The 136,678-nt window shown below is 50.6% G+C and overlaps 1 protein-coding gene across 2 annotated transcripts; it reads left to right on the top strand.

The window, feature by feature from the left end:
- The first annotated feature begins 88,424 nt into the window (after positions 1–88,424).
- SEMA5B (semaphorin 5B) lies at positions 88,425–130,938 on the top strand. 2 transcript variants are annotated; one of them, XM_060099949.1, is made up of 21 exons: positions 88,425–88,605; positions 93,782–93,881; positions 99,136–99,181; positions 111,579–111,641; positions 112,007–112,105; positions 112,553–112,766; positions 113,434–113,719; positions 116,063–116,198; positions 117,373–117,580; positions 117,690–117,897; positions 124,850–124,967; positions 125,117–125,298; positions 126,411–126,554; positions 126,756–126,903; positions 127,041–127,266; positions 127,454–127,672; positions 128,163–128,333; positions 128,436–128,585; positions 128,917–128,961; positions 129,405–129,610; positions 129,848–130,938. In XM_060099949.1, the coding sequence occupies exons 1-21, from the start codon at positions 88,452–88,454 to the stop codon at positions 130,004–130,006; spliced, it is 3,282 nt and encodes a 1,093-aa protein (XP_059955932.1). In that variant the 5' UTR covers positions 88,425–88,451; the 3' UTR covers positions 130,007–130,938. The 2 variants fall into 2 exon arrangements, with proteins under 2 accessions (XP_059955932.1, XP_059955931.1); XM_060099948.1 differs by having other exon boundaries at positions 88,452–88,605; positions 127,454–127,667; positions 128,266–128,333.
- Positions 130,939–136,678: the final 5,740 nt, after the last annotated feature.

The following is a 136,678-nucleotide window of genomic DNA, read 5'->3' as shown; positions in this document are numbered from 1 at the left end:
CATTTTCCATCTTCACGATCTTTTAAAGTGTACAGTGGCATTGATTACATTCACATTGTGTGCAGCCATCACCACCACCCAACTCCAGAACTTTCCATCATTCCAAACTGAAACTCTATACGTATTAAACACTAACTCCCCATTTCCTCATCACCCTAGTCCCTGACAACTACCATTCTCCTCTCTATCTCTATGAATTTGACTATTCCAGGCACCTCATGTAAGTGGAATCATACAGTATTTGTCCTTTTGTGTCTGATTTATTTCACTTCGCATAATGTCTTCCAGGTTCATCCATATTGTAGTATGTGTCGGAATTTCCTTCCTTTTTAAGGTTGAATAATATTCTGCTGTATGTCTACACCACATTTTGTTTACCCACTCCTTGCACAGATTCTTTAGGAGGGAGTTTTAAATGTGCACCATCTAGGGAAGTCAAAATTTGCTCCTACCTTTCTTATTCTGTACCTAAACCATTTGTTAATCTTGATAAAAGAGACATCATTCCCTCCTTTAGCCCCATGGTGACTTAACCTTTTAAAAAAGCGCTCCTTGGGCCTCCCTGGTGGCGCAGTGGTTGAGAGTCCACCTGCCGATGCAGGGGATACGGGTTCGTGCCCCGGTCTGGGAGGATCCCATATGCCGCGGAGCGGCTGGGCCCGTGAGCCGTGGCCGCTGGGCCTGCACATCCGGAGCCTGTGCTCCGCAACGGGAGAGGCCACAACAGTGAGAGGCCCGCATACCGCAAAAAGAAAAAAAAAAAAAAAAAAAAAAAAGCGCTCCTTAAAGAAATTTGTCAAAAGACTTAAAAAGCCTAGGTAGATTATAGCTGTTTCTCCCTTATCTACTTTTTTACTTTCACAAAGAACTCCACTGTGTGTCTCTTCCTTCCCCTGTGCCTTTCCACACCTACATTTTCTGTGTGGTCCAGGGCAATTCCCACCTCCTGCAAGAAACCTTCCTGGACCCAGCTCCAGTGGGCTCTCTCTTTCCCCAGAACTTTTCTGGTGTTTATTGCCTGAAGCGGCCAATCTGGCATTTACCTGATATTTACTTCTTACATGCACCTCGCATTCCTAATATGATGACCATCCCTTAAGCATTGCTCATCCTCTGTGTCCTCTCCAGCTTCAGGGCAGAACAGAGCCAGTACCAGAGGTGGGAAAATTAGTATTTAATTGAAATGAAGGAGCATACTGCCTCTTCCTGGGAATCGGTGGTGCTTCTCACCTAACATCTGAGATCTGAGCTGCCTGAAGCATCACCAGGATGTGTTAAGGACACATCCTAACACCCTTCATTTCTCAGACTTGGGGCAGAGCCAGCACTAAGCCGTATTGACAGGGACAAAGTCCTCTTCATCATGTCTTCCCTTATTATTCACTTGGCTCACAGCCCCAACTTTTCTGGGCATCCATATCCCTGCTCTTATTATTATTTTCTTTACTTCTCTCCATCTCAGCCCCCTATTCTGTATTCCAATCCCTTAGATTCCTACCTAAGGGTTTTCATTATTTTTGTCATGTCTGCCCTAATGAAGGTCTCAGGGAGTTGCAGGGACTGTTGTAATGGTCTCTTACTGGCCTCCCTCACTCAAGCCCACCCACTGTCTCCCATCTCACCATGTCAGGCTCCTGCTCCAAACCTCAGATGATTCTCTTTGCCTGGCCTGTAGGATTTTTTTTTTTTTTTTTTTTTTTTTTGGCTACGCTAGGTCTTAGCTGCAGTATGCGGGATCTTCGTTGCAGCATGCGGGATCTTCAGATGCGGCATGCATGCGGGATCTAGATCCCCGACCAGGGATCGAACCCGGGCCCCCTGCATTGGAAGCGCAGAGTCTTACCCACTGGACCACCAGGGAAGTCCCTGGCCTGTAGGATTAAATCCAAACCCCTTCCATGGCATTCAAGGCCTCCCTAATCTGGCTCTGCTCACAGTTCAGCATCATCTCCCACTATCCCTCCATACTTTCAATCAATAATAAAGTATTGAATGACTGCTCTCCACGGGCCAGGATTCTGGATGCATTGTATGGTGCCAGCACAGTGGTATGCTTGGTAGGTAATTTGGAGGGAATTACTGTTTACCGCCCATTCCTGCTAAGGGCTTGTTAATTTATAGGTCAGCTTATGGCATTATACCAACCTAGTTTTTCCCCACCATGGATTTCACAGGCCGTGGAACCCCAGAGGAGAGACATTTAGGCCAGAGTAAAGGAGTCTTTTTGGACCTCTCAACCATGTTAGTGGTTTAACTCAGGCAGCAGGTTCTCCTTCAGATGCCTCCCTACATCCTGTCTAGAGGTCTGGCCCTGCTGGGGTCCTCTAAGTGCCAGGCTTGGGCCTCTTCTTGGTTACAACCTGGGATTCTCTTCTTAACAAGATTCAGATCCCCTTCTGGGGACATTGGTGTAGGTTTTCTTGGCCAACACCCATCCTTTCTGATCCATCTGGGACTTTTGTGACCTCACCATGGTCCTCAGACATAATCACAGACACAGATCTCTTGTTTCAAATGTCTTCAAGAAGGGTGGCCACACCTTGTGTTCTTCCTTGCGTCCAAATGTCCGGAGAGTGACCCCTGCCCCCTGCCTGGGGTTGAGCACTTGACTTAGCCCTTTATCTGGAGCATCTACCAGGAGCCTGGTGTCATCCGGGGGACCAGCCGCGCCTCTGTCCTTCCTTCTGATCTTCACACCACTCCCATACCTCACTTCCTCCTGACTCATCCTCAGCCCCAGTCTGACATGTTTGTCAGAAAAGCAGGAAAGAGGAAGGTGAAGAGGTGCTCTTGACCACCTGGGGAGCCAGATGTGATCACCCCTGGGTGTCATCCTAAGGGCAAACTACAAAGTCAGCCTGCTTTCTCTCACCACACCCCTGACTTAGGAGATGTGAAAATGGTGTATGTGTGCGTGTGTGTGCATGTACACACTGATCTTCATGCTGCCTGAGAGAATGTGTGAGAGTAAATATGTGAAGGCCTGGAAGGGAATTTATTTTCTCAGGAAATGAGAAGAAAAATTGGCACTATAACACAAGAAACAAAAATGACGCCAGAATGAATGTGCTCATGTCAGGTTGGTGACCGTTTAGAGGTTTGGGTTTTCAGAGCTCACGCTCCACTGTGCTGTGACTTGGAGAGCTGCTGTGTGGGTCAATGGACACGTGGTGAACTGGGTGGAAAACAATTAGTATATGTTTTACTCTAATATGCATCTTCTATTGTAAGTTTTTTTTTTTTTTTTTGCGGTACGCGGGCCTCTCACTGTTGCGGCCTCTCCAGTTGCGGAGCACAGGCTCCGGACGCGCAGGCTCAGCGGCCATGGCTCACGGGCCCAGCCGCAGAGCGGCATGTGGGATCCTCCCGGACCGGGGCACGAACCCGTGTCCCCTGCATCGGCAAGCGGACTCTCAACCACTGCGCCACCAGGGAAGCCCCTACTGCAAGTTTTTAAGTGCAAATACAGATGTTAACTGATAATCAATTGGAGAGAACACTGATACGGAGAAATCTAAGTTCAAACCTCGGCTCTGAAAACTGTAACATTGCGCCTCAGTTTCCTTACCTGTAAAATGGGGATAATAATAATGATTCACTCTTAAATCATTATTGTGCACTTGTTTTTACCTAGTACCATTCTGTGGGCTAGGATTGCAGCAATGAACAAAGTGGGCAATGCCTCCGCTGTCGTGGAATTTATGTTCTGGTTAGGGCAGATGGATAATAAATATGTACAATGTCAGGTGATGATAAAGGGTGACAGGAGTTTGTCATTTTTGAAAGGATAGTAATGCATTGCTAATGAACTGATATTTGAGCAGACTCTGAAGGAAGAGAGGGAACGACCATGTGGACATTGACAGAAGAGCTTTCCAGGCGGAGAGAACAACAAGTGAGAAGGCCTGGAGGTGGGAGCTTCGGGTGTTCCAGAAACAGTGGAGAGGCTGGGGAGGCTGACGAGAAGTGAAGGAGGGGAGAGCAGTAGGAGATGACGTCAGAAAGGGCCTCGTGGGCTTGGAGAGGATGTGGCTTTTCCTCTAGGGAGCTGGTGAGCCATGGAAGGGGTTTTTTTTGGCAGAGGAGGGCGAGGATCTGACTGCGGATGGTTACTGCGTGGAGAACAGACTGTAGGCACAAAGGTGGAAGCAGGCAGAGCAGACATCCAGGTGAGAGAAGAGAGTGGTTTGAATTGGGGTGCTAGAGGAGGAAGTGGCGAGAAGTAGCCAGATTCTGAAAATATTTCAATGGGATTTATTGACGGTTTACAGGTGGAGTGTGGGATGAACTCAAGATTTTGGCCTTGAGGAATTCAAAGACTGGAGGTTTAATTTACTAGGTTGGAAGGGTCTGAGGGAGGAGCTGGTCTGGGGAAAGAAAATCAGAAGTTAAGTCCGAGATGCCTATTAGATGTTCACGCGGAGGAGGGCAGCAGGCAGTTGGTTCTCTGCATCTGGGTTTCAGGAGAAAGGTCAGAGCTGCTAATGGAAACTTAGATGTCATCAGCAGAGAGATGGTGTTTACAGCCCCGGGGCTGGACAAGACCATCGCAGGCGGCAGTGTGACTATCTCCTTCACATGGCGTGAAGGCCAAAAGCTATTGCATGGAAAAGACTTTTGTAAACTGTGAAGTGCTAAACACATGGAAAAGACTCAGTGCATCAACATAGTAAAGGACATAGTTTAAAGAAGTGTCTGCAGGGAGAGTGAGAATCATAGAATGTTGGACCAGGAGGACCTTAGAAAGCAGCCAATCGACCCCTCTCATTTTAGCCACGCGGAACTGAGGTTGGAGAAGTTAAGAGGCTTGTGCAAGGACACCCAGCTCGTTAGTGGCCAGCAGTTCTCAGAACTGAGGAGCCCTAACTGCGGGTGCAGTGCTCTTTCCTCCAACAGTGCACCTGCTCACATTTACTGCTTCAGCTCTCTCTGAATCTGTTAAGCAGGGCCAAGTAATTCTTCCAAAACAGAAATCTAATTATATCGCCTTATGCTTTCATACATGCTATTCCCTCTGCCTGGAATACTCTGCTTCCTCCCGCTTCTCTGTCTGGCAAGTTCCTGCCCCGTCTCCATTCCCAGCTAGAAGGGCCCTTTGCTGTGAATCCCTCCTTGCCCTGCTGGGCTGGTTGTTGGCTTTCCACTTGCCCGCCGTGCTCTGGTCCTGTATTTGCTGTGACTAGGGCTGCCTCTCTGGCTGACTGTGAGGCTCTGGCTCTCTCCTCTTATGACCTCTCCAACGAGCGCACTGAGTGGCACTTAAGTGTTTGGGGAGGAAGGAAGGAAGGAAGGAAGGAAGGAAGGCCTCTTCTCTCACATCAGCTCAGGACAATGGCAAAGCTGTCATTTAGTGACACTTCAGTTCCTCTAACCTAAGTGCGCTTTTGGTTCACAAACTGACAATGACTTCTAGGGTGGGAATTTTCCTTTTTCTTTTCCATCCCCAGGCACAATGAGCAGGTGATTCCGGGACCAAATAGAAAACGATTTGGACATTATAAGTGATTGCTGCCTTCATTTTTTCAATTCTCTCTCTCTTGTTGATATATGAGTGGCTGTGGCTTGTTTGCCTTTTGCTGCAAGGCTGGATTTGTGTTTGTGCCTGGGCTATGCACAGGTGGGTATACACACACACACACACACACACACACACACACCTACATAAACTCCTGGGAGAGGCTGCACTCTTGTTTTTCAGAGGCAGCTAGATCTCCCAGAAAATGCCCTCAGGTGGGCTCCCAGGTTTGTCACCTTTGAGCATGAGAATTTGGACTTCTTAATCTCTTGGTACCTTAGCTGAAGGTAAGTTTGGAATTTCTAGATCAAGAGTAAATTCCAAGAACTTCTTCCCACCCTCTAGGTTTGCTGCTCTTTAGCATGTTTGTTTTGGATAATTCTGTATTAATTACTGTATTTACATTCTGCTTAATTAACACTGTTCTGGTAGGTGAAGGATTGCTCCTAATAGAAGTAATTATTGTACAGGTTATTGCAGAGGTTTAAGGAAAGTGACAGAAGGTAGTGGTGACACTGTGGTGATGGGGTCAACGCTCCAGGTTTTGTTCCTAGTAAACGATTCAGGGTTTGCCAAACTCTGGGGATGCCTGAAGCAGGTGATAAGCCAGGCTAGTAAAATAACTGTCCCTTCCTGAGGTTTGGACTTCTGAGGCTCTCTTGTATTGAGAGCTCTTGAGTAATCACTGTTAGTCAATAGAATACTGTAGGATGCAATTAGGTTGAATTAGTCTAGCATCCAAGCATGCCTGCTCCTCTGTCTGTGTCTCTTTGGGTGTCTCTCCTTCTTGGCTCCTGCTTCCCCTGAAAAGGAAGCATTCCTGGGCTGTGTCCCCAGACTGGGGTCTCCCCTCTTCTCTTCCTGCACTGTGCTCTCTCCCACACTCATTCATAATGTGGAGGGGGAGAGCCAGGAAGGGGCATGAAGTGATGGTGGAAAGAGAAGGAAAAAACAATCAAAACATAGTGGAAAAGAGAGGGAGGGTGAGAGAATATGGTGAAGGACGGAAAAGATTTTTATAGCCTTTCAAGAGAGAGCTGCTGCCGACAACCACTCAGAGGCACTTTGTCTACTGTCCCAACCAAACAAATGGGAAACTCTCCCACTCATACCTTTCCCTGCTATATATATAGAATATTCTCATATTTTTGTATTAACTAAAAGGTGTCTATATTTCATACACATTTTATTTTTGCAATAACAAAACAGTCCCCACGGTTCTGTAGAGAATGGGAATGGGGGAGGGGGAGGGCAACACTCACAGCAGTGGAAGGGTCCCAGATTGGGGATCGGGAGACCTGCTCCCACCCCAGCCTGCAACTCTGAGACAAATGCTTCCCCTCTGGATCTCATTGTCCTCATCTGTAAAATGATAGGTTTGGACTCAATGCCCTGCACTACCTCTTCCAACATGATTTCTACCCCCTTATTAAATGGATGGTCTACCAGACTGGTGTGCCCGACATACCCATTTCCTTCCTTTTTCCCTCTTGTCTGCAACTCTCTCCTCTTGTTCAGAGTGTTTTCCCTTTGCAAGTTCCTCTCCATTCTGCACATTATGAATCTCAGCACTCCTGTTGCCCTAGAAAGGCATTACTTCTGAGATTGTGCACTGTTTCCCTTTTTACAGCATCTCATAAACTCCTTTCTTGGATTCTTTCTTTTTTTTCTTTCCCATTATTCTGGCCAAACTACTTCTCACCTTGGTTCAGAGGTGTGTGTGTGTGTGTGTGTGTGTGTGTGTGTGTGTGTGTGTAGGAGGGTGCTTCTCTAGGTTTCTTACCGTCTCCATTCCTCTGTTTTATCTAGGATTTCCTTTATCCAGAATTTTGTTACATAAAATGATTCACTCTAATTCTTCAATTTCTGGCATAGTCTAGAAAGTCGTTTAATGTTTTCCTTCTTCCAACTTACCTATTTTTATTTCACAGTTCTCTTTAGCTGTCTCTTATAATCACACTTCTCCTGGTTTAATATTTCAGATCCTTTGTCTGTATCCTTCATTCTTTCGTTTTCTTTTCCTAGGTCACCTTAAAAAAATTTTTTTAAATACCATTCTTTGTTCAGCAGAGGGCTCTCTTCCCATCCCTCTTGCAGCCGGGCAGATAGGATTTGAAGCAGCTTGCCCCGTTGTCTTTCCCTCAGGTTTTCTAGCCATCAGAAACATTAGATACTTAAACTTGTAAACAATTCAGCCTTGTTCGGTGTGGTCGCGCTAAACCTTCCCTCCTCAGCTGAGAGCCCTTCACCGGCTCCCCCGCTCGCTAATCTATTGGATGCCCTCCCAATGTTCCTGACGTTATTTACTGTAGCCCCTACTCCAATCGCTCAGTAGGGTAGGTTATCACCAACCCTAGTTTACGGCTGAAGAAACTGAGGCTTGGAGAGGTTCACTCAAGGTCGTGCAGCTTGTAAAGTTAACCCTTATCCGGCCGATTCTGGTTTTCCAGTCCAGCCCAGCAGCCTCATCTCATTCCCTTCGACTGCAATTTATATCAGATTTTCCTTGTTTTGTACGCAATTCTTTCCCCCTTCAAATCCACAGGCAGGAAGATCGTCCCTAGCTGATAGGGCTGGGGCACTGGGGAGCCGAGGGGAAGGGAGAATTTCCTCGGGCCCCAGCGGTTGGGTGGGCAGGGTTCTGGTGCGCTGACGCCTCGGCAGAAAGCCGGGTTCGAGACGGGGCTTGCCGAGGACGGTAAGGCAGGACGTGGCAAAAAGGCAGCAAGTGCTCGAGGGACCTGGGTCTCGCCGCTCGAACGCCGGCTGCGGGGCGGGACTTCTGTCCCTCAGTGTAAACACTCTTGGCAAGCCAAGGGCGGGATTCGGACCGAGCCCGGGGACGCGGAGGTGCAGGGCGCCCCCTCGCGCTCCTCCGCGCGCCACGAGTTGGCGGGTGGCGCGTCAGCCGCGGCAAGTCCTCTCCAGCACCCTCCTCCTTTTCTCTCCCGCTCCCTTCTCCGCTCGCTCCCAACTCCTCCCCCACCTCTTCTCCCTCCCTCCTTCAGCCCCCTCTTCTCCTCCTCCCCGCTCTCAGCCGCGCGCCTGGTCGGGAGCTAGTTGGAGCGCGAGGGCTGCCGCCTGAGCCCAGCTCCGCTGAGCCGGGCGGGTCGGCGGCGCGTCCGGCGGCTGCTGGCGGAACCCGAGGGTGGCGGGCGCGGGCCCGGGTCGCGGCTGCACTGGAGCGGCGAGTGAGGGCCGGGGGCCGTTCTTGCGCGGCCGCCCCATTCCCAGACCGGCCGCCAGCCCTCCTGGTTCGCCTTCGTCGCTCCCCGCCGCCGGGAGCTGAGAGCCGGGAGCCGCCCGGAACCGGGCACCTGCGCCCGCAGCCCGGAGGTGAGTCCCGGGAGCCCAGGACGCTTCCCCTGCGCGGGCTGGGCTGCAAGTTGCAAACTTCAGCAACTCGGGTGGGTAGAGGGGTAGGGGCCCGGGGCCGCTGGCAAGTTGGAACCAGGTGGCGGAGGCTGCGGGCAGAGAGGAGGGAGTCCCCGGGCTTCCACGCCGCCCTCTGCCACCTCAGCTTGGGCTCCCTCCGTGCTGCCGCGTTCCCGCCGTCAGCCGGCTCCGGGTCCGGGCTGCACGGGGCCCTGGCCCGGCCGCTGTCGGTGCGTCTGGGCTGCACGCCGCGAAGGGGACCCAGGGCTGGGCCTGGAGGAGGGGACGGACGGTTGAAAGGCTGGGAGAGATGAGGCGCCGAGGGTAGCGCCGAGACGGAGGCTCCGAGAGGGCGGACGAGTAAACCCGGTGGAGGCAGAACGCAGGCGGCGAGGCGCGTGGGAACGCGTGGCCCGCCCGGAGTGTGAAATCTCGCGCTCGGGGACGTCCCTGCTCCGCCGCCTCCTGCGGGGGTCCCCACCGGATTCTTCCCAGACCCCCTGCCCTGGCAGGGCCCTGCGGAGCCCAAACTCTGCCCCGCCAGGCCCCAGATGCAGCCGTCCCGGAGCCCGGCGCTCCCGCCTCGGCGGGCGGAGAGGGGCGCGGCGGCGGGAACGCGGGATGCGAACGGCGCTTTCCTGATTTATTTTTCTCATGGTAATTTGCCTTTGTGGTTGGGCTGCCCATTCACTTTCCGCTCACGTCTTGCGGGAGATCCAGCGAGGAGGGAGGGAGCGGGGGGCGCTCCGGCACAGGGAGAGATGGAGACCGGAGAGGGGATGGGGATCCGAGCCGGGCGGGAGCCGAGAGGGAAGTGGGCGTAGGACCCGCAGAGGATGAAGGCGAGGCTGAGGACACCCGGACGAGCGGAGCCGCGGGCGGGCGGCGGAGGGAGGACAGAGCCGGTCCCTTCTCCAGCGCAAAGTTTAAACAACCAGGAGGAGCCACCTGAAGCGCCCTCCTTGCCTCCTCCCCTTCCCTCGGTGCCCAGTCCTCGGGTTATTCCGCCTGCCCCGCCGCGCCGGGCTGCAGTGGGCCCCGAGTTGGGAGGAGGAAAGGTAACTGCCCTGCTCTGCCCCCACCCCTGCGATCCTCTCCAGGTATTCCGCGGTGGTGATGAGAGCAGCCGGAGCGGGGAAGGGCTGCGCACCCTCGGGATACGCTCTTTCCCGTCCCCTTGACTGAGCGGAACTGGGATTGGGAGGTTGGAAGCTCGCCTGTGTCTAAACCCCACCACGATCCTACCTTCTCTGAGTCCAATCTCCTTCCACATTTTTCAGGCACCTCCACTCCCCCTCCCATCCCCACCACTTCGGCCTCATTCGGCTCCTTCGGCAGCGTCAGCGGCGTCTCCCTCCAGGCCCTTCTGGCCCGCCTCTCTCCTCCCCGCCTCTACTTTCCCTCATCTTTTAGCCTGTTCTCTTCCATTCCTTCTCATTTACCGCACCGCCCCCCCACCCCAGTTCTTCCTGACCTTCAAAAGTGGGCTGTCACCTTTTCTGGACCAGGATAGATGACCTTGAGGAAGGGGAAGAGGGGAACTTGAGCCTGAGAACTGGACCTCACAACTAGGAAAAGGGGGGCAGATTAAGAAGCAGCTTGGAAAAACCCGCCAGTCCTGCCCCAAATCTAGATTACCAACCGAGGAGGAAGGGGAATAAAATATCAAAGAGAGAGAGGGAGTTTGCCACTTGATCACTCTACAGACTACACATCTAGAAATTACAGTTTTAAGTGATCTTATCTCTATGTGTGCATGTTATCCTGTACTTTGGGGATTGATTGGAACATCCCACAGCCTGGTCCTGCCTGTCACCTGCTGGCCCCCTACTCACCCTGACTCTCAGGGCCCACTAGGATTCTACTGTGAGATGATGAGTTCCTTGAGGTCAGGGGGCCATCTTATCTTATACAAATCTAGCACTTTACATTGGTACAAGGTGCCAGACTCAGAGGCAGGACTGGAACTCAGATCTCCTGCCCCTCCCCACCCAGCCCAGTGGGTATAAACTAGTTTTATTCTTTACAAAAAAAGGGAAAAAATCCAACCATGACTTTTTGCTTCCCCAGATGTAGTAAAGCCTTATGCAGGGATTGGATGAGAAAAAACTGGAAGCTCACATAGGATGTTCAGGAATCCCAAGGAATATCCAGAAAGCCCTGATCCCTGAGTGTGGGTCTGAAAAGGGGAAGGGGAGCCCCAGCAAGGGGGCAGAGGGCTAGCAGACATTTAGGGAGGATCAGCCTGGCGAGGCTGTAGATTGGTGGATGGAGTGAGTACACTTGGGAAGAAGATACTCTCGGGTCCAATTCTTTTGAACATTGATCATGATACTCCTGTTCTTAATCTTGGCCACCCTCCTCTATCCCACAGGGAAAGCCAAGAAGATAACAATTCAGGTCAATACCGTACAGTCAACAAATTCACTACTTTCATTGAGGATTCAGGTGGTAGAATGGACACAGAAGACGAAGGACAAGATCCCTGATTAGAAGTGCATGTCTCCTTGTTATATAACCTTAAAGGACCCAGGGCTGAGCTTCAGTGCCCCACCACCCACACCCCCAGCAGCTAGATGTTCCCCATGGTCCTCAAGTGTTGGCTCTGTTAGAGTGGATACAAGATAAATAAGACCAACAGTGGGACTAAACTCACATGTTCACTATTTATTGAGCACCTATTATGTGCCAGGTACTAGAAGCTATGGATGCAGCAGTAGATAAGACATGTCTCTGATCTCCAGGTTGGAGGTGAATCAGCATGACTAGGAAAACACAATTACTAGCATTGCCTCCACTGCTGTGATAGAATTTATTGTGGGTTTTTTTTTCCCTGTGGGTTTGTTCAGGTGACCTGACAGCTAATATGGAGTTGTCCAAAGGACTTGGGGTCTAGGGTTTGGGGGAGGGCTGAGAGGGCTAGGATTCCACCACCTTAGCTCTTCCCTCAGCGCCAAGGTCCCCTCTCCGTGCCTCAGATTCCTCACTCATCAAGTGGGGCTGAACACCTACCTTGTACCTGTGGTGTGGACAGAGGCAAAGCCAGGTACCTGAAGATCTGAGGAAGAGAACTAGTGGGAGGGGAGTATTTGGTTATTTATACATCAGTGTCTGAACGCCAGTGAGTCTTGGGATCATCCTTTGCCTCATCCAGTCACCTTGATCACTAGCCTGTCTTCATCACCTGGTGACTCTGTGTGTGTTTGTGTGTGTGTGTGTGTGTGTGTGTTGGAAATAATGAATGAGTTTTCTTCACATTCAGATCTTTGCATTTGAGTTTAGCCATCACTAAGTTGGTCTTAAATTTATGACAAAGCTTAACTAACTTGTCTTAAGTGTATGACTAGAAGCCAAAGCAAGTGTCTTGACTAATGGAGTTTCATTGAATTGACTGAACTGAGCTCTTCTTTTAGAGCTTATGTGGGCAACACGTGGATTTCACTGGCATACTGCTGTATTTTTGTGGACCTCCCTCTCTCTGACTTTTGGTTTGATGACATCTGCCTCAGCTGAGGAGATGGCTCTCTGATGGGTAGTCTGGAAGGGGATCTTTGTGTATGTCACTTTCTATCTCAGATGGAGGAATCTCCTCCAAGATGTTCTTTCTGAAAAAAATTCCCCTGTAACCTGCTTAAATGCTAAAAAGTACCAGCTGGGAGCAGAGTTCTGAAAGGGAAGGAGGGTGCCAAACATTCGGTGGCTCTGCCATGTCTGCTTCCCTCCCTCTGCTTTAGTGAGCATGAGGGATGAAAACCAAACCTTGCAGAATTCACTCTTTAATCCTGACATTAGTCAGGGACTCACCAATGAGCAATGACTACACTTGGTACCTCCAGAGTGGGAAAAGGAAAAAAAGATGGCTTCCTATCCAGTTTGCAGCTGGGAACAGTGGGGAAAGCAGGATGAGGGACCTGGGAGGGATGGTGACTGGGCATGGGAGAGTTTGACCTTGAGCACACTTCCCAACAGTTGGGCTTCGCATCCTCCTCCACTCTGACTTGAAACAGGAGAACAAGGATTCCGTTGGGCTTTCCCTGAGCTTTAAAGGCGATGCTGTGTGCTGAGTCCCACTGTGACACTTCCCTCATTGATCTGCGATTAATACGGATGACTTAATCAGACTTGCACCTGGAACTCGTTTGAATTTGAAGCCTTGTCTGTCTCTTCAGAATGTCTTTGCATTTGAACCAAGAAGGTCTCTGGCCTGTTCTGTGATAGGAAGGGCTGGTGCTGGAGGATGACTGGTGACCATCTGTTCTGCTATCCCCTGAGGATCAAGTTAGAGGAGATAGGTTTAAATTCCCCAAGGAGGAAGCTGGGTTAGAAACAAGGGAGGCTTCTCCATCTTGAATGGAGATTACCGTCACTTCTTGATTTTCCAGGAGTGCTTCATTTCTTTTTTTGTGAATTATTTGTGGGGAATATTTAGTCTCAGGCCAGTTTCTAGTTACAGCCAGCCCCACTGTTGGAAACCCACCTGATTGCCAGTATCTTCAGAAAGTGCATTGTCCTTTCAGCCTCCACCTGAGCCAAACATCATTAGAAAGGTAAATCCGCCATATATCGTGTATACGTGTGTATGTAAGTATACTCATATACATTCACATATAAACACTGATGCAGTGCATTGCAAAGCTATGTTACAGTTTGATTATCCAGTATCTTGAGTTACCGGCGGCTCTGTTCTGCCAGAATTGTCAGGAGGCTGCCTCTAGGGAGGCAGCTTCAGGGAAATGTCCGGTAGGGTAGCAATTTAGATCCATCCCTACTTGCCATCCCCACTGGTCCACCTGAGCCAAAACTCCCTCCTTACTGCCCTAGACATTGTCCTGAAGGCCCCCCAAGGAGCCCTGCTTTAAGGAGTACAAAAGAGCCTCAGTTGGCTCTTAATTATTCAGGGATAGGTGGATCCAGTGGGTAAAGCACCTGACCCAGGATTCTTATTTCCCTTCTTTTGGTGGCTTGAGTAACTTTATACCTGTAGTGAGAAGCCGGGGAGATCTTATCATTTAATACAAACTTTTGTTTCTAGCAGCCTCTTCCCTCTGCTCCTCTTCCCTCAAGGCACCTGAGGGAAACTAGGAGCCCTCCGAGAGACCTCATCCACCCAAAGCAGACTGCCTTTAAGGTTCACACCTTGCTCTGTTGGCTGGGCTGTGTTTCTGCCCAAAAGCAGGAGAGAGGAAAATACCACTAGCTCCGGCTTCTGCAGAGTCAGATCCCTGTAGATTTCCCAGCATCTTGATTTTCTTCCCTCTCCCTTTTGTAGAGCCGCCTGCACTTGATTTTATGGAGTCAGCTAGTAACCTGGGCCCCATCAAGAGTCTGAGCGAAGAGGAGCCTTAGCCAAGAGCAGTGTCCTTGTGGTAAAAGCTCCCAAACAGGTCAGCTCAAAGGAACACTTCTGTGAATGTCCCCCAAGGCTGAGGGTCATTTTCCTGCATAGACCAGGTGCCTTGGGGCCGTCTGCTCCCTTTTAGCATCTCTCTAGCTTCCAGAGTGGGTCTCTCTTCACATGCTGGGCTCAGTCTAGAGAGCAAGGCTCAAGTGAACTCTGTATACAGGTAACAATAGCTTGGTCCCACTCAGCTCTAATTCACTGGCTCCTTCAGAATCACCTGGAACGCTTTGAAAAAATATAGACGACCAGCCCGTAATTAAGTCAGAATCCCTGAGATTGGAGCCTGGGCATTGATTTTTTTTTTTTTTTTTTTTTTGAGCTCCTAAAATGCAACCATGGTTGAGAGCCACTGACCTAAATCTTTCCTAGGTTCTACCTGGCCTCACGCCAATGGCATGGAGATCCTCTTTGCCCTCAGCCCTTCACAACAGCCAGGTACCAGCTAGAGCTCCTGACATTCAGATCATAGCTACTGTTTGTGTTCCTGTGTTCTGAATTTAATGACTTTTTATTATAAGCTGATTGTGGGAGCTTCCTTCTAGTGTAACTCCTTTGTGATCATTTTTTTCCTAAAAAGCATTTATAAAAGTAATGCATTCAGCATTTTGGGGTATTTCCTTCTAGATATGTAACAAAATTGTGATTGTACTGTGTTGTTTTGTAGCCAACCCTTTTCATTTAATCACATGTTGTGATAATTTCCCCATGTCTTAAGTATTCTTCTTAAATGGGCTTTTCACTGGCTGCCCGGTATTTCATCTCATGGATGTGCCATAATTTATTTAACGAAACCTGTGTGGGTTGGACATGTAGATTGTAAACCACTTTTTACTGTTATAAATAATGCTGCAGTGAACATCCTTGTCTATAAATCTTTGTGCCTATTGATGATTATTTCCTCAGAGCAGATTTCTAGAAGTGGAATATTTATGCTCCTTTTTAACATGGACCATTTAGAAAACTTTTGACTGACTTCCTAGAGCAATAAAAAATATTCATATTCAGAGCTGGAAAAACAAACTATTTTTACTGAACTTTTCTGAAGCATCAGCCTGGCTTATTCACCCTTATCTGAGCTGAAGGTCAGAATCCTTGACCTAGCCTTGTGCCTGGGCTCCACCTCCAGGTCAGTTCCACAGATGGCTGCCTCACAATTCAGGTGAGCTCCAAGTCTCTCCTGCCCCTAACCCACAGCGTCTTTCGTTTCTTCTTAAACCCTCTTAGCCTTTTCTTCTTCACACCTCCAGCCCAGGAACTATCAGCACTCAGCACTGCCTTCAAGCTACTGTTCCATAACGGCTATTATTACTGAGCTATTATTATGTACCAGACAGTCTGCTCAACTTTGTATATGCTTTATCTCTATTAATCCTCATGCGTCTTATGGGCACATATTATTTTTGTCTCTACTTTCCACCTGAGGAAAAAAAAACTTGGGAGAGAAAACAATTTGCCCAAGGTCACGCAGCTAATAAGTAGTAGAACTAGGATTTAAACCTAGACTGTCCAACTTCAGACCCTACAGACTTAACTGCTACATATACTTTTCTCCATTCTTGGCTTATGGTGTCAACAAGTTGTTCACAAATGCTCCATCAGCATCCTGTGTACATATACTGTGACTTTCTCCAGAAGAAGAAGGGCAGTTCTCACATACAAATCGCAGAAGAGTGGGGTTGCTATTCATCAAGTCTCCCTTTTCCTTTTGACCTCCTTGATTCTGTCCTCACCCCTCTCTCCAAGTACCCCACTCCAGAAAACATTTCTTGTCTCCTCACCGACCAGTTGCCGATATCCCAGCGTGTCTTACAGCTGAGCAGGTCCAAGTTATAACATACCCCTATTACAGCTTCCCCACCCGTTTGGAAGAATTTGGATGCTACTTTCGCAGTATGACTTATAAAGCTGTCAGGGAGGCAGGCATGCTATAGTAATGATAGGGGGAGAGGCAGCCTGACTTCTGTTGGATGTCAAGTACTGCTTAAAGTGGAGGATTGGATTCACTTTAGCATTCTTGCCTCTGTAACCTTGTCATTGCCCAAAAGGTAGAGAAATAGCAGCCAAAACTGTCCTTCTGATTTGATTCGGACCATGACCAAGAACTAGGTGGTAATGTGACAGTGCCTAGATGACAGACACCACATCATTCTGGCGTTAATGATGGCCAAGGAAAGAAACGACATGCCCACAGACCTTCCCTAGTCTGTAAGAAATCTGATTTTGGGAAGTATGATTGCATGGTTAGGGATTCCAGAAGGGATGATGCTTTGTGACAGGTGAGATTCTGAAAAATGAAGCTTCACATTTTTATCCATGACTTGGGTGAAACTGGAGTAAGCGAGCTTATCAGATTTGTTGATGACAAGACTGTGATGGGCACCTCCTATAAAAGACAGAATAAATATTCAAAATGATCCTGACAGACTGGAATGCTGGGTTTAAACCAACAGGATGAAATTTAACAGGGGCAGATGGAAAGTTGCATTTAGATAGCAGAAATTAATTACTCAAGTTCATGATGGGGGGTGGTAGGGGCCAACTTGATTTGGCTGCAGATCCTGAGAAAAACATCTGAGGGGTTTAATTGTACGCAGGCTTCATAGGAGCTGACAGGGTGAGGGGATTGCTCAAAACAGTACCATCTTAATTGACACTAAGAGACGGGCAGGGTCCAAATTGTGTTCTCCCTGGTCATTATGCCCTCATTTCTGCACATGGATTTTAGAGAGGACCCTGGCCAACTCAGGCGTGATCAGTGGAGGGCATCCAGGGTCAGGAGGGGATTGGGAAACCTAGCCACAAAAGGCTCAGTGAAGGGACCCTGTCTGTTTAGAGAGGGTGAAAATCCTGGGGGTCATGGTGGCTGACTGCAGAATAATAGGACTTCCTGTAGAAGAGAACACAGTTCATCAGCCTGGAAGAACCAGAAGACTCCAGAGTGGAAAGTACAGGAAGCTGGATTTGTTCACAGTCTGCATCTTCCCAACCAGATGGGTTCTAGTGAAGCAGCACCAGCTGGCAGTCCTGCTTTGAACGCTGTTGGGGAACTTCTGGCCCAGAGACAGATGATCGACTGGCAGCATACCTCCGTCTCCCTGCGGCTCTGCGGCTGGAGGGTACCCACTTCCTTTCCTGATACTGCAGAGCAGTGGTTCCCAATGTGAAGTCCCTGGCCAGCAGCATCCACAGCACCCGGACCCTGTTAGGGATGCAACAGTTCTGGGGCCAACCTACTAATGTGGCAACTCCCCGGTAGGGCCCAACAGCCTGCCCTTCAACAAGCCCTCCAGGCTGTTCTGATGCGTGCTGAAGTTTGGGACACTGCTTTAGATCACCCTGGGTGGTTCTTTCTGTCGCTGGAGGCTTGTGGCACTACAGCCTGCAGTCCTCAGCTGGGGAAGCAGTGTGGAACCTTGGAAGGAGTGTGGGCTTGGGGATGAGACAGACTAGGGTTCAAACCCAGATTGACTGGTTTTGTGTTGTGGGTTTTACATAAGTTCCTTTCCCTCTCTGAGCCTCCTTTTTGTGCTGGAAAACGAGGGAAGGCTAGTTTAAAAAAGGATTAAAGGAGGGCTTCCCTGGTGGCGCAGTGGTTGAGAGTCCGCCTGCCGATGCAGGGGACACGGGTTCGTGCCCCGGTCCGGGAAGATCCCACATGCCGCGGAGCGGCTGGATCCGTGAGCCATGGCCACTGAGCCTGCGCGTCCAGAGCCTGTGCTCCGCAACGGGAGAGACCGCAACAGTGAGAGGCCCGCATACCGCAAAAAAAAAAAAAAAAAAAGGATTAAAGGAAGTGGCATAGCTCATGTAGATGCTGGCTATTAGTGCCAGGTCATCTTCGGAAAGGTCTCATCAGCATCAGTTTCCTTTCCTACAGAAGTCCGTCTTCCCAGTGAGCTTACCTTGAGCCCCTCAAAGAGAAGCCTGTGTGTGGGCTCCTCTGTATCCCCTCACAACGCCCACCAGCATGGGTCTCCCTCAAGTGAGGGGTCAGTTAACTCTTGGGCTGCCAGTTCCGTCCCTCCTGGACAATGGAGAGCCAGGGCCACTCTCCTTCCCACCCCTATCCAAGACCCCTATGCTTTTTTTTTTTTTTTTTTTTTTTTTTTTTTTGCAGTACGCGGGCCTCTCACTGTTGTGGCCTCTCCCGCTGTGGAGTGCAGGCTCAACTGCCATGGCTCACGGGCCCAGCCGCTCGCAGCATGTAGAATCTTCCCGGACCGGGGCATGAACCCGTGTCCCCTGAATCGGCAGGCGGTCTCTCAACCACTGCGCCACCAGGGAAGCCCCCTTTTTTTTTGCGAGACCCCTATGCTTGAGAGCATGTGTGGGTGCATCCTTCCAGTGGACCTGGGTGTTACCATACTTGATCTTATGAGGTCTGCTAGTCTAGACTCTCTGCCTTCAGCATGCAACTTTATCTACTAAAGCCATCAATGAAAGGTCTTTGGGCCAAAACATCTCATGGCAGCCTCTAACTTTAAGTAGGTAAGAAGCCTGAGTTGCTGGTGTCAGACAGGCAGGGAACATGAGTGGGCCCTTCTTGGAGCTGGGAGATGCTGGCGTCACCTCTACAGGTCCCTTTCCGGTGACCAGCTGGTGGAGTCTTCAGTTCCTCAAAGACAAAGCTCATCTCCCCACAGGGTGGCCTAGTTGATTTTTGGTCAACAAGTCTGATAGAAAGTTCTTTTATTTCTCTGCAGTCTGTGTCTCTCCCCATGGGCTCCATCTCTTCCACATGTGGCTATTCCAGGCAAACCCAGTCACTCCCATTACACAGCTTTTCAAACACTGGAGATCAGTTGCCTTCTACCTCTCCCTTGCTTCCATTAGTCCTCCTCTGACTTGTCTCTTCATCTCTGGGCATGGGACTCTGAACATCCTCTGACTTGTCTTAAGTTGAGGTCACCAGAACCGAGTCTGGTCCTCTGGGTGAGCACACCCTCATGGGTCGAGATACCATACCTTCCATTAACGCAGCCTCATATCTGCCCTGGCTGTTTTTAGAAGCCACATGGCCCTGCTGACATTTGTTAAACTTAACAGCCAGTCAATACCCCCAGGTTTCTATACCATAGTCTGTGACAGCCCCATCTCCCAATTTTGTCTTTGTACTTGCATTCATTAGCAATGGCTGCCATAACAAAGTACTGAAACTGGGTGGCTTAAGCAACAGAAGTGAATTGTCTCATAGTCCTGGAGACTGGAAGTCCGAGATCAAGGTGTTGGCAGTATTGGTTCCTTCTGAGGGCTATGAGGGAGAATCTGTTCCATACCCCTCTCCTAGCTTCTGGTGGTTTCCTGGTAGTCTTTGGTATTCCCTGGTTTATAGAAGCATCATTTTAATCTCTGCCTTCATCTTCACATGGCCTTGTCCCTGTGTGCCTGTCCATCTCAAACTTTCCCCTTTTGTAAGGACACCAGTCATACTGGATTAGGGGCCCACTCTACTGCAATATGACTGCATCTTAACTAATTACATCTGCAACAACCCTGTTTTCAAATAAGGTAACATGAGGTACTGGGGGTTGAAGATATGAGGTTTTCTGGGCAGGTGGGGGGCATGGTTCAACCCATGACAGTGCTGTAGCTTTTTTGCTCTTATGTTTGGGACTCTACATTTCCCCCTAATTTATTTTATGTTTGAATTCAGTCCACCGCTCCAGCTGATAAAGACGTTTTGAATTCTGACATCCAGTATATCTGCTGTTGCTCCCAGCTTCAAATGCTTTTTGTATATTGATCCAAGGACTTGATGAGATGTGGAATGGGGTGGGATAGGTCAGAGCCCTACAGCATGCACCTGGACCCTTCCCTCCAAGAGGTCTTGAGCCATTGGTAAGTACCCTTGAGTACTTACGATTGTGCAACCAGCTACATGTCCCACTAGTTCTGCCACCTTCTGCTTGCTTGCAACAATTTCACAGAGAGCTTATCACATGTTTTCAAGATCAGCTACACAGGTGAACCCCGTTTCCCTCGTCTGCCAGCTTGGTGGCCCTGTCAGCGGAGGAGCTGAGCTCTGCCTGACAGGACTTCTTTTCTGAACACGCATTGTCTGCCCGTGGTCTCAGCTGCCTTTCCCCAGTGTCCACCACCCTGCCTTTATCATCTCTTCAGGAATTTTCTCAGGCGGCACCTGGACTTCCCCTCTCTGTGGTTTGCAAAAGCCACCTCAGACCCCTTTCTGGAAGTGAACCCCTCTAGTGCCTGCCAGGATCCTGGCAAGATGCCTGCAAGATCCACAGCTGCTCCGAGCCTCATCTGTATGTTCCCTGGGATGTGAGGCTGGGCCAAGTGGCCTGAACTCATTCGGAGCAGCTGGAGCTTTCACAGGCCTTTCACCAGCCTCAGGCTTGGGAGCCTCCTGTGCCTGAGGCGCCCTTCCGTGGAACCCCACAGCCTGATGGTGAAGATGGAGAAGACATGAGCTGAAGACAGAAGGGCAGGGCCTGCCAGAGAAGTCCCCCAGTCTGGACACCACGTTAGTTCCCTTGCAGCGTTCTTCCCCCTTCCAGCTCCTCTCCTCTCTGTTGCTCTGTGACTCCGTGGGGGTGAGTGCGTGGGCGAAGGTGAGGTGTGTGACCAAGGGGCTGACTGGCTGGGGGCAGGGGAGGGGTGCTAGGTGCTGGCTCTCCCATTTACTCGTAGGGTGACTGTGGGCAAAGTATTTCTCCTCTCTGAGGCTCAGTTTCCTCATCTGTGAAATGGCTATCATACCTACTTCAGAGTGCGGTCGTGGGGATTGAATTAAATGAGTTCCTTTTACTAAAGCAGGTCACCTGGTATAGTATCTTGGGCCTGAGAGTACCAAACAAACCGGTCCTTTTGCAGAGCAGACTGGCCAGCTGGAGCCTGATGTGGAGGCTGGGAGGGAGGTGGGGTCACAGCCTGGGCCCTGCACGTGGGGATGGGGGCCAGGATGCAGAGAGGCCATTGGAATGGAGAAGAAGGAGTGAGCCTGAGAGAAGTGGGGGAGGAAGAAGCCCCAGGACTGAGCAATTTGCAGAGAGGATGGAGGGTTGTGAGGATTTCCTAGAGTTTACTGAGAGCTTACGTTGTGCCAGGCCATTTAAAATGTTCTGGTATGTATCTTAGCTCATGAAAGCCCTAAGAGTATTTATGACTTTATCACCCCCGTTTACAGATGGGGTGACTGAGACACGGCAATATTAGGTAACTAGTAAGCCAATCCCCAGGCTTCCAACCCAGGCAGGCTGCTGTGTCCCAGCTCGTACTCTCCTCCGTCTGATGCACATGCTTTGCTACTCCCCCTTTCCTTTCATCCATCATGATGACCCCATCCCCGGTTCTATCCTGCAGGATGCTCACAGCATCTCCTCCTCACGATTGAGGGGGTGGGGCTCAAGCCTCTGCCCTTCTCTAAGGACACTTCTCAGGGCATCTTCCATGAGGTTCTAACTCACATCCATGTCCGTTCTCCCCATTCCCACCATCAATCTGTAGAAGGAAGGATTTACATTAGATACAGGGAAAGCTTCTCAAATATGAACTGCAGGAGAGGTTACAACAGCTGATTGAAGGTGACGGTGGCATGACTTAGCTGGAGATCTTCAGGGCTAGGGTGGAGGGATGGAGGAGGAAGAGGATGCAGGGAGGTGGTGTGGCTGCTGTGTCCTGGACCTCTGAGACCCACGGCTCCAGATGCAGGATGAGCGGCGGCGGGGTGCTCCTCCTGGCAAGATGGCTGACCCTCCTCAGTAACCCATGGCTTTAATTACACTTCACAGCCTGGTCCTGCTGGGAGAGAGGATTGCTCTGAGATTGTCCTACTGGGCTAAATGTCTGAAGCGCTTTCCGCTTCAGAAACTCCTCTCCTTGAGAGGGCAGGACCAGGGAGGCTCCGCCCAGGTCTGGGACCTGGGTGGGATAGGAATTGGGGGGACGGGCATGCCTGTGACTGTCCCCTGCTCTTTTCTGCCCTGGTCACTTGTCTGGGGAGACCTTCGTAACTGTCAATTAAGCCTTCTGCTGACAGTCTGGAGCTGTGGCCTCATGCAGGGGCTCTGATAGAGGGAAAAGGGGCGGGGGACAGAAAGGCACACAGGGGAGAAAGCACAGGTAGCCCTAGGGGTGGATAAATGCCTCCAGCCCCAGGGATTAATTCTGGGGGGATCTGCTTTGTGTTCTCAAATACAACTACCATGTGTGACGCCCCACCATGAACGAGTCTCTCATTTCAGTACTCCTGGAGGCCTACAAGGGAGAGGTTAGCCCACAATTTACACACGAGGAAAAGACCTCAGAGAGGTTAAGAAGCTTACCTAATACCGCACAACTCATAGAGGTGAGGTAACCAGGCCACAGTGAACCCAAATCACGTTCTCTTTCCACCTGATCATGGCCTTCTCCCAGTAGCTTGGTACCTGCCTACTGGCTCCTGTGGATTAGGAGTGCCAGACAGAACCAGGGAAATGCGTTTGGTGGTAGAGGGGAGGTTGGAAACTAGGGGGTTCAAGCATTTGGGGTATGCGGTGTTCTTCTACTAGGACGTTGTCCATAAGTGCTGTCACTCCTGGGCGGCCCAGGGCTCTGGGTTTCTTTGGGTCATTCTGCATCCTGCGGAGGTGATGGTGAAGCTTTTATGGGAAGCCGTCCTGCCCTTCCATAGCACGGCTGTGGTCTCTCTCCCCTCCTCCCCAGTGCTTTCTCTCTCTCTTTCTCTCTCTCTCTCTCTGTCCCTCCCTCCCTCCCTCCTATCCTCCCTCCCTTCCTTCCCAGGCTGGCCCTCTCCTGTGACCTCCGTAGGGCAGCAGCCTCGATGTCTTCCTGAGCCCTCTAGTGACTGCTCCCTGGCCTGCACTTCTGTCAGAAGCCTGTGTCCTGGGTACTTTCTGAGACTCCAGGATGGAACTTCCGGTCACAGGCCGTGTGTGCATGTGTGTATTGGTGGTGGGGAAGGGTTCATTTCACAGAGGCCTGAGGCGGAGTCTGCCACGCTATGGAGGCCCCACCTCCCATGCCAGTGTGAATTCAGAGTCTCACTGTTCTTGCCCAAACTCCAGACTTCATCTCCTATCTTCCCATGTGCACAGGGCATCTGGGTAAATCAATGCCCAGGGTGAGCCCCAGATGTCCCACAGTCCCCCATGTTGGACCCATACAACACTGTGCTTGCTCATGTGTGGCAAGGAGGCTGGACTGGGGCAACCACATCTTGGATGCTCAGTGTGCCTGGCATTCTGCTCTCTAAACACATGTTGCCTAATCCCCAGAGGACCAGCCCAAGACTTGTTCCCTCATGTTATGGCTGGGGAAACTGAGGCTCTGGTAGTTAAGTAACTGGCCCCAGGTCACACTCTATCTCACTGGCTCTCTCAGTTCCCTTGCAGCCCTGACAGGTGAGGGCTTGCAGGAGGAAGGGGCTCAGCAGCTCAGTCAAGGGGCTTACTAACTGCCCCCTCACCCCACTTCTGTGCTTTCAACAATGGCCCTTGGGCCTGTGCACTTGAGGGTAGGCTCCCAGGACAGGTTGTCCGTGTGAATGGTGCCCCTGCCCCCGATCTTCGAGGGAGTCCCCTCAGTGACAGCCCCATGGCTGCACAGCCCAGATGTTCAGCCCAAGTCACACCCCTTATTTGTCTTAGAGGTTTGGAGTAGTGAGGCTGGTGAGGGGATTTGGAGAGGCTCGCATCTCAGAAGCTCTGATAGAAATCAAGCTCTACTCACCGCAGGTCTCAGATTATTTTACCTGTGTTAAGGAGACCCATTTCATGGGTCTGACACAACCTGGCACCCTTCATGAAGGTGTGAAGGTCGATGGGAGGGAGGCTGGGCTTTAGACTGCAGGGTGACCTGCATGTGTGGATGGTCCATCCTTCGAGGCATCAGAGAGACCAACGTTTCTCCTGTTGGGCTTGCTCTGATAGGACTGTGCCAGAATTCTTCCTGGTCCTAAATTTAAAACCTTTTTTACGTTGTGAGTGGAGATGTTTGCAGTGAACTGGAGACTCACAGGGCTTAGAAGGACCTGGGATGGCATTTAGTGCAGGCAGCGGGAGCTGCAGCAGTTCTGAAGTTTCAGCCGTGCCAGACTGTGAATTTGGCTTCATGGCCAAGCTGGTCCTCCTCATTGAGTGACAATGGACATTGATAGAAGATGGACTCCTCTGGGTGTGGGGAGGTCACAGTCATTCTCAGGATTTTGAAGAGACAGGCTTCTAGTATTCTCATTATCTGGTGATAGTATTTACACTTCCAAGTGACAGGTGAGAAGCCAGGGATACCTGGCCTTGATCAGGTGGGGATGCTGAGAGGTGAGGAAATGGCAGCATCTCTGTGTTACGATCCACCCCACGTGTGTGTCCATGTGCAACAGGGAAGAGCCTGGGTGGAAAAGAGAGAGCAGAGGCTGGCGGCGGTGCCCAAGGTCGAGCTGGTCTGCAGTATTGCCTGCTCGGTCCTCTGGGCTCTAACAGCTCTCACCGTAGTGGGACACAGGGACCTTCTTCGAGTTCACAGACTCGACCCCTTGACCTGCCCTATCAGCCTCTCTAATTCTTCCTTGGACTGACTGACTGTCCAGTAAGGACAAATATTGACTTGAGCACCCTCCATGTACCAGGACTGTGCTGGATGCTGGAGAGATAGGGGTGTATTACGCACAGCCCTTGCCTTCAAGGAGGTAACAGACCCTGGGGGAGGCAAGATGCTGGTTAGTCCCGCGTAGTCTAGGAGCTCCCAGCATTGCCCACAGCTCTGCCTGCCATGCCTGCAGGGGCCATTCCCTAGGAACAGGCTGGGCCGCTCACCAGCTCTTTATAGTCTCGGTGATTCATCTTCACCTGCTCTGGGCTAAATGATGATGATAATACTGACAAAACCCATTTTTTAATGGAGTGCTTCACTGTTATTAAAGAACATTCACATCTTTATATTCTTACCCCAGCAACTGTGACTTTTTTTTTTTTTGCGGTACGCGGGCCTCTCACTGTTGTGGCCTCTCCCGTTGTGGAGCACAGGCTCCGATGCGCAGGCTCAGCGGCCATGTCTCACGGGCCCAGCCGCTCCGCGGCATGTGGGATCTTCCCGGACCGGGGCACGAACCCGTATCCCCTGCATCGGCAGGCGGACTCTCAACCACTGTGCCACCAGGGAAGCCCACTGTGACTTTTTTTTACTGAACTCTATGCCAGATGCTGTTCTACTTGCTTTTTGTACATTATCATATTTAATTCTTACACCAATAAAACTTCGGAATTTGGTACTGTTATACCTATTTTAGAGATGAAGAAATTCTCCAAAAAGAACATGTCCAAGGCCACACATCTAGTAAGAGGCAGTTTCAAACCCTTGTGTCCAGTTCCAAAGTCTGTGCTCTGTCCCATCACACTGCACAGCACCTGCTATCAGTGTGGGTGTCCTGGGAGACTCTGGCCGTCATACCTTGGCCTTGAGCCCTGGAATTCTGGACTTGCTGAGTGCTCCCTGCCCCACATCCAGCAGAGCTAGCCACCTGGGGCACTTCCCTCATTCCTCCAGGCTGAGCTCTGACTTTCCTCTCCAGACCTCTTTGGGGTTGCGCTTGAAGATGCCCACCCAGAGTGCCCACCATCAGCAGCTGTGGCCTCTCCCTTCCCTGGATATTTGGGCACTCAGTGGGGGTGCTGTCCCTTCCCATTCCTCCAACGTTTTTAAAAAGGCAAGAATAGGGCTTCCCTGGTGGCGCAGTGGTTGAGAGTCCACCTGCCAATGCAGGGGACGTGGGTTCGTGCCCCGGTCCGGGAAGATCCCACATGCCACGGAGTGGCTGGGCCCGTGAGCCATGGCCGCTGGGCCTGCGCGTCCGGAGCCTGTGTTCCGCAGCAGGAGAGGCCACAACAGTAAGAGGCCCACGTACCGCAAAAAAAAAAAAAAAAAAAAAAAAAAAAAAGGCAAGAATAGAACTCAGAAGGAGTTTCAGAAAGAGAGGGACAGGGTGCTCCAGGGCTCCATGTCAGCAAAACTTCTTGGTCCTCTCCAGCCTTGAGGTCAAGGTTACAGGGAAAGGAGCCCAAGCCATTCCCTTCTCACTCTGGGCTGTCCTGGCACTGGCCAGGGTGGCCACTGGGGGAGGCTATTACTGCCCGAATACCTGCTGTGCCGCGCTTTTGTGGGAAGGCGCAAATTGGAGCTGGTAGCAATCCCCTGGGGCCCTGACCCCTATTTTCCTTCGTTGTGCCCATTTTGAAAGGGGATGTATGGTTTAACGGTTCTCCTCCCTGGCAGCACATTAGAAACACCTGGGGATACTTTTAAAACTCCTGAAGCCCAGACCCCACCATCAAAGAGCAGTTCCATCTGTCCAGGTGGGGCCTGGGAATACATGTATTTTAGGACACACAAGGTGACTCTCGGGGACAGCAGGGAGAGAGCCCGGGGCACCTCTCTGCCTTGACCTTCAGCACTTGGTGCTGCCTGTGTCTCTTCAGTCCCATGATGCCTCCCTGCTGTGAGCTCCACTCCCAGGGTGGGGAGAGAGCCCAGTTAGTCTGTGTGTCCTTTGCCCAGCCCAGTGCCTGACACCCAGGCCTCAGTCCACGTGTGTTCAGTTGTTAATAAGGGAACTGAAGTCGGAAAACATCCTGGTTTCCCCCTCCTGTGATTTCTCTTTCAAAGCATGGATGCTGCATGTTCTCAAAAAAGGGTCCTTGATTTTCTATTCCCAGTGTGGGGCTAGGAGCAGGGTCCTGACCCCCTGCAGGAGTTCAAGGTCACTGGTGAGTCTCAGTGGCTGGAAATGGAGCAGGGGACGTGGGCAGAGTCTTTGTGGGTCTGCATTCTCTCTCTTTTTATTTTGCGGTACGCGGGCCTCTCACTGCTACGGCCTCTCCCGTTGCGGAGCACAGGCTCCAGACGCGCAGGCTCAGTGGCCATGGCTCATGGGCCCAGCCGCTCCGTGGCACGTGGGATCCTCCCGGACCGGGGCACGAACGCGTGTTCCCTGCATCGGCAGGCAGACTCTCAACCACCGTGCCACCAGGGAAGCCCCTCTCTCTTTATTTTATTTTATTTTATTTTTTTGTGGTACGTGGGCCTCTCTCTGTTGCGGCCTCTCCCGTTGCGGAGCACAGGCTCCGGACACGCAGGCTCAGCGGCCATAGCTCACGGGCCCAGCCACTCCGCGGCACGTGGGATCTTCCCGGACCGGGGCATGAACCTGCGTCCCCTGCATCGGCAGGTGGACTCTCAACCACTGCGCCACCAGGGAAACCCCTGCATTCTCTCTTATTTTCTCTCTCTCTCTCTCACATATGATTTTAAGTGTGAATGGAGGTGGTAAATCTCTAGATACAGGGGTGGGGTGGGGTGTGATGTATAAGGGTTGAGGGAACAAATGTTGGGCTCTGTGTTCATACCTCATCTGTTCACAGGACCCTGGTCCTGCAGAAGAAGCTTGGATAATTGGAACCTGCAGAGATAACATGGACCCTTCCCTTAGCCCACAGTCCCGCTCCTACAGACGTCCCCGCTGTGTGTTCTTCACCTTGGGGAAGTGAGGAAATGGGAAAGAAAGTCAGAGAAGTCTTTAAGCCTGCCCCCCGCACTGGGAGCCCCTCCCAGAGAGTGGAGAACGGAGTGTGGCCGCGTTGATAGGCGTCCAGGTGAAAACTCCGTTTCATCTGGGGCTGAAATGCTGCACCTTGATTTCCTGCCAGCCACTCTGTCCATAGAGTGATTGCCCGGCCACCGGCCCACATCTCCTTCAGCCTCCTTGAAAACTGGGTGGCAGTGATGCAGTGGGCAGCTGTGGGAAGCTCAGGTGTCCTCTGCCCTGAGGCTTGAGCCACATCAAAGTCACTCCTGCGGTTGGGGGCAGAGAGCTTCCCCACAGGCTGTCCCCACCCGAAATCCTGGGTGGTGGCAGGCCACCCACTCCAGCTGGAGATCTCAGCCCGTACCACGACTCCTGAACCCAGGGCCCAGGGAGACCCCCGCCCAGTGGGTCTACATCCCACCTGCTGCTGCGATGGCCACACCTCTCTCCCCCAGTCTCTAAACAGGCCCAGTTTGGCCCTTCTCCAAAATACTGCAACCAGGTTGGCTACTCTCTGCTTTTTCTCTCATTTGCTGGGTTTTCGAATGTGTGGTCTCTGCCTGGGGCCTCTGTGTAACCTCCCTGCCCAGTTCCCACCGTAGTCTCTTACACTCTGGTTGCCCCCATCACTTTTCCCGAGTGGCTTTCTCTGCGGGCTTCTGGCGACTCAGTCCAGTGACCATTTCTCACACTCTGCCCTTCCCTGGCTTCCATCCTGCCGCCTCCCCCTCCTCCTCGTGCTCTGCTCTCCCTCAACCCTGTCCCCTCCCATTCTGATCCCATCCCGCCATCAGGGCCAGGACGAGCCCGCCTGATGCACGCGGCCCCTTCTCCTGGGCCCTGAGCGGTGCAAGACCTCAAACAATCCTTTAACAATCCTTGAGGAAGACCTCAAACAATCTTTTAACGGGTACCAGTCCATGGCCTGTTAGGATCTGGGCCGCACAGCAGGAGGCGAGTGGCAGGCCATCGAGCGAAGCTTCACCTGCGGCTCCCCATCGCTCGCATTACCGCCTGAAGCATCCCCCACCTCCGCCCCACGCCCCATCCGTAGAAAAATTGTCTTCCACGATACCGGTCCTCTGGTGCCAAAAAGGTTGGGGACCGCTGCTTTAACAGATACCTACTGTGTGCCTACAGGGGCTGAATGCTCTTCCAGTGCTTGGGGAAGAACTGACAAGACCTGCCCCCATGGAGTTTATTTTCTAAGCAGGGGAGACAGAGGAAAAACAGTGAACAGAGTAGATCTTATATAGTGTGTGAGAAGCTAATAAACATGTGGTAGGTTGTTGTTTTACTATTAGCAGGACAGCAATTTGAATATATCCCCAAACAGAGAGAACAATACCCGAATTCCCACGTATCCCTTACTTCACTTCAACAGTCATCAATATTTTGCCTGTCTTGTTTCATCTGTTCTCCCCCCAACTTTTGTTTATCCTGGCATATTTTTAAATAAATCCCAGACATCACGCAATTTTATCTATAGATACTTCAGCGTGCATCTCAGCTGATTAAGATGTATTTACATTGTATATAAACACAGTGCTATTGTCAAGCCTAAGCAAATGAACAGTAATTCTTCTGGGACTGTTTAACTCTATTGTGTGGGGCAGTCTTGCCTCACCAGGTGCAAGGATCATAATGATAAGAAAAAGCACCCAAAGCTTGGGAACAAGGCAAAATGATGACCACATGTCCTGGTGACCTCCTACTGCAGCCTAACAGGTCCCCCCAGAGGTTATTTAACTCTCTAGGGGGGATGTACTTTTGCTTGACTTTCAGTTTATTATTGATTAGGGGCCAGATTTTATGATGTTAGATGTTAACATATAGATTGATAACACAGATCTTTAACCAGTTGAAGAGATGCAAATGATTTCTGTCCAGTAGAGCAGATGACTGCAAAAGTTATGGTTTCTTGCCCTGTAGGACATTAGCCAGTTTTGTTTCTACTTCACAAACTCATTTCTGCATGCCTTTCTTACTGATTATATAAACCCCTGTTCTTCAAAATCTTTTTGGAGCTAGGTTTACCATACCTCATTAATGAATTAAGTTATGTAATGGGAGCATTTTGAAAACTACACTTTGACAGTAGCCTGTACATTTTCTTTATCTTTCCTTAGTTTAGTCCACTGCCTGGCACAGACTAGACGTTTGTGAAATTAGATCGACACTTGACTTGGTATCTTGTTATAAGGGGAAGAATCAAGGTTTTAAGTTGAGAAGTGCTTAGCAGGTATCACGGAGTTCTGGAGTGAGGGTGAAGGTGCTCAAGGCTGGTGCCCCTGGAGAGTAAGGGGAGGGTCAGAGTCTGTGGATGTGGGACCATCCAGAGAGCACCTGTCTGCCCTCTGCTCCTGGGAGCAAAGCCCTGCTCCAGCCCTAACACTGAGTGGGAAGGAAGGAAGGGGCGAGAGCAAGACCTCTGTGTGTGTGTGTGTGTGTGTGTGTGTGTGTGTGCATGCACGCGCGCTGGGGATGTATGTGCCCAAGAGGGTATGCTGGCTTGCCAACTTGCCCCCATGCTCAGAGGGCAAGGGTAACATTGTGGGAGTGTTCTTTTACGTCTAAAAATTACCACCCTCTGATTCTTCATGCTTTTCTGGGTGGGGAGTTCTCCTTTATATCTCATCCGAATTATTCTATAACAGTTTAGGCTTGGGATGCAAAGGGAGGAATACCTGAAAATGCAGCTGGGACTGTAGCGGCAGGGCTCTTGTGTGGGGAAAAGCAGCTCCGTTTTCATCTTCTGAGAGGCTGTGTTTCTGTCTGAGAACGGGGGTGGTGGTGGTAGGATTTGTGCGTGGAACAGAGCTGATGGGTGGGAGGGTAGGATTGTTCTGTGGGTTCCCAGGATGGCTGCTCAGTGTGGAAGAACAAGTCCTTGCTTCAATTAAAAATACTCAGTTGCCATCCTGGCTCTCTCAGCCTCCTAAGTGCCTGTTCCTCCAGGAAACCAAAGCAACGAGGAGTTAGAGGAAGGCCTTGCCCTCCAAGGCCCTACTCCAATCTTCCAAATCTCCCAGTCTCATTATTCAGTGTGGCACCAGCCAGGACAAGGGAGCACCTTAGAGGGTTGTTAACAAAAAGGGATTTTCGGTTCAGTTTAAAGGTTGGATGTGTTCAATATTTTATTTAAACTGGCGCAGGAAAGCTTTAATAACATCCTTTTCTATTTGGAGCCAGAGTAATGTTTAAGAGTGACCTGTCTAATCAGGGGTGGAGGGGCATCGTTAGTCCCTGGAGACCGGAGGGTGGCAGGAAAGGGGGGCATTTCTTCTATCCCTGACTTTCTTCATTTTCCCATCCTCCTTTGTTTCCCCCTCCTCATTCAGTTTGTGTAGCACCCCCTGCCATTCCTCAGGAGACATTTGCCAGCACCAGACACTGGGGACACAAAGATGAATGGGACACTTTTCCCAGCTGGAGATGCTCCGAGCCCAGTGGACTGTGAACTGTGGATCCATGAAGTGGATCCTTCATGAGTGAATGGTGCGTTCTGATCGACGGAGCACATTCACATTTTGTTCTATGTTCAAAGCCCCGCAAGAGGGCTTCCCTGGTGGCGCAGTGGTTGAGAGTTCGCCTGCCAATGCAGGGGACGCGGGTTCGTACCCCGGTCCGGGAAGATCCCACATGCCGCGGAGCAGCTGGGCCCATGAGCCATGGCCACTGAGCCTGCGTGTCTGGATCCTGTGCTCCGCAACGGGAGAGGCCACAACAGTGAGAGGCCCGCGTACTGCAAAAAAAAAAAAGAGAGAAAGAAAAAAGCCTTACAAGAACTGGGGAGACTGAGCCGAGACAAGCCTTTTCCATCCCAGAAGAGGGAGTTGAGGCTCAGAGAGGTTGCAGGCCATCTCCAAGGTCACACAGACGGTGCTGGGTGGAGCCAGGACCGGAAGAGCCTTTTGGGAAATGGTCAAGCCCATCACCTCTGGCCACACAGGGGCTGGTAACTGAGGGTCACAGGAGTTGAGGAGGTGGAGACAGAGTATCAAAGAAGCTAAGGCCAGCTTACAGGAGGTGGTGACCTCTGCGGGGCAGGGCAGGCTCCCAGGACCAAGGTCTCCCTGGCTGGAGTGTTTCAAGTCAGGACACTGCTCTCTCCCTTGTCCGGAGGAAGGTGAGAAGCGTCAATTCCAGTGACCAAGTAGTCCTGAGTCTCTATTCTGCCTCCCATCCTCCACCTTCAGCCAGTTGCAGTGAGACAGTCTGGGGCCAGACGTAACATGAAGAACATCTAGGAGAGAGACAGGATGGAATGGGGAGTCAATCACAAAAAGAACGTGTGAAGTAGAAGCTGGCAGTGGTGTCGTTTAATAGGTGACAGAGAAAGTCCTTCCTGGCTGGGGAGGGTCTGTGTCTGTCAAGCCATTATTGGCCCCCCCACCCCCGACCCTGATGCTGTCGTCTGGGGTAGGGGTAGAAGGCTCTGGGCAGGAAGAGGTTGAGTAGCGAGCAGTTGGGTCTGAGAGGCGGATTGGTTATGGTCTTGCTGGGCGGCACGTGACCTGTTCTTTGTTGCTGGGGAGGTGGCAGGCAGGATGGTGCTTGTCCCCAGCAGGGGTGAGCCCCCAGAGCTTCCGCTGTTTCTGGTGTTCCATGCTGGTCTTCCTGAAGGCAGGCAAATGTACAAGAAACGCCCTCTGAAAGGTGCAAGAGGCCTGGCTCTCGCATTCGGAGGGCTTTTCTTGCAGGACATGGCTGGATTCTCAGAGAGGGAGTGAGAGGTTTGGTCTGACTGATCATCAGATTTTCTAGGGGAACCTTATGGAAAGAATTTGGGCCACGCCTGTGAGATTCTGATTTGATAGGTCTAGGTGGGGCTGGGAATCTGAATATTTGTTCTAGGAGAGCACCATCCTAACGCAAATACCTGCTACGGCATTTGTGTGGCACTGGCAGTCAGCCACTCAGTCCCGAGATGAGGGGCAATCAATTTCCATCAGCGTGTAGGAGCCTGGTGGGGGGGGCGGGGAGGCCAGCCGTGACACCTTGCTGCATGCGGTGTGTCATATTTGCAATCTACACGCTCAGTTTCTGCTCTTCAGAGAAGCTGGGGTGGGTCATTCCAAATTTCAGAGTTTTCTAGCTAGTGTAAGGTTTGTCCCTTTAAGCAGCAACACTTAAAAATGGTCAGCCACTGGGTTCGCGATTCTCTATAAAATGTATTATGTGCGTCTCTGGCTTTTTAAACAGAGTCACGCAAGCATAAATGTAACCTTTTCTTGATGTCCCAGGGGTATGTTAGGAACCTTAATTAATGTACTGGGCTATAATTCAGTGAGGCTTACGGGACGATTTGCTTATACCAAATGGCCCCCTGAGGTTTTGTGGTTTTGTGCCTGCTTTTTAGTTTTTCCAGCTGTGCTTCTTGCTGACTGATATCCAATTTTGCTAGACAAAAGGTACCTGCCTAAAGCAAATTTCACTTTTAATTTGCATTCATTATATAGGCTTGGAAAACGGAAAATGAAAACTAAAGTCCTTATAACCAAGTAGGGCACCTTGTGGTTAATTCGTGGTTAACCCTCCCTCAGTAGCAGCAATGAAGTTTGGGATTGACCTCAGCCCAAGGAAGTGGCTTGGTGTGTTTAAGGGGACGCTCTCTTCCCTTGTCAGTGGTTGAGTCATAAATGGAAACAACCGAATTTTGACTAATGGGATTTGAAGAGAGGTTCTCAGCTGATTTCTGGGAAAGTTCTTCCTCACGAGCAACAGAGCCTCACAAGAAGCCATTCTCCTCGTGGGTATAAATGAGAAGACACACAGCTGATTGCTCGGCAGCTGAATTATAACTTCCAGAACTTTCTTTGGGAAAAAGCGTACTGGGGATGGCAGAGAGAGATGTAGAATTACAGAGGCTAGCAGAGTGGAGAGATGGAAGGAACCATGAACTGGATCGTTTCTTTGAACCTCTAAACTTCCTCTCATGAATTATTATATTTTCTTGGGTTTAAGCCCCTTTGAATTGAGTTGGGTTCTGGGATACTTGGAAATAAAAGCATACCAGGGGATAAATATCGAATGTAGGAAATCGCAGTGAGTGGGTTCTGGGTGAAGCCTGAAGGTTTTGGTACTCGTACTCTGTTACCCTGTTTCGGTTTCTCAGAAGTTTGGTTGTGATTTTGATGTGGGGCCTTATTTCTTCCTGAGAGTTTCCAGGTGGATAGTGACTGCTTCTCATTTACCTTTGTGTCCCCAGTACTTTTCACAGTGCCTTACTGGACATTCAAAAAATTGTTAAAACGACTAAAGCTCAGCAGTCTGTACGCATCGGCAGGTGCTTTCTCCTTCCTGTTGGCAAGTATACGTGCCTATCAGGTTTGTTGGGCTGTTAAAGACTTACCACATGCTCTCAACACGAGTCATTTTTTAGGGGTGCTTCCCCCCAGTTTCTAAAACGTCACCTCATCCTAACCTCAGGAAATAAGTAGGGCCGGGATCATCATCATTGTACAGATAACAAAGCCAAAGGTCAGTGAATTTACATGAAGCTGAAGTTTATAATTAATTCTTAACGAATTTAATTTTGAGATGGCATCCAAAGCACTTTCTTTTGAAATAAGTGCTCAGAAAGGAACCTCTCTTATAAGACTTCTAAACAGGTGTTCTGATGGTCACTCAGAGCCATAAGTAACATAATGATCAGAGCCTGGGGGTCGGGTCTCAGGATGGGACTGCCTTTACCTCCCACTGCTGCCCCAAGGTTTATGATTTGCCATCAGGTTAAAGCTCTTCAGGATTCACAGCTTGAGCTTCCAGTGGAGGAGCAGCAGGCATTTGCCTCTGTCTGCCTGGCCTTGCCAGTTTTGCAGCTAAAAATGGAGTGTGAAACTTGGGTGTTCCTTGCCTGGGACCTGCCACACGATGGTTATCCACATACAGGTGTTTGGGAGGTCTGCTTCCGAGCGAATGCGTTCCCCTCTTAAATATTAAAAAAACACGCATATCAAAAATGTGAAGGACTCCTTCAGTATACAAAGCACTGGTTTCATAGAATAGTTAAAAAGTTAGCTCCACCAGATGCCCCCATCTGTGAAGCCCGTCTGCCTGAACCCAGCGCAGAGCCCCAGAATGATGCTCTCTAATTGCTCTTCCCTTCTCGCTCCCCATTGCCCCATGGACCTAACCCATTTTTGTGCGTTTCGTTTTCTGCACTTGGATTTCTCCCACCAGAGCCTCGCTAACGACACCTGACACGCTGGGATGCACAGCCCGTTCCCTCTCCTCTGCCTTCTGTTCCTGAGCTGATCTCTCCTTCACTTCCAAACATCAATAGAAATTATTGTGTAGAACACTTACTTTGATGTTGTTTTGAAAATGACATTGTGTGTATATCTCGTTTCCCGGAGGGCAAGGAGTATGTTTTACATTGTTCTTGTATGATGCACAACATCTAGCATTTACCTTACGGGGTAGAATTTCAGACTTTTCAAAGGAGTGTGTTACCCAATAAATACCTGGGGAATGTCATCACCTCTTAGTGTTCTGCTCTATGGATTATCTGTGCTCACTCCTGCCTCTTCAGTACCTTTCCTGGACACTCACTGTGTGGCTGAAAGCAGGAGTGTCAGGCCTGGGCTCCTAAGGGGATGAGTGGGTGGGAACTTAACTTATATTGTGTGAACACATTCTTCAGTACATTACAGATACATTCAGGATTTTTGGTCCTTGGGAATTTTGCAGGAGAGAGAGGTGGGAAAAGAAGAGTTGGCTGCAGCGGTATATTGAATATCATGAGAGAGAGGGTTGAAGATTCCCCACACCGCCCTGACGCCACGTCTGATGAGGAGGTGGGGGGGGGGTCCCTACGAAACGGGACAGAGGGCTCTCCCAGCCCATTCAGGACGGCTGCAGCTCTTTGTGAGTTTTCTGCTGTCACCATCCAGGGCTTTAAAGAAATGGTGATGGGGAGAGGTCAGATACTTTCTTGTTTCTTGTCCAAAGTCTGTGGCTTGGTTCTCAGACTCATTTCTTTTGTTTCTCCATGATACTCCTACTGCTACCCAGGCCTCTGCAGGAAAACTCACCCTCCGAAATTCTGAGAGTCATGGCCAGTCTTTGCCACCATGCGAGAGAATGCGGAGACGGTGAGGGCAGCTGAAGGCAGTGAGGTGAATCCCACACTCAGACTCACCTGGGCTTTCCCTTTCACACCTTGGGTGTCTGAGTTTATGGCTTCTTCTCACTCCTTTCCTTCTTGCTTCAACGTCACCCTTCCTCACCCCTCCGGCAGCAGCCCAGTTGCCTAAGCTTTGAGGGGGTCTTGGATACAAAAATCCACCCTGTTTCTCCCAGGCACTCCCTTCTGTGGTCCAGCCGGCTCCTTTCTCAGCGCAGTCCCTCGCAGAGCAAGCCTGTGAGATTCAGGGCATCTTCCCACGCCATCCTTGACTCCCACCCAGGTGGTGCTCCTGGGTCAGACCCACTGCCACACACACAGGTGAACCTTGGGAACCCTATTGTCATTTGGTGGCAGAGGCCAGGGATGCAGTGCACAGAGAAAGTGCATCCCTCAAAACATGCCATAAACTCCCCGTCGGGAAGTTTTGTGCACCTCAGGCCACACGGCGAGCTTCTGATCTTTTCCGGAGGCAGGAGGCAGCATGGGGGAGTCAGAGGAGGGCCGAGTCCCTGCTCTGCCACTTACTGGCCCTGGGACCAGTTTCCTAGCCTGTTTCCTCACTGTGGCATGGGGTAGTAACAGTGCCCCCACTTCACAGAGTTTAAAGAGGATTGGATTTGTTAACATACACGAGGACGCAAGACAGTGCCCGCTGCACACTGAGGGCTGTGGAGCCATTCGCCATTCCTGCCTGGGCCTCAGGTTGAAACCGTTGTCCTGGAAAATACTTATCTCATGACCACTGGGCCGGTGGCCACCGTGCCTGAGAACCTTGGCCCCAGGGTAGGCACTCACCCGGTTCCCCGGCCTGAGCCTCCCTGGGCGCCTGCGCTTCCTTCACGCTGCTCTCAGCCCAGCTCCTGCCCTTGCTCCGTCAGGTCCTTCCGGAGGGCTGCTCCCCTGCTCCTTCTATCAGCAGTCTACTTCGACCACACTTTCTCCTTTCCTCTCCAAGTTTCCATAGTTGTATATGTTTGTTGTTGTTTCTTTTTTAGAAGCTCTTTTAGCCTGTGGTACTCAAAATGCAGATTTTTGTGTCCCACTCCAGAGATTCTGGGCCAGGATGTCCAGGTGGGGGCCAAGAACCTGCATTAACCTGATGCTGCTGGTCTCCACAGAGCCAGCCTCTAGCTCTCCTGGTCCAGTTCATATGCCTGCTTCTCCCCAGGAAGGGGAGGGTCATTGCTGTCCTCACCCCCAGGAGGCACAGTGCCCATGTTACAGCTGATTATCATCTGGCTCGGGTACATGTATCATTATTTTTTTAAGTTTACTTGAAATTCCACATTTATATTTTCTTCCAACTGGGGTCATACCTCAATCTAGAATTGCTCCTTTGGGAGAAGGATAGATGATGAAAGGTGAAGGGTGGCATTGCTTTCTTTTCAGAAAGTGCTGTAGTGGGAAGGAGGGTCTCTGGGCTGGAACTCAGTGACGTGGATTTCTAGCCTCAGTTTCGTTACTAGCCTGCTGTGTGACCTTGGTTGAGTCAGTTAACCTCTCTGGACCTTACTCTCCTTACTTCTAACATGAGAGGGTTAAACAGGTTGGACTTGCCAAAGTTCTCTTCCAGCCCTAAACATCTCTAATACTATGAACCTATTTAAATGTGCTGACAGCTTTAGAATGGCTAATTAATGAGTTTTCAGTGGGAACACAATTAGGTGATAATGAAGGCCTCGGGAGTAAATCTCCACTGCTTGCAGTGAGTTGAGCGGATGAGAGTTGGAGTGTGTTCTCACCTATTGGAGCCCCTGGGAAGAGGGAGCATACACCCACAGGCTCCTACCTGGGGACCCAAGGAGGCCAGGAGTCAAGAACAAAGCTACACATAGAGGAAGCTGGGCGGCACTGTCCTAAAACAAAATGAGTCACCTTGCGGGGTACGCTTGGTGCCCTGTGGATGGAGTGGAATGTTGGCAGCTCTGCAGACCTGGGGAATCGTACTCCTGACTTAACATCCATTTCCAGAGCATGTTCACCTGCACGCTCTTGTTTAATCCTCTCATACCTGGTGAAATAGATAAGCCCGGAACTTTTCTCTCCCCCATTCAACAGATGAGAAATGGAGGCTCAGAGGAATGACTCGCTTGAGCTGAGGTCCAGGAGCGATAGATCAGGACTCAGCCCATGCCTTTTGATGCCAAAGCCCGTGTCCTTTCCGCGTTCCCCGGCTAGGCCCCCTGCCTCGCGGGCCCCCTCTGCTGGCTGCTCTGAGTGACCCTGAGGTGAAACAAGACTCTCAGTTCAGAGCACTCCAAGAGGGTTTGCAAAGCCACCCTGGCGCGTGGCTTTGTGGGGCTGGGCCCTGGGAGAGAGAGAGATCAGGCAGCTGTGTGGTCAGGGATGAAGGGCCCCAGGAGGGCTCCTGTGAGGAGCCTTCCTGACAGATCATGGCCCTGCTTCTGACAGCTGGGCACAGCCAAGCTTGTCACTATGCCCAGCACGGTGGCGCCCAGACAGTGTGTGCTGACCGCTTAGGGTTGCATCTAAGGGGGGGATGCCCTAAAGCGGGAGTGTGAGGATGAGAAAGAGTGATCGTAGAGCCTGGGGGATCTCTGTCCCCAGGTGACAATGAGACCCAGCAAGGAGAGAAACAGGGCCTCCCGGCCTGGGGGTGAAAGCCGGGAGCAGATGAACTTCTCAGAGACTCTGCCTGCTGGTAACTTTGGCTGCAGAGACACACGACCTTGACCTTTCCTTCTAAGAAATAGGGCACAAGCATTATGCAGAGATGCAGCATCTTTGCTGCAGAGGAAGGGAGGGAGCACGCCAGCGAGCATTTGTCTGGGTTCTGCCCTAGAAATGCTCCAAGTAATAAAATCAGGATGACTTAAGAAATCCATTACCTCTCTTGGCCTCCCACAGCTGCCCCTGTGCCCTGATGGAGATGGGGGAGAGGCCTGGGGACCCAGCCAAATAATGTGGCCTCAGTCTCCTCACCTGTAAACAAGGTGATGGGGCGAGGTGGTCTTGAGGCCCCCTCTGCTCCGACCTCAGGTAGGTCTGGAGGAGATCTTTTGGGGGTGCAGAGAAGTGGTTGAGAAGATATGCCAGAAATAAAGGGGAGAAGAGAGGAGGGTAGAGATAGAGAAGAGAGAAAATTGAGAGAGTGGAAGAGAAGCGAGAAGACAGCCATGATAAAGTGAGAAACGGAGCTTGGAGGTCTAGTCTCCACCCACCGCCAACAAGTCAGACCCTCTGAGCCTCGGCCTCCACCCCTGAAAAAGGGAGCTGGGGACACCCCCCCACCCCCCGGGTGTGAAGGGTAAACAAGCTGGTTACAAGCCATAAAGGACCACACACAGTAATGTGCTGAATTCATAAGAAAAGCACGGAGAAGAAGCAGGGAAGGCAGCAGGGAAGTCTGGGGGTGGGGAGCCAGCGAGCGCCTTTTCTGAGCCTTCCCTCTCCTGGGGATGTGGATAGAGAACAGTGGGTGGCAGTGGGAAAGAAATGACTGAAGATGGACCAAGGAAGAAATAAAACCCTCCCGCCGTGAGGCTGCTTGCGTTCCCTCTGGGAGATGGGAGATAGAATCCGGGGGCTGCCCATGGCCGGCTGTGTCTGCATCTCTAGCTGAGGAGCCTTTGCCTTGGTGAGAACAGTGCATGGGGGCTGGTGCAGGTGGACTGCCCCTCCCGCTTCCTTTCGGGAGGCTGGGCGCAGGGAGAAGGCAGTCTCGGACTTCAAGTTCTCACAGAGCTTCCCAATTTCTGTCAGACTTAAAACTCTTGAAAGGCTGAGGAGCTGGAGTGAGGGCGGGCATGAGCAAAGCCCCTGGCAGAATCCTGGACAGGAGGAAAGGATTCAGAGGGAAAAAGAAAAATCTGGATGGAGAACATTCTGGAAAACCAAGCCAAGACAGGACCCTCAACCCACATGGGCCCAGCTCCACATACGGCCCCTCCTTCTGCTGCTCGTGCCTGGATCTCCAGCTTGGCATGAGGCGAGGCCAAGATGGAGGATGCACAGGGCCGGGGTCAGGGCAGCCAGTGCCCCTGGCAGGCTAGATTTATGATTTGGCTGAGCTGGGGAGAGAGGGAGCCTGCAACGATACACGTTATGAAAAGCAGCCCAGTGTTTCCTCGAAGAGCCACGGTGCCAAAGGCAGGGGCATCCATCTGGCCTTGCTGTGTTATACATTTGTCACCCTGGAGCCCGGGCCCCGGCTGCCCTCCCTTCTGCCATCTGTAGCCGCAGCCTCTGCTGCAGGGCCTGCAGGCCCAACAGGTGCGCTAAGTGGGGGGAAGTAGCTTGCTCCTTCCCTTGGGACCCTCTTGTGCTCTGCCCTCCAGCTGGTGCCCATCCAAGCTGGTGTCTATTTAACTTCCCCTGAGGATAAAAAGCCTTGACATTAGAGAGGTGAAAGGCCCTCAGAGACAGCTAGTACTATAGTTTCCTGCTGTGCTCTGGGGGAGCACTGGGCTTCCTCCCAGCTACCATGAGAGCTGCTGAGAGAGGCTGAGCATCCAGGGTCCAGTTCCCTGCCCACCCGTGTACTTCTGCTTCTATCCGATCTAGTTGTAGATGTTCTGGATAGATTTCATTTGAAAAATGGGTTCTGCTGCTGAAAAAAAAAAGTTTGAAGACCACAAATATGCTCTTCCACAAAGAGGAAGACCCAGAGGGCCAGCAGCCCAGCCAGTTGTGGGCAGAATGGGGATTAGAACGCAAGCCTCCTTGCTCCCGCAGCCAGGATCTCTCCATGGTACTGGGCTGCCTCTTTTGAGGTTCTGGCCTGAGCATTCATGACCATCACCTCTTCTCTACCCCGCCAGTGCTCCCCCTTCCCCCTTGCTGTCCAGCAGAGCCAGGCCTACCTCTTAAGCGTGGGTGCCACGCCCTCTTAGCTTTTCCTCTGCCAGAGGGGGCTTCAGGATGTAAACTGTGTGCACCCCAGGCAAGCCCATTTCAGGGCAACCTGTGATTAAGCCTCTCCTGCCCCAGGGCTGACTCCAGGCCCAGATCCTTGGGCTGTGCCCTCCACCCTGCCCACCACCCATCATCTCCATGGGCATTGGTGGTTGTGTAGGATTTTCTGGTGGAGTGTGGCCATGACTTTACTTCCCTCTTGGTCTCTGGAGAAACTTGGCTCTCTTCTATTTAGGCCTCAGTTTGGCTTCTGATTGTTGGTGCTGATCCAGCCACTCTGCAGTGGTGCCTGAATTCCATTTCAGAAAACCCCAGACTGACATTCTGGGGTTCTGAGCTCTGTCCACCAGCAAGGCTCTGTGCCCTGTTCTCCCCTATGATTCCTGCAGCCCCTGCTGGGGTCCTGTTCTCCAGCCTGGCTCTCCCCGTTTTATGTTCTGCTTTCTCTGCTCATTCCTCATTTGATCCCCTCAGCCAACCTATGAAGTAGACATTAATATTCCCAGTTTTCATTTGAGGACACAATCTCAGAGGTTTAGCAGTTTGCTCAAGATCACACAATTAATACGTTTTAAAGTCTTGGTTCTGCCTAAACCCTGAGCCTGGGCGTTACCCACAACACTGAGCTGCCCAGGTGGTCACCTTGTGTGGTCAAGCTGATGACTTTTTGGTCTGGGATGGCAGAGCCTGGTGGTGATCTTTCTCCAAAACACTCATCCCTCTACCTGATCCTTCACCCTGGTTCCTGTCTTCCTCCTTCTCCTCCCATAGCTAGGACTTCCAGGAAGGTGGCTCAGAGGGGAGCAGGTAGGGGAGGCTTCTGGGCTGTCCACGTTCTGGAGAATGTGCCTTGGGACAGCATGGCAGGGAGGACAATGACCAAAATGGGGACAGGAAAGGACCTGGACTGGAAAAAGGAGGGATCGTGCCGCCGACTCTTGTGAAATGCTGCTTCTTCCAAAGTTGTTACCCGAGACTGTTCGACAGAGGAAGCCGACTGCTGACAGCAGCAGCTGTGGAGGCGGCAGGAGCGAGGGGTGGCATTATCACCCTCAGGGTGGGAGGAAGGGATGGTGCCTCCTGCCTGTTCTGGAATCTGAGTCTCTCACCACCCATCCCCCCACCCCTTCCGTCTCAAAACCCAGGAGGAGAGAGAGGGACAGACACCCTGGGAAGATGCACATACCCGCCTCCTGCACACACACACACACACACACACTCTCTCTCTCTCTCTCTCTCTCTCTCTCTCTCTCCAGACCTCTCATGCTCCTCTCTCACTCACATGCATGCATGCACACACAGCTTCTCACACTCTGACACACACACAATCCTCTTACATTCCCCCTCTTGCTCATCCACACACACAAACTCTGGAAGGTCTCTCTGTCTCCCTAAGCCAGGCTTTAGCATTACACCACTGCTCTCTGGTCCAGCCAAAGTTGGAGTATTTCTGGAATGGGCAATCCATTCCGTGAGGATATAGCCTCCTAAAGCATCCTCAGGTGCCTTTGAGGAAACTGGGGAGAGGAAGACAGCCTTCAGTGGGGTGACCGGGGCTTGGCCGGAGGACAGCCTGGGCGCTGCTGATTGGTGTGTCACGGCTGGGGCTACGAGCTGTTTCCAGTGCTTTTGTCTGGTGCTGGGAGTGAGGCTTGGCAGTGCGAGAGACGGTCAGAGCCGTTTGGGTGGGCTGCTGCGCTGTGTCCTGCTTTCCCTGCAGCCGGATCAAGCCGCTGCAGCCGCCAGGCAGGACAGAGATGTTTTCTTGCTAAACTGAACGCAGCAGCCTGGGTTGATTTTACAGGGAAGTGCTTTCTCTCTGAACGCAGTAACAGCAGTCCTGGTCCCCTGGACTGAGAAACACTAACGGGGATTCATCAGCCCAAGGAAGCCCCCAGTCCCTTTCTGAGACCTGGGAGCCGGGTGTGCCTGTAGCCCTAGTCTTGATCCCAGGCAGGGGCTGGGTCCTCAGGCTGGCGCTGGGGGTGAGGTGTGGGAGAGCCCGCTGCTCCCCTGGGCTCTGCCGGACTGCTGGGCTGCCGGTGCTGGCTTCCCCAGGATTGCTTCTCCTGCCGCTGTCTGATTTCCCCATACCACGTCTGGGGCTCCGGGGGCCTGTGGCGGAGCTGCTAGTGGTGAGTACTTGGACAGATGTCCCTTTACGTGTTCACTGGCCGTGCCCACATGAGCCAGAGTGGACCAGCTCTTCGGCTTTATTTTCAGAGACTAGACATTAATTTGCCCCACCCCATGCCGGCTGAGTGGGGTGGAAGATCTCGGGAGCAGGGCCTGCCTGGAGGAGGAGGTGGGGCATCAGGGAACTGGCACCACAGGTGTTTTTCTCAGGAGTAAGGACACCCTGGAAGGAGAAGCTTCTTCATGGCTCCCCTCTCCTGGTTGGGAGATGTGCCTTAGAGCATGTGGTGGGGTGGTGGCTCCAACATGCCCGCTACGCACAGGTGTTTCCGGCTTTGGGGCCAACCTGCACTCTTGCTGCCAAAGCCCTACTGGTTTTCTTTCCCCCCATGTGGCTTGTCACCTCCTCCCACTCTGACATTACCACCCTGGAGCCACTGAAAAGGGCCCTTCAGTCCTTCTACTTGGACCCGTGGGCTGCTGGGCTCCTGAGGGTCAGGTTGCTGCTGGCACTGCCAGGAAAGGGCACTGGAACAGTGGCAGGTCCCCACCTCGAATGTGCAAAATGAAACACGATGAGGCTGGGGAGATGCAGTCCGTGGGACGCAGGGACACTCTCATAGCTTTGTCCCCTGTGTCCCCATCTAAGCCGTCCTCCACAGTGGTTAGGGCTATGTTTTCAGTTTGGGCTCCTGTGGAAATAAGGAGGGCTGTGAGGCTGCTGCACGCTGAGCTCAAGTCATGCTTCCTGTATTCCCGTCGGGGCCCTTAACTCTCCCTCTGACTCACAGGGATGCCCATCTTTGTAGCATCCCAAACGTGTCTGTGATCATGTTTTCTGCTCCCTTGTGATTGTACAGTCTTTGCTTAATCTCCATACGTTTCATACAATGAGTATGTTTCAACATGATGGCTTCTGAGTTCCCTTTGGGGAATATCTCCAACTTTACAGAGGTTCGTATAGGGGACAACTGTGCACCCCACTTTTCCAATATATCCTGATCCTTTGGAGCTTGCCAAAGTCTAAGGCAGGAATGGAGGACGGTGATTTTGACTCATTTGAGATTCTGACCTTATTATTCTGAAATTATGGCATGGGGGGCTGGGGAGCAGCAGGGTTTAGGGCAGGGTTTCTCAACAGTGGCATCACTGACATTTGGAGCTGGATAATTATTGGGGGGGGCTGTCCTGTACCTTGTAGGATGTTTATCAGGATCCCTGGCCTCTACCTACCAGTAGCACCTTCATTTGCGACAACCAAAAATATCTTTAGGGCTTCCCTGGTGGCGCAGTGGTTGAGAGTCCGCCTGCCGATACAGGGGACACGGGTTCGTGCCCCGGTCCGGGAAGATCCCGCATGCCGCGGAGCGGCTGGGCCCGTGAGCCATGGCCACTGAGCCTGCGCGTCTGGAGCCTGTGCTCCGCAGCGGGAGAGGCCACAGCGGTGAGAGGCCCGCGTACCGCAAAAAAACAAACAAACAAACAAAAAAAAAAACTTTAGATGGGGGCAAACTTCCCCAGGTTGAGAATGTTAGTTCCCATTAACGCTGCTGCTGCTGCCATCTCTCCTTTGGCCTCGTGGGACTGGATCTCATCATGGCCAACTGAAGTGTACCCATCCTTGGCCTGGGAGTGCAGACACCTGAGCTCTGGGTTCCGTGCTCTCACTCATGTTCCCATCCAATTTAGGCTGAGGATCAGGTCTAGTCCTCTCCAGCCTCCACCAACTTCCAGATCTTCCTGGTTCACATGTGGTGGTGAAGCTCAAGGGTGCTGGATTAGGCCTCCACCTGTGGGGGATGAGGTCTGGGAAAGAAAATCCCACTGCAGGGGGCTGCTCTTCCCTCCTGACGTTTGCCCCCAAGGCCAGGGCGGGTTCAGCACCCAAAGGTGTGTGTGATGCACGTGCACTTGCTTGTAGCTTTCTGGATCCCATACCAAGTGAATGAGATGAGCCTGGACTTGGGGAGCATGCAGAGTGACAGACATGCTGTTAGGCACCAGTAAAGAAATAAGCCAATCAGGAGGATTCTGTACCTCGCTTGGATTAAGTCTCATCCCTTTAGGCAAAAATATTGGGTTGGCCAAAAAGTTCGTTCGGTTTTCAGCAAAAATAAATGACATTTTTTCATTTTCACCAAGAATTTTATTGAACAATGTACTCACTAACCGAATGAACTTTTTGGCCAATGCAATGAGGAAGAGCAAACAAGAGAAGAAGCAGCCTCTTGAGTTTCTTATTTATCAGAATCTCTGTGTGGGGGTGGTGACTTTGTTCGTCACCAATCCAGGAGAGCTTCACAGAGAGATGTTTCAGGACCTGATATGTGTAGATGGGAGCCAGAGTGAGGAGAGAGAGAAAGACCCTCGGATCCCTTTGTCTGACAGTGAGTCTCGGGGGCAGGTGAAGAAGTTGGCTAAGGAGTGCCCTTCCTTTCTCCTTGAGTAGGCAGGGCCAGCCCTTCACCCCCATGCCTCCCCTCTAACTCGGCAGAAGCTTGTCTTCAGAGCTAGAAGTCAGGCTCCCCTTCCCCGCCCCCCCCCAGCACAGAGGAGGGACTTACAGGAAGCCTCATGATGTAGAGAAATTATGGCCAAATTCTGATTTGTGGAATAGAGCGGAGAGGTGCTTCAGGTGGCACAAAGCAGCAAATCATCGCCTAATCAGCCTGCTGGGCTTTGAAATGCCTTCTGGGATCCATTTGCAGCAATTTTTATCTCCTAATGATGCTTGATTCCGGTGAGTCAATTTACAATCCCAAATGAATGGCCTCTAAAGAGCAGGGATGGAGAGGTGGCTGCACAGTGCTTCCAGGATCTAGAGTCGCCCCCAGGAAGCCCCAGGATATTGTCTTTAGGCCCTGAGTCTCTATGGTCTCATCTAACTACATAGAATCTGCTTCCCCCAGCAAATGTTTGGGAACCTTTGACCTTCCCCACTTTTCCTCGTTCTGTCTCCCTCAAGCAGCCAGTTTTCTCTGAAAAGCTGGAAGGGCATTCGAGGAGGGGAGAGAAATCTCATGATCCGGGCAGCTTTGGGGCAATAAACAGCTCTGTGATTTGCAGCTTTTGAACCTAGAGTGTTGTGATAATGCTCTGAGGTTTGCAGTTTCATGGTCCCCGGACAGAGCTGGGTCCCCACCTACTATATGTCTATTCTGTTCTGCGCTGGCTGGTCATATAGAAGCACAGGGCCCACAGAGCCAGGCCTGGGTTTATATAAATTCTGGGACTGACATGAGACTCACCTAGCGTGGAACAGGGACAGAGAGGTCACTCAGTGGGCCAGAGGCCCTCGTGTGTTCCCACAGAGGGTGCAAATCTGTGTACGTGAGACCAGGCACAGACCAGGAAGCCCTTGAGGGGCCTTGTTGGGCCGGTTCAAGGTCAGCTTACAGGGAGAAGCCAAGTGCAGCTCTGCACCAGGGGCCTTTCTCCCCACCACCTGAACCTGGGCAGCATCAGGCAGCAACGCTAACTCACAGCTCTCTCTGGCCCGCCAGCAGCCTGTGTGGCTGCCGGGAAACGGGGGGCTCTGAGCCTGGGAACCGGATGGGTGGGCAAGAGAACTTCTGATAGGGCTGGGGGCTCCCAGCCCAGGCCCCCAAGTAGGGGTATTGAGTTTGTCAGAACATGTGCTGGTCAGAAAAGACTTTTCCCCTAGTGGGGCAAGGAGAGAGAGGTGGAGAGGGCATTTGGAGAAGGGGACCCCTGCCCATACTGTGCCAATTAGTAACAGGCCATTCCCAGCCTGGGAGACTCATGCTGAAAGTGTAAGCAGATGTTACTTCCGTAGAGGCGTATACTGAAGGCAGAGCCCACTTTTGCAGGAGCAGGAGGGCTGCATTCAGTTCTTTATCCAACTTTTACTGAGTTCTTGCGAGCCCTGCGCTAGATGACACCACCTCCGACTCTGAGGAGCTCCGGTCTAGAGGAGGCTGATTGAGACGCGGTGGCCCTCACACAGCTGTGGGAGCGCAGTCCAGGTCCACATTAATTGGCTTTCTGGCTGTTCTCCCAGCAGAGCTTTCCAGGCCTCACCCCAAGGCTTCAGGAGATGACTGAGATGTGGGGGGTCAAGTCACAGCTGGAAGCAGCAGGGCTGCTCCCAAACTGCCAAGTCCTGGAGGGTCTCGTTAATCTCTGTCCCCCAGGGCTGGCAGGAGGCTCCCCAGTGCCCCAAGTCTCTGCTCTGGGTTGTTTCCACAGTCCATTTGCTCCCTACTTCTCCTCCTCCTCTGCAGTCTGCCTGTCCTTCTGTGGGACTGGTCACTTCCTCCCAGTTGCCGATTTGGATGATCCAGTGGGACCCAGGTGGCTGGTGTTTCTGTAGACCCTACCTGGACAGATGGGGGATGGAGAGAGGTGTGTTTGACTTATATACAACCTGAAGGACGACTGTACTTGGCTCTACGATTAAAGCCCCGATGCCTGTTCCACATATATAAAATGAGGGGGTGTTCTAGAACAGGGGAACCACAGTGTGGTCCTCAGGCCAGCAGCAGTAGCATCACCTGAGAACCTGTTAGAAATGCAGATCCTCAGACCTCCCGCCAGACCACAAAATCAAAAACTCCAGGGTTGGGGCCTGGCAACCTGTGTTTACCATATCATCTGGGTGATGCCGATGCAGCTCAGGTTTGAGGACCACGGCTCTAGAATATCTCAGGGAGGCCCCCTTCCAACTGCAGCTTTATGGCTGATCTCATCCTTACCTACCTTGCACTAACTAGTGACTTGCCAAGATGTAGTAGCCACATTCTGGAGCACAGCCGAGTTACCTTGAAGGCATCATTAAATTCTCAAAATTACAAAAACAATACAAAATAAAAACAAATGCACTATGTATACCCTGGCTTTTTCCGGAAAGGGACTCAAGGTGGCTTCCACCCCAGTCCCCGTAGGGAGGAGCCCGCAGAGGTGGGCCGGCAATCTAGTGACCTGTACAGGGCATCACCGCGGACCTGAGAATGAGCCGCCTCACAGAATGCCTGCTCTGATCCTCCCCACGTGCTCCCTCAGCAGCATGAACGGGCCTGCCCTTTCAGAGCCTCTGGAGAGAGCACTGCCCAGTGCCTTTAACAACGCCTCTCCCCCCAGAGGAGCAGAATGCCCTAACATCTCGCTCCCGCTGCTGGCATTTAGCCCATCGCTTAGTTAATTCAAGCAATACTAATAACTGGTTTGCCAGTGAGAAGACCTCTTGCAGACCCCTAAATCCTGCTCGCTAGGGTGCTGATAACAGACTAAGAATCCTGTCTGGCCACCTGCAGTCATTCACAAAACAGCATGGCAAAGGCCCAGCGCTGGATTGGATTGTGTGATGACACCAAAAGAAACAGAACCTTTGTCCCTGCCCTCCGTGAACCAGCGGTCCAGAGCGGGGGAGAGTGCCATGATGCTCAGTGCTTAATAAGGGCATTCTCCCTTATTAAGAAAGCTTTATTAAGCAAAGAGGACCTCCCTTCCTCCTTTCTCCTGCTTTTCTCCCCTCTAGGCCTTTCCCCTCACCCAAACCCTCTCTCCTTCCTTGGTGCAGATGGTTGCATCAGTTTCCTGGAGGTCCTCAAATCTCCGCTCCAGCTCCATCGGGTCAGGTTCAGCATCCCGCTTTCCACTGGTTCTGTGAGTGGCCCGGCCCCAGCTGAGACCTTTCCCGGCCTTTCTCTGGTCTCCAAGGAGCCTGCAAGAAATGCAGCCTGAGAAAACAGCCTGCCTTCCCTTCCCCCACTGCTCTGTTCTCCTTGCCCGCTCCCCCCAACTCCCCAAGGCTCTCCCAAGCCTGCTTGCTCCGTGCCCTCCCAAACTCATGTTTTATGCAGGAACATCCCCATTCTCATGGAAAGCGCAGCAAAGTTTGGGAAAGTATTTCAAATCTCTTTTGAAGAGGGTGGAGTAAATGCAGGGTTATGGGGTTAACCTCAGCTGAGTGTTTTTTTCTTGGTTGAGTGGATGCCCCTTCGTGTGTGTGTGTGTGTGTGCGTGTGTGTGTGTGTGTGTGCGTGTGTGTGTGTTCCTTGTTTCCCTTCTACCCACCATTTGCACTGCAGGACGGAGGGGGAGGGCCAACACACACAGACACACAGCTGGATCCATACATGCACACGTGTCTGAAGCCTGCCCCATCCTACCCCTCCTGCCTTCTGCAGAACAGCAGGAGTGTCTTATCTTGGATTTAAACATTCTCAGAAACTTAGAGGCACGGCGAAAAGAGATTGATTTTTCAAATATTAGAAAGAAAATGAACGTAGGTATAAAACTTTTTTTCTTTTTGGTGATTTTCACAAGGCCTGATGTCCCTTTGTTTCGAAACATCAAAATAGTTGTAAGTAATTGATTTAAAAAAAAAGAAAGTAGCTTGTTGAGTATATCAAATTGTATGTTACAGTGTATTCTGCTAATAATTCCAAGTTTCCCCTTATAAAAGTGCCTGCTCTTTCAGAAGTCTAGCGTCTCTTCTCTTCAGACAGTTTTTAAGAAGTAGGCAGAACCTTGAACAACAGAATCCATCTACAATACACTTAGAGTAAGACAAAGGACAGTATTATGTTTTCTGGACTTGGTGTTGGCGAGAAACAGAAAAGCACTTATTTTCAGAAAAGGAATCCTGGAAAGAAAGGAGAAGGAGATCTTTAAATCTCATTGAACACAATTTGCTCTGAAGAACTTTATCTAATCAGCTCCATTCTCTGAGCCATCACCTTGAGCCATTTTTGATTCTTCTAACACTTCATTTTTATCGTCTTTCCAGAGACCTAAAAACTGAAGATTTGCCTAGATTGAGACAAGCTTCTCTCCTTTTTCACATGTTAATCTGTCTCTTGATTTGCACCCTGTTTTCCCAAATATGGTCTGTTTCTCTCATATGCAGGAGGAGACTTAGGGAACAGATTGGAGCCATACAATGACATGGCCATTATGGCGGGGGGGATTTGCTTGGGAGACCCCCCCCACATCCTCTAGACCCAGACCCCAAAGATGCCTGCTGTCTGCAGCATTGAGCCTCTGGGCCATGTTTTGTGTGTGTTTTAGTAGCTCTGTTAAACGCTGTGACGCTCTCACCGCTCCACACATCTGCCTCCGAATCCTGGACCCAATACTTTAACAACTTGAGTTGCTGAGGACAAAATTTTTCCCATATTTGACTGAAGTGATTTATTTTACTTTCCTCTGCACTTATAAGTGGAAATGTACTTGGATTCCTAGGAACAATTGATTTTTCTGTAGGTCATTTAGAAAGGACTGTCAAACAAGATGCATCATTATATGCAGACAAGAAGATTGATGTCACTTTAACATAAAATCTTATTGCATAATTTTTAGAAACAGTTTGGGAACGTACAAACACCCCATCCTAAACACGTTATTCATTCTGAAAAAGTTTCAGAATATAGAGATATATTTGAAATAATATATTTCAAAGAAGTCCTTGGGACCAAACAGAGGAGAAAATTATTCTTTTCCCTTATATGTGTTTTTAGGGCCTTCACGTTTTCAGTCTTGTCCCTGTACTGAACAAATCTAGAATAAAATCTACCTTTCTCTTTTCTCCTATGTAGCTTCCCTTGTCATTATTCTCAAAGAAAAACATGTATGATGTGCCCAGAATTCCACCATGGCTTTTGGTTGGATCAGGGGAGCCCAAGAGCGTCAGAGAGAGAGAGAACAAAGCAATAAAGACATGGGTCCAAACTGAAGACTACAGATGGACATAAAGAGACATGGACAGATTGGCAGTCCCCAACTGACAAGTGACAAAGAAAGAAGACTTTAATGGCAAACCCAGACACCCTCCTAATAATGAGTCCGTCCCCTGGCCATAATGGAGTTGTTAGGGGATGTCCAAGCACTTTGTCAGGCATCTCACTAACTGTGGGCATGGGGCAGTTGGACAAGCAGACCCAAGGGGAGGGCCCACTCTGAGGCTTTGGGCCCATCTCTGCAGCTTTCGATACCTGGGGGTGGCCCTGTGTTGAAAGAACCTATGGGGGCCTCATGGGGGAGGCAGCCAATGAGAAGGGGGGGAGTTATTGGAGAATTATGGGCAACCCCTCTATAGCAAAACACTGTGGGATGGTAAGGGTGGCTTCTATCAGCCTTGCCAGCTGTTAATTTATATCCCTCTTCACAGCAGGACCAGTTGTGAGGCTGATGAATGAATGTCTCACTAAAGACCAAACCAGAGGGTGACCCGCCCTTGTCTCTCTCTCCTCCTTCCTCTGTTCCCTTCATACACCATGTTCCCTCCCACCCCTGTCTCCCCTTCACAGCAGTGGTAATAGAGGAAATCACAGAAGCTAACATTTATTGAGCAGTTACTTGGTGCCTGGCTGAGACGATCTGACCCTGGCCAACCAGGTCCTACCAGATTCTTAGGTTCTTTTTGGTAAACGTCAGTACCTGCAACCATCAGGGGTAGGTAAGGGCTATGGGCCTCCTCCCACCTCACTACAGGTTACCATGAAACGCAGTCTCAGGCTAAATTCTCTCTCTGTACAGACTTTATTAGTAAGCCAGCAGAAAACAGTTGTGCAGCCTGTTCTGGAAGCTCAAGGCAGTCCCAGCCCTCTGCCCTTTTAAGTGGCCCAGCAGCACCTGGCCTGAAAGGTTCCCTTGAGACAAATGTCACAGGATTTGACTAACCATCTGGTACAGGCATCCTGAACCTTGAAGGAGATGTTGAAAGAGGTGGGGTTGTTCACCCCAAAGATGGGCTCAGGGGAGGGGACCCTGAATGATGTCACAGCTGACAGGTTTTGACACTCTGTTGATGTATTTTTTCCTTCTAATTTTAATTGAGATATTATAAAACTAATATAGAAAACCACAAAATAGATGTTTTAGTAATGGGTTATATTAAGGTTAGTGCCTTATACCACCACCCAGGTCGGGAAAGAGAACTTTGGCAGCTGCTCTAGAAGCTTCTTTGTGTTCTAATCTCAATCTCCCCCTAAAGGTAGCTTGACTTCCTGTGCATCTTTATGGTGTGCATTTGTTTCCATGATTGATTGATTGAGTGATTGATTTTATAACTTTATTTATTTTTTGGCCACGTTGGGTCTTCGTTGCTGCGCGCGGGCTTTCTCTAGTTGCACGGAATGGGAGCTACTCTTCGTTGTGGTGCGTAGGCTTCTCATTGTGGTGGCTTCTCTTGTTGCAGAGCACGGGCTCGAGGCATGCGGGCTTCAGTAGTTGTGGCACACGGGCTCAGTAGTTGTGGCTTGCGGGCTCTAGAGCGCAGGCTCAGTAGTTGTGGCGCACAGGCTTAGTTGTTCCGCAGCCTGTGGGATCTTCCCGGACCAGGGCTCGAACCCGTGTCCCCTGCCTTGGCAGACGGATTCTTAACTACTGCGCCACCAGGGAAGTCCCTCCATGGTGATTTATTGTACAAAAGAGGTGGGACCTCAGCTTTCTGAACCCAAAACAAACTATGAATCATGGAACCTGCAGCAGAAGAGATTTAAGTCAGGCTGCAGAAAGCATTTCTAGGATTCTCTACTTAGACGCAGTTCTGACTGGAGGCAGGGAAATGAAGATGACCCCAGTCCTAGCGCTGCCTTCAAAGAATTAGGCTGGCGGGATGCCCCTGACCTTCTCTGATCAGCAGGAGATTGAGGGGCCTCTGTGGTTGGGGGGATGGAGACAGGTGACCCCTCATCCTACAGCGCCCTGACTGGCCAGCCTTGGAGGTCACCCAGTGTCGGGGACCCCTCCTTCTGCCATCAGAGGCACACTCTTCTTCCTGAAGCCTCTAATCCTGCCTGAGCCGGTCAGAGAGAGTGACTCTCGAAAGAAAGAATGACCAGCTGGGGGACAGGCCTGGGCTGTGAGCCCACCCCATTCCCGGGTGACCAGGGCAGCCGAACAAACACACTCTGGCCCAGGGCCCAAGGGACACCAGGCAAGGTGCCTGGAGGAAATGGGGCAGTGGAATAAGAGGAAAGTGAATGGTGTCCCTGCTTTCCCTCCATTCAGTGTGTGGTTTCCATGGGGCCCCCAGTGTGTTTACAGGCAGCAGGTCTTCATGGGGGTAGCCCCTGGGGGCAAGGCTGCAGGGACAAGAAAGGGAAGACTGGGGGGGGGGGTGGCGGGTGGGCAGGGAGGGCTGGGGCACTTGAAAAACCAAATAAAAAGTTGGCTGTCGAATGCTTTTTGCCGACCATAGTCAATTCTTAATTATCCCCGTGATGGGAAGGAGCAGTGGCAGGAATGATTCAAAGCCACAAATAATCCCGAACCATTTAAGCTACATGATTTTTTAAAAGAGAGAGACGGAGATTTCCCTTCCTAATGATGTCTGGCTCAGGCTGATGGTAAATGAGGGAAGTATTAACAGTGAGCCCCCCAGGGATCAAAGCTACAACTGGTCTTATTTAACATGTTCATAAATTATTTAGAGTTCACAGTTCCTGATTTTGTGAATCGGTGCTGGGAGGGTGCTATAAGTCCTTCCAGGAGCCAGAGGAAACACTCTTCTGGGGGTTATATACTCATTGGAGGGAATTCCCAAAGTGTGAAATGAGGAGGAGCTTGGAGGTGTCAGGCTAACCAGGCCAGACTCATGGGAGAGGCACAGGTCAAGAGAGACCCCTGCCCCCCACAAGCCTGTGGCTAAAAGGAGTACAAGTCTCTACAGAGCCATGCATGACTCCCAGCTTGTCCCTGAATTAAATGCATTCAAGGCCTTCCATAGCATGGTCCCAACCTCCTCACCCATCACTCCAGCCCTGCTCCTGACATGAGGAACAACCACCTGCAGGGCCTGGTGACTTGCCAGTCACATGGCTAAATGCAAAGCACTTGGCATCGTACCCAGAATCCTGACTCAGAGTCTCTCCATCCCTGCATGTCACACTGCATCTTGGCTGACTCGCAAAGTCACACCTCTCTTTCCTGCCTCTTCTGTATCTACTGTCAGAATTCTGTTGAGATCAAGTGCCACCTCCTCTGAGGAGCCTTCCCTGCTCCAGAAGTGCTCTCTGTCTCTGCTCAGAAACCCAGTGGCCGATGTTAGGCTCTGCCTGTGTGACAGTCTTGGAGTTCTTGTCTTTGTTCCCCAGAACTCCTTGCTTGGCTGCCTCTCCTCCAAGCAGACCCCCAGCACACTGTCTTGCCCTTGGCGTATACTGTCCAGGGGTCAGTCAGGTGGAGAGGATGGGCAGGGGGTAGGGATTAGACTTGACTCTCACAGGACAGGTGTACCCTCGGGGTCATGGTGACCCAATTTCCCCACAGAGCCTTCCCCTGTTGGTTTCCACAAGAAGTGGTCCAAGGCAGGCTGGCTGCACAGGAGCTCGGGCTGGCATCAGGTCCTTCCCTTGCTGCACATGCAGGAGCCCTGTGAGGTGCCCCATCCCCTGGCCCAGCATCGCCTGCTGTGCCCTGCCCAATGGGGGTCTCCACAGTGTGACCAGATCTTCAGGTGTCTCTACTGCACAAGGAGGTCTGAGATCTGCTCCTAAAGGGTGGGAGGGCAGCCCTCTGAGCTTCGTGGAAGTCATGTGGAGGGGAGTGTGCAAGCACGTGGGCATTTACATGCCTGGACTTGCAGGAGCCAAGTGTGTGCATGTGCCCACATTTATGGGGCCGCTCCTGAAACTGTGTCCATTCCTAATTCACCAGGCCCCCAAAATGCTACCTGGTGGCATGCCTTAAAAAATAATTTGGTGACACATGCTACAGCATGGATGAACCTTGAGGACATTATGCTAAGTGAAATAAGTCAGTCACAAAAGGACAAAGAAATGAGTGATTCCACTTATACGAGGTACCTAGAGTAGCCAGATTCGTAGAGATGGAAAGTAGAATAGTAGTCACCAGGGGCCGGGGGGAGGGGGAACGGGGAGTTCGTGTGGAACGTGTATAGAGTTTCAGTTGAAGATGAAAGTTCTGGTGATGGCTGGTGGTGATGGTAGCAGTGTGAATGTACTTAATGCCACTGTACACTTAAAAATGGTTTAAATAGTAAATTCATGTTATGTACATTTCATCACAATTTAAAAATTATAATAATCTGAGCCACTGCCCCTCCTCCAGGAGGAGCCTTGTGAGCCAGAAGGCTCGTCTTGTCCTGGCCTCGGAGCTCCAGGGAAGGTGAGCGTGCACTCACCGCTGCCCTGCCAGCGTCCCCGCCCAGGACAGGGAGACCTTCCGGGGCCCCTTGGATCCGTGCCCCAGTAACTCATCCTGGGACCACAGGGATTTGTGTCGTGAGTCAGAGGCTGGCTTAAGAACAAAACAGAAAGGAAATGATGCTTTTTTGCTTGGGGGTTGGGGTGGGAGAGTTGATGGCAGAATCCACTAGAAAAGGTAGATGACATCAAAAACTTCCAACTGATTCAGTATCAGGTCAGCTGGTGTGTAGGGCCCAACAAAGGGTCACTTTCGCTTTACCCTTGTGTGTAAGGCTGCACATTCAGGGAAAATACATAAAGTCATGTCCACAAGTTGGGAGTTACCAATGCTGTGACACAGCCCAGCAGATCTCAGGAGCTTTTAGAAACCCTCCCCTAACGGCTCTGTCCCCGTGTGCTGGTTTGGACAGAAAGACCAGCCAAACGGCCAGGGTTATGGTTGAGGGTGTTGGAAACAGCCTGGCATTTGGTTCTGACCTGGGCAAAATGGGACATGTGGTCCGTATTCCTTCTTTAAGAGATCGTCTGTCTGAGGCGAGATTGAAAGTCTACCAGGACTCCAGCAGGAAGGAAGTGTGAGGTGGGGGCCATCCCGATTGTGAATCTCCTCTGCCTATTAAGGCTGTGGCTGAAGTGACATATGGACTTGATCTCCAAAGTCCCTGAAATCTGAACGAGGTGGCAGGCAGCCCTTGAAGCTGGCAAAAGGCAGCTTTAGCACAAATGAAAGTAAGTGCTATTTACACAGCAGGTAGTAAACTTATATGGAACTCATAACCCCCGGAGGTGGCATAAGCTAAATATAGGAGTAGACTGAGGGAGAGTGTGGAAATGTTCATGGATGACAAGCCACAGTGGGTGTTCAGGGGATGCTGGGCTGTGGGCAGGCTTCTGTTTTCTCCTGGAGGCAGCCCGATGGAGGACCCGGGCCTGCCCTTGACTTCGGTTCTGATTTGTCTCACGCTCTCTGCTTGCTTTGTCTGTAGAGTGATGGGCATCTCTGGTCATCCCCTCTAGGTGACTGACCTTCAGAGTCTTGAGGATTTTGACACCAGTCCCCACCCCACGCCCCGCCTCCCCCATCCCACTGATATTCTTGTTCTTTTCCCAGGCTGCAGAGTCCCTGTCCTTCATCCTTTCTTTTCAAGATGTTCTTTACATCCCACATCTCCCTCTGAACCCCCATCCAGCCACTGTGCAATCAATTGCAGGGCTGGCTGAAGAAGGTCAGCAGGACCTGGTCAGGATGACGGGCGTGAAGGGAGCATGGTAGCCTTGTGATCACACTGATGTGGCTGAAAAAGAGCAGCCCAAGCTGCAGGACACAGTATCAGGGGGCAAGGGTCTGGAAGCAGGAATAGCCATCAGCCTCCTCTCCTGCCCTGTGCCCAGTTGAGCTAAACATGCATTTATGGAACGCATACATTCTCTGCATCAGGCACGTGCACAGTGCTGAGGATGAATAAGTCCTCCAGCATGAAGCCCTGTCCTTCCTCTCTACCCCTGCAGAGCTTCACTCTGGGCCACCTGGCGGAGGCCTCCATCCTGCTAACCCTATGTTATGGGGAGATGCCAGGGCTGGGAAATAAGCCAAATCAACCACTGAGTTTCTCTTTCTGCCTAACTCCCTCCACTCCCAGCCTGGTACCATTTAGCTCTTAAGGTTTTCAAGGACATAATTTTGACCCATGGTCTATGGGAGTCCATTAACAAATACGCTATGTCATATAAATTTCTGTCCCGGATCGATTTTCCTCTTTCTGCAGGAAAGGAAGGGTGCTAACTCGCTGGTGTCTGGGATGCTGTGGGTCCCCCGCAGCCCGTGCCTTGCCTCCCCCGCGGGCCTGTGAACATTCAGCTGCTTCTTTCCCCAGCTGAGTGAGCGGTTCCTTTCAGGGGCAACCGACTGCACACAGATTCCTGAGCCATGACCTCATCGGCTTGTGAGAGGCTGAGCACGTCCACCAAGTCCACTCACATGGGAGAGAGAGGGGCACTTCAGGGTCCGAGTGGGCTCAGGAGAGGTTCAGGGGTTTGCCTCTTGGGTTAGCGCCGGGGCTGGTGTAGGCACAAGTGTTGCCCTACGTCTGCCGTGTCTGTCTGCAGACCCTGCTGTGGATCCCCTTCAGGGGCAGCACTAGCTGACAGACTCCCCATCTGCCATCACTGCACCCGCACTGTCCCCCAGGACAGTCTTGCAGGGGTGGCCCAGCCCGGGCTTGGACACCTTCCCACCCACACTATCGCCTTCAGCATTCCTGTGTTTGGCAAATACTTATTGAGTCCAACTGCAGTACTTCCCAAGGTGGGCCCATGGAGCTTTTGGATTGGAACCATCTGGAATGATGGTTAAAATGCTGCCTCCTGGGCACTGTGCCAGACCTAATGCGTCAGAATCTCTGGGTGGAGCCTGGGGATCTGCATTTTAATGAGTTCCCCCCAAGTGATACTTTTGTGCCCTAATGTTTGAGACTTGCTGACTATGATGGTTAATTTTGTGTCAACTTGACTGGGCCACAGTGCCCAGATATTTGGTCAGACATTATTCTGGATGTTTCTGTGAGGATGTTTTTGGATGAAACTAAAACATCCAGTTTTAATTTAAAACTGTTAAATTGGTGGACTTTGAATAAAGCAAATTGCCCTCTATCACGTGAGTGGGCCTCATCCAATCAGTTGAAGGCCTGAATAGAACAAAGACTGACCTCCCCTCGAGCAAGAGGGAATTCTGCCAGGAGACGGCCTTCAGATCTGAACTGCAACATCTGCTTTTCCCTGAGCCTTTAGCCTGCCAGCCCACCCTGCAGATTTTGGACTTGCCAGCCTCTATAATCACATAAGCCGATTCCTTAAAATCAATCAATCAACCTCTCTCTGTTCCTCCCTCTTTATAGATATAGATAGCCAACTGTATAGATCCTACTACTTTTGTTTGTCTAGAGAATCCTGGCTAATACACTGGTTTGCTGTACGCAAGGCTCTGGCTACCACAGTCACATGTGGGCAGATGACAGCTTAGAGCAGACCCCTGCCTGGCCCTGCCCACCAGCCCTGGCTCTGCAGTCACATGCTCCAAGGCCCAGAGAGGCTGACTGGGCAGACCAGTAGGTGCCATTGCCTAGACCTGACTCTGCTCTGGGTGGAGGGTCCCAACCCTACTGCCCCCCACAGGAGAGGGTTTAGCTCCTGTTGCCAGACTTAGCAAGTAAAAATACAGGATGCCCAGTAAAATTTAAAATTCAGGTAAGCAATGAAACATGTGTTAGCATAAGTATCTCTCATGCAATATTTGGGATATACTTATACTAAAAAAAGTTCTTTGTCATTTATCTGCAATTCAAATTTCACTGGACATCCTGTATTTTATTTGACAACCCATGACAGCTCTTTCCAGCCTGGAGTCAGCAGTTGTTTCCCGTTAATTACAAAGCCCTTTGCAAAGGGCTTTCTCAGGTGTGATCTCTTTCTATCCTTGGAACGATGGGAAGGCAGAGCAGGCATCATCATGACCTATCATCATCTTCATCTCACAGTGGCAGCTGAGGCTAGGAGGCTGGCAGATGTTGCCAGCCGAGGTCAGAGCAGCCCTGGCTGCACAGTGGAAACACCTGGAGGGCTTTTAAATCACTTACATGTATTTGGATGATGTGGATGATGTCTCCAACTTTGAAATGTATCAAAAAATAAAATGGGTAGAGGGATGATGGATAGATATGTGAGAAAGCAAATACAGCAAAATGTTAATGATAGAATCTAGGTGGTGGGTATACAGGTGTTCACTGTACAATCTTTTAACCGCTTTATATATTTGAAAATACTTATAAAAGTTTGGGAGGCAAAAACCGTGGATACATAGGTCCCACCACAGACCAATTAAATCAGGATCTCTGCAGGCAGCAGTATCTTTTCAAAGCTACACAGGTGATCTGATCTAACCCATCACTTCTCTCTGTGTACCAGCCACCACCTGTAGGGTATGGGTACCCTACACCAATGGTTCCCCAACTGAGTTCATCAGAGTCTGGGTTACTGGGCCTCCCCCCCAGACTTTCTAATCCAGTAGGTCTAGGGTGGGGCATGAGAATTTGCATTTCTGACAAGTTTCCAGGGGATGCAGATGTAGCTGGTCCAGGGACCACACTTTTAGAAGCACTGCCCTCGCATACACAGCCAAACACAGGGTGGGTAAGTGCTGAGAGTAGTATAAACCATGTGCCGGGTCTGTCAGCAGAGGAAGCCGTTGGTTAGCTGTGCCAGGGTCAGGATAGGCTTCGCAGGAGAGTGTGTATTTGTGTGAGCCTTGAAGGGTGGGAGGTTTTCATTGGAGGAGAAGGCATTCTGTGTGGAGGGAATCGTAGAAGCACAGGCACAGGGGTGGGCAGGTGCATGAGGGATAGCTAGTTTGGGGATGAGCTGAGGAGGTGGGGATAGAGAGGAAATGGCCAGAGAGGAGCCAGGAAGGGTAGTTCGTGCCAGATGGAAAGAGCATTTGGTTTGGATCATGTAGGCAGTGGGGAGCTGGTGGAGGCTTGTTAGCAGCAGAATAATGGGACCAAATCATCGCTGTTGACTGTTGTTCTGACAGCTCTGTGTGGGATGGATTGGAGAGGAGAGATGAAAGATAGAGAGCGTACTTGGGAGGCTATTGTGAGCGCCTGGAGTGAGGAGTGTTGAGGGTCCACATAATCACAGCACTAATAATGATGATAAAGTAATGGCAGACATTTATCGAGTGCTTTCTAGGTGCCAGCCGGTGCCGTGTGCTTTTGCAAACATTATCTTTTTAATCTTCACACTGCCCTGCGTGGTCTTACAGATGAGGAAACTGACTGGAGAGGTTAAGGAGTGCCCAGGTTGGGATGTGAACGCAGGGCTGTGCGTTTTGTGTGAGCGCGCACACAAAGGCAGGGAGGGTGGCCTGGAGGAGGAGGCCAGCAGGTCCTTGCCTTGGTCCCCACCTCTTCGGGTAGGCATCAGTGTTCCCGGCACTTCCCCTGCCGGGCTGAGGCCTGAGCCAGGAGAGGAGCAGCTGGACGAGGGAGCATTCACCACTTTCCTTCCCCACCAGCCGGCAGAGGCTGCTTTCCTGGCAGGCAGGGCCTCAGCTGTGCCTCCCTCCACACCCCCTACCCCTGCCCCCTCCCAGCGCCCACTCTCTGTCCCTCCCCGTCCAGTGCTCTGCTCCCCACAGCTGCCTGCAGACCACACCTGCAGGCACTTGACTAAAGCTTCCAGGAGAAAAATGGCATTGCTTCCTGCTCCCTTCTATGTCCCTGCTGTCCTTGGGCCTGAGTAGAGGATACTTCCAGGCACCTCCCCCAAATTCCTGCATTTCAGATGCCCCTCCAACTGGCCCTGACCATGGCCAGTCTATGCCCAGGCAGTTCCATTATGGAAAGGGAGATGGGGGTTTGGGAGGGGCAAGACCTGTAGGGTGAGTAGTGAAGTCCTTATAGAAAAATGCCTGCAAATAGTAAGCCTGTGAGCTGTTATTCTTATTATAACTGGGCTCCATGAATGTGGAGCTTCAGGGGTTTTGGCACCAACGACCAGGTTTAAAGAGAGACATTCATTAAGCACCAGAAGGGCTTTGTCAGAGCTTGACCATCTTTCTGTCTCTAAGAAGGGCTGCTTTCATACTGGGTCAGAAAGAGCTCACTGTACTTCTCTTAAAGAACCCCCTCCTCTCCTCTCATCCACTGGCCCAAGGCGAAAGCTCTGTTCTGCCCCTCACCAGACCCCACGGTCTGTCCACCTAAAAGGTCCCCGAGCACATACCCTACCCCCCCACACCCCCAAACTAGAAGGACCAGTCACCTGTTTCGTAGGTGCCAAGGGCTGAGGCAGCAGTGAGGCTCTGTTATTGCACCTGCAGGAGAAGCCGCGTGGGAATGAAGCTGAACCTCAGGCCTCTGAGCGGGTGTGCATGGGCACAGGTCAGCACATACACACTTGCAGGTTGAGGGTGTGTTTGGGGCAGTGGTGGGGATGCAGCCTCACGTCTGGTCTTTATTCAGACCCATCTTTCACGGGTCTGTGCAGGAGAGATGAGGCTCGGCTGGCAAAGGGGGGCTAGTTCCCAGAAAGGCTTCTTGCTGGAGCTGGACAGTGGGGCTGTGGGACCCTGGTCTCTGTGGCAGCTGCCCCGCCCCATCACTCAGCCACCTGTGAGCCTTCTCCCTCCCTGGCCTGCAGCAGGAGCCATGTGTGGCGAACAGAAGGGAGGTGGTGTGCCCGAGCCCTTTCTCCCGGCTTCCCTCAGCCAGCGTTTGCTGCCGGGTGGATCTGGGCGCTGATGTAGTGTGCTCGGGGAATGGCAGTTGTCTCCCAGATAGCCCCTGACCTGATCCCGAGGAGGTGGGACACAACTATGTTTTGGAAATTCAGGAATCTGAGCTGGCAGGACCCAGATCACCAGACACTGAGCCTGGTGATGAAAACTCTCAGGCTACCAGTAGGACACCCTAGAGGGACCTGAGGAATCCTGAGATCACTCCCTGCCTCCTTGCCTCCATCCCCACACGGGACTCCAAGCTGTCTGCCCACCCTGGGAATCTGCAGCCCACCAAGTCTGCAGCATCACACGATTCCAACACAGACTCTAGCCTCTTATCCCTTCACTGTTTCATTTGTTGCCCAAACACCATAATAAGAACAATAACATAAACCAAAAGGAAAAAAAGCTCCTTAACAGATGAACGGTTCAGTTTTCCTTGTTCTCTTCTAGTCCCTGTCCTTATTCACCCCTCCCTCCTTCCCCCTCCACCACTCCCACTCCTTTTCATTCTTCCTCTCTACCAGAAGAAAGGGGCAGACTCCAGCACCTTCTATAGCCAGCCTTCTCTGCCCTCCTCACCTTGGGATAGGGGAGGAGACACACCTGCAGCACAGAGGTTTGGGGTCCTGTCCTCAGCTGGCTGCATCTCGGAAGCTGAGCTGGACCAGCTCATGCACCCTGGACTTGGAAGCTCGTTGGCTGGCTCTCTCAGGGGTCTGGAGGCCCAGGCCCGCTTGGCACCCCTGACTGGGAAGCCGGGGGTGGGAGGGGAGAGAAGGACAAAATGTAACCTGAACACAGGCTGGAGTCAGGGAGGCCAGGGACCCAGACTGGAGTGAGTAGCCTTCGCTTCTTGTTCCTGCCCTAGTCTCAATGCTGCTCACTCCCCAAAGAGGGTATTAAGAGTGGTTTTTCTGGGGACCTTGGGATTCAGTGCCTTCTAGCTCTCAGATTTCTGAAACAGTGTATCTAGACACTCTGAATTACCTGTCATCGGTCGGTAGGGGCTCTCTTAATTTCAGGCTCCCAGCCCCAAGTTGCTCGAGCCCCAAGTTGCTCGAAGCCAGTGTGAGCCATCAGTGCTTGACTTGGGGAAAAGGCTGCTGCATCCAGGAGCTGGATGCAGTGGGGAGGGCAGATCTGGGTCAACTTCCCACTCTGAACCTTTGGATCTGTGGCCCCTCTCAGGGCCTCCAAATTCTCATCTGTTAAATGGAAGCGATGGCAACCTGCCTGCAGAATTTACAGGGGATCTGATGGGGTCATTGTTGTGAAGACCGGCCAGAGCCCATCAAGGGAAGGGAATATGCGTGATCCCTAACGCTCTCCTTTCTGCTGAGACATTTCAACTGCACCCAACCCAGCATCCCAACCACTCTCACTGACTCCTCTCTCCCCAGTGCTGGACCTCTTTGCCCAAGAGCTTCAATGGGATCATTTGGAACTAGTGGATTAAACGAAGAGCTGAATAAAGTCAAACCATAGCACAGATCATGCCAAATAGTGTATAGTCCAAGAACAACTTTTCTTTGATTCCAGTTCTGGGAATGACTGGCCCAGGCTGAGTTGTGTGCACACAATGAGGGGATTGATCAGGCGTGTGCTGGATGGCATGGAAAAGGGCTGGCATGCTGCACACTGGGCAACGAACCCATATGTTACCATGTAGTTTAGAGTTGCATTGATTTGCACAAATCATACGTTAAGTCAGCGCACACACAATATTAATGCATGACTCCAACCAGGCTGTTACTGCTGGTTTTCTGGAAGTGCTGGAGAGCCAGCATTGTAGAAAGGTCCCACCAACTGCCATCCCAGCCCCTGTCACCATGGACAGAGGAGTAAAAGGGTTGAAGTCGCTGTAAGAGGAAGGCAAGATAGATAGTGGAAGAACTTTCTGCCTGGAGGGGGTAGGGACTCTTCTCAAACCTACGCAGACTGGGAAGTGACCCAGACATGGCCTGACCCTCAATGAATTCATACAATCAACAAGCTTTTCATCTTTACCACAAGTCTATGAAGTAGTTGTTACTGGTGCTATTGTTGTTGTTGTCACTGTTATTATTATCCCTCTTTTTAAAAAATCTTTATTTATTTATTTGCCTGCGTTGGGTCTTCGTTGCTGTGCGCAGGCTTTCTCTAGTTGTGGTGAGCAGGGGCTACTCTTCTTTGAGGTGCGTGGGCTTCTCACTGGATGGCTTCTCTTGTTGCGGATCAGAGGCTCTAGGTGCGCAGGCTTCAGTAGTTGTGGCACGTGGGCTCAGTAGTTGTGGTTTGTGGGCTCTAGAGCACAGTCTCAGTAGTTGTGGCGCACAGGCTTAGTTGCTCCGCGGCATGTGGGATCTTCCCGAACCAGGGCTTGAACCCGTGTCCCCTGCATTGGCAGGCGGATTCTTAACCACTGCGCCACCGGGGAAGTCCCTATTATCCCTCTTTTAAAGAGAAGGGAGGCAACCTCCCGGTGATTAAGAGCACAGTGCCAGGCACTGCTCCCGCTGGAGGTGACTGTTGACTAGTTCAGGGAGGGCCAGGGCTTGCCACTCAAGTCCACGCCCTTCTCACCCCACCCTATTTGCCTTCCCGAAAGCCTCGGGGAAGCTTCCTCCGCAGAGGCATGCCGCCTTCTTGCAGCACTGCGTGAACTTTCCCCATTGGGGCATTCAGGATGGGAGACTCTCACTCATTCACTTAACACGCATAGGGGCTGGGGATCCAAAGGTGAACATGACATTATTCTTGTCAGCTCTTGGCGGACCTGTTAATGTCTTTGCTTCTCAGCCTGCACTGGATTTGGAAAATATTTCCAGTCCATTACTTGGAGCAGAATTATCACCTGCCACATCTTCTTTCTCAAGGCTGGCTGCTTTATGAGTGTCTAGACTTTCAGCCATGAGTGGGCACATTATCCAAAGTCCCTTTGGCTAAGAGCAAAGATTTCCTACCCTTTGTTCCACCATTCAGTCATTCTCTCATTCAACAAATAATTCAGTGTCAACTACACATCAGGTGATGTGTTAGAAGCTAGGGATATAGGCTGAGCAAAACAAAGTTCCTTTCCTTAGGAGTTTACAGACGTTAACCAGACACTTCCCCCATCTTGCTCTGCTGTATTGCCAAGGACTAAGGTGCTTTGTTGAAGAGTGGCTTCCTCAGGCACGGCATTCCTAGGGCTATTGCTGCCCCAGAGTTGGCCCATTCTGTCTTCTGGGGATCATAGCCACTGGGCTGTGCCCAAGGAGCAGGTCTTGGTTGATCCTTCCCTTTAGAAGGAGGCAGAGGATACCTATAGCGTCTTCTGCCTCTTGTTCCAGCCCTTCCTGTGAGAGTTGCCCCAGTGGACAGACTTAGAGGACCCCTAAAGAGGAGGCTATTCTGCTCCACCCCCAGAAAGAAGGCATGTTCTGAAGAGGGGACTTGTTTCTCTGTGGAGTTTGATGGCTTGGCAAAAGCATGGGCACTGGAGTTAGGCTTATGTGGATTCTAGTCCCGGAACTGTCACTTACTAGCTGTGTGACTTGGGTAAGTCATGAATGTCTCTACGCCTTAGATCCTCAGCAGGGAATTGGGGCAGTAACACTTCCCTTGCAGGAATGCTGCAGTGATTAAATAAGATATTGTTCAAGAACGCTTCTGAGGTATAGCTGACATTTCATAAAGATATGCCCATCCTTCCTCAGTGTACATCTGACTTTCAACTTCTTATGGACATGGTCACCTGTTGAGTGCACACAGGAGGGATATTAAATATTAAAGGTAAGGAAGTGTAAGATTCCCCTGTTGTATAACTACTAGGCTAGAACAGTTATTCCCACAGTGTGGTCCTGGACTCAGCATCACCTGGGAACTTGTTAGAAATGCAAATTCTTGGGCTCCACCTCAGAACTACCAGATCAGAAACTGGGGACAAGGCCCAGCAATCGACTTTAACGAGCCCCCCAGGAGATTCTGATGCATGCTAAAGTGTGAGAACCATGGGACTAGAGATTGCAAACCGGTTGTCAGTGGGCCAAATGCTTTCACAGATGTGTTTTGTTGGGCTCCTGTCATCAGCTGGAGATGAGTAGCAGGTCCCTGAGGAGTGGCCGTGCCCTTCTGAGGGGCTCCAGTTCTCACTTGGCCACGCCCTCCCGTGTTACCCCAGCTGGCCTCACTCACGTGGCTGCCCAGCCCCTATCGGCATCCAAGTTTGCGGCGTGGCTCCAGGTCAGGGGACGGTGTGGGTCTGTCTTCCAGAGAGTCAGCGGCTCTGCTTCAGCTGATCCTGAAGGTCAGCTGAGACACTGAGCTACCCAGCCCAGCAGGAAATAGGAACAGGGTAGATGATTTTCTAATTCCTAACACCAGCAGTCAGGTCCTGCTGGTTTCACTTCAGGATTTGGTTTGAAGTGTTGTGAATTCCCAGCACATCACACACACCCACATTTAACTGTAGGTCCAAAAATACCCTCCACAGCCAAATAGAGATGATTTTTTACATTCCCTGCTACCTTGGATTATCTGCCTCGCTGCTCTCTGCCACCCCCGCTGTTGGCCTGGCTGATGAGCAGGGACTGGAAAGGGATGGCTTACGTGGAGGAGCAGAAGCGGCCGGTGGCATCAGGTCCTGCAGCAGTAAGCAGCTCAGGAGGCCATGGAGGACTGTGCTTACCCCACAAGTATAAATACGGGTGGGCTCCGGGAGGGCTGGGAGGACCCAGGGGCTGTGATGTCTGGGGGGTGGAGCAAGGTGGGAGTGCAGCTGGGAGCTCTCACTGCAGAGGTTGGAACAGAAAATAATGATCAATTGCCCTGACAGCAGCAGGCATTCCCAGCCAGGAGAGCTAAAGAAAATGGATCCAGAACCCAGCACGGGATGGGATGTAGGGAAGAAGCCCTGGGCAGTGGGAGAGAAGCTGAGCGGGGTGCAGCCTTGGGGACAGAGGTGAGGAGGAGGCCCGGGAAGCTTCCCAGCTCTGCACCTCCACAGCTGGACAGAGCACCAAGCCCCCCTCCTTCCTTCCAGGGGGAATTGTCTCTCCAGTAGCCCTGTAAGGAGATGGGAAACAGGCTGGCTATGCACATGGGCTTTAGCCTTGAATGGACCTGAGGCCAGATCCCGGCTGGGTCACTTACTGTGTGACCCTGGGCAAGCAACTTTCTCACCTCTCAGCTTTCTCACTTGTCAAGAGACAATAAAGTCTTTTTTTTTTTTTTTTTTTTTTACATCTTTACTGGAGTATAATTGCTTCACAGTGGTGTGTTAGTTTCTGCTTTATAACAAAGTGAATCAGTTATACATATACATCTGTTCCCATATCCCTTCCCTCCTGCGTCTCCCTCCCTCCCACCCTCCCTATCCCACCCCTCTAGGTGGTCACAAAGCACCGAGCTGATCTCCCTGTGCTATGCGGCTGCTTCCCACTAGCTATCTATTTTACGTTTGGTAGTGTATATATGTCCATGCCTCTCTCTCGCTTTGTCACAGCTTACCCTTCCCCATCCCTGTATCCTCAAGTCCATTCTCTAGTAGGTCTGTATCTTTATTCCTGTCTTGCCCCTAGGTTCTTCATGACCTTTTTCTCCTTCTGACTTACTTCACGCTGTATGACACACTCTAGGTCCATCCACCTCACTACAAATAACTCAGTTTCGTTCCTTTTTATGGCTGAGTGATATTCATTCCATTGTATGTATATGCCACATCTTCTTTATCCATTCATCCGATGATGGACACTTAGGTTGTTTCCATCTCCTGGCTATTGAAAATAGAGCTGCAATGAACATTTTGGTACATGACTCTTTTTGAATTATGGTTTTCTCAGGGTATATGCCCAGTAGTGAGATTGCTGGGTCGTATGGTAGTTCTATTTTTAGTTTTTTAAGGAACCTCTGTACTATTCTCCATAGTGGTTGTATCAATTTACATTCCCACCAACACTGCAAGAGGGTCCCCTTTTCTCCACACCCTCTCCAGCATTTATTGTTTGTAGATTTTTTGATGATGGCCATTCTGACCGGTGTGAGATGATATCTCACTGTAGTTTTGATTTGCATTTCTCTAATGATTAATGATGTTGAGCATTCTTTCATGTGTCTGTTGGCAATCTGTATATCTTCTTTGGAGAAAGGTCTATTTAATAAAGCCTATTTTATAGGCATATGGTGAGGATCAAATAAGATAACATTTGTAAAACAATTAGCACACTGTCATAGAATAAAGAAAACAATAAAGCTTAGATATAATTATAATTATTAGGGAGCAGAAATCAGGTATTATCCCCAGAAGACCTGATATCTGGGATTTGGCAGGTTGCGGGTCATTGGTGAGGAAAATGGATTCAGATGTAAGTATTAACCAGTGAGCAGAAGACCATGGAATTATCTGTCCCCAAAGAGACAGAGAGTGTCCTCCACGAATTCTTGAGGCCCTTGGCATTTAATAGGGCCCTTGATAAGCATTGGTTCCTGGTGCAGAAAAGACACAAGAATGTCCTGACACTGATGAGTGCCAGACACTGATGCGGTCAGTAAGAGGTATGGTTGATGTGAAGTGACCCCTCCCATCCCCAAATCCAGCTGCCCCGTGGTGGGCAGGAGCTGTCCTACCTGGAGCCTGGGGGAATGGACAGGATGACCTCAGAGGTCTTCACGAGGCATTACGAACCTCAGGAAGCTCCAAATTTACCTGATTTCCCTCTGCCCTCTCTTACCAAACTTGGTATTTCCAGTTGTGTTGGAGGGGAGGTTGGGATGCAGACAGCCACCTTCCCTGGCTCCAAGCTAAGAGGCAGAGCACCTGGGCCCTTTCAACCCGCACCCCACTGTACTGCAAGTCACCCCCAGGACCACCATCCCTTCTAACTCAGGTTCATTGCCTCTGGGGAGATCAGCCCTGAGAAAAGGGCCAAGGGAGGGGGATTAGCATCCGTGCATTCCTAAATCTGTCCAGCTGTGTAAACGGTTTAGAGCAGGATAAAGCAGACCATAATTATCACAATTATAATGAGAGGGGAGAACACGGATGCAGACGTATAATCCAGATTAAAGTATGAAGAGGAGTTACACTGTCTCCCAAGGCCCTTTCTGTGCTAATCCTGTGTGGGTCTATGCGGCTAAACGTGCCTGGGGACCCATCCTGATAATCTGGTGATGTGGAGACCAGTTGATTTTTGGATTTACAGCTTTCCAGGAAAACTTCGTGGGGCCTTGGAGATCAGGAGAGTGTGGGGCAATGAAGGTGCAGACGGCAGCTCTGCTCAAGGCTCCAGCCCTGGGGGGCGGTTGAGGGCTGGCCCGGCCCACACTGTGCTTTGCATTCATGGTGAAGGGGCAGAGCCCTGGGCCAAACAAGTGTGCAGTTCGGTCCTGACCCTGGTTCACCTCTTCCCCTACCTCCTTGTCGGCCTTGCTCTGCGAAGGCCTCCTAAGGGCTTGTCTTCGGGCAGGTTCCCTAGAAGCAGAGCCTGAGTGAGATTCTCATGTAAGTGGTTGGCTAGGAGTGTGTTTGTGAAGCATCTGAGAGGGCGTGAGGGAAGCAGTACAGAGCAGAGGACAAAGCCAGGGGAAAATGCGCTATCAAGGAAGACTGCCTGATCCGACTGGGAGCCCTGAAGTGAGAGTTGCACCACAGAAGTTGCTACACTGAGATGAGCTCGGCCTTTTTTTTTTTTTTGCGGTACGCGGGCCTCTCACTGTTGTGGCCTCTCCCGTTGCGGAGCACAGGCTCCAGACGCGCAGGCTCAGCGGCCATGGTCCACGGGCCCAGCCGCTCCGCAGCAAGTGGGATCTTCCTGGACCGGAGCACGAACCCGTGTCCCCTGCATCGGCAGGCGGACTCTCAACCACTGCACCACCAGGGAAGCCCTGGGGCTGGGCTTTTATACTCCTACATCAGTCAGTGATTGCCCACTTGTCTCCCAGGCTTGTCTCCGTGAGGAGACTGTCCTAGGCTAAGGGCTGGGCTCTGGAGAAGTTTGCTAGGAGATAGGGAATGGGTATGCTGGCCCAGAAATGGGGGTCTGGCAGGGCACCAACAGCACCTGCTACAGAGCTCTTCCACTCCCACATTTTTCCTCTCCTCTTTCTCTCCATGAAACATCACATTAATTAAACTCAAGAAGTTCCTCATAGGGACTTCCCTGGTGGCGCAGCAGTTAAGAATCCGCCTGCCAATGCAGGGGATACGGTTTCGAGCCCTGGTCCAGGAAGATCCCACATGCAGCAGAGCAACAAAGCCCATACGCCACAACTACTGAGCCCATGTGCCACAACTACTGAAGCCCGAGTACCTAGAGCCCGTTCTCTGTAACAAAGAGAAGCCACCGCAATGAGAAGCCCACACACCACAACAAAGAGTAGCCCCCGCTCGCCGCAACTAGAAAAAGCCACGTGCAGCAACGAAGACCCAACACGGCCAAAAATAAATAAATAAATAAATTTATTTTAATAAAAGTGATTCATTGCTGGGATAATTCTTCCTTGACTATTAAATGTTTATTTTAATAAGCATTCTTAAAATGAATTTTCATGTTAATTGGATTCTCACGAGGGCACTAAGAACCCATTTTGTTATTATTATTCCCATTATACAAACTGCTGCTAAGGTGGTTAAGGGTTTTACTTTATGGTGACTTAGCTAGTCAAAGTAGTCCATTTCTAATAGTAAAATTTCAGGTGTACTACAGATATCAGGGAACTATTCCTCTTAGGGGAACTCTTGTGAGCAACTCTTTAAATCATCAACGTCTTAGCACCCTTCCAAAGCATCAACCTCAAATGAAAATATTTATCAACAATCTTCTGTGTTCAAGACACTGGTATTTTGTGGGAGCTTTAAAAGGGTTGCGGCGTCTGCATAAGAGGCTTTCAGTCTAATCAGGAGCCAGATATGTAACAAATGGGGAGGTTTGATCTATGGCCAAATAAGACGGTAGGTGGGCATAGTAGGAACAGGGTATGGGGGAGCTTCTGAAGGGGAGAGGGATTCCAGGCTGGCTTTCGGAGAAGGATGGGTCTTGAATCAGTTAGTTTCAAGCTAGCTGCTAGACAGTGCCTTCCTGCCAGCTGGTTGTCACTGGGACACCTGTGCCAGGAAGTGGCACATCCATCCATTTATGTATTCATTCACAAACACATGTCAGCTGAGCTCCCACTACCTGGCAAGCTCTGTGCTTGGCTCTGGGGAGGCAGTGATGAGAGGGCTCCCCTCAGAGCTCACAGTCTAATGCAGACATGGCCCACACTGCTGTCAATTGTCCAGTCCCTCGTCCCAGGTCCTGGGCAGTTCAGGCTGGCAAATGCTCTGAGCACCAGTGTCTGCTCTTGACTTCACTCAACTCTAATTAAACAAGGGGTCGGTTTGATATCTCCCTGGAAAGCAGAGGTTCTACAGGAGGGCGTGTATCACTTAGGAATGTTTTTGGCTGCAAGAAACAGAAAACACTGCTTAAAATAACTTTAGACATAAGGACTTATTTAATCACTTAACAAGAGGTTTGGAGGTGGCAGCAGCTGCTGGTCTTTGCTCACTGACTCAGCAGCATCAGGAGAGCCTTTTGTCCTCCTGGTCTGTCTCTCATAGTATCAAAATGGCTGCTATAGCTCAGGACATCACAGTTTTCTGCATGGCAGGAAGGAAGGGGTTAGAGACAGCTGAGTCTATTCTCTTGTAAAGAAAGCAGCACTTTTCCAGAATCTGTAGTTGCCTGCTTGGTTCTCATTGGCCAGAACTATGCACATGGCCACCCCTAACTGCAGGAGAGGTTGGGAAGCATCTCACCTGGCACTGGGAACGTTGCCACTCTGTGCAACATGGGGTTCGTTACCGAGGACGATGGGGGAATGAATAGCAGGGAGGCAACCAGCAGCGTTGCTGCAGGAGAGCTGTGGACTTCCTTGTGCAATCCTAGGCACTGAGCTTCTGCTCAAGGAACTTCTGGATGGGGCTTCCCTGGTGGCACAGTGGTTAAGAATCCGCCTGCTAACGCAGGGGACACGGGTTCTAGCCCTGGTCCAAGAAGATCCCACATGCTGCGGAGCAAGTAAGCCCGTGCACCACAACTACTGAGCCTGCGCTCTAGAGCCCACATGCCACAACTACTGAAGCCCACGCGCCTAGATAGAGCCCGCGCTCCGCAACAGGAGAAGCCACCGCAATGAGAAGCCCACGCACTGCAACGAAGAGTAGCCCCCGCTCAATGCAGCTAGAGAAAGCCCACACGCAGCAACAAAGACCCAAAACAGCCAAAAATAAATAAATAAATTTAAGAAAAGAAAGAAAGAAACTTCTGGATGAATCGGAGTGACTCCTGATGAAGCACAAACCTGCTTCTTCCCAGCCTGTCCTCTTCCCCTTCAGCACACGGGGACCATCACTCCCCTCCCCTCCCCTGCCCTGCCTCCAGCCAGGACCTCCCATCCCATTTCCCAAGTCTGCCCTCCCGGTTTCTGCTTCAGTTTCACCCACCAGGGAGTCCCTGGGAAAGGAAGATGGGAGGGAGGATGAAAGAGGAGGGAAGGTGTTAATTAAACACCAGATGTTTAACTTTGCTAACTAATGGCTCTGTCACCCTGAGCGGCATCAGCCTTCTCTTCTCTGTCTCTTTCACCCTCACCATTCTCCCTGCCTCTGGAGGGCCTGACCCTAAGGCTGAAAAGCCCAACGTTGGTTCAGTGGGGCCTGAGATCAGCAGAGGGAAGATGGAGAAAATGGCCCAGGGAGACCTTGAGGAGGTGGTCCCCTTGGCCAGGAGGGAGTGAGGACATATTGGCATGCTGGCACTGCAGACGGACAGAAGGAAGAGTGGGGGAGAGACTGAAGGGGAAAGAGCCCTGAGGTCACAGACAGACAAGTTTTGTTTGGCACACATCGAGATTTCCGAAAATGCAAGTAATTGCTTGCACTTAAAAATAAAGGAATTTCACATAAATCCAGAAGCAGAGACTTTCTTTACAAATGGGTGGATCTGGGCCCCTGTCCTGGGAAGGCAACATTCTGGAGAAGAGGAGAGCTGAGTCCCAGCTGTCCTGTCCAGATGGGGATGTCCTGTCCCACCTCCCCTGCCCCTGTCCCTCCCCCACCCCGCCCCGCCCCGTGCACTTAGCTCATGTGTTGCCCGCCATCCCTGGGTTTGGGATCCAGTGTTGAAGTACAAGTGCCAGGACTTGATAATGGATTGGACATGGGAGATGAGGGAGAGGGGATCTGGGAATGCTGAGATGTGAGTCAGGATACCTGAGGGGCAGGGGGTGGGGCTGGGGGTGGTCCCATTGACAGAAATGGGGGATGTGGGAGGAGCAGGTTAAGGGAGAAAGGTGACGGTTTCATTTCGGGCAGGCTGCAGTAGAAATGTCTGGGTGCCACTGAGATGGAGATGGCCTTGTGGTCTGGAGTCCAGAAGAGTAGGGCTGGCGACCTGGGGAGGTGATGGAGCTGGGGTGGAAATGGAAACCCTGGAGAGGAAGGAGCAGGGACCTCCCAGAGCAGTCAGAGTGAGAGAAGAGGGGATTGAGAGGAGAACCTTGGAGAATCACAGATCTGGGAGAAAGAACTAGAAATGAGAGTTAGGGCCAAGTGAGAGGTTGTGGGAAACCTGGACAGTGTCGTGACAGAAAAGTAGGTACAGGGTCCAAGATTTTTTTTTTTTTTTTTTTTTTTTTTGCGGTACGCGGGCCTCTCACTACTGTGGCCTCTCCCGTTGCGGAGCACAGGCTCCGGACGCGCAGGCTCAGCGGCCATGGCTCACGGGCCCAGCTGCTCCGCGGCATGTGGGATCTTCCTGGACCGGGGCACGAACCAGTGTCCCCTGCATCGGCAGGCGGACTCTCAACCACTGCGCCACCAGGGAAGCCCAGGGTCCAAGATTTTTATGGCACTGTCACCTATATTATCCGCTCTGCAGCCCAAGGAGTGTTTCCAGCAGGCTCTATGGCCAAAGCCCTTGTTCCTGCTGGTGTGGCCTGTTTGCTGACTCCCCAAAGAGACAGGAAATCAGCCATTTACATCATGGCAGTTTTACCCCTTTCAGGCCATTTGGAGCCTCCTGTCTAATAACTTTAGAATGAAAGGCTTTGTCCCTAACTGGAAATTTCAGTATCATCCCAGAAATGGGGAAGCAGGTTGTGTGCACATAGGAAGGATGTAGCTTCTGCTGCTGACACAGACACACAGCTCCACTGCTCCAAAAAAATCTCTCTAAGGAAAGGCAGAAGGAACCAGGCTCTGGAGTCAGAGAGCCTGACCTGTGGCTTTCCTTCCCTCACCTCTACCCTTGGGTTGCATGTGTGAAATGAGGGAAGGTTGCCTGAGGATTAAGTGGAGACTGGAGTCTGAGCCCGTCCCTCCCACCGGCAGTTCCTTCCCGCTCCCTCAGACACCACCAGCACAGAAGGCAGCAGATGTTACTGGTCTCACTTCATTTCCATAGATTTACAAGCATCCCTTTATGTGTTACTGAAAAATTGGGTATAAATCCTATTTTAAGAACACAGTGGAACTCATTACTTGAAGAATGCTTTAGAAAATCCTTTTGGGAAGTGAATAATAATCACCCTTTGGTAAAACTTTTGTGCCAATGTTCATGAATTTCTTTGTCTGGAGTGCAGTTCACCTGTAAGGTCTTTCCCGCGGTCTTCCCTTTGCATTTTGTGACCTCCTTCTTTCCCACGGGACACACTGCTCCCCTTCCCTGCACTGTCATCTCCCATCTCTGGTCCTCTCTCCCCACCCCCTCAGGCTCTGAGCTCCCTGACCGTCCCCTCAGCAGTAGCTTCTTTCTTCCTCCCCAAGACTGTGGCCATGACTTGATGGTGATCTTTTACCTGCTACTGCTCTTCCTTCTTTAGAAATTCAGGCACAGGGCTTCCCTGGTGGTGCAGTGGTTGAGAGTCCGCCTGCCGATGCAGGGGACACGGGTTCATGCCCCGGTCTGGGAAGATCTCACGTGCCGCGGAGCGGCTGAGCCCGTGAGCCGTGGCCGCTGAGCCTGCGCGTCTGGAGCCTGTGCTCCGCAACGGGAGAGGCCACAGCAGTGAGAGGCCCGCGTACCACAAAAAAAAAAAAAAAAAAAAAAAGAAATTCAGGCACAGATGAGTCTCCAGATGCCAGAAATGTTTGCTGCGTGTGAATGACTGGGTGGGAGTACGTATGGTGGGTGTAGTAGGCAGAATAATGGCCCACCCAAGACATCCCTGTCCTTATCCCTGGAACCTGTGAATGTGTTACCTTATGTAGCAAAAGGGCTTTGCAGCTGCGATTCAGTTAAGGATCTTGAGATGGGAGAGCATCCTGGACTATCCAGGTTGTCCCATTGTGATCACAAGGGTCCTTACAAGTAGAGAAGCTTTCCCAGCTGTGATAGAGGGCCATGTAACTACCAAAGAAGGGTTAGAGAGACGCAGTTTTGCTGGCTCTGAAGATGGAATGTGGGCGGCCTCTAGAAGCTGGAAAAAGCAAGGAAATGGATCCTCCCCTAGAGCCTCCAGAAAGGAATGCAGCTCTGCCTACACCGTGATTTCAGTCCAGTGAGACCCATGGCAGACTTCTAACCTACAGGCTGGAAGAGAATAAATGTGTGTTCTTTGAAGCCACCAGGTCCGTGGTAATTGGTCACAGCAGGAACAGGAAACGAAGACAGCAGCCAGCACACGGTTCGCCTGGACGTCAGGCCTCACACCTAACCTGTCTCTTTTGCCTTGTTCACTGGATATCCAGGGACTCACCCAGGATTGCCCCCTATGGTTTCAGCTAGTCCTGGGTCTGCATCTAACTCCTGTTTCCCACACCTCAGCCTGGGCTGCGTGATGCCCCAGCCAGGTAGCCAAGGTGCGATGGACAGTAGGGGGCTCACTTCACTCACTGATCAGTAGCAAGCACGCCCTGGGGGGGAGTGAGGGTCTGGCAGTGGGTGCCACACTGCGGGGAGAGTGGGAGAAGGCCCGATCCTCTGGGGTGGGGCTGGGGGGTCAGCCGCACACCCCCTGGGATCTCCTTGTCCTCCTCAATCCTGTGGATTTCAGGAGCTCTTTTTTAAAAAATTGTGGTAGCATACACACAACATAAAACTTACCACCTTGGGCTTCCCTGGTGGCGCAGTGGTTGAGAGTCCACCTGCCGATGCAGGGGACACTGGTTCGTGCCCTGGTCCGGGAAGATCCCACATGCTGTGGAGCGGCTGGGCCCATGAACCATGGCCGCTGAGCCTGAGTGTCCGGAGCCTGTGCTCCGCAACAGGAGAGGCCACAACAGTGAGAGGCCTGCGTACCACAAAAAAAAAAAAAAAAAAAAAACTTACTATCTTAACCATTTTTGTGTAAAGTTCAGTAGTATTATGAACATTTACATTGTTGTGCAACCATCACCATCACCCATCTGCAGAACTCTTCATCCTGCAAACTGAAACCCTGTACCCAGTAAATAGCATCTCTCCATTCTCCCCTCTCCCCAGCCCCTGGCAACCACCATTCTATTTTCTGTCTCTGTGAATCTGACTACCCTTCATATGAGTAGAATCATACAATATTTGTCCTTTTGTGTCTGGCTTATTTCATTCGCCTCAATGTCTTCAAGGTTTGTCATGTTGTAGCGTGTATAAAAGTTTCTTCCTTTATAAGGCTGAATAATATTCCATTGTATGTTTATACCACATTTTGTTTATTCATTCATCTTTTGATAGACACTTGGGTTGCTTACCCTTTTGGCTCTTGAGAATAATGCTGTTATGAACATGGGTGTACAAATATCTTTTCGAGTCCCTGCTTTCAATTTTTGGGGGTATATACAGGCATAGCTTGGAGATGTTGTGGGTTCAGTTCCAGATCACAGGAATAAAGTGAATATCTCAATAAAGCAAGTCACATGAATTTTTTGGTTTCCCAGTGGTTATGAGAGTTATGTTTACACTATATTGTAGTCTATTGTGTGCAACAGCATTATGTCTAAAAAATTGTACATACCTTGATTTAAAATACTTTATTGCTAAAAAATGCCAAAACAGGAAGTTCCCTGGTGATCCAGTGGTTAGGACTCAGTGCTTTCACTGCCAGGGCCCGGGTTCAATCCCTGGTGGGAAACTAACAGCCCACAAGCCGCATATATACACTACCAAACATAAGGTAGGTAGCTAGTGGGAAGCAGCCACATAGCACAGGGAGATCAGCTCCGTGCTTTGTGACCGCCTGGAGGGGTGGGATTGGGAGGGTGGGAGGGAGGGAGACGCAAGAGGGAAGGAATATGGGAACAGATGTATATGTATAACTGATTCACTTTGTTATAAAGCAGAAACTAATACACCATGTGAAGCAATTATACTCCAATAAAGTTGTAAAAAAAAAAAGCCAAAACAATGACAGTAGTAACATCAAAGGGCACTGATCACAGATCACCATAACAAATATAATAATAATGCTGCAAAAGTTTGAAATATTGCAAGAATTACCAAAATGTGACAGAGAGCAGAGGAAATGAAGTGAGCAAATGCTGTTGGAAAATGGCACCGATAGATTCGTTCAAGGTAGGGTTGCCACAAACCTTCAATTTGTTCAAACAAACAAACAAACAAGCAAAAACAAAACAGTATCTGCTAGGCACAATAAAGCAAAGCGCTATACAATGAGGTATGCCTGTACCCAGAAGTGAAATTGCTGGATCACATGGTAATTCTATTTATATATTTTTTGAGGCACTGCCATGCTCTTTTCCATGGCAGCTGCACCGTTTTACAGTCCCACCAACCTATTTTAACCATTTTAAAGTCAGTGGGATTAGGAACATTCACACTGTGGGTAACCAGCAGCACCATACCTTCCTGTAGGGGTTCTTTGGGTTATAGAACTGCCTCTCCAGGTGTTGAGAACCATGCTCTGGTGAGTGAATAGAAATGGACCCTCCCCACAAAGGTTTCTTTTGAGCAAGTGGATCTGTCATTGAAACTCCAAGGAAGCCCAGGCCTTTAGCTGGATTCGTGGGCTGTTTTTGAGCTGTAGGCATGTTTTCAAATGCAGTTTTCATTTTATACAGCAACTGAATATCTGATAGCAAAATATTTCCATGGAGAGCTTGCCCACGGGGAAGAGAAAAAGGAGGCTGCTCTAATGAATAGATAAGCTTGATTTGCGTTTGGCAACATCCTTAGGATTTAATTCCAGCAATTAAAGTAGGCAAGTCTCCTTTGTTTCCTTCTCCTTGCCAAAACAATTAAATATTACAGAATGTTTGGAAAACAGAAAAAAATTCCTACTCATGGACATACCACCTTAGGGTGAGCACCGCCACCACCATTCACAGTATTTGTCCGACAAGGTATGAACCAAATATGCTGCTCACCTTATTTCATTTAAGCTGCGCTGCAACCGTGAGGCAGGGTCCTGGTTCCAATCCATGGCGTGTCCCTGAATGCCAGGTTCTCTCCTCCTGTGTCTGGTCCGCCCGCCTCCACCCACATACCGTCCCCTACAGAGTTGCCCTCACGAGGTTCACACTTGCTTGTTGTGCAAAGTGATGTAAATATTCCCTTTCTATTCTTGTTTTCAGTCCTGACCTTGTGTTGACATACTCTGTGCATAGGAGCAAGTCCAGACTGATGATAAATGCAGAATGGCTGTGGACTGCACTTTTAAGCTTTTCCCATCTGCAAATGTTTGCCGGAGCAGCCTGAGCTCCGGCAAGAAGCCCTCCAGGCCTGGACTCTGCTCACAAGGCTTTGCCCAATAATGCCATTTTCCTGTGCGGTACACTGAGACGGTGCAAGGCGCAGGCTCTGGAGCTCGGCTGCCTGGGTTTGGGTCTGACTTCTACCTGTTTGACCTTATGTGAGTTACTTAGCTGGTCTATGCCTCAGTTTCCCAATGAAATGGGGATGAGAATAGTACCTGCTCCATAAGATTTTTGTGTGGATTAAATGGCATAATATAAAGAGCATAGAGCACTGCCTGATACATAATAACATGGTCTTTGTTGTTATTATTTAGTCTTGGTTTTCCCACCAGCTCCCTGCCCAATCTCAAGCTTCACTTTCCTCATCTATAAAATACAGGGTTGAACCAAATGATCTTTAAGAGCCCTTCCTATTAAAATTTCTGTGATCACACTTTTCCTTTTATCTTCCCCATAGGTTTACTTGCAGTTAGGGGGATGTGGGTGGGACTGCAGGAAGCATGTCAAACACTGATGGGACAAATGCATGACTTGGAGTTTGCTAGGAATAGACAGAGGAGAGGAGACGCCAGCCTAGCCCAGCCCAGCCCGGACAGCAGAGTGCAAAGACAGGGAATGAACTTGCCCCTGGGAAAGGGGGTCGGGGTGGGAGTGGCATCCCATACCCTCACCCTCAGGTTCCAGAGCTGAAAAGTGCTGGGAAGTCTTTCCGAGCCTCTGCCCCTCCCCCACCTGGTCCCAACCTTCTCTGGGGCCCCCGTCGACCAGATGGTCTAAATGGGAAGAAAAGAGAGAAATCCGTATCCAATCTGCTCTATTCAGAGCAATGGGAAGGAATCTGCATCTCAATTTTATCTTTGTGCTGAGCTTGGCTAAGCTTTGCCCCCCATGTGGTGAGTGATGGGTGGGTGGGAAGATGGCATTCCTGGTCCTGGGCAGGGGCAGGGGGAGGGGGAGGGAGGAGCGCCCCCCTCCCCACACCTTTCCCTCCCCACCAGACCGCAGGCAGATTGCATTCTTTCCTGCTCTTCGTTCCCCCTATTTCCTTTTCTTTTCTTTTGCTTCTCTTTTTCTCCTTTCCCAGGCAGGCAGCCAAGTGGAGACTTTGAATCGAAGCAAGGAGGGAGGGGCCCGGGAAGGAGGACCAGCTGAGCCCCCTTCCCTGAGGATCCCCAAGGGCTCGAGGGCTGAGCTGAGGTGGGGACAGAAAGGAGCATCTCACTCTCTCCCACCCACCTTGGCCCCTGGCTGTCCAGTCTAGGCTGGAGCCCAGGGCTGCCAAGCGACTGTCAGTGCCCTGGGTGTGGGGCTCTGGACCCTGCCCTGACCGTCCAACCTCTGGAATGTCTTTCTCCAGAGCCCCTCAGGACCTGGAAAAACTGGCCTCCACAGCCAAACTCACAGGAGACTGATTTGCGGCAGGAAGTCAGCTTAATCGCCGGAAAGCACTCTCCCTGATCTGGAAGCCGACTCAGGAAACCAAATGAAACTCCAAAGGCTGCTTAGAGAGTGTACGCAGCCAGGGCTCGGCAGGTGCCAGGAGGGCTGGGGCCAGTCCTCCTCGTGGGAGGGCGGTGTGTGGAGTGGCCCAGAAGTGGGCTTCTGCAGCACACAGTCCCGGGTTCAAATTCCCACTCTGTTATCAACTCGTGCTGGGAGCTTGGGCATGCTCCTCAGTTTTGCTCACCTCTGTTTCCTCTCATCAGCTGAGAATGGTGATCTCTTGGCAGCTCTCAACTTTCTTGCCAAACTGCTATGAGATCTTGCAGGGAAAGAGCTTAGCACAGTGCCTGGCACAATCTCAACAGACAGCAGCCACGTTTATTCGAGGTCATAGGTTGTCTTTTCCTTTCTCATTATACCTTTTTTTATCAGTCAAATGAAAAGAGACCCCTGGCTGCTCTGGAGACAACCCCCTTGCAGCAGTAATTTGAGTGGTCTCCACTGCTGCCTTGGTTCAGCTCTGTGACCCATGCCCCTCCTATCTGGTCCTCCAGACCCTCCCGGCTTCTATGCAGGGCCACCCACTGCAGTTGGGCTGTTGTGTTCTCCACTGGGTGCCAGTGGGGGCTGAGATCCACCTGAGCTCTGGGTGCACCTAATTCAACTTCTCAGAGTTGTCCTGCAGACAGGTGGCCTGCTGTAACCCATCCCACCCTCTGCCCGCTGCCACCTAACTTTCCAAAGCACAGATCCAGCCACATCCTTCCCCTGCCCCAAACCATCGACATGTCCTCCTTTTCAGCAGAAGAAAACCTCCTGATGCTTCAGGTTCATGCTAAAGTCTCCATGATTTGGCCTTGGTCTTCCTTTCCAGACTCATCTCCTGCTGCCCATTTCTCCAGCCTCACTAGATTATGCGAGGATGGACAAGGGCCAAGTCTCTGCCTGCGCCCTCACCATTCCGACAGTCTGGAATGCGCTTTGCCCTGACGGCTGGGCGAGCGCCTCTTCTTTCCTCAAGGCCCTATTAGAGTTCTACCTTCTACATGAGGATCTAGGCCTCCATCCCACTGGCATCCTCTCACTTCCCTTTCCCAGGGCACCTTGGAATCTGCTTCCTGCCCATCCTCTCCTCATGCTTCAATCTCTTGTGGGACCATAACCTGCAGGAGAAACTGGGACACCCCTTCGTTCATCCTTATACTGAATGGAATGGCGGATGACCCGATGGTCCTCAGTGCGGCCTTTCAGCGTCTCCTGCCAGAGGCAGGTGTGGGCAGTGGGCTCTGGCAAGCAGGGAGGGCCCAGTTGTGCAGGGAACGTGCTGGGAGGCCAGCGTGGGCTCTGTGGGGTTCGGCTCACACACACACACACATACTCTCCACCCCTGTCTCCCTCATCCTTCGCCCCAGAGAGTCAGACAGGAGCAAAGGTTGCTCTAGGACTGCGGGCCTTCCAACAGCCCCAGACCTGGCCCTCTGCCCTTCTTTCTCTCTCCTTCACTCTCTGTCAGCAATTTCATCCCCTCCCACGGTTGCAGCTAATCCTCCTCCCACTATCTGAGCTGGGAAAATGAGCCCTGGACAAGTCCCATAGAAGGCGAGGAGTCTCAAGGGGCGGTCCGCGTGGGTGTGCATTCTCTCTCTCTCTGTCTGTCTCTCTCTCTCTCACACACACACACACACACATTCACACGGCTCCAGGCACCATTACAGTGACCCCATATTGAGGACCACAGGGAATTGGGGCAGCAGCGGGAGAGAAGGCAACAGAAGCTCTGGCCAAGGCTTTGGGAAAATGCTTTCCTTGTCACTGAGGGTTTCCTAAAATAGCAAGAGTCAGCTCGTGCTGCTCTCCCTCCCCCTCTCCTAGAGCACCCCGCCCCAGTGCCAGTGACAAGCGCTTGGAGACAAGGCGAAGCACAGGCTTTCAGTGACCCCTTACCATCCAGACCCCAGGCCCAGGTCACTGTCTCTGCCTAGTGACTTCTCATGCCATGGGCAACTGTCTCTGCTCCTCTAGTGAACCATAAGCTCCTTGAAGGTAGGGGCCAAACTTTTATCCTGTGACGTTCCACCTCCCTCACGTCCTTTATCTATATAGAAACCTGCACATAGTAGGTATTAGCAAATGCTCAGTAAAGTATTGTATTAAATGCATGGGTGAACCTGGGAAGGCATTTAGGTGACTAGTTGAATGTTTTGTATACATGAAACTTCCATACACATGGATTTCATAAAAGACCTACTCTGTGCTAGACTTAGTTCTGGGAGTGTGACAAGCATTCTGTCCAAGGCAAGGACATATTAGCCGTATTTTACAGGTGACAAAACTAAGATTTGCACTCAGGTCCGGCAGCCTCCCAAGCTCCAGACTTTCCGTGGTACTCTACAAGCCTCAAGAAGGTGGGATGACCTCTGCTATGCACTGCTAGTGGAGAAATTCTGTGATTATTTTCATGTCAGACTAGACAAACATATTAGAAGTAGAAATTTCTGTTTGTCTTAGGCGTGTTGGTTGTAGGTATGAGAAACCAAACTGTGTGGAATAGGAATTGTGCTTGGCTAATGATATCTGAAGCCTGAAAAAAAGGGCTTAAATTAGGAGTGAATTATTCAACAATAATAACAATAATAATAATAGCCAACCCTTATACAGCGTCTGCTTTGTGGCAGGTGCTGATCTAAGCCTATTAGACAAAATAACTCATTCAATGTTTGCAGCAACTCTGTGAGGGAGGTATTACTATTCTCCCCATTTTACAAACAAGGAACAGACACAGGAGCGTGATGGTTGAACATGAGAAAGACGCCTGGCGGTAGGCAGAGCAGAGCTGATTCTGTCATCAACAGCCCAGGTTTCACCCGTCTTTCTGCACCACGATCCTTATCATGTGGCTAGAGGTCACCTAAAGATGCAAGACTGTCCTATCTACAGGCCAGGCGGGAAAGGAGCCTTCTCAGATACGTCCCCGCAGGCCCCAAGCAACTTCCTTGTGCATCTCACTGGCCACTGGTCTGAAGGCCAGGACAGGCCCTGAGCAGGGCAAGCTGCCCCCACCTCACCCCCAGTGATGCACAGGTGCCTCTAGGAAGAAGGAGGGCAAGAATGGACACCCAAGAGGCAATAGTGTGTAGGCGACTCCTGGTCTGACACAACTCCAACAAGCTTAGGCAAAAACAGGGACTTCTTTGATTACAAGGATCTGGGAGCGGGTGGCTCACGGAAGTAGAATGTAGTCAGACCTCAGGAAAGGACTAGAACTGGGAACTGGAAGGCTGGCAGTGTCCCAGGGAGACTGCTCTCTCCTGCCACTGGTCTCTGACTTCTGCTCCTCTCCTCAGCCCACAGGAGAGGTGGAAGACAGCGCCCCCATGGGGCCATTAGTGTTCCAGGTTTCTCTGAAAAGACTGACTTGACCCTGGGGTTGGAGGTGGGAAGTATACACCCAAATGGCCAGGGAGAGCATCTGATTGGTCTGTTTTGACCACATGACTTCCCTGGGTGCAGGCAGCTATGGTGGGTGGGGGATAAGGTGTGTAAGGCTGCTGAGGGTCCACCCCTTTAACGCGTGGATGGGGGGGAGATCATTTCCAAAGATGGGGAATTCTTGGGAGTTGGGAAGTCAGGCCCCACTCCAAGGATCTAGAAAGGGTTCAAGAAGTCAGACCCTGTAACCCTCTCAGTGATGTGGAGGTTTACTGCCTCCTTTTTTCACTATGGCAGCCCCTGCTCTGCTGGCATCTGCAGGCCCTGGTTCACGGATCCCTGGCCATCTGCACCCCATGCTCTGGCCCCATCCCTTGCCACCCTGTTCCTTCTGTCCCTCCTCTGTACCCCTCTTAGGGTCTCCTGGCTTCCTTGCCAAGGGCAGAGGAGGCCCTTGAAGGTGGTGGTCACATAGGCTGGGCAGGGCCCCTGTGGCATTGCTGAAGTCAGCACCTCCGCCACCCCGCATCCTCAGGACCAGAACCCTCACCAGAACAAAGGCTCTTCCTGTCTGCTCCCTAATCAGAGTCTGCCTGTCTCTGGGTGACTCTGGTCTGCGTGCCGCTTACGTGTCCATCGACTGCTCGGGCTCTCCCTCCCTCTTTTCTCCTCCCTTGCCTGAGCAGAGGAGATCGGAATCCAGATTCTGCCCTCAGTCCTTCCCGCCCTCATTCCTGTGCCGTGTACCCTTCCCTTCTCCTCAAGCAGCAGATGTGCTGTGCTGGGGCCAGGTGGGCAGAGTGATATTAATCTAGCAATTATTGATTCAGGAGGGACTTGGAGGACATATTTACACGAAAACCATAATGTGAGCAGAACTTCTGCTGTGGAAATTAGGTATTTTTAGGCCTGGGGTCTGGGGGAGAGGAAGGGGCCTAGGATGTGCTCCTAATTCAGGCTGGGGGGACTCAGAATCTGGCCACGCAGAGGGCCAGGCCTGGGGACTCTGGGGGTGGCAGGGAGGCCTGGGAAAGAAGCGTAGGGCAGGGGGAGGGTTGGGAATAATGGGGCGAGGGCAGTTGCCTTACCACCTTCCATGTCCTGAGAGGCCAAAGGAAGAAAAGCCCCAGCTAAGGTCTAAAAAGAGTATGCTTGCATATGCATTGAACATTGACAATTAGGTGTTAATATCAGTCAGGGTCCCCACAGGAAACAGATGGCACACGCAAATTGGGAAATGTGAGGGCAGTTTAATAAAGGAACTGTTGACAGAGGTGTGGGAAGGGTTTGGGGAACCATATGGGAAGGCTCACTGTGCAATACCCTGGGGCTGATAACCAGGGGGCAGTACACCCCCAGGCCTGAAGGGAGGAAGTGGGGAGCGATTGTGGAAACCTGGAGGCCGAGAAGCTGCAGGAATGAGCTCTGACCTTCTGTGGAGAGATGCAGCGGCCCACTCTGCTACCTCCTTCCTCCCTCCCTCCTCCTCCCCATCTTCTGCCAGTTCCCCCCATTGACCAGAGGGAAGGAGGCCCCATGCAGTCCAGACACAGAACAGGGAGGGGGAGGGAGAGTGGAGGAAAGAATAGAAGGCATCCACCGCAAGGGCACAAGGGGATTTCCCCAGTCCTCCCAGCTCCTCTTCTTTCAGGGCACCAGAATAGCTCTAATTGATGCTCACTCTCTGCCAGGCACTGTTCTAGGTCTTTAAAAGGTAGGGAGGGAGACGCAAGAGGGAGGAGATATGGGGATATATGTATATGTATAGCTGATTCACTTTGTTATACATCAGAAATTAACACACCATTGTAAAGCAATTATACTCCAATAAAGATGTTTAAAAAAAAAAAAAAGGTAATACACTCCAGTATCCATGGGGGATTGGTTCCAAAAACAGCACCCCCATACCAAAACCCTCAGATGCTCAACTACCTTATATAAAATGGTGTAGTATTTGCATATAACCTATGCACATCCTCTCATATACTTTAAATCATCTCTAGATTACTTATAATACCTAACGCAATGCAAATGCTATGTAAATAGTTGCTGGGAGCTTGGCAAGTTCAAGTTTTGCTTTTTGGAACTTTCTGGAATTTTTTTCCCCAAATATTTTCGATCCATGGTTGGTTAGAGGCAGAACCCACAGATACAGCCACCTGTAACTCCCTTAACTTTTACAACTGCTGAGGGAGTTGATATTGTTATGCTCACTCCCAATTCGGGGAAACTAAGGCAGGGAGAGGTTAAGTATTTTTTCCTAGAGTCGCATAACTGGTAAGGAGAAGGCTGGGATTTAAACTCAGGTTGACTGGCTCCAGAGGGTTGGCCTTGCCTGTTGATTCCTCACTCCCCCAAGGCCAGGAATCAGAGTCAAGGAAAGGAGATGATGGGCACCCAGGACAGAACAGCAGTGCCAAGCCCTTTGCAGCAGGAAGGACCCAGCTTAGCGCTGAGGAATAAGTTCTAGTGAGCAAGTGTGTGAAACATCGCTTCAGGGAGTAAGTTTGAGCCAAACCTCCCTCCCTGAGCAGAGGGTCTCTGCTCAGAGAGATGGCCAGGCTCTCCTGGGGAGGGACAGAGTTGAGCCTGAGAATGAAGGAATGAAAGAGGTGCTCTGGGGACTAATGACCTGTGGGGTGCAGGATGGGGTAGGGTAAGGGTGCATGGACGGTGTAGTCACTGGGGTACTTCTGGAAGCCTTGCAGCAATGCAGTGATAGGTTTTAATACAATTTCACACACAGGTGAGGAAACTTAAGAAGAAAATCATCCTGCTGTAGCTTTCCAGACCTTGAGTAAGTAGTGGCAGTAGGGAGGGAAGAGAGAGGAGGGGTTAGGAGCAAAAAGAGCATGAAGGAAACCCAGGAGCCTCTAGGGCTTGGGGAGGCTCATCACAATTACCTTTGGGATCACTTACCTGCTGGCCCCAGGACTCCGCCTCCAGTGGAAGTGCTTCTGATTTGCTCCTATCCCAACGGGGAATCCCTGATCTAGTTCAACCTTTCACTTCACAAATTATGAAAGTGACATCAAAGAGGTCACTGAGTGGGTTAAGGACATGTGAGGGATGTGGGATCAACAGGGCTTGGTGACACATTGGATGGGTCGGGGAAGGAAAGAGGTGGGAACTGATTCAGAGGGTCTGGGTCAGGCTCCAGAGGAACCGTTGGGCAGCTCCATATTAGAAGTTTCAGGGAACCAACACTAATTTTTAAAAGGTTTTTAAATTTTTTATTGAATAGGTATTATTAAACATATTTAATATTCAAAAATGAAAATAAAATAAAAAGGTATATATTGAGAAGACTGGATCACCATTTTGCTACTTTTAAGTAACTTTTTTTTAAAGAATTAGTTTTGGTGTGTTTTTCCACTGTATCGTAATGCTAATACAGCAAATATAAATATATATTCTTATTTCTACCCTCTGTTTTTAAAATTAATTTATTATTAATTTATTTTTATTCTTGGCTGCATTGGGTCTTCGTTGCTGCGCATGGGTTTTTCTCTAGTTGCGGCGAGCGGGGGCTTCTCTTATTGCGGAGCACGGGCTCTGGGCATGTGGGCTCAGCAGTTGTGGCTCATGGGCTCTAGAGCACAGGCTCAGTAGTTGTGGCCTACAGGCTTAGTTGCTCTGCAGCATGTGGGGTCTTTCCGGACCATGGCTTGAACCCGTGTCCCCTGCATTGGCAGGTGGATTCTTAACCACTGCACCACCAGGGAAGACCTCTACCCTCTTTTTTTACACAAAAGGTGCTATTACACTGTTTTGCACCTTTCTTTTTTCACTTAATATACCTGGAGATTCCTCCATAGCAAAATCTGGAGCAAACCCCCATTCTTTTCTGGAGCTGCATCATATTCCCTTCCAAAGACATAGCGTGGCTTATTTAAGCCGTCTCCAGTTGCTGGATATTTGGTTGTTTCCTGTCTTTTGTTATTTCAAAAAATACCACAAGGAAAAATCTTGTGCATAAGTCACTTCGCCTGTGTGCAGGTTCCCTTATAGTCTATTTCTGTTTCTTAACTAACTGGTGAAGGAGCAGATTTTACCTTTCAATTTACAATCTGTCACGGATGGATACTTATGTAAAATTCAATAAAAGCGAATTCCTTGAGGAGTGAATTGAAAAAAAAAATCTAGGCAAAATGCAAGTCCACATATTTTGTTATTACATCCAATAGACATAAAAATTGCTCTGTCGGGCTTCCCTGGTGGCACAGTGGTTGAGAGTCCGCCTGCCGATGCAGGGGACACGGGCTCGTGCCCCGGTCCGGGAAGATCCCACATGCCGCGGAGCGGCTGGGCCCGTGAGCCATGGCCGCTGAGCCTGCGCGTCCGGAGCCTGTGCTCTGCAACGGGAGAGGCCACAACAGTGAGAGGCCCACGTACGGCAAAAAATAAAAATATTGCTCTGTCAAATTACTATAAAGGTTTTAAAAACCACTCTCCAAATTCACTTATCTTATCTCAGACTGGTCACAGCTTGTGGATCAGGCGACCGCTTTACTCCCAGGAATTAGGTCAAAGGGTAAATGCCTCTGTTGTTTTGCCAGATGTTGCCAAATCCCTCTCCATCAGATTGTACAATTTTGCCCACCCACCAGCAGTATATAAGAGCGCCCCTTTTTCCACTGCCTCACCAAGAGCTGTCATCTCACTTGGGTATGTGCTAAACTGACAAGTGAACAACGGTATCTCAGTCCAAGTTTTCATTTGTGTTGCTCTTATTATGAGTGAGAATAGCGTCATTCATGTTTTTAAGTCCTGTTTGTATTTATATTCTTTGCCATTTTTCTTGGATTGTTGGTCTTTCTCCTCTTAATTCTCAGGAATTCTTTGTATATTAGGAATATTAGCCCCTTGTCTCTGACATGAACAGCAAATCTTTTTCCCTTTCTTGTCATTTGCCTTTTGATTTTGTTTGATGTTTGTTTTGGGGAGAGAGGGAGCATGCAGAAGTTTGTTGTTTTTATGTAGTTAAATTTGTCAATCTTTTCTTTAATAGCTTCTGGATTTGGAGTCATGGTTCTCCACTCCAAGGTTATAAAGAATTCTGCCCACATTTTCTTCTAGTGTTTTTTCTGGTTTTATCCTTAACATTTAAATCTTTCATCCAGTGGAATTTTTCCTAGTTGGTGTGAGTTATGGATCTAAATTTGTCTTTTTACAAATGACTACCCACTTGTCCTAACTCCATTTATTAAAATCCCTAAGATACCACCTTTATCATTAAAATAAATTTTAAACCATTTGGGATCATAATAGAAAAAGCTCTATAATTTGTCAGTTTTGTCCAGGATACCATTACAAAGGAAATTAGCTTTCAAGATATGATCTATAACTTTACATTACTAGAGCAGAGCAAACTCTTATGTATTGTAAAAAAAATTAAATCTATTTAAACAGACAAACAAACAGATCCCGTGGGGCTACCGACAGGCACGGAGGAGATCGGGAGAGGTGGGCACTGCCAAGGGAGCGTGTGGTGAGAGTGAGTGTTTGCATTTCAGGTCTCCCCCCAGCCCGCCTCCAGGAGCTGGGAGTACAGAGGGGCCCACCATGGTGTTCCCGGGACCCCTGGCTATCACCCTGCTGCCGCCCAGCCTCACACTGCTGGTGGTGCACCTCGCCAGCTCCCAGGATGTCGCCAGTGAACCCAGCAGTGAGCAGCAGCTGTGCTCCCTGAGGGAACACCCCATCGTGGCCTTTGCAGGTGAGAGCCACTTCCCTCTCGGTCCTTTTTTGCAATGACTGTGTCCTGAAGGACTTAGGTGGAACCTCCGCAGGGTCTCTTTGGCTGTTGAAAGTCATTTCCTGTAGGGTACGGGAGACTCTTCCTCTGGGGATAGATGTAAGAAGGATGGGCAGCCATGGGCTGGAGGGATCTGATTTTAGTCTCCAGACAATTTGTTCAGGCCCTTCATCCATTTTTTCCCCGGGAGAGGAGGTGGTCTTTCTCTGGAATTCCTTTGCTGGAGAATGAGGTTATGGACGCCCGGGGTGCTGTAGCCAAGGGTTGGTTGGTCATCTTGTGCTTCCAGCTCTTCTGGAAGCACAAGCTCTATTTCTTGGCTACCCTGGGAAAGAATGAAGCTGACTCACACATTAGGAAGTGCCTGAAGATCTCTGGAAAGGTTCCCTGTGCTCTAAGATGGCTGCAGGGATGCCCGTATTTGGCGCCTTGGGAGCCCCCAGGGAAAGGGGCCTTGATGACAAATAACTCCTTCTGTCAAGGGAGGGCATGAGAGTGTCTTATCATAGTCTTTCCCAGACTGGAGTTTGTGAATCGCTGGACATATTCTGAGGGGTCCATAAGTTCTCAATAAGTTTCTAAAATTAGTATATACATTTGATGATAATCTAAAAACATAACAAAACACAAATCCTGGAGCACCCTGCACATTCTCCCTCAACCTGTTAGCCAGTTTGGTGGTCACTGGGGGGTGTTAGGACCACATCGACACTTCAGGATGCATCACCTCCATGATGGAGCTCACACTGGGATCTGCAGATGTGGTCTCAGGGGTCCCCAGGTTCTTAAGTGATAAACACCCATCCTATTTCCTCTTCACAATAACGCTGGCAGCGAGGCAGGGCAAGGGCTGTCACGTCTGTTTACAAATGGGGAGGGCTGAGGTGTAGACGGTTGGAGCGACTTCTCAGGGCCAGGTTTCCATGTCTGCCCCCTGACTCCGTCCCGGGCTCTCCCCATTCCCCGCCGCAAAGGGACCGGGTGCTCCACCGTCAGATGCGCGGCAGCCCATCCTCTGTGATTCCACACAGCCAGCTGAGAGGGGCAAGATGGAAACCAGAGTGGAGAAATGAATCCATAAGACCGAAGTGGGCATGGTATTTGGGCGGTGGGGAAGGCAGTATGGATAGGAGTTGGGGCAGCGAGTTGGGGAGGCTGGAGGCGTTTCAGATATGTGGGATTTCCAGCTGTGGGCTGGCTCCTGTCTCGGGGAGGAGGGTTTCCAGCTGTCTTCTCCGTGCTGTCTTGTTTGAGCTGGGATCTGTCTTCGAAGGCTTAAGTGGATTAAAGCAAATTAGTAATGTCCTTAAATCTACAAAACGCACCCAACTTCTGGTGGCTCCCGGAGGCTGTCACTGAAGGGAGGGACCAAGGAGCAGAATTCTGAGGGTGTCCTCCTCATGCCGGGGCCACCTGTGGCAGTTCCTAATGAGCCCTTTCTTCTCAGGGGCTTTGCTGGGGCACGGTTGGCCTGGCTGATCCTGGGGCCATGGACAATGGAAGGAGAGCAGGGAAATCCCTGTCACGCAGCCAGGCTGATCTGTACTGGAACAAACTGGCTGGTGATGGGAGGAGGGTGGAGAGGTGGAAGATGTGTTCCTTGAAAGCCTGGCTTCCTTGACACCATTTCTGATCTTCAGCTGTAAATTACTTGAATGAAACTGACTTCCCACCCCGCCCCCTTTCAGAAGGAAGGAATGAGGCTCAGAGTGACATAGGCAGTTGACACAGAGCGACAAAGAAACCCCCTGAGCCCCAGGTGAGCAGAGATGGTCCGTCATAGACTGGCAGCCCTGGAGACGGGCGTCATCTCTGTTTTTCCTCCTCAGGCCTCCTGGCCTCCCCCAAATTCCCCCGTTCCCTCTTTCTGTTGGCTTTGGGTTTTCCTGTCTATTGGCCAAATTTTTCTTGGGCCCCTGACCTAATACCTGACCCCAGGCACGGAGCTGGACGCTGCGGGGCCTCAGAGGTGAAGAAGTTTCCTTTGAGTACTCATGTCCCTGTTGTTCCTTAAATGTCGCTCCCTTTGGTCCCCCAGTGCAGTTAGTCCTGGATGAGGGCTGGTCCTCTTGTCTCCCCACATCCTTTAGTTCTGCTGGGCACAGACTAGGGACTCCATTCATGTTGGGTGACTGTGTTCTGGGTGATGCCGTGTTCCAGAGAAGCTGCCATAATCCAGCCCCGCACCAACCCCCAGCTTCCAGATGTTACATTTTACTTCTGACAGTTGAGTAGGCTTCTAACCCTGTAGCTGTGAGTTTCCCTCTCCCCTGACACCTGGCTGATCTGTGAATAACCCCTAAATACCCCAGAGGAGCTGCCAATTGCAGAATCTGACAGACATTTTTCTGTTTTGTAAGGTTAGATTTTCTCCTATGGGTTTCTTTTAAGGGGATCCACCTGTGTTTCTCTCCGGCCTGCATGTTATTCCTTTTGCCACAGCTTGGTCTTTCTAGGTGGCGGGGAGAAGCCAGTATGGAGTTAACACTGGCAGTGGTTAATCCACAAAGTGGGTAATTGAATTGACTATAATTAAAATCACAGGCACGTCATGGAGAATGTCATTTTTCTCTTAAAGTCACTGTCCAAAGCGTTCACTGCACACGGAGCTCAGAACGTGCTCGGTGTTTTAACAACAGCCTTCCCTCTGGTCCTCTTTGCCTGTGTAATAAGAGGAAGCTGGCTCCCTTCCAAAGACAGCTCCCCCAGGATCACCGTGCTGTGCCCGCTGCATCTCCCCCCTTGCCCCTTCCCCCTTGCCCTTGTCAGTCACTTCGGGGTAAGGAAGAGGGACAGAAACTGGAAGGGACCGCCCCCCCTCCACCCCCACCTCCCACTGTCATCCTGGCTCCTGCCCTGTTTCCTCTTCCTCTCCCTTCACCCCAAGAAAGGACTGGAATGAAGGCTGAGCTGAGCTATCTCCAGATGGAGTTTCTCCTGGTTTGCCGCAGACCAGTCATGCCACGTCTTCCCCTGTTCAGCTGCCCACATCTGGAATACCCCTGTCAGAATGGAAGAAGGGGATTAAAGTGCAAGCCAGTTGCTACTATTGGAGAGCACCCAGTATGCTGGGGATGGCAACCCCTCACACACACACACAGACACACCCCACCCGGAAAACAGATGAGCACATTCAGAGTGACCAAAACGTGCAGTATGAATGGAACACAAAGGGTGGAGAGAATATGGAACAAAATAAGATCAGGATGGAGAGGTTATAATCCAGGAAGGCTTCCTGGAGAAGGAGGACCCTTGGTTTAGTCTCTAAGGTACCATGATATCCTATCAGGATTTCTGAGAGCAGCCCTGAGGTCAGCTAAAAACCCAGCCTACCCGACTCCAGATCCACTCCTTATACTGTGATCACCCAAATGCCATTGCAACTTCGTGATGGTTCTTGCCAACCTATAGTCACCTGCTGAGGGCAGAGGCAGACACAAAGGATTTGCTTCATTTTGCTGCAGTTATTCTTTCTTCTTTTTCTTAATCGTGCATATCACGGTTTTCTGAAAAACATCCAACTCGCAAAACCTTCAGTTCTCCAGGGAGCGATTAAGTGTTTGCCTGCCATGCAGAAATGAAGCGCTGCTTTTACTCTGTAGTGGAGGGATAATGAGCACTGATTTATTTCCCTTGGATCACACACACACACACACACACACACACACACACACACACACACTACTCTGGGCCTTCTGGGAGCCAGTTACTAATACACTGTGAGGAAGAAATGTCAGGGCCTCCTCACATTCCCCTCATCTTTACCCTATCGGCGTGAAAGTTCCTCTGCCTCACAGCTTTCTCTCTTTACTGGTCAGTTCCCTCACATCCATGAGGAAGGGGCTGAAGGAGAGCTATTAAGGGGCTGTGAGCCAAGATGGGGCAAGTGGTTCTCCATTTGGAGGGAAAGTCAGCTGGGCACTCTTCCCCAGGTGTACCCTCTCCAGACCACTGCCCCATCCATCCAGAGGGCTTCGAGGTCTCCTCTGCCCACCTGGTCCCCATGAAAGACTTTGGCCTTGGCTGGGAAGATCCTTCTTGGAGACAGAGATGGGCACTGCCCACCCACCCTCCATTCCTTCCACCTCTGTGGAGTCTTGTCTGAAACCCTGAGGCTTCTTGTACAAAAGGGAGTTGACAATTATTCATACATTCATTCAAATACTTCCAGGTGCTGGGCGGAGGCTAGAGATCCCAGAAGCAAGATTTTCCTTGTCCCCCAGGGCAAACTACCAGATTAGACACCCAGTGAGATAGGAGCTTTGATGGCAGTCAAGAAGAGGTCTATGGGAGCCCGTCACCTTGCGTGGGGGAGTCAGGGAAGGCTTCTTGGAGGAGGTGGGGTGGGGACAGGGACAAACAGGAACTGTTCCATTAAGGAAGAATAGAATTGCAAAGGTTTGCAGGCTCTTGTGGGATAGATCTGGAGATGTGGACTGTGTTCTGGTTGAGTGTGGCTGCAGTGGAGGGTTTAAGGGGGAATGTATAAGCAGAAGCATCATTCTTTCAGTGGATCAGTGGATCACTATATCACTAATGTGCCAGGCATTCATTCTACTTGGGAGGACAGTGGGGCCAGAACCCAAAGGAGTTGGGACTTTTCCTGGAGGAAACTGGGAGCTATTAAAGAGTTCTAAGCCAGAGAGTGACATAACCAGATTTGCATTTTAGAGAGATCACTTTGTTGCCTTGTGGGAAATGGGCTGGAGGGGCAAGAGTGGAAGCCATGCCAGTTAGGATGCTGTTGGCACCAGTCCAGGCAAGAGATGATGGTGGCTTGGCAGGGGGATAGGGTGCAGAGGGCGAGATGGATGGATTTCAGAGAACGGACAGGATTTGCCAGTGTGTTTGGTGTGGCTGGTGAGGGTCTCGGGGGGTCAAGGATGATTACAAGTGTCCCTTTGCGCAGCTAGGGGGTGGGTGGAACCCTTCCCTGAGCTAGGGAACAAAGCAGGAGCAGTGACACCACCCCCACTCCCTGTTCCCCAGCGGGCTGCTCACAGAGGTGGGCAGGCAGAACCCAGGTCTCCGGGGTGCCCCTGCCTCACCGCAGCCCTTCCGTTCTTGGGTCCGATGCTGGTACAGCTGGGAGCCCCTGAGCCAATAGTAACCGAATGGCTGCTTCTCCCTCCCCCAGATCTGAAGCCATGGGTCTCTAACTTCACCTACCCTGGAGCCCAAGATTTCTCCCAGCTCGCTCTGGATCCTTCCAGAAACCAGCTCATCGTGGGAGCCAGGTAATGAGGTACAGGAGGGTTGGGGCCAGGACTGGGGGATCAATTCTAAGCAAATTGAGTGGAGGGAATATTATTTGGCATGACCCTCTGTGGGCAGACCCTCACCCTGGGCTCCTGTTCCACCCTACCAGGCCCTCTCTGTGTCTGAATGTCAGCCCCCCAGAAAAGGAAGCAGTGGATGGGTGGGTGGGGGGAGATGGGAAGGAAGTGAACTTCAAATCTCAGCAAGCCACATTCCTCAGGGTCTGGCAGTTATTAAGGGCAGGAATGCCCGCTGGCAACCTCCTAGCCCTTGTCCCCGCCATCCTGCCAGGACCTACCTAACTGGTGTCCTCCCCATGCAGAGAAGGTGCCCAGGAGCCCCCTGCTGGCTGGCTGGCTGCCTGCACCTGGGACATGGGACACAGGCCATGTGCTTCTTTTATGAAGGACCTCACCTCCCTGTTGCCTGATATCAGTTAGCCCCACTGCCTAGGTCTGGTATTCAAGGGGTAATACACTCTAGGGAGGACTTGTAGAGACTTTACAGAGCGGAGTAGGAGGAGAGAGTCCTCACAAAATCATAGACCGTCAGCTCTGGTAGGGAAGGGAGCTTAGAGATGGTCTGTTCCAGTGGGACCAGAAGCATCAGCAGCATTGGGAAACTTGTTAGAAATCAAATTCTTGGGCCCTACCCCAGACCTGATGAGTCAGAAACTCTGGAGGTGGGGCCCAGCAACCTGTGTTTTAACAAGCGCTCCAGGTAAGCCTGATGCACACTGGAGTTTCAGAATCACTGGCCTAATCCAACTGTCCTCAATTTAAACATGAGGAAGCAGAGGCTGGAGTGGGGAAGTTGACCTTCCCAAGACCATGTAAGCAAGATGACAACAGAGTCTGGGGACGAGAACCCAGGTCCCCTAACCTCAGGGCTAGAGTTTTTTCTGCCAACCCACGTTACCACCTCCAACTGCACTGCTGTTTTTCAGAAGCTCTCCACCCCAGGGGTTCTGATTCAGCAGGTCTGGGGTGAGGGAGGATGGCCACTGGGTTGGATGCCTCCAGGTTTCACTGTGTAGCTGACCATCCTTGACTTCTGGGCTTTCCTGAGTGGCCCCACCCCTTCATTTGCCACGTGAAAAGGAGGCAAGTGGAGGACAGAGCTCTGGACCAGATGAGCTGCATTCTTGTCCTGGGTGATCTTGACCTGTGAGCCTCAGTTTCCTCATCTCTAAAGTCCGGGTTATGTGATGCCGCCAACATCACAGGACTATTAAGAAGCTGGGGCTGAATGCATTTTATTTTTTTAATTTTGAAATTAACTTATTACTTTGCATCAGTGATATGTGTTATGGGATAACATTCAGAAGGTACAAAAGTGAAATGCAGGGCCAGCCCGCTATACACCAAGCAGGACCCCTCACTGGAGGCGTGCCCTGTGGTGAGTTTGCATGTCCTCTCAAGAGTAACCTCTACATATGCAAGTATACAAGAGTGTGGACCTTATTTCCAAGCAAAGAGAATCATTGTTTTACTTTTTATGTTGAGATAATGGTAGATTTACGTGCAGTTGTAAGAAACAATACAGAGCTCTCATCCTTATATCCTTCACCCCATTGCCCCCACACAGTGGTAACATCTTGCATAACCATAACACAACACTGCAGTCAGGAAGCTGACATTAATGCCATCCTTCCGCCTGATTCAGAGTCCACCAGCTTTACATATGTAGTTTTTAGACTCCTGATGCCTTTGAAATAAGTAAGACAGAGAAAGACAAACACCGAATGTTATCATTTATATGTGGAATCTAAAAAATAAAACAAACGAATTAATAGAGCAAAACAGAAACATACTCACAGATAAAGAGAACAAACTACTGTTTACCAGTGGGGAGAGCAAAGGAGGGGGGTGAGATAGGAGTAGGGGATTAAGAGAAACTATTATCTATAGAATAAATAGGCCACAAGAATAAACTGTGCAGCACAGGGAAATAAAGCCAATATTTTATAATAACTTTAAATGGAGTATAAGCTATAAAAATACTGAATCACTATGTTGTACACCTGAAACTACTGTAATATTGTAAATCAACTAGACAATAAATAAATAAATAATTAAAAAAGCAAAGCTCCTGGTGCCTTTGCTCTGAACCTTATGGAAGCATTTTGAAAGCTGCCATTCATTCTGCACCTGCCATGTGCCAGGCACTATTTTATGTACCAAATGTGTAGTAAAACATCTAAAACGTGTAGTAAATCAGGCACGCAATAAGTTGTGTAATCTTCACAGTAACCCCAGGCAGTAGGTTCTATGATTATCCCCCTTGTATGGACCAGGAAACTGAAAGCAGGAGGGTTAAGTCACCTGCCTGCATGCACACTGCTCTTCCTGATACTCTTCTTCCCCCACATGGGGTGAGGGGAGCCATACCTTTGCCTGGGTCCTTGAGCCTGGCTGAGCCCACAGAGAACCAGGGGAGAACCTGGACTGGGTCCCTTGTACTCCTTACAGAAAATGAAGTGGGTCCTCAGCTTCTTCCTTCTCCCCCTTTCTCTTGGAGCTTCTTTCCTTCCTCCTTCTCTTCTCCCTGACATGTTCCCCCTTCTCTGCGACCCCCTGGGCCTCTGGAATTCAGGCTAGGGAAATTTTTTATTCATTTATACCCCGCCTTGTTGCGTAAGGGGTTTAGGATGGGTCGGGCTTCAGAGATTTCTCTCTGTTCTTATCTCCCAGAGAAGCAGACTTCGATGTTGTGATGAATGATTTTTGGTGAGATAAAAATGAATAAAGTGATGCAATGTTTCCCCTAAGTTTTTAAAGCTGTGAGCAGATACCTGTGTTACCTGGGCAGACAGCTGGGGCAGAGCCTTAAGCTGGAGCCCATCCGTCCCCAGGCTGGGAGGGTGGGGGCAGAGGAGGGGCCTGGGGAGGGACCTCAGAGGCCTGGAGCCAAAGTCCCCTAGTGAGGCCCCCCAGGACGGAAAAGCAGCCGAGTGGGTCCTGGACCCAGAGCCAGAGATGTCTCCTCAGGCCCCCGGATTCATGCAGCAGGGCCTCCCCCTCTCTCTCTGGCCCGCTCTACAACCTTTCCCCTCATTTCTCAGCACAGCTAAGGTAGGCCAGAACTTTCTAAAGCGATCATTCCTGAAAACTTCAGGAACCAAGAGGAGTGGCCAGAAGAAGATGTAAGAAGGAAAGAAAATTCTTAGGGAAAACCCAAACTTTACATCTGTTTGACATTACTAAAGCCTTTCAACATGCGTCACACCATTCCTCTGTCTCCACGGCCCTATGAAATGAGAATGACAGGCATTAGTTTCTCCATTTTACAGATGCGGACAGTGAGCCCCTCAGAAGGCCCCCAGCAAGTGGCTGAGCTGGAATTCTCCCTGCCTCTGCCACAGGGGCTACTCTGAACCTGCAATCACTTTCATGTGGCTCTCTGACCTGGGGGTCCTGCCACGCTCTGAGTCCACGCATAGGGCCTTGTGGCTCCAGAGTCCGTGCAAAGCAGTTTCAGCAGCGCCTGACACCATAAGCGCTCAGTAAGTGGGCGATAGTCATAGTAGTTATGGTATCATCATTATTATTATTTAAGGTTTTTTTTTTTTAATTAAGACTTTATTTATTATATATATATATTTTTTGCGATACGCGGGCCTCTCACTGCTGTGGCTTCTCCCGTTGCGGAGCACAGGCTCCGGACGTGCAGGCTCAGTGGCCATGGCTCACGGGTCCAGCCACTCGGCGGCATGTGGGATCTTCCCGGACTGGGGCACGAACCCGTGTCCCCTCCCCTGCATCGGCAGGTGGACTCTCAACCACTGCGCCACCAGGGAAGCCCAGGACTTTATTTTTTTAGAGCAGTTTTAGGTTGGCAGCAAACTTGACAGAAAGGTACGGAGAGTTCCCATAGACACCCCCGCCCCACACAGGTCCAGCTTCCCTCACCACCAGTAGCCTCCACCTCAGGTGCATTTGTTACCATTGATGAACCTACACTGATGCATCATCATCACCCAAAGCCCAGAGTTGACCTTAAGGTTCACTCTTGGTGGTGTACATTCTGTGGGTCTGGACAAATGTACAATATCATGTATGCATCATTAGGGTAACATACCTAGTAGTTTCACTGCCCTAAAAATCCCCTGTGCTCTGCCTGTTCATCCCCGCCGCCACCCCACCCCCTGGCAACCGCTGATCGTTTTAATGTCTCCATAGTTCTGCCTTTTCCCAGAATATCATATAATGAAATCATACAGCATATAACCTTTCCAAATTGGCTTTTTTCACTTAGTAATATGTATTTAAGCTTCCCCTACGTCTTTCCATGGCTTGATAGCTCATCTCTTTTTAACACTGAATAATATTCCATTGTCTGGATGCACCACAGTTTACCCACGCAACTACTGAAGGACATTTTGGTTGCTTCCAAGTTCTGGCAATTATGAATAAAGCTGTTATAAACATCCGTGTGCAGGTTTTTGTGTGGATATAAGTTTCCTTATTTAAGGTTTTCGAGCAGCCGGCTGATATGATGAAAGCAGTGTTTGAGGAGGAGGAATCTGGCAGCCCCGTGCAGGTGGCGATGTGGAGGAGAGGAAGCACGAGGTGGCAGAGGGGCCGTTTGGGCAAGAGGAGAGAGGCTGGGCCAGGGAGCTGGCCGTGGAAAGGTCAGGCCCAGAGTCACTGACCGCAGGAGGGAGTGCGGGAGATGAGGAAGCAGACAGGACTCCAGGGGCCCAGGGCGTGGAGCCAGGACAGATGGCTGGCCTGTCTGAGGAGGGGAAGTGGGTCAGGGAGGTAGTCGAGGGAAGGAGGAAGATGACCTGCCTGAGTCCCCACAAGAGCTCCATGAGGCTTTATGTTGAACAGAAACAGTTTCCATGGTTGGGAAAGGGGTGTGGGAGGCTCTGCCCTGGGCCTGCTGGGATGGCGGGGAACAGAGACAGCGTGGGCTTTGGGAGCAGATGCATCTGGGTTTCAATCCCACCTCCTGCACTTACTATCTCTGTGATTTGGGCCATTTACCCAAACTGTTTCCTCATCTGTAAAATGGAGTTTTCTCTCTACTCCCGGCGTGGCAGTGCAGATTAAATGAGCAAATGGAGGTGAAGCTCTCCCTGGGGTCGGCCCACCGTCAGCCGTCTGCAGTCGGCACCCAGTCCTGGCTCCCCATGAGGGAGACCTACCTGCAGAACCAGCCTGACTGTCCCTGGAGACCTACATGCAGAACCAGCCTGACTTACCATCTCTGTTTCTGTTTTCACAGGAACTACCTCTTCAGACTCAGCCTTGCCAATGTCTCCCTCCTTCAGGTACATTTGCTTCCCTTCCCTGTAATTTCCCTGGTATTTGGGGGCTGGGGCCAGGGCAGCACAAGGAGTGAGATTCAGAATTCAACCCCCAGCGTTGAAAACAGGAGCCCTGTGTTCTTTTCACTGGCTGTGGACTCACACCGGCGGTCGGGGTAATGGCTGGGAAGATATTTGGAAGTGGGGGCGTGGCCACAGAAACATGGGGGCACACGCAGGGCTCCTGCGTTGTGAGGACAGGAGGTAGGTGCTCCTGTTTGCCTGGACTGAGGGGTCCCAGGACGCAGGATTTTCACTAGAACCAGTACAGTACTGGGCAAACTGGAACGGCTGGTCATGCTAAGTCCAGCTGCTAAATCCACAGGAGGGTCTCTGGGTTTGGGCCTCAAGGGAAAGGCTGACCCTGGTTCCTTTCTTAGCCTGGCCTGAGTGATACCATTGTAGCTCAGCATTTTCACTGAGCTGCGACTGATTTGTTATCTGCTGCCAAGAAGGACTCCCCCAGCATAATTCCCTAAGTGCTTTGGGAGGCACTTTGATGGGACTCCTTGATCCAGAACATTTATCCCAGATTGAGAAACAGATGCCATATCATCTCTGCAGAGGCTGGACATTCTAGAGAAAGGAATGCCATCTCTTTGTCAATGAGGGGAGGGCCTCAGTTCCCGTGTCCAGGGGAGGCTTGCTGGTCTCCAGTGTTCAAGTGTTCCTTGAGCACTTGCTGTGTATCAAAAGTGAGCTGGGGGAGGAGGAGCTATAAGACAAGCGGAGTCTCTGGCCGCTAGGGCTCACAGCACAGCCAGGAAAAGATGATGAGTGATACACAGAACCTAATTAGAGAATGGTACAAGGAGTTAGTCAGGGCCTGGGCTATTTGGTATAGTGTTTCACTACAAAGGGCAGTTGGGAAAGGGGAGACCTCCTTGGTGAGCTAGTGTGACCCTCTGGTCTAGTTTCTTCTAGCTGCACCTGGGTCTAGACCCCCAGGGGCCATTGCAGCCGGTGGCCACAGAGGAGGTGCTCCACAGGGAGCAGAAAAGGTGTGACCATCCGAAAGGAGGAGCCAGGAAGAACTAAGGGAAATTGAAAAGAAATTCCATTCATCCATTTTTAATAAACATTAATAAACATTAACAAACATTTATGGAATACCTACTATATGCTGGGTCCAGTCCCAGGCATGGTACTAGGCATTTGAGATCCCAAGGTGAATCGGGCTCTGTCCCTTGCCTGAAGGAGCAAGCACATAAGAGATCATAAATGATTCCCTTTCCTGGATGGGACATGTTCCTGGGGCCTAGGCTGCAGCAAGGTGGAGTAAATTCCCAGAGGCAGCATCTCATGTCCTGCCGGCTTGGTCGGTCACAAGCAGCCCAGCCAGAGCCTAGTTTCCAAGTGACTTCCATGGGAAATGAAGCCAGGATGCCAAACCCTGCAGGTCAGGGCCTGGGGGCAGCCAGTGCAAAGATGGTCCAAAGTGGGTGGGAGGAAGTGGATCCAAGGGTCCTGCCTTATGCTCAGGAGGCAGTTGGCTTTTTATTAAGTTCCCATGGTCTGCAAATGAAAGTCTTCTGGGAACAGTAAAGTGGCCAAAGTGGGGAAAGAGAGACAGATGCACAGAAATAATGGCAGTGCTGTGGGAAGCATGTAAGAAGGGGTGCATGCCCTGTGCCAGGTGCCCAGAGGCATGAGGAACCCCCCGTGTCTGAAAAGTCTTCCCAGAGAGCTGCCCTTGGGCAGCAGTTTGAAGGATGGGGGTTGGCCAGGCAGCTAAGGAGGAGACAAGGTGTGAAATAGCATGGAGCGCTGAGGGGGGCAGTGTGGCAGGATCATGGGGGTGGTAGTGGGATAAAGGTAGGAGATGAGGCCCAGGAAGAGAAAGAGGCTACATCACAGAGGGTCTTCATGGCTGAGCAGAGGGGTCCATATTTTATTTTGACGGCAAAGAGGTATAAGCCAAGAAGTGGCATGAACAGATTTGGTGTTCAGATCACCTAGCCCAATGAAGAGAATGGATTAGCAGAGGAACTGGTTAGGAGAAACGGCAATAATCCAGGTGATTGATGGGGAGAATTGAACTAAGGCAGCAGAGTGGGGATGGAGAGAAGAAGGGAAATGATCTTCAGGTGGCAGAATCATACAGCGTCACAGCATCACACGGCTCCACAGAGCACCAGGCACATTGTCTTCTGTGTGAAGGTGACCCCTAGAGTTGGGAAGGTGGCAGCCCTGGAGGGCTTAGCGAAGGCTTGGACTACAGTGGTGCCATCTAGGTTTCTGGCTTGCAGAGCTGGGTAGCATAAATCAAGATGGGACTGGAGCTAGCCTGACTCTAGACACTGGTTCTCCCTTGGTTGCCCACTAGAATCACCAGAGGAGCTTTAAAAAGCACTGATGGGGGCTTCTCTGGTGGCGCAGTGGTTGAGAGTCCGCCTGCCGATGCAGGGGGATACGGGTTCGTGCCCCGGTCCGGGAAGATCCCACATGCCGCGGAGCGGCTGGGCCTGTGAGACATGGCCGCTGAGCCTGCGCGTCCGGAGCCTGTGCTCCGCAACGGGAGAGGCCACAACAGTGAGAGGCCCGCGTACCGCAAAAAAAAAAAAAAAAAAAAAAAAAAAAGCACTGATGCCTAAGAGGTTCTCTTCTAGGGTACAGCCGGGCAATAGGATTTTTAAAGGCTCCCAGGTGATTCCTTTGTGCAACCAGATATAGGAACCACTGCTCTAGGATGTTAAGGCCTTTTGTGTAGATGCTGCCCAACTGGTTCGGCTTCCCCAGGTGTCCTTGACAGTTGACCTGCAGGTCCCGGGTCCCGTACCTTACCAGATGTTAGGACCCTCCGGCTTGATGCTGAGGCCTGGCGTTTGGTTCATTCTGCTCTGTGTGGATCTGGTCTCAGCCATGGGAAGGTACCTTCTGCCAGCCCTATCACTCATGATTGAGGCAGGGGCTGGGCCTCTGGGGCTTTTCTGAAGGCTTGCAGACCAGCCACAGCTGCACCAGGAATTGGTTTTACCACCTTCCCATGGTGTCTCTTAGGGCCTGACTCCAGGAGTTCAGATCGGATTCTTTGTAACAGAACTAAGGAGATAAATAAATACAATTCATGTTCACATCCCCACCTCTCCACCATAGGGGGAACCACCTAGCCACAAAGAGGAGGGAACGAGAGAGAAGTTAGAGCGGGCTGTCCAGCATCCCCTCGACCAGGCAGGAGGCCGACCTCAGCCTCTGGTCTCCTGGTTTGTCCTCTGATGAGAAAGCCCTGCCTTTTGACCATGAAAGCTGGACTTCATTTAGCGCTCCTCCATTGCCCTGTCTGGGGCTTTGGGTTCCTGTTTATAAGTTTGCAGTCCACAGCATCTGCTATCACAATTGGCTCACAGCAACTAAGTGCTAAAAATGAACTGCACCCCTTTGCTGAAAAGAGGAGACAGGGTCAAGGCCTCCCCGCTCCCCAGCCCAGCTTCCTTTACTCTCCGTCTTGCCTGGTGCACACACGCAGTTATAAATCTCCATTACAGACAACTCATCCTCCCATGTGGCCCCAGGGTATGATTTAACCAAACTTAAACCTCAGTGCTTTATTGATAGTTTAAATAATTAACATCCCTTAAAGAAAAATCTAAATGCAAACAGTTTATGCAAACCAGTGTCCATTAAAAGGACTTCTAAGTACCTAACCCCTGTTAAACAATTTGTGTAAACTACTCTTCCTTAAGGAAAATAGAGAAACCCAGCTTCCTTCTCAAGTCTCTAAACAACAAGGGAGGAGGGATGCAAGTAGCAGCAGAGGGGGCAGAGTGCGTGCGTGCCTGCGTGTGTGTGCACACGCCCGTGCTTGCGGAAGGGAAGGGGAAACCAAATCAGCTCACCAGTGATTGTTATTTATCACTGTAACTTAATAAACTGGTGTGGGAAAGAAAAGGTGGCGAGTGGTTGACGGTGTCAGGGGGCTGCTGAATGAATGATAAGCTTACTTGGATTGGTCAGTCGGGAGCTCATGAGCCACCTGTACCACAGCAGTTCCAGAGGATGACATGGCTGGAGGCCTAATTGCAATGGATTTATGATCTTGGGCTGCCACATGTCCTGCATGTGCAGACATGGGGACCGTTCTGCACATATGCATCAGGATGCACATGGGGCTTTGTTTGCGCCTGGGCAGATGGTGAGGCTGATCCTGAGCACTCTTCTAGTTGTCTCCACATTGTCCAAACTAAGCTGGCAGCTCCATAGATTTTTGAAATCTAAACTCTGATGAGTGGTGGACTTAATGCTCAGCTGTTTTAATGTTCAGCCATCGCCTCTGGTGTCCAGGGGAGCTGCTGAGTCTATAAGGAGATTATCCAATTCCTGGCTGTCTCAACTGCTTTCCCCATACCAGAAAACCATGCAGTTTCTCTTTACTAGAGATTGCCATCCTGGAATGTCTGGGACAGTCCTAGTTTAAGGCATTCTGCATGGCCGATTGATCGTACACATCTTACCTCCACTCCTTCACAAAATTCACTAAAAGGACAGTGAGAAATTTTAAAAGTTACACATCTGCAATGACAGAGAGAACAAAAGAGATGTCAGTAGAGAAGAGATTAAATGTATTCTGGGAAGGTGGAAAATGGAGGGAGCAAATCATAACCAATTTAGTAGAGCAGAACAGTTTACAGAGGGAGATATGGCAGAGAAGCATGATGACTCCCCAGAAGGCCTCAGAAATTGGGGTGTTGGATATTGTGGAATGTGAGGATGAGGTACAAGGCTAAAAGGGGGAAATGGTTGAAATTATCTAAATTGAGAGGTCAGAACCCAGATCTCCTGTCCCATCCCACACAGTGATCCCTTCCTCCATTTACCCCTCCCCCAATAAAGGGAGATTAAGACCCTTTTTTTCATTAAAAAAATTTTTTTATTGAAGTGTAGTTGATTTGCAAAGTTGTGCTAATTTCTTCTGTGCAGCAAAGTGACTCAGTTATACATATATACATACTTTTTCATATTCCTTTCCATTTTGTTTTGTCACAGGATATTGAATATAGTTCCCTGTGCTATACAGTAGGACCTTGTTGTTTATCCATCCTGTATATAATAGTTTGCCTCTGCTAATCCCAAACTCCCATTCCTTCCCTCCCCTCCCCCCCTCCCCCTTGGCAACCACAACTCTATTCTCTTATGTCTGTGAGTCGTTCTGTATTGTATATATGTTCATTTGTGCCGTATTTTAGATTCCACATATAAGTGATATCATATGGTATTTGTCTTTCTCTTTCTGACTTACTTTGCTCATTATGCTAATCTCTAGGTTCATCCATGTTGCTGCAAATGGCATTATTTCATTCTTTTTGATGGCTGAGTAACGTTCCATCGTCTATATATGCCACATCTTCTTTATTCATTCATCTGTTGTTGGACATTTAGGTTGTTTCCATGTCTTGGCTATTGTAAATAGTGCTGCTGTGAACATAGGGGTGCATGTATCTTCTTGAATTATACTTTTTTTTTTTTTTTTTCTTTTTGTGGTATGTGGGCCTCTCACTGTTGTGGCCTCTCCCGTTGCGGAGCACAGGCTCCGGAAGCGCAGGCCCAGCGGCCATGGCTCACGGGCCCAGCCGCTCCGCGGCATATGGGATCCTCCCAGACCGGGGCACGAACCCGTATCCCCTGCATCGGCAGGCGGACTCTTAACCACTGCGCCACCAGGGAGGCCCTTGAATTATACTTTTGTCTGGGTATACACCCAGGAGTGGAATTGCTGGATCATATGGCAACTCTAGTTTTAGTTTTCTGAGGAACCTCCATACATTTTCCATAGCTGCTGCACCAGTTTACATTCCCACCAACAGTGTAAGAGTATTCCCTGTTCTCCACACCCTCTCCAGCATTTGTTATTTATAAACTTTTTAATGATGGCCATTCTGACAGGTGTGAGCTGGTACCTTGTTGTAGTTTTGATTTGCATTTCTCTAATAATTAGCAATACTGAGCATCTTTTGATGTGCCTATTGGCCATCTGTATGTCTTCTTTGGAGAAACGTCTATTTAGGTCTTCTGCCCATTTTTCAATTGGGTTGTTTGGGGTTTTTTTGTTGTTGAGTTGCATGAGCTGTTTGTATATTTTGGAAATTAAGCCCTCGTTGGTCACATCATTTGCAAATATTTTCTCCCAGTCCGTAGGTTGTCTTTTCATTTTGTTTGTGGTTTCCTTTGCTGTGCAAAAGCTTGTAAGTTAGAGTAGGTCCCATTTGTTTATTTTTGTTTTTACTTCTATTGCCTTTGGAGACTGACCTAAGAAAACATTGGTACAGTTTATGTCAGAGAATGTTTTGCCTATGCTCTCTTCTAGGAGTTTTATGGTGTCATATCTTATGTTTAAGTCTTTAAGCTGTTTTGAGTTTATTTTTGTGCATGGTGTAAGGGTGTCTTCTAACTTCATTGATTTGCATGCAGCTGTCCAACTTCCCCAGCACGACTTGCTGAAGAGACTTTTTTCCCATTTTATATTCTTGCCTCCTTTGTCAAAGATTAGTTGACCCTATGGTGTGGGTTTTTTTCTGGCCTCTCTATTCTGTTCCACTTATCCATCTGTCTGTTTTTGTGCCAATACCACATTGTTTTGATTACTGTAGCTTTGTAGTATTGTCTGAAGTCTGGGAGGGTTATGCCTCCTGCTTTAAGACCCTTTCTTTAAAGACCCAACTGGTGAGCCTCCAAATTTGGAGACTCCACGAAAGGTGAAATCGCACTGATGGGGTACGGGGCTAGAACAATATTTCTTTTTCTCTCTTTGTGCAATTTATTTATTGAAGAAAACTGGTCATTTGTCCTATAGTGTTTCCCACAATCCTGACTTTGCTGATTGTAATCCAAATGGTACAATTTAATGTATTCCTCTGTTCCCTGTATCATCTGTGAATTGATTGTTAGATTTAAAAACTTTATTTAGTTTAGATTCTGGCAAGATTACTTCAGAGGTGTTATTGTGTACTTTTTTAGGTGGTACATAGTATCTGATTTTCTCTGTTTTTTTTTTTTTTTTAATGTTAGCAGCCATTGATGATTGTTTCCCACATCCATTAATTCTTTAGGTGTTACAGTATATTAGCCGGACTACTTCTACAAGGAGAAACTTCTCTTCATCTCCTATTTGATTACCCAACGATACAGTCATATAGAAAAGGCAGGATAAATATTTGATACTCTGTCTTTATTCACCAGTTTTCAAATAATGAACTGGCTTGGATGTATCTGTCAATGATGATCATTTAATTTAATTTTATTATTATTATTATTATTATTACAGACTCATGGCTTTAAACATCGTGGGTGTTGCAACCCATTGCAGTTATCTCTCATGACTATCCCATCTTTCTCCAGTAAGGGGCCTCTTCAAATTGGCTCCTGGGCCTGTGACACTATGACCCTAGTGGTCTTTGCTTCCTTACTATTTGGTGTGAGGAGATATTCTAGGCTCACCTTGTACATTTCCTGCCCCAGACCTAGAATTAGTCGTTTCTCCAAGAAACCTTGGCTCCTTTCAGTGGGAAATGGTTAGTGATTTATTTTTAAATATAAATAGCCCAAAATCACCAGACATTTGAGGAAAGCCTCTACAGTGAAAGAGAAAGATCAAAACAAACAAGCAAACAGAATGAAGGAAGCTGTAAGAAACAGGGACAATGCAAGACATACAAGAAAACACTTTGTAAATTAATTTTAAAAACTAATTAGAATCTTCTGAGATATAAGAATATATTTTGTTTATAAAACATTAAATTAAAAATGAAGATTTAAAAAGTGATTGGGGAAATAAAAATTGAATGGAAGGATTAGAAGATAAAGTTGAAGAAATATCTCTCAGAAATTAGAACAACGACAAAAAAAAGAAATGAAAAACAGGAGAGAAATAACAGAAAACTAGAGGATCAATACACAAGGGCCAACAGTGGATTGGATTAATAAGAGTTACAAAAAAGAGAACAGAGAAAAAAAATGAGGAAGAAATTATGGATGAAATAACATAAGAAAATTTGCCAAAATAGAGGATGAGTCTTCACATTGAAAGGGCTGACTGAGTTCCCAAAAGAGACCCTGCACTAAGGCACATCAGTGTGAATTTCAGGATACTGTTATCAAAGGTGATTCTAAAAGCTTCTAGCTTTTTTTTCTAAAGAGAAAAAGAAAAAGACAACGATCACTACAAAAGATTGGGAATAAGAATTACACCAGACTTCTCAGTAGCAACACTGGAATCTAGAAGACAATGGAGGAATAAATCCCTTTACAATTCTGAGTGAAAATTATTTTCAACTTAGAATTCTATACCAAAATGATCAATCAAGTATGAAGATAGAATGAATCAGACATGCAAGAATTTTAAAAAATTGATCTACCATGTTCCTTTTCATAGGAAGATACTGGAGATGTGTTCTACCAAAATAAGCAAGTAATTCAAGAAAGGGGAAACACAGGATTCAGCAAACAGGAGAGGAGTGGAGGTAAGTCCCAGGTTAACAGCCAAACAGGAGACCTCAAGAGCAACCAGGTCATACTGGCAGGAGGCTGGCAGGAGGAAGAGAATGGGAATTAATAGGGTATCTGAACCATTTGTGTATACAGTTAGCAGATGATATTGAGAGGGACTGTTGGGCATTAGGGAAAAATCAGTGATAGGTATGTTGTAAAACAAGCCAATGAAGAAAATCAAGACAATTATTCAGTCCAGGAAAAACAAAAAGTTGGTCAAGAAAGGATACCTCATCAGAATAGGCATATTTCATTGATTCTCAGAGGCATATGTTTTCACATTTTACTGAGTCTGAAGTCAGGCCATGTCTTTCTGTCGAAGGCATCTTACAGTCACCATTGGCCAGACCACAGTCCTGATGGAGATGTCTCTACCTGTGAAGGTGTGAACTTGGTCATTATTCCTGGTGTTCTCACCCAGCAACAGCCACCCATTGATATCTCAGCCCACAAACCATTTTAGGATCATATGAGGAGGGACTAGGAGTCCTGGTTTGTCAGAAAACCTTCTGTGGACACCTGCTGGTAAGATCAAGAAGGTGCCAGCATCCAACCTGCAGAATGGGGGCAATGACTTGGAAGAAAATTCTGGAAACCAGAGGGAATACTCTTGAAGAATTGCTGCATCACTGGCTTCCTGGGTGGTTCAAAAAATGATAGTCTAAAATAAGCAAACAAACAAAACAACAGAAAATGAGCACTGATGACAATAGAAAAGTGATTCAGAAGTGATGAACTCTGAATTCAGAGAAAGTTTAAGAATATTTAATTAATTTTGCTTACATTTTTCTTTTTTGTGTGCACAAGATTAATATATGATTAAATATATATCTAAATAAGAGAACTTCCAATAAGCTTACTTTAAAATTTTAAGTAATAAAGGAGTTCGGCAGTATGTTTTCTTTCTTCATGGTTCCTATTATGATAGATGGTGTCTTACATTCAGTGAAATCTGGGGTTCTAGTTGGTAGCAGTGAACAATTTTCACACATTCACAATAAAGTAAATACCGGTGTTGATCTTAAAGTATTAAATGATTATATTAAAATATTAAATAATTAATATTACATAATTATAATGGGAGGACAGGGAGAGGGGAAATGTATGTGTGCTTTGGGGTGGGGGAGAATGGGGATGGGTAAGTGGAAAAAAATCTTCACCTCCGTAACAGGAAGTCAGAAGATGAAGTCTGAGATTGACAGTTTTTTTTTTTTTTTTTTTTTTTTGCGGTACGCGGGGCTCTCACTGTTGCGGCCTCTCCCGTTGCGGAGCACAGGCTCTGGACACGCAGGCTCAGCGGCCATGGCTCACGGGCCCAGCCTCTCTGCGGCATGTGGGATCTTCCCGGACCGGGGCACGAACCTATGTCCCCTGCATCGGCAGGCGGACTCTCAACCACTGCGCCACCAGGGAAGCCCATGACACATGTTTTTGAGAAATTGGATTTAAAAAAAACACATACAGAAAAATAGCTAAAGGAGTCTAAAGTAGTTTCCTTGGGAAATGGAGTTGGGGTGTGAGAAGAGTCGGTTGCTGGGGGCTTCTTAAATTACTTTTTCATACTATTTAACTTTTTCAACTCTGCTCATCATTATTTTGTTTTTTTTTTTTTTTTTTTTGCGGTATATGGGCCTCTCACGGTTGTGGCCTCTCCCGTTGCGGAGCACAGGCTCCGGACTCACAGGCCCAACGGCCATGGCTCACGGGCCCAGCCGCTCCGCGGCATGTGGGATTTTCCCAGACCGGGGCACGAACCCGTGTCCCCTGCATCGGCAGGCGGACTCTCAACCACTGCGCCACCAGGGAAGCCCTCATCATTATTTTGATAAAAATAATTTTTAAAATAAAAATAAATAAAATGACTCAAGCCTGTTCTGTGCTGTTATCATTATAAATATACATATTCTTTTCAGGCCATATGTTCTAACTTTTGATTTGAGAAACCTACTCACTGTGAGAGGCTGCAGGATGTAACAGAGAGAGCTTAGCTCTAGTGTCAGCTCTCTGGGTTTGCATCTTGGGTTTGTTGCTTACTAGCTTTGTGACCTTGGGAAAATTGCTCACCTTCTCTGAGCTTCATTTTCCTCACCTGTAAAATGAAGAGAGGGGTGTGTCAAGTGCCTGTCCTGGTGCTCAGCTCCATGTGACTTTGTCTAACACCTTTTGATTGTACACAGCTGTCCCCGATGAGCCCCCAACCCTCACAATGGGATTCCCACCCCTTAGAAATAAGGCTGACCCCTTTAAAGTGCCCCGGTGCTCAGGGACCCCAAGGCCCCAGCAAGGCCCTTTTGTCCACACAGTCCCCCTGCAGCCACCCACTGTCCAGAGCTTTAGGCCTGGACATCTGCAGTATATGTGGGTCATTACCCTTTTCTGCCCCCAGAGGCCCTGAGTTTGCTTGTTCATATCCCTCTTTCTTCTCACATCAGGCTCAGTCTTGGAGCTGATGTGGTACTGAGTATGACAGTGGCTCCATTGTTCCTGGCCAGAAGCTCATGGCTCTGTGGCCAGATCCCAGGGGTCATTTGCCCTTCTCCAAGGTCTGGGAGCAGAGACCTGAGCTCCAGGCCTGGCATGGCAGGATGAGCCCAGCCTGGTCATCGGTCTGATGGAGGCATGACCAAACTCACCACCCAGCTCCCGAATCCAGGATCTGCAGAAGTCAGCCTTCCCACTGCCCCACCAGGCAGGTGCCCTGGGGCTGTGGGTGAGCTGCAGCCTGGACTGCAGAGAACAGCCCAGCCGCTCTGGCTCCCAGCACCTCCCGGTCCTGGAGCTCGGCAGGCAGTGACTGCACACCTAGAAGGAGCTTTGTTAGAAATTAAAAGCAGGTGGATTGTTTTTCTTTCTTTCTTTTTCTACCTTTTTTTTTTTTTTTTTGTTCGCCCATTTGGATAGAGGAGCTGCTTGCTCAGGGCTCCCTCTCCCAGGACAGGTAGGCAGTTCATGTTTATACATGTGACCCAGAAGTATATAATGAGCCACACTCCAGGGCTGACACTGCCTGGACATGAAGGGTATCACTCCTCCCTCCAGCTGCTCTTCAGTGACTGGGAGAGCTCTCAGAGAGTATACGCAGAACAGATGAAGGGGAACGGGGTTTTCTGGGTGGGGACAGCCCTCTCCTAAAGCCCTGGGCACTGGAGAACATGCAATGTCCTCTGAGTCCCTGAGTGGAAGATGTGTCCCCAAAACATGACCCCACGATAGAGCATGAGTGATACTACAGGGAAACAAGGAAGCAGCCTGTACAAAGGTGGGGCGAGGGTAGCAAGTAGGAAAGGGGAAGTCCTAGGTCCTTGAGACAGTGGGATGAAGAGGAAAAAAACACGTAGCCTTTGAACCAGGGACGTGGGTTCCAATCTCTGCTCTACCACATACCAGCGGCAAGTCATGCAGAACTTTGCAGGGTTGTAGTGGGCAGGTGAAATCGATCTCCTGTATCTAAGATTGGCCGATCTAGACTTTCCTCCCTCGAGGGACATCTGGCACATACTGGAGGCACAATTCCGATCTCCCACTCAGGGCCTGGGGTGGGAATGAAGGTCCTTGGCCACTCAAAGTTCCTTGGCTAACCTGGGGAAGGAAGGGCTGGGGAGGTCCCAGGCCGGAGCCGCGTGGGGACGATGTGGGATAAGGCGGTTTTTACTCCAGGCTTCCCCGACCCGAGCAGGTGTGGAGGGTTTTGGGCTGAGGGGGTGTCTAGGGGTAAGGAGTCTGGCAGCCCTGCCGGGTCCACGTGGATACTGTGAGAGGAACCTTACCCTGCAGGTCGTGGCTGGCCCTTTCCCAGCTCTCTGTCGTCTCCAGCCACGGCTGCTGCCTGCTCTGGCTGTGAGTGGCACAGCCGTGTGATGTCTGTGTGCTCCTCCCACAGGCCACAGAGTGGGCCTCCAACGAGGACACGCGTCGCTCCTGCCAAAGCAAAGGGAAGACCGAGGTACGTGGCCTTGGCAGCCAGGGGCCTGGCTTAGAGCCGGCGGGAGGCTTGTGGTTGTAGGGATGGAGGGGCACCGTGTGGGCACGAGGCCACCTGCATGAGAGGCCCAGCCTGGAGGAACCAGGGGCTCCTGGTGCAGGTGAGGATGCAGCCTGAGCATCTGAGTGGGCGGTGAGGCAGGGAGCCGGCCTGGGAGGGAGGTGGTGGGGAGGGGAGACATCCACAGGTGCAACCTCAGCTTCAGAGTGCGGTGGATCTAGAGCAGAGTGCTTTCGAATATTTGCGGTGCAGTGGAGTGAGGGAAAGACACCCAGCTCTGCAGCTGGAGAGCTTGTCCCTCTATTGCTTCCCCTTTCTTGCTTCAGGAGGAGTGTCAGAACTACGTGCGAGTCCTGATTGTCACTGGCCGGAAAGTGTTCATGTGTGGGACCAACGCCTTTTCCCCAGTGTGCTCCAGCAGACAGGTGAGGGCTGTGCAGCATCAGGCAGACAGAGGGGGACACCAAGAGGTTCTCTCACTCAGGCACACAGCCTTGGAATGGGGCTATCAGTTCAACACAAAAACCAAAACGAAAAGGATGCCCAGTTAGATTTGAATTTCAGGTAAAAAACAGACGGTATGTTAGTATCAGTATGTCCCAGGCAAGACTGGGGGAATCCTTACACTAAAAAATTATTCGTTGTTCATCAAAATTCAACCTCACCTTGGAGGGCCCTGACTCTTGGCACACCTTCCCCTCCATGACGGCTGCTCCCTCAGAGGGACTGTGGGGTGGGCATTGAGGAGGAGGGGGAGGGAAGCAGAGGCCTAGAGAGACCAGGGACCCAGGAGGAAACAAAACTCTGGGGTGGAAAGAACAGGCAGCCCCAGGGTCTTGGGGAAAAGCGCACCATCTCCCCATTATCCCCAGGTGGGGAACCTCAGCCGGACCGTGGAGAAGATCAACGGTGTGGCCCGCTGCCCCTACGACCCTCGCCACAACTCCACAGCCGTCATCTCCTCCCAGGGGGAGCTCTACGCAGCCACGGTCATCGACTTCTCAGGTCGGGACCCCGCCATCTACCGCAGCCTGGGCAGCAGGCCACCGCTTCGTACCGCCCAGTATAACTCCAAGTGGCTCAATGGTAAGGAGATCCAGCCCCGGGGGGCTCCCCTGGTCCTAAGCCAGCCAGCCCACCCTGACCCCCATCAGTTTCCTTCCTGCCCAGCCAGAGTGGGGCAGATGGTCACCCAAGGACCACAGCATGTTGGAGAGGGACTGTGGATGAAACCACAGATGTCCTGAGGACCCAGAGCAGGTAGTGGGCAGGCTACGAAGGGAAAGAAAGAGTTAGGAATTGATGAGGAGGAAAGGTTATGGGAAAGAAGAGATTGGAGGAGGGTGATTTGAGTTTCTTGCCTCTTGGAGTTGAATCCCTGCTTCTCCACTAACGAGCTGTGTGGCCTTGAGCAAGTACTTGACCTCTCTGTGCCACAATGGTCTCATCTGTAATATGGGGATGATCATAGTATATACCTCATAGCTTGTTAAGAGGATCAAACGGGTTAATCCATATAAAGTACTTATAACAGTGTCTGGTACACAGTGAGTGCTCAGTCATCCGTGTTAACTATTATTATAACTGCACTTTGCATTGGAGGTGGGAACAGGGTTAGAGCCCCCAGGTCACCAAGCTGGTGGGGGGTTGTCAGGATGCCCATGTGAGGCAATGGAAGTAGTCGAGTACTCCCAACTCTGCCCCCTTCCTCCCTCCTGGCCTGACCCACCCCTTGTTCCTCTTCTGCCCCCAGAGCCAAACTTTGTAGCAGCCTATGATATCGGGCTGTTCGCATACTTCTTGCTGCGGGAGAACGCGGTGGAGCATGACTGTGGACGCACCGTGTACTCTCGGGTGGCCCGCGTGTGCAAGAATGACATGGGGGGCCGGTTCCTGCTGGAGGACACTTGGACCACGTTCATGAAGGCCCGGCTCAACTGCTCCCGCCCGGGTGAGGTCCCCTTCTACTACAACGAGCTGCAGAGTGCCTTCCACCTGCCGGAGCAGGACCTCATCTACGGGGTCTTCACCACCAATGTGTGAGTCCCTGCCCTCCCCCACCCTCCCCTGGATGTCAGGAATGCGCTCTGAACTGCTTCGAAGCCTGATGGCTTTGGGCAAGTCCCTCTCTGAGCCCTTGTTTCTCTTTCTGTAAAATGGGGATTGCTGTGCCTTCTGCACTGGGTCCTCTGAGGATTTTGTGACTCGCTGCCTCCTGAGAGGTGAGCCCTTGTTCTGGGTTGCTGTGACGGGCAGGCCTAGGCCAGATATGAAGAAAGTAAAAGGAGCTGGATTGTGGCTCCAGGAAGGAACAACTTGCTGGTGATGAAAGTGAAATAGGCTGCCTTCAGTGAGGGGATGGCAGCCTCAGGAGGGTCCAGCAGCTGCCCATCGGGGGGGCTCAGAGGGGACTCTTTACCCTCCCAACCTCAGGACTCCATGATCCTGCTAAATCTAACTATCAGAGTCTTCTGGCAATCCCGACTGCCCTGGAAAACCCAAGCTGGGAATTAGAACCCTTTTTGTTTCCTAGGTGTGAGGAAGGGTAACCCCCATGGAGATCATGAGACCCTCCTTCCACAGCCTCTTCTGTGTAAAGGCTGACCCATTCAGGTGATTTTTTTTATAGAGAATGCTGAATGGGCGGCACAGACCAAGAAACACATTTGTTGTACAGCATGCTGTGCTGGGTTCTTTGTAAGGACAGAAACATATGAAGCATAGAGTGGAGTTTGCTTACCTAGGGCCCCAGATAGCAGGCATTGGATGAGGGCCAGGTTAGCTACAGGAAGGATAGTCTAAGGGGATGGACAGGGAGGAGAGTAAAGCAGGGAAGCTGGAGCAGAGAAGCCATCCAAGCCAGGGGACAGACATGCAGCACAGCCCACACAGGCCATGAGCTGACAGCGGGGACTTAGTGACCAGCCCGCTATCAGCAGCAGAAGGTGGGGACAGCCGTGAGCAAAGGGCAGGAGTCACTGCAGAGGCATCAAGGGAAAATAGCAGCATTAGTGTAGACTGCAAATTGTTTATGTATTGTGCACCTTCACCATGCCCCAGATTCTTGTCATGGTGGAGGTCAGGGGGATGGGGGACACACCAGTGAGCAAGAGCAGACCTGACTCTGCCCATAAGGACCTTACATTCTCGAGAATGGCCAGTTTTAACTGTAATAGATTCTACAGAGGGAAAGGGCAGTGTGCAGAGAAGCTGTGATCAGGGTGGAGGGTCGATGATCAGGGAAGGCTTCCTGTAGAAAGTGACATCTACAGGATGACTGGGAATCATCCTGTAGATAGGGGAGAGGAGCATTGCAGCCCGAGGGAACAACATGTACAAAGCTTGGGGTGGGAAAAAATGTTTGAGGAACTGAGGGGTGACCCGTGTGGCAGGAACCTGGCGGGTGAGGAGGCGAAAGACGGGAGAGTCAGCCGAGGGATGGGCGTGGGAGGATTATGCCCGGAAGGGCCTTTAAGGGTTTTGATCTTTATCTTAAGAGTAAGGAGACATTATTGGAGGGTTTGAAGGAGGACAGGGACTAGCTCAGATGTGCATTTTGTAACACTCACTCTGGCTGCTGTGTGGATAATGGATCAGAGGAGACCGGATGGGCTGCAGGGACAGTGCAGCATCCTGGAGGAGACAGTGGGGACTGCGACCAGGCGGAGGGGAGCGAAATGCACACATTTGGGAGAGGGACTGAGTGCAGAGAACAGCCCTGGAAACACTTGGTGTAGTGGTATCCTCTCTCCGAACTGCCCACATCAGACTCATAGAAACGTCTGAATCCATGACTGAAAGGGATCTGAGAGGTCATCTGGCTGCGGGTGGTGGGCTGCAGCATAGATGACTGGTTTGGCAACGAAGTTGTTGTTGGTTTTTCTTTTTTTTTTTTTAATAAAATAAATAAAGCAGAATCGATTGGAATAAAAATATCAGAGTATAATGTATTTAGTAAGGGTACATATTGCTTCATGAAAATTCATTGCAAATGTGTATATGTGCATGTATGTGTGTGTCCTACTGAGCTGTAATATAAAATATATTTCTTACAGTGGGCCAGGGACTAAAATGTTTGAAAACCATTGACTTTATTTGACCCTCCCACTGAATAAACGAAGGGGATGAGGAGGTAGCACAGAAGGATCCACCGGTGCTTCTCATCAGTGGGTCTTTCTTTCCCGGAGGCTTTCCACGGTGTGAAAACCATGTTTCCTCCTTCTGTGATACCCCTGTGGTGCAGAAGGCACCAGAGTCATCACAGGTGCCTAGTAAGCCTTGGAGCTGTGCCATGCTGTGATTTGACAGCTGGCCATGGGATTTAAGGGGAAGGTGCCGAGGCCTCCGGGGAAGGCAGCACGCCTCCATCTCTTGCCTTTCAGAAACAGCATTGCCGCGTCTGCTGTCTGCGCCTTCAACCTCAGTGCCATCTCTCAGGCTTTCAATGGCCCGTTTCGCTACCAGGAGAACCCCAGGGCTGCCTGGCTCCCCATCGCCAACCCCATCCCCAATTTCCAGGTACAGCTTCTCCTCCCCTTTCCCTCTCCTCACATACCACCCTCCCCCAGACTACCAGCCGCAAGCTGATTCCCAACTACTTAGTGCAACCACCAAATGTGTCCCTGCCGATCTATGCCCATCTGTGGGGTCTGCGAAGGTTCCCTAAGAGGGTGGTAACCTCAAGACTGTGGAGCAAGAAGGGGAGAGTGGGTGGGATGCAGAGCAAGGGAGCCTGCTCTGAGCCATCTCTAAATGTGACCCCTCACCTCCAGAGAGGCAGGGAGGGGGCACCTCAGCTCTACTCAGTGTAGGGAACCAGGAGAGCAGTCACAAGCTATCTGGCCAGAATTCAGGGATTTTTAGCTGGAGTTTGCTTGCAGTCTACCCAGTATGGGTACTAATGCCTGGAGGATCTCTGAGTGCCAGGAGTGGTCAGAGCCCAGCCATGGGTGGTGTGAGCATCCCCAGTGTGGAGAAGGGGAAGTAGCCATGGGACAGAGAAAACTGCAGATGGTTGATTTGCATATCCATCCAACTTCCTGACCAGGAGGCAGAATGGAGCAGGGAAAGACCTCAGGCTTTTCAGTAGTACGATCCTGACCCAGATCTAGCCCTCTCTGTGTCACCTTGGGCAAGTCACTCAACCTCCTTGAGCCTCTTTACCCTTATCTGGCACATGGGGATAATACCATCGACCTCATAGATACGTTGGAGGGTTGATATGCACCTGAGGTGGTCTGTAGAATGTAGTAGGTGCTCAGTAAATGGTAGTTGCCTTCCAGCTTTGGTTTAGAAGGCGTAAGAACCTTGAGCTGATAGGGACACGGGAGAAGGAAGGCAGGGCTTGGCCCAACGTGGGGGAGGGGCACCTACAGCGACAGCATGAAATAACAGGACACTTGTTATCCACAGTCATATGATCAGTTTCTAGATAATCCAGCCCCCCTTTCACCTTCCTTGTCCTCTTCTCCATCCCTGGTAGGTCCCTCATCCTCTGTCTTCCCGGCCTCATTTTCCCTTAGTTCCCAAAGTTGAGGCATCTTCCTGGAAGAGGGGGCAGGGCACTTAGCGGGGGATTTGGGGGGGCGGGGAGAAGGGATTGGAGAATCAGAGTCTGGGTTGCGAGGAAGGAGGGATACGGGATCGCGGCAGCCCGGCGGCTGGGCATGCGTGACCCGGTTCCCTGCCGCAGTGCGGCACCCTGCCCGAGGTGGGCCCCAACGAGAACCTGACGGAGCGAAGCCTGCAGGATGCACAGCGCCTGTTCCTGATGAGCGAGGCCGTGCAGCCGGTGACACCCGAGCCCTGTGTCACCCAGGACAGCGTGCGCTTCTCACACCTCGTGGTGGACCTTGTGCAGGCCAAGGATACGCTCTACCACGTGCTCTACATCGGCACGGGTGAGGCCGCCCCGCCCCGCCGGCGCTCGGGGTGGGAGGAGGTTGAGCGGCAGGGGCTGGGCCGCGAGGTTCCGGGGTCTTTAAGGCCACCCTGATCTGGCCCCTCCAGAGTCCGGCACCATCCTGAAGGCGCTGTCCACGACGAGCCGCAGCCTCCGCGGCTGCTACCTGGAGGAGCTGCACGTGCTGCCCCCCGGGCGCCGGGAGCCGCTGCGCAGCCTGCGCATCCTGCACAGCGCCCGCGCGCTCTTCGTGGGCTTGAGCGACGGCGTGCTGCGGGTGCCGCTGGAGAGGTGCGCCGCCTACCGCAGCCAGGGGTAAGCGGGCGCTGCGGGAAGGCGGCTGGGCGGCCGGGCGGGTGCACCTCCAGACGCAGATCCCTGCCAGTCGCGCTGGGAGCTGGAGCTTAAGAGGTGGAGCTTCAGAGTCAGGCCGTCCTGGGGTGGCATCCTGGTGCAATCTCCAGTTGTGTGCCTTTGGACAAGTCATTTAACCTCTCCGAACCTTGGTTTCCTCCTCATAAAATCTCTGCAGGGTTTTTGTGAAGGATAAGTGGGATAATCTGCCGAAACCACTTGTCACTCACCTGGGGGATATATGTGTTGAGCAAACGGTGGTGGCTGTCGTTATCCCTGTTGTCAAGCCCACAGTTAGGGCCTGGTGGCCATCTCTAGACCACTTGATTTACTCTCAGTCCCTTCAGTTCAGAGAGTGGTCTTTATCTTTGAAACCACAGCACTTGCTATGCAGATGTGAGGGCAGATAGGAGATGATACTTTGAGTCAGCCCCACGTTTGTTTCTAACTTCCCCACTTAGAAGAGGCAGAAAGGCCTGGCATGGGTGGGTTGGCGGTGAGGAAACATGTGGAGATAGGACTTTGGCTTCCCAACAGCTTCTGCAATCAGTTGCCATACCTTAGCTTCAGGTGGATTCACAAATTTGGCAATAATGACATTGACGTTTAAGGGGGAAACAAAAGCCTATTCCAAAGCCAAATGCAAATGTATCTCAGACTCCTAAGCATGTGAGGCTACCCTGAGCTGCACCCGTTCATTTTGGAGATAATTCAAAAATTGCCTTTAGCTGGCATAGCCACAGCCATGTGGGCTTCTGTGGCCTTTGCAACACAGGGACCTCCTGGCTGTGCCCATCTGTCCTCAAGATTTCGGAGACAAATGGCATCCAGGCTGCCAAGGGTTGTTTTCCAGCCCCGGTGGAGTGTGCTGGGATCTGAGCAGAGGCCTGGAGGGCCAGGGAGGAGGCTAGAAGGTCATGGTGTGACAGCGGGGAGTTGGGAGGGGGAGGCGAGTGCAGTGGGCAGATACCCAAGCTTCCCTCAGCCCCAGCACAGGGCTCCATCAGCAAAGCACCAAACATTTGCGAAGCCCCGCCATGCTCAGAGCACTTCACGGGGCTGTCGGTGTGAGAAGAGGGAGGCAAGATGAAATAGGTCTGGAACACTCTCATTTCCCTCAGGGCTCTAGATGTCTGGTTGGGGAGAGAGCCCTTGGCCTGAATCTGACATGTGGGGAGAGAATGGGGTATAATGGGAGAGACATGCATGGTGGAATTGGATATACCTGGGACTCCATCTCAGCTTCATCATCTGCCAGCTACATGATCTTGAGCAAGTTACTTACTTAACCTTTTGAGCTTTGGCTTTCTCCTGGGTAAGAGGGGGAATGTGATGAAGCAGATGGTATTTACTTTTGGCAGAGGAGTTGTAAGGATTGGGAATAATGCTCACGAAGTGCCTAGTCCAGCGAGTCATCATTGGTAGCTAGTGTCCTTATTCCTTTTTTATCTCCGCAAATGCATTTAGGGGCCCTCCAGTCTCCTGGGCTCTCTGGAGTCTCAGAATTTGTGCCGCTGAATACAGACAGCACTGCTTGGCAATGAATCATGGCATTTCCCTCTTATGTTCTTCTTTAACTGCTGTGTCATTATTAAGCTTTTCACACGTACCATGTTCTTTAAGAGGTCGTAAATCCTTGAAGGCAAGTCCAGTGTCCCAGTGTTTTTTATACTCCACCAGGGGGCCATGCCCAGCCCCAGGCACAAAGTGGCCTTCTACACATGACTGATCCTGCAGTTGATTGATTGCTTGGCCTGAGAGCAGGCTGGTGCAGGAGAGGAGTGGGGAATGGGACTGGAAAGTGGATTGAGGCCAGCTGAGAATGCCAAGGGAGCATTTTGACTTGAATCCTGTGACTGGGGGCACTGAAGTGGTCTTTGAAGGGGGGAGTGGTGTGATGGGCAGTGTGAATAGGTGTCTTACAAAGATCAGTCAGACAGTGGCGAGCAGCATTGTCTCGGGGCAGATGGTTGGCCAGCGTGAGCTGCTGTGGCTCTAGGCCAGACATGACGTGAAGGGGTCTGCAGTGGAATGAGAGCCAGGTGGAACAGCAAGGTAGACAGAGGTCAGTTCGGCTTCTGAGACTTTTGGTTTCCTGAGTTTGGGATAAGAGACCTTGATATGTACAGTGGAAACCCTGCCATAAAGCTATAGGTGGATCTAAAACGTGCAGTCTCATTACTGCAAAGTTATAAAATGACCAGAGTAAGCCCATGCTGCCAGCAAGCTGTGCGCTCCGGGAGCCTGGGAGCCAACTGCCCATCACACTATATCAGAATTTACGCTGTTGTGAGGCAGTTTGTCACGGGGTTTTACTGTGTCCCATGAGAGACATTTCCTGCTTCTTTCCTCATTCCTTCCAAAGCTGGCAGGAAGCTGAGGGTGGGTAAGCCCTCCTCTGTCCAGAATCTAGGGGCTTGTCTCCAGCACCCTCCTTTCACTCAGGCAAACCTCAGCCCCATGGGGCACGACCAGGACCCTGGCCTGACCAGAGAGACTGGTGCTCGTAGGAGGACGAGCAGAGTGAGTGAATGGCTGACTGGCTCTACAAAGCAGGTGTTTTATGCATGAAGAACTGCCCCCTTCCTCCTTCCAGCACGCCTTTCATGCTGCCCTGGAGGGAGGGGCCCCTTATTGCCAGCTTATCCCAACCTCCCTCCCTGGCAGGGGGTCTTTGCCCTGTTCCACTACCATCTTAAGTAATGGTCACTTGCTCCCAAGCTCCACCCTGGACAGCTCCCATTGTGAAACTCTTGCTACGCGGTGCTGGAATCCGCCTGCTTGCACATTCCACCATCCATCTCTGCCCTGCTTTGGGGTCCATGAAATGAACCTGTTGCCTTTTGTAATGGCTGCTTGAGACACTGCAGTAAAAAAGACATGATGATATATTATTGGTCTGTTGGCTGCTTTTATGAAAGGACCTCTAAACTGCCACCCACTCCTATAGTCAGAGACATACTTTCACTCTCCTCTGCTTGGAGCTTTAATTTTCTTAAGAACATTCTCTGCTCTGGAAGCTCTGGAGTGGCCTTTGGCCAAAAGCAGCAAATGTGGACAAGAAAAGAGCTCAGGCTCTGGTGCCAGGGGAGTCTCGCCAGTCCCCTCAGGCGGCCAGGACTGGGGCAGGGCAGGGAAGGCGTGTCCATGGAGAATCTGGTCTCTTTCTTCTCTGGGAGAATTGAGAGCAGGAGAGGCTGAGGGCAAGGGATCCTGAGTGAGGGGCTGGGGCCAGCATCCACTCTGTGTTTTTCTTCACTCTTTTCTTATCCTGTCATGGATTGGAAAGACGAGGCACTTCATCTCTTGGCTTGAGAACCCTGACAAAAGTGGCCCTAGAACAGCAGTTCTAATGCTGTTCATTGCAGTCACCTGAGGAGTGTTTCAAAGACTCTCGTGCCTGGGCTTACTCCAGTCCAGCAGGCCCAGAAATAGGAGGGGTTTTTGTTTTGTTTGCTTAAGCTTTTTAAAAGATCCCCAGGAGATTCTAATTTGTTGTCAAGACTGGGAACAACTGTTCTAGAACTGGTTAGGCCCTAGATGAAAGAAGTAGCATGAGGCAAATTGCATTCCTCCAGAATCTTCTGTTTTTATCTTGTGTAAATCAATTCAAATTACCTGCTCTCATCCATTCTCTCTACTGGCAGACATTTGTTTTTGATGGATAGAATCGTATATATGTATGTATGTATGTATGTATGATTATTATTAATCACTCGTCATGGCTAGTTTTTTTAAAACTATTTAATCTATGTTGCTTATAAAGTGCCATATCAGTGCTTCTAGAGTTTGATGCCCATTTCTGAGAACTGAGGGAAATACACTCAGGAGTGGGCTTTACTGAGTTCTGATTGGCTGAATCTGCTAGCAGCAAATTTGACCCAAATGTCAGCCAGTAAGCAAAACCTCAAAACCACAGGATGCTGAGACTACTTTTGCACATGTATTGTATTCAGTCCTATGATGTCTAGTTTGATGTATTTGCTGGCGAAAGACACCTAAATCAAACCATTGATCCCAAATGAAAATATGAGCACCCGTACATTGTATAATTCACACAAATTGTCCTTGAGAGAATAAAATGGAAACATAGTCTTGAGAAACAGATGAGTGTTCTGGATTCCCAGGTGGGCTGGGGTATGTTTACTGGGGTCCAGCGAAGCTGTCACTCACTGAAACCCCACGCATCACCTCCTTTATCGGAGGTCATGAGCGGGGGCTACTCTTCACTGCAGTGCACAGGCTTCTCATTGTGGTGGCTTCTCTTGTTGCGGAGCATGGGCTGTACGCACACAGGCTTCAGTAGTTGTGGCACGTGGGCTCAGTAGTTGTGGCTCACGGGCTCTAGAGTGCAGGCTCAGTAGTTGTAGCGCACGGGCTTAGTTGCTCCGCAGCATGTGGGATCTTCCCGGACCAGGGCTCGAACCCACGTCCCCTGCATCGGCAGGCAGACTCTCAACCACTGCGCCACCAGGGAAGCCCCACCCTCTTCTTTATAAGCTCTCTGTATAACCTCTTTTCTCTTTGGTCTGTTGAACTCACTGAAAATAAAGAACTCACCTGACAGGTGACTTTCCCTGAAGTTTCAAGAGAAAAGAAAGATTCTATCCTGAAGACACCAAAATGGGCAGCCCCTTGACTCCTTTGTGTACCCCTTTAGCACTGGGCAGCCTTGGCCCCTTTGGCCAAAGGAAAATCCCTCTGCAGACTCATGTCATCGCATGGGCTCCCCCACCCTCTTTGTCATCCAGCACCTCCTTAACCCCAAACCTCTTCTGCTTTCTAACCTCCAAATACTTCCTCACCCTCACTCTCAGTGCTCTCCTAGACCCTCTGCAGCAGGCCCACTGCTGTGGCGCAGCCAGGCCTGGCCAGAGAGGGTGGAAGTTGGCGAAAGGAGGCAGAAGGGGCCCAGCAAATCCCCTGAGGTTGGCAGTGGGCTCTCTGGGTATTGGAGGGAACTTCCTTCTGGCTCCAGAATCTGATATTCTGTTTACTTAGCAATGGACAGCAAATCCTGATTCCACAACTCCCATATTGTTTTTCCCCTCCTTGGAGTCTTACCAGTAGAGATTTAACTTTTGTTGTTGAAAATTGTAGAGGATACAGTGACTGAGTCAGAAGTAAAAAGGGAAGAGAGGAGGCTAGGTTATGAGAAGTGGGGGCTTTGGGACATGCATCAGCATGTGAACTGTTACCTCTCCTGGCTCATTTGAGATAGACCTGCCTAGGAATAATGGGGACCTGGGATGTGACCCCTGGCTCATCCCAGCCTGAGCTCATTCTTATGATGCCAATGCATTGGACTCTGGGTCCTGCCACTGAGCAGCACAAACGTGGATGCCCAGGTGACCCAGGACTATGCCCAGGTGTCCCCTGACCCTGCACCTGTGTTTTGAGGCATGGGCTCACGTTCACTCAGTGTGTGAAGTAAGACACAGCCTCCAGCTGGGAGGCAGGTGCATGAGGGGAAGAGTGGGGAGTGCATGAGGGGAAGTCTAGGTTCTAGCCCCAGCTCTGCCAAGTACAGTTTGCGTGATCTTGAGGAAACGCCTGTTCCCTTCTCTGTGACTGTTTCTTCCTTTGTACAATGAAAAGGTTGTTTTATGGATCCCAGTGATTCTCAGTCTCGCTCCCATTAGAATCACCCTCAAGCTTTTTTTTTTTTTTTTTTGCGGTATGCGGGCCTTTCACTGCTGTGGCCCCTCCTGTCGCGGAGCACAGGCTCCGGACGCTCAGGCTCAGCGGCCATGGCCCACGGGCCCAGCCGCTCCGCGGCATGTGGGATCTTCCCAGACAGGGGCACGAACCCGCATCCCCTGCATCGGCAGGCGGATTCTCAACCACTGCGCCACCAGGGAAGCCCCACCCTCAAGCTTTTAAATCCCCAGCCCACCCACCCAGAAATTCTTGTCTGGGGTGGGCCCAGGTATCAGTATTTTTTTTAAAAATCCTTTAGGGATTTCCCTGGTGGTCCAGTGGTTAAGACTCTGCACTCCCAATGCAGGGGGCCTGGGTTCAATCCCTGGACAGGGAACTAGATCCCACATGCCTCAACTAAGAGCCCGCATTCCGCAACAGAGATCTCTCACGCAATAACAAAGATCCTGCAGGCCGCAACTAAGACCCGGTTCAGCCAAATAAATAACTACTATTTTTTTTTAATGAAGGAAATTGTTTGTTAAAAGCTCCTTTAGTGATTCTAACGTGCAGCCAGGGTTGAGAACCACTGGGCCAGGTCATCTGTAAGGTCCTTTCCATCACTATAATCATAGTGTCTAGCAGGGAGGAACTACCTCTTTGGATTTCTGTTCACCACATCTTCACCTGTGGCCCTAAATGAGGACTGTGGGGCACCCAGACTCAGGGAAGGCAGTAATCTCTTGGCTAAGTGTGTGGGTTCTGGAGCACCATAGTGTGAGTCCATGGTCGGCTCTGGGTTTCCTCCATGTAACATGAAGATAATAACAGTACCTTCCTCATTGAGTTGTTGTATTGAGTTAATTCATGCTTCTAAAGTGCTTAAAACGATGCCTGGCACACAGTAAGTACTCAATGAACTTCGTTATTATTGTGGAGGACAACTGAATGAAAGAAGTGCCCAGGGCTTCCCTGGTGGTGCAGTGGTTGAGAGTCCACCTGCCGATGCAGGGCACAGGGGTTCGTGCCCCGGTCCAGGAAGATCCCACATGCCACGGAGCGGCTGGGCCCGTGAGTCATGGCCGCTGAGCCTGTGTCCGAAGCCTGTGCTCCGCAACGGGAGAGGCCACAACAGTGAGAGGCCCGCGTACCGCAAAAAAAAAAAAAAAAAAAAAAAAAGAAGTGCCCAGAGGAGAGTGTCCATGTGTATTCTTGGGATGCAGGTGATGGTGGGAGTCCAGTGGGCTTGAGTCTCTGGACCTCTGTCTGGCAGGGCATGCCTGGGGGCACGGGACCCGTACTGCGGCTGGGACGGGAAGCAGCAACGTTGCAGCACACTCGAGGACAGCTCCAACATGAGCCTCTGGACCCAGAACATCACAGCATGTCCTGTGAGAACCCTTTTGTGCCCCCCACCAGGGACCTCTTCCCCCGAATTCAGGCCATGACTCTCCATCAGTGTCCCCACAGCCCTGGGACCTTGTACCTTCCCTGTCCCTGCCTTGTGTGACAGGGTCCTGCTCCTGGTGTGTGTCTGCAGGTGCAAAATGTGACCCGGGATGGGGGCTTCGGCCCATGGTCACCATGGCAACCGTGTGAGCACTTAGATGGGGACAACTCAGGTTCTTGCCTGTGTCGGGCCCGGGCCTGTGACTCCCCTCGACCCCGCTGTGGGGGCTATGACTGCCTGGGGCCAGCCATCCACGTTGCCAACTGCTCCAGGTATGTGAGGATGCAGGGCTTGCTGGCGGTGGCCTTGGAATGGGAGAGGGGGATGGAGGGAACGGGGCATCGCCAGCCAGCTGTTTGCACTGAAGGACAGAAAACACTTCAGGGCTGTGCAGGGCACTGGACAGGTGGCTGATGTCTGAGGCAGGAAACATGAGCCCTGGGAGAGTTTCCACTCCAGTGAGAGAGAACTTTCTGCCTTGCAGTGCTCTTAATACAAAGAGGCATGGGAGTTATCCCTAGCCAGATCATATCCTCAATAAGCCTTGCAGTCCCAAACAGGAGGGACAGCATGGGATGGTGGTAGCTACCTAACCACTCTGAGCTTCTCTAAATGAGGGTTACAGTGCCCAGCCTGAAGGTTGTTGGGAGGGTTAAATGAGATCATATTAGAGAGAGAGAGAGAGAGAGAGAGAGAGAGAGAGAGAGAGCTTGCACACTGCCTACTACCTGAGGACTCCCTAAAGTGGTTAAAATAAATAACCCATAATTCTTGACACTCTTAAAATAATTTCATATACACTACATTTATTAATTTAACCATCACAACAACCTCATGGGGTAGGCATACAATCATTATCCTTACTTTAAAGATAAGAGTATGATGAGGCACAGGTTTCGGTAACTTGCCCAGCCTTAAACAGCCCGTAAGTGGTAGAGCCAAAATTTGAAAATTAGGGGCAAAGGAGACAAGAGTGGGTGGTGTCTTGAGGTTGGAGCAAAGCATGTGCAGTAGTAGAATGGGGGAGAGAGCATGGGTTTGAATACCAGGGTCTGCCAACCAACAAGGCTGAAACAAAGGCTGCAGATGGCAAAGGCCTTCTCTAGAGAATATGTCCTTTTCCCCTGCGAGTAGAGGCCATGTGGGTATATCTTTGTGCTCTAACCCTAAGCACAGCCTGATATATGGAAGAACGCTCTCAATGCATGTTCGAGGAGTGAACAAATGAATGAATAAGTCATTCCTGAGAAGGCCTGGTTAGGAGCTATCTCCTGTCAATGGCACTTCCTGACAACAATACAAAATCCATCTATGCAGATGTGATTAGATCTGAGAAGCTAGAGCTCAGAGGGTCATTTGTCTCTATCCCCTCCGGCCCCACCAGGAACGGGGCGTGGACACCGTGGTCATCGTGGGCCCTATGCAGCACCTCCTGTGGGATTGGATTCCAGGTCCGTCAGCGAAGTTGCAGCAACCCTGCTCCGCGCCACGGGGGCCGCATCTGCGTGGGCAAGAGCCGGGAGGAACGGTGAGCTAGGGCGTGGCTATTGGTTTCTGCGACAAGCCAGCCCCGAGGTCCCCGACTTCCCGGGCCCCCTAGAAGGTGGCCTGGATTCTCCAGGTGGTCCAGTGGACCCTCGTTTTCCCAGTCTCGCAATCCCAGTGACCTCTCATAGGGAAAGGGGTGCCCGTTCCTTAGAGTAACGACTCCTCCCCCTCTCCCCGTCAGGTTCTGTAATGAAAACACGCCTTGCCCGGTGCCCATCTTCTGGGCATCCTGGGGCTCCTGGAGCAAGTGCAGCAGCCACTGTGGGAGCGGTGTGCAATCGCGGCGTCGGGCCTGTGAGAACGGCAACTCCTGCCCGGGCTGCGGCGTGGTGAGGGCCGGGCCGGGGGCGGGCGCGGGATGCCTGGACCTCGAGCCAAGGGGAGGGCAGAGACGGGGCGGGGGGCGGAGCGCGGGGCAGGCCTGGGGCTGCGGGGCTGTGCAACAGCACCAGTCCTCACGCCGAAGGAGTTCAAGACTTGCAACCATGAAGGCTGCCCCGAAGTGCGGCGCAACACGCCTTGGACGCCCTGGCTACCGGTGAACGTGACCCAGGGCGGGGCGCGGCAGGAGCAGCGCTTCCGCTTCACGTGCCGCGCGCCGCTGGCCGACCCCCACGGGCTGCAGTTTGGCCGGAGGAGGACGGAGACCCGAACCTGCCCCGCGGACGGCTCTGGAGCCTGCGACACGGACGGTACAGCCCTGCGCCTCCCCACCCGCCACCCTCCCTCCCAGGCCCAGAGCGATGGGGCGGGGCGGGGAGAGAGAGCTGGGGGAGGAGGGGGCGGGGAGGGGACGTGCGGTTTGGAAGCAGGCGGGAGGCCTTTGGGCTGCCGTGGGAGCCCTCTGTGGCTAAGGCCAGCCCCTCTGTATCCCCCCAGCCTTGGTGGAGGAGCTCCTGCGCAGCGGGGGCACCTCCGCGCACACGGTGAGCGGGGGCTGGGCCGCCTGGGGCCCGTGGTCCTCCTGCTCCCGGGACTGTGAGCTGGGCTTCCGCGTCCGCAAGAGGACATGCACGAACCCGGAGCCCCGCAATGGGGGCCTGCCGTGTGTGGGTGACGCTAACGAGTACCAGGACTGCAACCCCCAAGCTTGTCCAGGTAACCCTCCACTAAGGAATCTCGGCCCAGGGAAACCCTCCCCCAGGGAACCCTCACGGGGAAACTCTCAGGCCTCCCCAGGCTACAACTAACTCCTGCCTGGAGACCTCTCCTCCCTGCCAACTCTGTACAGGGGCCCCAGAGCAAGTTTCTGCCCTGAACATGGACACGGCAGGGACCAGGGCATTTCCTCCAGGGACCAGGGCATTTCCTCACCCTCCGTGTCGCTGTTTTCTCTCCTTTAATGGGTTAGCTAGACAAGGAGCTTGATTTGAGGCGGAGTTGGTTTTTGGTGTCCTGTCTGCAGCCTGCATTTCCCCTGCCACCCCTGAGGGGAGGGGGACTCCCTAACAGTGGACTGTAGGGCTGGGGCGGGGCGGATGTTGAGGGCCGTGTGGCCCTGAGAGGCCTAGCCTGGGACGGGGTAGAAGACTGTCTTGGGCCATGCCTGCACCTGCAGCCCCTCTTCACCCACCCCATCACCTTGCAGTGCGGGGTGCCTGGTCCTGCTGGACCTCTTGGTCCCCATGCTCAGCCTCCTGCGGTGGCGGCCACTATCAACGCACCCGTTCCTGCAGCAGCCCCGCCCCCTCCCCGGGCGAGGACATCTGTCTCGGGCTGCACACGGAGGAGGCGCTGTGCGCCACACAGGCCTGCCCAGGTACTGAGTGCATCTGGCAGGGCCTGGGGAGCAATGCGGAGCCTGAGCGTCCCCACTAAGGGAGTCTGGGTGGTTAACCTCATCCCAACCCACAACCCACAGAAGGCTGGTCGCCATGGTCTGAGTGGAGTGCATGCACGGAGGATGGAGTCCAAAGCCGTGGCCGCCACTGCGAGGAGCTGGTCCCCGGGCCCAGCACTTGTGCTGGAAACAGCAGCCAGAGCCGCCCCTGCCCCTACAAGGAGATGCCCGGTAGGTCTTCGAGCCAGCACCTTCACACCAACCCTTCCTGCCCTGAGCCCCCAGCTTCCGTCCCCTTCTGAAGTATCCTGGGGGGTGCAGGATGAAATGCCGGGGCGGGAGGTTCACACACTTTGGGCCTTCGTGCTTCCTCATTTAATGGATGGGCCGACCTTTCTTAGAGGTGGGGCCTGGGGGGAGACCAAGGGAAATGAAGGTCCCCAGGTGCAGTCCCACAGGTCAGCGCTGACCCAGGGGTCCTCCAAGACACACACCGAGCCCTGGTGGGACCCATGTCCTCTCCTCCCTGCCTCTTACACCCACTCTGCCTGTCTTCCTGCAGTGATCCTGCCTGCCTCCAGTGTGGACGAGGCCACTGGCTGTGGAGGTAAAAGGAACCTGCCCCACCTCATGATGCTGCCTTTCGATCCACGCCCCCCACCCTCCCCAAGGAGGAGACCCACCTACTCCGAAACCTGGAGTCTCTCCACTTCTCACTCCAGACCCACAAACGTTGTTGAGGTCCCGCACTGCTTTAGACCACGTGTAGGAGAGTCTGGGCAATTCCATCCATGCCCCTCAGCTAAGAAGTGGTGGTCAAGTCTGTATTCAAGAAGAGTCACCCAACTCCACACCACTGGCTGCCTCCTCTGACCCAAGCCACAGGTGGTCCTGTGAGACAGGCCCCTGGTGACAGGCCACGCAGCCTTCCTGTTTCTCATGACTCTGGCTACAAAGCCCTTCCCTTTATGTCTCAGAGCCTCCTATTGGGAGGCAGTTGGGGGTCTTCACAGCGGCCTTTCCTTACCTCTTGTCTCTTCCCTCTCCCAGGGTTCAGTCTCCTCCACTTGGTGGCCACAGGCATCTCCTGCTTCCTGGGCTCTGGGCTGCTGACCTTGGCGGTGTACCTGTCCTTCCAGCACTGCCGGCACCAGTCCCAGGAGTCCACGCTCGTCCATCCCGCCACCCCCAACCACCTGCATTACAAGGGCGGGGGTGCCCCCAAGAATGAGAAGTACACACCCATGGAATTCAAGGTGGGAGTCCTCTCGGAGAAGCAGAGGGCAGGGTGAAGGGTGCAGTGGTCCTGGCCCTAGGCTGGACATAACTAGGCTGGGCACTCGGGAGAGAGCAGTGGTGTGGTGAACAGAACACTGTGTCAGCAGCCAGAACGGTCTCTCATTGACTGGCTCCTGATTTCCTTGCTCCGGCCTGTCCTCTTTCCCCGTCTCTCCCTTCACCTCTTCCTCTCTTGTTTTTTCCTTCTCCCACAGACCCTGAATAAGAATAACCTGATCCCGGATGACAGAGCCAACTTCTACCCATTGCAGCAGACCAATGTGTACACAACCACCTACTACCCGAGTCCACTGAACAAACACAGCTTCCGGCCTGAGGCCTCACCTGGACAACGGTGCTTCCCCAACAGCTGATACCACTGTCCTGGGGACTTGGGCTCCTTGCCTTCCTAAGGCACAGAGCAGGTGGAGGTGGGACGGTGGAGCCAGTTTGGTTTTCTCCCTCTGCACTAGGCTAAGAACTTGCTGCCTTGCCTTGTGGGGTCCCATCTGGCTTCAAAGAGCTCTGGCTGGCGGTGACCATGGGGGAGAGGGCTGGCTTCAGGCTGGCACACGGCTGCAGTTCCAGCTCAGCCCGGGTCTCTCATGGCCTCCTTGGAACCCACCGTCATGCTGATCTCCCCTGCCATGTCTGGGCTGTGGACCTACTAGGCGTGTGAGGGAATTGGAGAGTGGAGATGGCAGGAGGGCAGGCTTTTAGGTTTGGGTTGGAAATGACGGCCCGTGTAGCTATCGGGCTGAGTCTGCCCCTCTTTGGCTGGCCCCAGGAAGGGCCTGGGCTACATCCTGATTATCTCTGAAAGAAACTAGTCAAATGGCCCCAGTAGTTCTGGATTCTCTGCCCAGGGCTGGGTCATTGTGGTGCTGCCCCAGTGTGACATGGGGACCAAGGCTGGCCCAGGTTGTCCACCTTTGCCTAGCAGTCTGTGCTTTACCCAGCGACATCCCTCTGGTCAGAGGCAGTGAGGACTGGGGGCTGGAGACTGATCTTTGCTGAGAAGTCCTTTCATCTGCGCTGGCACATTCCTCAGCCTTTCCCTCAGAGTGCACGAAAGGTGACCCAGGAGGACGGGAGGCAGGAGTCCAGTCTCCATGCTGCTCTGGAGACTGCTTTCCAGTTGCTGCTCAACAGAGCTGTTGGCTGAGACCTGCGTGGGAGTCTCTGCTGGCCCATCTGTTCAGGAACGCACACATGTACACACACAATCACAATCTGCCACAGCAACAAAAAGGATGTTGGGCTGTGGCATTATTAATTAAAGATGATATCCAGTCTCCAAATGTAATGTTGTCTTCGTGCATATGTGTGTGGGCTCCTCTTGTCCTGGTCTGGTCAATTAGAGCAATGCACTGGGGTGACAGATGGTCTTCTCAGGGTGGGGGAGATGACCCCAGTAGCGTTTGACTTTAATAGAGGATAACTTTCCATTTGTGAGTAAATCTCCACATACACACGTTGCCCTAAACCCTTGTTGGAAAAGGGATAATCACAGATTCACAAGTAGGGACACAAGTACACCAAAGGCAATACAACAGGAGATTTCTGCCCATTGCCTTAGCAGCTCTAATCAGCAACCTTCCGCAGTGGAAATGTGTGAGTCCAGCAGGGGAGTATTGATGAAGATTATTTTATGAGGTGCGTACATTGCTGAGTTTAATAAAACCAGAATTGACTGAGAACTGAGTAAATCTGTGAGGTGGGGGAAGCCCTCTGTTGTTTTTGCTGGATTAAATCAAAATAGCCTCAAAGCCTCAGCCCACCAAATCAGTGCTACCATTTTGGATGAGATTGATGGACATGTTAAATTTAGAGAGGAATTTCCTGACTTAATTGGCTGGATCAATTCTTACAGGATTTGCAGCAAAGTCTGTTTGTAGGTCAGGCTGTAAAGTGTGAGATCCCGGTGGTAGAGAAAGTAGAGGATCTTGGGGAGGGGAGGAGGAGGAAGAAAAGAGCACTCCTGGACCTCGTCTTGGACTCCCTTGTGCTTACTGGCTCAACTGCAATAGCCGTGTCCTCAGGCCAAGGTGGAGCCCAGTCAGTGAGAGCTCAGGGGACATAATGACTATTTCTGCAGTTTGGGGATTCCTCACTGAGTTTCTATTCACCCCATGAATCCAGAGCCTGTAGGGGCCTGTGTTAGATCTTGGGGTATTGGATTCCCTTGAACCTGGTAGAGCCAATGAAGTTCAAGAGTGTTCCGGGGCCCAGGGTGCCTGCTTCACAGGGGCCACTCATATATGTCAGGCACTGGTCAGGTCTGTAGCAAGCAGTCATGGAGAATTCCCGGGTCATGCCCAGCCACTATTGACTGGAATGGCAACAGTGGAGTGGAAACCCATGTGTGTCATGGCAAAATACACACCGCACGTGTGTGCATGCGCACACACACACCCTGAATTCTCTGTTTATAAAAATTGTTGTGTTTTTGGAGGCATGACCATAACTCAGGAAAGGATCCACAGTGCATGCAGATTAGCTTGCATGGTTGGCAAAGGCTACTTCATAGCCAGTCCTGGCCCAGAGGTGAATAAGCCAGGAATGTGCTCCCTGACAAGGAGGGTGTGATGCTCTCTGGCAGGTGCTTGAGGCCACATGGATGGCTGCATGGTGTCAGGAAGCTGAAGTGTGAAAGATAAAGGGGCTTCATAGGCCCTGCCGTCTCAGCAAGAACCTTCAGCAAGAGGGAGGAAAATGCCGGATTGTTGCTCCAGGCCTTCTTGAGCCCTCTTGTCTTGAAATACCTGTGTGTGTGTGTGTGTGTGTGTGTGTGCGCGCGCGCGCGCACGCACACACGCACACACGCATTTTCTTCTTAAAATATTACGTGTTCCTTGCAGAAAATTTAGAGAATTCAGGAAGCCAAAAAATACAATAACAGTTATACTGAAAACCAAGGCAGAGACTTGGGGATTTTAAATGGTGGTGTCTCAGCATCACTCCAAAAGCAAAGAGAACAATAAAAGCTCTGTCACTATTTTCAATAACACTAGGATGTATCTGTAATCCCAAGTCGTAATACATGAAGACAGAAAGTAGATGAAGGAATAGCAATCATCTAAAAGAGTGGATGTGGGTCAAGCCTGAGCACCCAAACAATTTCAGAAAGAATCAGAAATTGGCGGAACAAAGTATTGGGGAAGGTGGGGTTAAGGTAGGAGCCTAAAAAGAGAAGGGTTGGTTGAAAATCTGTGTGTAAGCTTCAGCTAGACCTCAAGTTGTCTTCACTCTTAAGCTAGGTCACCACTCCTCCCTCTCCACAGAGGATGCTAAGAACAATACGTTCCCTTGAGATACTGAACCAGAGAGGCCCTGAACGTGAGAATACCAGGCACAGAGGTGGGTGTGTTGTGAGGGGCTCTTTGGACAACTGGGGGGTTAAGAAACAGACTATGGTTATCAATGGAATTCAGCAGTTGCCTTTTCCAGCTAAACCAAGAATCTGGTACCCAGGTTTCTCCCCCTCCTCTTCTCCCAGACAGAAAATTAGAAGAGGATTCTTTGAAGGAACAAATCAAACCAAAGATTCTAAAAGAATAAGTCAGCTGGTCATTTGTGTAGCAGGTCCTACAGCGAAATACACTCGTTAGCAAGCAGTGCCCAAGTACACAGAGCTTGCAGTCAGTTTCTAGTAGCTCGCTCTTAAATAAGAAGGGGGCAGGGACTTCCCTGGCAGTCCAGCAGTTAAGACTCTGTGCTTCCACTGCAGGGGCCACAGGTTCCATCCCTGGTCAGGAAACTAAGATCCCACATGCTGCGTGGTGTGGCAAAAAAAAAAAGAAGGGGCATAATAGGAGCACAGACATAAGAGAAAAAGCCCCAATGCAAAAAGAAAGACCAAAACAAGTACACAGATACAGAGAAACCCAATGAAATCAGAGAAAACTCAAAACAGAAAGAAGAACATTTCAAAGAAATGACAATTCTTCAGAAATAAGTGAAGGTACTGCATTCAGGAAACAAGAACAAGATGCAATAAAAAGGATAAATTAAAGCTCTTAGAAATTAAAGAGTATGACAGCAGAAAGCAAAAACAGTAAAAGGGTTTAAAGATAATGGAAATTTCCCAGAAAGTTGAACAAAAATACAAAGAGATGGAAAATAGGAGAGAAAAGTTAAAAGAATTAGAGAATCAATCCAGGAGTTCTAACAGCCAATAAAAAAAAATTCAGAGGAGGACCTTACCTAAGAAGGAATACAGGAAATTTTGACAGAAGCAAAGAACGAGGTCTCCAGATCAAAGGACCCACACAGTAACTAGCACCTTGATGAAAAAGATTTACCCTGAGGCACATAAACATGACATTTTAAAATTTCAACCTTGAAGAGAAGACTCTAAAAACAGACAAAACGATTAGGAATATGCATGGTATAAAACCTCTTACAAGATTTAAAGCTAGAATATAGTGGAAATTATCCTCAAAATTCTGAAGTAAAAATGTTTGGTTGTGAATTTTATACCCAGCCAAACTATTATCATTTGAGAATAGAATAAAGACATTTTCAAACATGCAGGGTCTCAAAAAATATATCTCACACATGCTATTCTTTCACTAAAACAAGAGAGTAAACAAAGAACAAAAACATGGATCCAAGAAAAAGGGGATCTAACAGAGGAAGGGCGTGAGGAGAGATATCAGGCTGACAGCAGTGCAACAGGCCTGGAGAGCAACAGTCCAGATTACCCTAGGAGGAGAGCATGCACCCAGAGTGACCCAGGGAAGACTGACTGAAACAGGTAGATTATCTGGCTACCTGTTGGTTGGTTTCCATACCAACCTTGGTATGGAAAATTATATGAAATTTTATTTTATAAAACTGTTGGAGCCGTGGGGAAAGACTTAAATTTGGGTTCAAAGAAAAATAAGACACACACAAAAAAAGCTACTTTCGTTCTTATTGCATGATTTATTTAAACTTTTTCTTTCTTTTTTTCTTTTTTTAACTTTTTCTTTCTTAATATAACACAGGAACAGAAAAACCACACAAAAGTATAGCTTAATGAATAAAGAGCAAACACCTCTGCAATGACCACCCAGGTGACAAAATAGAACTTTGACAAACACTCTGAATCCCTATCTTCTGTCCCATCCCTGTCACAACCACCTCTCCACCCTCCAAAAATGAGATAATGATTAACACTAAGAAAAGCAAAAGAACATACAGGAAAGGAAAGTGTGCAACCATGATATTTGTATAATCATAATAATTAAAACACTGTGTGTAGACTTAAGCATTACTTCCAATACAGATATATTACAACTTTTTATCATGGGAGAGACAACATCAGAGGGACAGGCCTTTGAGCTTTTGGTGCCAACTGAATGTTGGGGTGAAAAGTGGGAAAGAAAGGAATAAAAGCTTGTTTTAAACGATATATTTCCTGATTATAACTATGGTATATATTAATTAAAGAAATTTTGGAAAATAAAACTCAAAAAGTTATAAAAAGAAAATATAGGACTTCCCTGGTGGCACAGTGGTTAGGAATCCCCATGCCAATGCAGGGGACATGGGTTTGAGCCCTGGTCCAGGAAGATCCCACATGCCCTGGAGCAACTAAGCCCATGCGCCACAACTACGGAGCCTGCGCTCTAGAGCCTGCGAGCCACAACTACTGAGCCCACGAGCCACAACTACTGAAGCCCACGTGCCTAGAGCCTGTGCTCCACAACAAGAGAAGCCACTGCAATGAGAAGCCTGTGTACTGCAATGAAGAGTAGCCCCCGATCGCTGCAACTAGAGAAAGCCCACGTGCAGCAACGAAGACCCAACGCAGCCAAAAGTATAATTAATTAATTAATTAATTAAAAAAATACAAATGCTCTAAAATCCAACCAGGAGATGGCCATCATTCTTTTAGTGTGTTCTCTTCCAGGCATTTTTACATGGCTTTGTAAAATGCAAAATTAAGACATACTATGTGTGTGTTTTTTATTCTGATTTTAACACAATATTCTATCACTATTTCCCCGTATTGTTAAAAATTGCTCTGTGAGCCATAGGACCTCTTTCAGCTCCTGTCCAAGAGTGGGGCAGGGCTGGGAGAAGGGCCTTGTTTGCAGAGCTCCACAGGTAACAACATTCCCACCCCAACCCCTTCAATAAGAGAAAGTTCAATTTTTATGTATTTCATTGTTTATACCACTGAGGAAGATTTAGTTTGAAAATGTTTGAATAATGGTTGACAAATCCTGACCTAAAACATCCATTATTTAAACTCTATTTCTATTACACAGATGTATCTCTTCTATTACATAATTTATTCTACTCTATTACATAAATGTATCAATCAGTCCGTTACATGAATTAATCATAATTTATTTAAACCACTATGATTTGTTTCAAATTTTTCTTTACCAAAGAATGCTATTATGGACCTTCTTATCCATATCTCTATGTCCTTAGGGTAAATTCCCAGAAGCGATTGCCTTTAACCTCTGTGGCCAAATCTCTTGCTGATGGGAGTACACACCCACCAGCAGCACATTCTCATTGCATTATTTCTAATCCTAGTAGCTAACTCTGATAAGTGCTGTCACCTCCAAGCACCATAGCAAGTGCTGGTCATTTATCTTATTCAGTTCTCACAACAATCCTAAGAGGAAAGTAGTATTGCCATGCCCACTTTACAGATGAGGAAACTGAGGTTTAATAAATTTAAATAACTTGCCTAAAGTCACACAGCTAGTCAGTGACGCTTCAGCCCAACTGCTGTTATCAACTTGATAATTTTTTAAAGCGTAATTGTTTAACTTTTTAAAATATTTACTGAGTGACCATATACATACTGGCCATTTGCATTTCTTCTTTTTTTTTTTTTTTTTTTTTGCGGTACGCGGGCCTCTCACCACCGCGGTCCCTCCCGCTGCGGAACACAGGCTCCAGACGTGCAGGCTCAGCGGCCATGGCCCACGGGCCCAGCCGCTCCACAGCATGCGGGATCCTCCCGGACCAGAGCACGAACCCATGTCCCCTGCATCGGCAGGTGGACCCTTAACCACTGCACCACCAGGGAAGCCCCT

This window comes from Mesoplodon densirostris, chromosome 5 (genome assembly GCF_025265405.1).
Source record: "Mesoplodon densirostris isolate mMesDen1 chromosome 5, mMesDen1 primary haplotype, whole genome shotgun sequence".
Classification (NCBI taxonomy): Eukaryota; Metazoa; Chordata; class Mammalia; order Artiodactyla; family Ziphiidae; genus Mesoplodon; species Mesoplodon densirostris.
Note: the sequence above shows the minus strand (reverse complement) of the source record. Positions and strands in the feature narration are given on the sequence as shown.

Coding starts and splice junctions, on each gene's coding strand:
- SEMA5B (XM_060099949.1), top strand. CDS start 88,452: ATGGTGTTCCCGGGACCCCTGGCTATCACCCTGCTGCCGCCCAGCCTC. Junction 127,267..127,453: donor TGGAGCCTGCGACACGGACG/GTACAGCCCTGC, acceptor GTATCCCCCCAG/CCTTGGTGGAGGAGCTCCTG. Junction 129,611..129,847: donor ACACACCCATGGAATTCAAG/GTGGGAGTCCTC, acceptor CTTCTCCCACAG/ACCCTGAATAAGAATAACCT.